The following is a 141655-nucleotide window of genomic DNA, read 5'->3' on the forward strand; positions in this document are numbered from 1 at the left end:
GACACGCCTGCTTCTGCAGGCATGTAAATGTTGACTGTCAAAGTGGCTGTGCAGTCCACAGTCTGTCCACATCAAGAACAGAAACATCTCTCAAGTGTCGACCAGGACGCTTGAACAAAACAAGGGAACTACAGAACTGATATTAGTAGAAGTGTGCATGTGCGTACGGAACAGAAATAATGTGTTTCTTCCTAATTCAATAAATAAAACCCTCTGGTTTCTGTCGTATTTCTGTCCCTGCAGGGCCAGGTAGCTTGTCAAACGTACCACTCCCTACGTGAGATGACAGACCCGTCTGTGTGAGAGACGTAGTCGCCGTCTGGCCCACTATCGTAGCAGTCATCTGACATGTAGGGAGAGCCGTTTCCCCGAGGTTTAGGTGAATGGGGGTATCTGGCACATCTGGCCTGCCGTGGACTAGAATACTGTGTGTGTTCACGGTGGTGGTTCTGCTGATGGCTGTGGTGACTGCTCTCCCTCATCGCCCTGGTGTAGCCATTAGAGGGATACTCCTCTCCATTGTAGTTGTTATAGTGACGACGGTCACGCTCATGTTTGAGCTGGCGGTCGCCCCACTCCTCTCGGTCGTGGTCCTGATTGCAGGAGCTGCTGCCAGCTTTGGTAGGGTGGAGCTCATGCTGCACGGGGGCTTTCTGGAGGTCATTGGGGCCCAGGTACTGCTTAGTGTAGTAGTTCCCGTGGAAGGTCTGCTGTTTCCGTAGGTAACACACGCCAACCAGCGACAGCAGCAGTAGCAGGAACAAGGCCCCACCCACAGCCCCACCCACTATGGAACCAAGATTACTCTCAGGTAGGGCTTCGAGTGTGGGGGAGCTGAGAAGGACATGCCCCTTATCGTCCACTAAGGTGGAGGAGGAAGAGCCGGTTAGGACAGGAGCAGTAATGGTGGAAGGCATGGTGGGAGGCTCTAATGGAGGGAAGGAGGGTGAGAGGGGAGTAGAGGGTGGGAGGGAGAGATGAACAGACAGAAGTAGAGAATGTCAATGCCAACTACATCAGCATTTTACTAAGTAGGGATAAGCTAAACATCTAAACTACCACACATACTAAACTATGGAGTACATATTTACAGCTAGGGGTGCAACGGATCACAAAACACACAGTTCAGATCGAATCAGGTTTCAGGAGTCACATCAAAAAGGAAACCAATAGAACTTAGCTTTCCATTTATGACTTAAAGAATTTAAAGAACATGTAAATGAGAAACTTCTTCCCATTGTCTTAAATGACAAACATTCAAGATGTTATTAGCAAACTATATAAAGGAGCATTTACACAGTAATTTGTGCTGATTGATTCTTTGGGATTCACCATTTCCCATTCACATGAACACACAACTGCTCCTTTCAAATAATCAAGTCAACCGATTGGGCCTTTCACTGAACTCTGCATTGAGATTTAGGGAATTATTACTTTCAAGAGTAACAGTGGTAGTAAAACTGTATTTCACACCATCATGGTGAAACTTTGCAATTTATCTGCAGATGACATGTGTGCCAAACCATGAAGGGAGATCTGTACTGATCAGCTACGGTCCGTTACACCACTAATCGCAGCAGCCTCAGGTTTACATTCTTCAGAGGTAGTCTTCGATTATTAAACAGCGACTGGTTAGTAAAACAAGACATTTTAGATGATGGACAAATGTTTTGTCAAAAGCTGGTTGAGCAGTTAAAATAAATGGCACCACATCTTGACAAGAGGCATCACTACATCCCTGGTAAGGTTTTTCAGATTGTCATTACAAGATAGTAGTGTCTAATATTCAGAGATAAAACCCACTAGTCACAGTAGTCACAGATCTAAAATGGCTCAACACAAGTATTCTCTATTCCTTTAAAAAGGTTTAATCCAAATGTACATGCACTCTTTGGTCAAAGCAAGGCATGTTATCACAAGATCAATTAGAAGGGCACAGACCTCCATTGAAGCCAATAGCCCAGCCTCCAATGATAAGCAAAACAGAGTGCAACCACTATATAGGCCCTATAGACTATCTAAAAGAAGTAAACGTGGGTCCCGGGTCTGAAGCCAATGCAGAAGAACCTTCTGCATTGGCTTCTTCTGGCTGGCAGAGGGAGTGCTTGGCACCTCAATATCCTTCATGTGCAAATTCAAGGGAGAACCAGACACATCTGTGAACTTGTGTTTTTGCTCTGGCAGATGTTTCTGGCCACCTTCCTGCTCAGACAATTTTCCCGCCGACCAGGCCTGAGTTGGGTGGACGAGGACTGACAGGAGCGCTGTTGAGTCATTTTCAGAAACGACCAAGATGGCTGCTGTAGAACGTTTTTTTTTTTATCTGCTTTCACTTCAGCATTGAATTGAAATAGACTGGATCATTTCCTCTAAAAACAACCACCACACTTTAAGCATTTGTTGATAAGACATATGTTTGGTGTACTTCCAACAGAATTTGGGTCCATTTTTCACATTTCTTTGCTCTGATTGGTTGTAGGTCTATCCAGTTGTGTCTAGAGGTGTCAAGGTTTACACCTGTTGATAGCGCCCCTTGGAGAATATTTCCTTTGTGGTGTGCCATATTTTAGGATTACACACAAACCCACATTGGGTAATGCAATCCAGCAAAAAAGTTGTGATTAACATTACCTCTGTGAAGTCACTGCAATTTTATGTTGACGTCGATTCAAAGTGGTGTTAATTTAACCACATGCAAATTTTGTAATTTTTTAGCCTGAACAGCCTCAAAAATGACTAGCTTACTTCCAAATGTTGATGTTCAGTCATAGTATTAATATTACTGCATATAAATATGCATCTTGTACCCAAATGTAATGATGCATTTCCACTATTTGACACCACTTTCAGAACTCCAACCTTAGAATGAACTGGATTAGGGCCGATACCCATAAAACAGAAAAGCCAAAAGCCATAGTCAGAACGAGCTAAAGTAATGGAAAGAACCCGGGTCTAAAAGCTTTCATGGGGCTGCAAAATTGCTCTGCCACTTTAGCCTTGGTGCCAGGCCAGATGAGAGGAAAAGAGTCACATGCGAGAGAGGACAAACATAAACCCAAAGGTTTGTAGTCTCCAAGTATACGACTCAAAACTCCATGCAGAGGCAGTGAACTGACATGCGAGCACAACCAAAGCAACACACACACACACACACAACGTAGGATACACCAACATGTGTAAGCTTGCACACACCCGTACAGGTCCTCTCAAAGGAAAATGAAATATGGATGATAAATAATAAATAGGAGTTGAAAAGAACTAGTTAATGTTTTATGAATCTGGGACATCATCTCAGTCAGGCTGCAGGCTTTTGCCTCTTACTGCATGACACATGCCGAAATAAAAGAAACACAGAAAGGAAGAGAGAGAGAGGGAGAGAGATGTAAAAAGAAAATCACAACGTAATCGGAACTTCATTCAGGAAGAGAGCCTCCACAGAGAAGATGGATTTTGTGAAACCAGAGGAACATGCTCATCATACACAGAGGGGCATGACACACTTAGAAGCCAAGCCAAGAGGACAGAGCAGAGGCAGAGCACTGTGGTCTTAAGAGGCCTCAAATATTTGCAGCTGTTTGGCCCAGCAACTCCCCTTTTGAACATCTGCAGACCTAATGTTAATCAGGGCTAATCGGCAAGCAATTAAGACTAAATGAAAGGGTCAAATTTGATCATAGCCAACACATTGCACCTGGGTGAATGCTTGATAGACCGTCAGTATGTACAGAAAGGCCGAGAGTGATACAGTGTCACATTTCAGCTTGAAGGACAATGTCACAGGCAGTGATACCCTCTATGACGTGCGTGCAGGCAGTGTGCATCCTAAGGGAAGAGCAGGCAATAGGAGTCAGCTGTGTTCCGGTGTGTATTATCCGCTCACCTTGTATGAGAATGCGCACATCCCGACTGCGGAGGTTGATGTCATTGGCAACCTCACACCTGTAAACTCCCGAGTCATTCTGCTGGAGGGGACGCAGGAAGAGCAAAGTGCTGTTCATTATTTCCACCCCTTCTGGCATTTCACTGTCCAATCTATGATGAAAGAGAGATGCATATTTAGACACACCAGTGTTGTGTTAATGTTTGAAAATATTTGAGAAGTAAAGCTACCATTATTCATCAGTTGCTAAACTTCTATTTAGCTTTCAGTAGTCTGCAAAAAGTGCGTTTAAGGTGTGCTGAGCCGATTTCTCGATCTCCAACTCAGTGCTTGCTCGGCCTGTTGTGTTAATTTTTACTCATAAGATAAAAGGAAAATGTCACACACACACCTGATCCATCTGAAGTGATGAGCCGGTGGGTTTGCGTTGGCTTTGCACGTCATTTGAACGTTTCCCCGACCCACATACCAGTCTCCGTCATAGCCCACGACTGAAATATCAGGAGCATCTACACAAAGAAGGGGAAAAAACGGAGATATCACTACAAACTGTTCAGAAACCAAACAACCTTAGAAAACTGTTTTACTGCAAAGACTGAGCAGCACTTCTGCCTAATGTTGAACTATGTTTATACCCAAAGTTTTCATATTTTGAAAATATTTCTGCTGTGATATTTGGTTTAGCTGGCAGAGAGTCTGTGCTTTACGTCAGCAAACAGATCCAAGATGACCGTTTGCCTAGTTTGTGTGTGGCATTATATAGAGTCTGAGGTCGGTCATGGCCTAGAGACGTGAGCTTGTGTCCTCCAAATATGCACTAAGGTGATTGGTATTCTAATACAAAACAAAAAAATCACTGTTCCATACATTGAATAAGCATAAAATCAACAATTAACAAAACAGTTAAATACATCTGTCAACAAAGGAGGTAATTTCACCTCTTTCAGTCTATTTGCAGCTGGTACTCTATACATCTATAGGGGCTTACTGACAAAAAACATTTTCACTTGACAGTTTAGGGGCACACAGGCATGTACAGACATAGAAAAACCTACAGAAATATAGACCTTGAAAAAAAGAAAAATCAAAGAAAACACCAAGGACATCCTCTCTTCAACCATAATTAATACCTGTGAGGAAACCGCATAGATTGTCCTTGATTTCATCTCCGTCAATTCAGCTGTTTTTGAAAGTGAACTGTTGTTGAAGTGCTTCACATAAAATAAAAAAAAAACAACAACACTAAGTCTAAATCACTAAATCAACTGACTGCTTCAGGAAATTAAAAAAAAATCTTTTAAGATTGTCTTCCTGTACTTTCTACTAAATACAATGTTTAAATGTTCAAGGACAGTAAAGGAAGGGAGTGAGGAAATGGCTGCCGTCTCATTCACTTAACAGCTGGGAACGTTCTCTTGGACCTCAAAAATTCACTCCATTTTATAGTGTAGACTCTACTGCACCGTCTAATCTGCTCACTTTAGGCCTGCCAGTTTATTCTGGCCTGATCAGTCTAATAGATTTACAACACTTATCTTAAAAAAAAAAAAAAAAACATGTTTCTTTGTGGTTGGATATGTTAAAAAAGAACCAAATGAAAGTCTTGCAGCAGGGCAGAATCAATAGTGATCTATGCATCTACTATAATGCTCTCGCTCAGCTGTTAATATGTTAGCCCCAATAGTCACCGATAAAGGCACCCACACTGCACATTGAGCTGGTAGGGAATCCTGAAGTCACTCTGTAGAGCCGGGTGGCGGACCACACAGGTGAGTGTGTGGCCCTGGATGTGACGCATAGGCTGCCAGAGGTAGCGCACTTGGGTGCTGGTTGTGCCGTTGGCTTCGTCCAATAGCTGCACTTCTGACTGGCCAAAAAGGTTGGACTCCCAGGACACCTCAGCAGGGGGACGGGCCCGCTCGGCAATACAGGTGGCCACCACAGTCTCATTGCCACCATCGATCAGGGCAGTTGAACCAGCAGACACGTAGACCTTCGGCTCCACTGCGATCCAGAGCAAAGATAACATAGGGAGAAAGAGAAATAAAAAGTTATGGTTGAAAGAGTTGGAATTTCGTGACACGTCTGAGGTCATTTTACAGAGTTAATTGCAGAGTTTTAATGACATTTCTATTTTACCGACACCATATTACTCCACAACTGCTTTAGCAAAACTCAGAAGATGGGAAACTGCTATTGCTTATAGGTCCTTTAAAACATGGACTAATATTAGACTGATTAGTGACTAATTCAATTCAACCTAGTCTGATTGATTTATTAGTACTGTGAAATTTATTTCAAACATATTGTCCAGGACCAACAATCTAAAGTGTATACAGCTCGACTTTGTGGCTTCAATTAACAATTATTTCCATTATCTAAAATTGGGCAGCTGTCAACGAATTATTCGGTCTATAAATTAAGAGTATGTTTTCATCACAATTTGCTTGTTGTGTGCACCCAATAGTCCAAATCCCCAAGGTATTCAAGCTACTGTCAAATAAGCTTAACAATTGATATTCAATCAACTAATCAATTGAATTAACTAATTGTTTCAGCTGTACATGCTATAACCTACAGGAATTTCTGAAGACCCAAGGAAGGGCAGTGTTGAGTGTGAGCTCAACAGGGCAGATTTATTAGTAATGTTGTTACTACCACCAAAAGAATGCACCGTTCCACTGCCTTATGGCATGCTGGGTACAACTCGCTCTCCATTCACCACTACAATACAGTCAAAAACAGATGAAGTAAGAGAGAAAAGACAAACTTTTCAAAACATTGGTGATGTAACTTTCAGGGAGAGCGCTTTTATTTTAACTTATTTTAACTTGTTAGCCTCCCAAATAGCTAGTCGTTAGTAATGATTAGGCCTAAAAAAGTTAGGAAAGAGTTTCTGGATGAGCGCTTCTTGAGAGTGCTGCAGGCAGCAATACCAGGGGCCAAGAAATGTGCCTTTTCTGAATGGGCAGTGCAGTAGTATTCCTGAAAAGAGTTCGATTTGTTCCATAGAAAAGGTGTGAATAGACATACTTACCGAGTACATTGACAGTTGTGGAGGCTTGAGTGTTTCCCAGAGGAAATGTTGCAACCTTACAGGTGTAGATCCCAACGTCAGAAAAGCCCACGTTTTCCAGTACGATGGTGGCATCATGAGAAGAGGGTGAGCGGAAATACAAGCGCTGGATAAACTCTGGAGGGATGGAGATGCCATAGCGTGGGTTGTACACAGCCACTGTGACAGAGCCTGAAGGCAGACGGCGCTCCCAGGAACTCTGAGTAAGAGTAAGGTTTGCTCCCACCTCAACCCTGCACTCTAACGTCACGTTCTTCCCCAGCACAGCATTCACCCTCTGAGGCACCACCACCTGACTGCCCCACACACCTGCCAAAGACACACACACACACTACTTTAACCACATACAATCATGTTCATTTGCAAATGAATGATTGATTTAACACCAATAACTGCAGGCACTTCCACTACACTGACTGTGTAGTCTGATTGTTAAAACATATTTAAAATGTATGATGCTCACTTCTTTTGAAGCATAATGCACGCTGCAACTAGAGATGCACCAATTGGAATTTTCGTGGCCGATTCCAATTTCGGATTCTGTTACAGTCTGGCCTGCTGATTCAGTGGGAGCGAACCAATGTTTGTTTGTTCCTCCACGGTTTTGGTTTGTCCTTACAGGTACTAAATTGACGTTCATTGCGTGCAGCAAAGTTCAGATTTTCACAAATATAAAGAAATTCATATGATTTACTTGAGGGGGAAACGTGAAAGATGGCTGGTCATAGTTCACTGTTAATATGATAATGCTGTCAGTTGACTGCCGTCCTCACTGTTCCTCCCATTCAACTGTATTCACAAATTTAGCTCTAGGCACCTTGTCTGGTATCAACTGGATTTTTAAATTGATCATGGTTTGGCATCATGAATGCATTATAAAACCTGGACACCAGACCTGAAGATGGCACTTAGAGTCCAATAACAATTGCTCCCCTGGTGCATGTGCTAAAAAGGTTAACTTCTAGGCTACTGCTAGATTTATGTGGCTCACTGAACATGCGCAGTAGTGTTAATCCCATCATGCCATTCAAACAAAAAGGTTCATGCTTCAGGATGAGTGTGACAGTAGTGAGTTACTATGGGTGCAAAGTACAATCTGTGACTTATCACAAATCAGTCCATTCAGATCACAGAGTGATTAGTTGGTGCATTCCTACCTTTTCAGATACCAAAACCAATACTTGACAAATGAATAAATATCTACTTTTATGGACACTAGAGCTGAAAATAATCCACAATAATTTTGATAACCAATTAGTGGTTGCAGTTATTTAATCAAGCAAAGATGGTAACCTCTTTGGGTTCTGGACTGGTTGGACTAAAGACATCACTTTGGGCCCCAGAACTTGTGTCAGAGCCCTTTTAACATTTCATAGACTTAATTGATTAATCTATGATGAAAAACATTATTTGTTGCAGCGCTAATTGACACGGAAGACAATTAACCTTTCAAGTTGAAAAGAAATGCATTGCTTGATTCTACTCAATGTCACAGATAACATTTTCCATTTAAAAATATCAAGGTGAACAAGTCATCAATCTAACACTGAAAGACAAATCAAGAACATCATCATGATAGGACCAGTGAGTCAAGAGTATTTCTGGTGTTACCTCTGACGTCAGTCATTAAAATAATTTCATATCTGTACAAGTTCAGTACCATCTGACATCTGTGAGTATCAGCCTGGGATCAAAGCTTGATACCACCACAGCAGGCGTCGGGCTTTAACAAATAATACACAGCTGACTGTGTGACTGAGTGTTCCATTGATGAATTTGTTTTGTCTCTATAGCTTTCCTCCTCCTGACCTGAATTCAGGAATTAAAAGCAGGCTGTCTGTATGTCCCTTTGTCCAAATATAACTAAGCCATGCACACTGTCACCTGTACTTGTCAGAAATGTGGCATGTCTCAAAAGCAGAGAGCTCAGCGTCGTGTTGAGGAAAGTCAAAAGGGATATGAGAGAACAGACTGAGAACGGCAGACAAGAAAAGAAAAAAAAAAAAAAAAAGAAGACGGGAAGAGATATGCTAACATGAGGATGACATCATTGCTGAGAGGAGAAAGAGAGGCCTGAGCGTGAGGAGAGGCGAGAGCAAAGTCACGTATGTAACACAAGTGAGAGGAAACGTAGCACCAGGATTCCGGTAAACAAAAAAAACTGAGGAATTACGTTACTGATTTAGAAAAGACAATATAACACTGCCAGACTGCCAAAGCCCTCAACCAGATCTCTAATTGCAACAAGCTGCCAGCAGGAAGACATCATAAATCAAAACCTGCTGTGCTGCTTGGCAACTGACTGCAAATATTCTATTGTTGTTTTGCCAAAAACAGCTCGCTTTCTCTGGCCAATCTCCCTCTAAAAAGGCCATGTCCTCAAATATTAGTACTGTAGGAGAAAGTTTCAATACCCATGAAGTATGAAGAGCAAATTTTTCTTTTCCTCTGCCATTAATAAAGTTTGAATTTGTGAGAATACTGCATTTGTTGTACTTGTTTGTGTTTCAAGTTATAGATTCAGTTACTAAATAGAGCTTTCAGATAACAAAATAAAAAATCCAGATTGGTGTGATTATATTGCATTGTAGTATAGTTAAATTTAAAGTTTGACACCGCAAACATTCAATGTTTGCCCAGATTATTATTTTTTATTCATATACAATTGCAGCAGTGGGGAAATGTTCAGCTGTGGATACACTATTGAGTTTATAGGGTATTTAGGGCTAGTCTAAAGTCACACAAATACATGTGTGCACACAAAAGAAATGATAGTTGAAACCAGTAGTCAGATATGCACATAAACATTTGTTTTCCTTGTTGTAATCATTTCTCCAGTTCAAGCCAATGAGTGATCCCTTCCGAAAGGGGTCTCCAATGGAAATGATGGGAGACAAAAAAAACATTCCCCATTCTATGCAAATATACATGACGTCCTAATATGATAGTTCAGCATCTGAGTCAGCCAAATCATGTTGGTATCATCCAAAGCTGCAGTAGTTTTAGTGCAGAATTTCCTCTGTGTTTCCAGTGTCACTGGCCAATTTCACACTGTGGAAAGAGGGAATTCTGTACTGAAAAGATGGCACCCACTAAATTTGGCTGACTCGGACTGCTGACGCCCAATATTAGCTTCAAATAAACTTTGGAGTGAGATTTTGCATAGAACCAGGTCTGTGGACATGGTCAGTTATCACTTCCACTGGCATATACGGAGGACATTTTTTTAATGGCGACTATGAACATTACAACACCTGACAATTCTTTTAGGACAGACCTAAAACATGTGAATAGCATGCTCAGATAATCTAAACAGGGAAGGAATTACTTATGACAGATTTAAACCTGTTAAACATTGCACTGGGCATTAAGGCAATCTTACATCACCGACAATGGATCTGATCTTATTTGATATAAAAAAATAAATCTGGAATACAACACATTCTGTTTTTAAAAAAAAAAAAAGGCCAATGATATTCACAGTCCTGGCATCCCTTTCATACAAGTATTTGTTCGCATTAATTAGTTATTGCCTGCTCTACAAAACAGACTTCACTTACATGTTACTGGGAGTTCATGATTGCAGAACTGAGCAAGCTGCCATCGGAGGCAAGTCGCTGTCAAACTGAGTCAAGACAAGAATACACTTTGTGGTGGCTGGAGCAATCTGGATCTACTTTAAATGATTAATCAGTCATGTGACTTCTTCCCCCCTGCATACTGTTAGCTTCCAATATGTAATGTACAGTTCACTCACTTGGAAGGCAAACAGGGATATTGTGGACAGATTGCACAGTAATATAGGGTCAGGCGAAGGGAAGGTTTTCATTTCCAAATGTCACTACACTGAAAGTCTGCTTTACGCTGTTTGTTATTCAGAGTCTGATTACTTTAGAAAAGATTATTTTGATTTGTAACGAACAGATGACCATCAGAGCAGCCTCTCTACAAACACGTCACAACATGATAGAGCCAACACATCAGGTCAGAACTTATTCAAAGATATGGAGGCTCCACAACTGCCGCCAAGCAGGAGTGAAGCTGTTCTCAATGTAAAGGGTTAGTTCAAAGATAATGTTTGCCATTGTACAGTCGCCAAAGTTAATTAGCAAGTCATCCGGAACAGAGGATCCTCCATATGAGACAAGTGATCAAGTAAGGAGGGAGCGAACTGAGAAAATATTTAAATAAACTGGTACTTAATTGCACATACTGTGCATGTCACCACAAATGCCCCACAGCAAAGTATTTAATGGGCACTCCATCAAAGCAAAGAAACCACAAATGTGGCAACACAGGCGGTAAAAGACTCAAATTTCCTGAATGAAAGCATGATGCGCTGCATTTTCCCCTCCTACGTAAGGAAAAAAATAAAAATAGCAGCTACTACACAATATAATGTAAGCAAGCCTTGGCCTAGAGTAGGAAACTGATTTTACAACTTATTATATCTGTCATGATAAGGCTAGAAGCTACAATAACAGCAGAGTAAGAGGAACGAAAGCAGCACTTGTCCTGCACTGAATATGTAATGCAAGAGGTGGTATAGTGACTGAATTAAATTTTTATTGGTGACATGACGACAACCTTACATAAGCGTGCCCTCGTTTTCTCCAACTAAGAATAAAAAAGTGATGGGAATAAGGGCAAAGTCTATCTGATCATATATGCAGCTTATCTTGACATAGCATATAAGAGAGTTTTCTCTCCTCTTCTTGTGCTTTCAAAAAAAACAAAGAAACCACTTCAAGTTCTTGCAATCCTCATATCAGAGAGAGCAGCTACTGTAGACACTTTTAGTTTAGTATACATCTCTCTCTCACACACACACAAAAACAGATTATAGATATCCTGGCATCAAGGACACATTGCTCCCTGGGGATACTCTGCTGCTCGTTCTCACTTTAGTCAATATTACCTTCACACGCACCACTTATGTGGCAGCAAGTGTATTAATATGTGTGTCTTGCCAGAGGGCAGCGTGTCTTGTTAAAAGTGGAAATCAGAACATAAATGGTGATGTGTTAAGGTGGAAGTGGCAGAGCCAGCTGTGCAGAGCAGGACAGGGAAGGGTTGAGTGGCCGTTTGACGGCGAGGCTTCAGACCTTCAAAATCAACTTTTTGCTCATTCACACTTGATAACTGGCTGGATCGCCCTGCGCAAACGGAGCACTTGCACGAGCTGTGATGCACTACAGATTTCTAGCTGACTGCAGAGGGCAGTAATGCAAAAGCGCAGGAACGCCAATTATTTCCAATATATGGAAACGACCAGATCACCAGTAGGGCGTCTTGTGTAACAATATTCCAAAGAAAAAAAAAAAAAAACAGAAGAGAACCTGACGTAATACAAATCACAGGCCATGAAACACCACAAATATCCAAATAAAAGGGGCTTTACAAGTATGTTATGGGAAAGCATTTAACAGTTGCCATTTGTTGGGCTGCAAACCTGCACTATGTTCTATATTACCAAATGAACGGACTACAAATAGTGCCACTATTAATGGAGAATTACGTTTCTTAACCTATGCTAGCTAATTCGTGTCTTGTTTTGATTTTTTTTGCCCCTTAGTGGCAAGAAATAATGTAGCTTCAATAAAACAGTGCAGCTATGGTAGGCAGGAAATATTCAATCCTGAGGAAACTGTTCTTGTTCCCCTTTAAGGTCCAACCATTAACCATGGTAAGGGTGGATGCATCTATTTGCATTCAAAAAAGGCACAAGGTCAAACTCCTCATTGAAATGTACAGCAGACTTAAACTGAAACTAGACAAATGGGCACCTGTCTCTGCTCCTTAACCTGAACTCTCTAAAAAAGTAGTAAACGCTCTCTTTAGGAATTGGCTTTGGGACCCCGGTAATAACGCGACAGAACATGCAGTACATTAATAATGTGGTTTCTGGGTCTAGACAAGTCTTTAACAAAAGGAGTGATGGATCCTTCTATGTTTAGAAGTTCAGAGCTTCTCTCCTGTGCACGCTGTCCTGTGACTTAAGTGCAAGAGGGGCCATCCACAACATAAAACTACGGTAAAGTGCAGAGTATATACACATCATGGCATGTGCATAATCACTTCTTTTCCCATGGACAAGGGATAACGCTACTGATGTGACACTGATGTACTACAATGGTCCTCTGACTAAACATGCCTAAATAAAAAAGAAAAACAAAAGTCAATTTTTGCCATCCCATGTATTGTATACATGTTAATTTTATGGTTACAACACAGCCTACTACTGAGTTAGTCATCAGTGCTAGAAAATTTAGTGAGTTGAGTTGTAGGGAGTTGAGGTCAGTTGAATGGATTCTACATCGGATTTTGGATGCAGTTTGTTGTTGTGTTGCATGTTACTGTATTACACTGAAAGTGTCCATATATTATGGGTCCTTTTCTTACCTTCACATCTTCAAATCAAGAGAAATATAGTGAGAAACCAAGTGGGGAGAAGACAAACTGTCTGGCCCGTTTCACTCATTGGTCAGAGAGGACACTAGACTATTGATTGTGCATGACCACAGTAAAGGTCTAATTTAGTGTGATTTTCACTTCGCTAAACAAGATATTTTACTCAGGGAGTCATTCGTTTTGTATATATCACACTTGATAAAAGCTTCATATTATTCATACATAGCCAACATGTTTCTTAAACAGTCATCTTAATCATCAACAATAACTTTCCTGTGGTTTTTTTGGTGAGGAAGTGGGAGTTGGCTGCTTCAGGGGGAATACATCCCATCACGTATTGCAATGTTCAGCCATGCATTTTCTCTGGTTTCTTCTAAACACAATGTGCTACTTTCAGAGCAGATGGAAGGACTGTTTTGAGACCGAGTTTGAGCTAAACTGTAGTGTCCTTGCTTTTTTTTTTTTTTTTTTTGAGTTTTTAAAACACAGCAGCACTTAAGCATTATGCACAAAGTTGTTTCAGGGTGGAGTTGGTAAATTTCCCACCCCTTGATTAAACCATAATGAGCTCAGGCTCCACTGCGGGCACATGGTGGCTGACCCTCATCCCGACCTGGGCGGTGCTGACATTTAGCATCGTCTTCCCGGACTTCATTCCCACAAATGTAAGTTCCTCAACATTTCTGCACACGCCTTTGTGTAACACTTAGTATAGCACCGTGTTACTTGGATAGCAAATGTTTCTGGAGCTAATATGGCTGCCACTGAATCTGCAATGATAGGTTGGGTAACAGTATATAACTGAATATCACTGTCTGTGCTCCTCGGCGGTTTCTATGGACGGTTTCTATGGACCGTTTCTATGGACTGTTTCTATGGCAGCCGCGGGTAGCACCATCATTCTCGGTGGTGGCGCTGGCTAGCTACCACCGAGGCGTTCAAGTTAACTTGTAACCAAGTTTCATTTGGTCTTAAAATGACACATGCAACACTTACTAAACTTCAAATAAGCCACGCGTAAAGCGCAAGGTGGTGGCTAGTTTAGCCCACTCGTTGGCTCAGCACAGATTTCTACACGAGGCTTTTTCTCAAAACTTCTGTGTAACGTAACTAGAACAACAACAAAAAAAAAAACTACCATACAAAATCCCGGACTCACCTGTAATACTGCACAAAAGGTGAATTAACGCGACCCTGCCCTGCTGTCCGAGGTAACTCCGGTGAGTAGACGGTAACATGATGAAAAGCAGCGCAGTCTCCTGCCACAGGACCCAGGCGTCGGCTGCATGCCAATTTAACGGTATGTGGAGAACAGAGGAACCTCCTCAGCAACAACTCCGGACTGCATGTGGACTGTACCATCCACCCAGCACGGAGCGGGGGGACCGGCAGCTCACCTGACAATGGAAGTGAACGGCCACTTGACGAGACCCTACAGCATCATCCCCCTGTAGGACTGATCCATTAGTATACACATTACGTCATCTCTGTTGATAACCCGACAAACAATTGATTTCTAAATCACTTTATTTCCCGCTGTCTTTGCTGGGCACTCAGTGAAAACACACCTGCATGCCATTAGTGCAATTAAGGGTTACTTGGTCTGTTTTGTTCGTTTCTCTGTCAGTCAGCCAGCAGGGTATTTAGGAGTTATTTAACATATTTCAATAAAATTAGATGGAAAGTTAGGCTACTGAACTGATCTGAGTGCAAATGGAACCAGCATGTGAACAAAAAGCAACCCTTGAACTTTGAAGTATAGGGACCATTTTGTCTTGACTGCTTGGTCCAACCCATTTATAGCCATCTAGGCCATGTCTTTTTCTGTCTCCGAAAAAAAAAAAAATCACATCTACAACTTTTATCCGATGTTCTCAAAAACATTCTCAAAACATTACACATTTGTCTGATCTTATAAAAGTTACATTTATCTTTTGGCATTCCATACTACTGCTACAATTCTTGGCTGAGCACATCATGCAAGATAAGAAAGAATAAGAGAAAAAAATGCTCCAAGCAATCTTTCAGATTCTCATAGCATCCTGTTCACAGGTGGCGCTACAGCAACAAGCATGAATGGCATGACCACTGTGGCTGCACATTATTCACAATTAACCTTTTTTTTAATGAATCAGGTATTATGACATGCAATAGCAGTAAAAGCATCTGAACTGCACAAATGTAATAAATAACATCATTGATGGCTGTGACCCAGCTAGTTTCACCAGGTCCAGGGCCCTGGTTGAGGTTCACCAGTGTGGCCTCCTGGCACACTCTGAACTGAGCCATCGTTAGAGTTATCACCTCGACCTGTGTTTGCCCTGCTAAGACAAGTCTGCAGTGCAAAAGGTCTTCTCTGTTAACCCTGGCAGGTCTTCTGGGGTATCCCTGTTGAGGATAATAACATGTGCTGTCAGTGTTTTTTACATAGTTTATGGTGGTAGATAGATTTTGAAGGTCAAGTGTTTTGCTGTAAAGCTCATTAAAGATGGATTTAATAGCATTTGCTCTGGGTGGTCGGTCGTGGCTGCGTGCGTCTGTCACATGCAGACATATTGCTGCTTACAGTCAGTCAACAAGTTAATCTTTGCAAAGTAAATGTGGGTGGGATGGAGGCGGGTTGGGGGGGTGTAGGGGGGGCAGCACCCTCTTCTGCTGACAGAAAGCTAACCAGGTCAGTGCTTTAATTTGAGTCCCACTGCTGTCCTCTGGAGAGCCACGAGGGATACAATTACTCTCCCACCATCCCATTCATCTGCAACTCTATAGTGAAAACGTTTGTGTGTGTGTGTGTGTGTGTGTGTGTGTGAGTGAGTGAGCAAGCGCACTCACTAGCATGTCTTTTCTCTAATCCATTTCAAGTGGGTAAAATGAGCGCATTGAATATTCCCATTGTTCTTAGGTTCAGCCTTAAAGTTTTGCCTTGAGTGCAGTGCGTCAACATGAAAGCTATATGTTGCTGTGAAGAAGAATTTATGATGAGAGAGAGAGAAGCGCAGACTAAAAGACATATATAATTCAATTTGGGGCCGCCTTCTAAAATCACAACCATATTAAAATGTGTACATTACAAAGTTTCCTGCTGACTTTTCCACAACCCCCCCGGAGCTGTAGACTTTTCCATTAGACATCATTTAGTCATGATGGGCCCCACTATCATATCATTTCTTGTGTGTGTGTGTGTGTGTGTGTGTGTGTGTTTTTGTTTCATATTTCTGTTTTCTTTCATCAGCAGCTAATTTTTGAAATGGAACTTATCTCTAATGTGTCACGAATATTCCTAGACCTTGTCAACCCCACAGCACAGTCAAATGTTTTGTGCCCACCAGGGTTTTTAGCTAATGAATTTAGGGATGGTGGCCAAAATAACAGAAACACACATGCAACCCATCACAAAAGCCTTGTAACAAATGCTGCTTTTGTGGAGATATTAGTGAGGCGTTCATTCAACTCTTTCTTAGGCTATTACAACTGCCTTCACTCAATTTATCTGTGACAATGGCAGCAAAACGAAATGCAACATTCTGTACACAATAAATACTTCTTTTACAATAGTATTGTTTGCAGGCTGCTGCACTGATTTAAATTATATTATGTATGCATCCTTGGTATTTAACCACATCCATTTTGTGAAGTTTCCACAGACTGGTAAAAAAGTTGGTTGTCATTACTTTCAGGTGATATTTTAGAACATTTTCCAATTAGTAGATAAGCTTTCTGTTTGTCTGTACCTTCCCTTGTTCATGTATTTGGCTCAGAAATAATTCTCCTTCCTGGACGCACTCGCTTTGAGAACGCCGGTAAAACTGAGGCTGTGTTAATGAAACCCGCCATTATTAAACTAAAGCCAAAGAATCCATTTTCTTGGTCGAGGATGTGAAGGATGTTGTGATCATGATAACAACCTCTCCCTACTGCTGTCGCTCTAAACTAAAGCTGCTCTTGTCACCAGGTACTTTCTCCCTCTGGAATGTTTTTCAACCCTTCAAGTGCTCTTTCACGAAGGCCAGAGAGGTTTTGAGAGGGCTTAAAGATTGTGGCAGAGTAAAGATCGCTTAAATTAGTTCACCTCCTGCTCAGACGCTTCTTTTATTCTGCGGGTCAGCACCTCGCTCCCTGTTTACCCACATAAATTGGTCTCTCTCTGCTTTCTGTGTCTGTCCTTTCTCCTGCACAAGTGTCCATCTGTGAGAAAGAGCAGGAGACTGGAATTTCATCCATAATATCACAAGTTACTGAACATCCCTGTTTTTCATAAGGTCATGCAAGTCTCTTCTGCCATTTGCTTTCATATTAAAGACTGAAAAGATGCCATATTCTTACATGTTGAAGAATAGAAGTACACTCTATGGTGGCTACAGCCACAGTTTAGATTGTTGAACTACTTACAAGCCAAAAGTGACATCTGCTGGCTAAAAGGGTGAATTATTTACATGCAGAGTCAGATGCTGTTAAAAAGTGTCTTTTCAGCTTCTAACATCGCTGTCTTGTCATTGTCTCCTTGTAACTGGTTGTAACTTAATGACTTTTAGTCCAGTTATTATGAAACGTTAATAACAAGTGATTACTACTTTAGATATGGTGACTTATCTTGTCAGATTTCATGATATTTGATGTCCAATTTTGGCACAAGGTGAACCATCTGAGCCATTGTTATTAAAAGAAAACTGTTTTAAACTGTTTCCCTTTATATTCTTTACTGATGTATAAAATATATATATATATATATATATGCATTTTGTATTTCAGAAACCCATGGCAAAAATGCACCATTTGTCGGTGTGACAAGCTATACTAAACATAATGTTTTCATGCTCCTAATAAATTCTGTGTATTAGTGTGTAAATCTGTTTTGGTCGACTAATGCCACACTCTGTTGGCATTGGGAAAAAAGCTGTTGTTTTTAATTATGTCAAAAGAGCCCAGAGATAATTATAATTATTCACTAAAATAGGACACAGTGTCCTTATTTTCTATGTTTACCTTGATAATACAAAAAGCCAAAATACTCGATATCTGATTAAATTTGAATAATACAAGCAAAGAAATATCATAAATATATCAAATATTTATGAGCAAAACACGAACAGCTGTCTTCTCTTTTGCTTCCAAAGTCATGCTGCAGCTGTGTTTCATATATGTACAAAGGGTAACAGTGGAGTCTACATGTTAATGTGAATGAAACATTAATAAACCTCAACCAGTTCATTTAAGAGCTTTTTATAACAAACATAATTTTGCTCTCTAATAACACAACGTTAAAGGAAGTTATAAGAAACACATTTTTGTTACATATTTTTTTACAGTGCTATCACTGGTACCACAATCATACTGATCATTTATTTTATGTCAGGTTTGTATAGATACTCTAAGCAGGTAATTGTGCATGAAAGACAAATAAGAGTAAATTGTACACTTCTCCATCTTTAGAGGTTTTGTCTGATTACATAATTCCTGATCATCATTTTGACAGACGGATTTATTTAAACCATAAGTACATCAAGACATTAACATAAAACAAAGAAGTAAGTTATAGAGAACAGTTGTGAATTTAGTGAAACAGATATTTGTCATAATTTATTACAGTCCATTATCAAATCTCTGTAAGTCTGTTAATATGTCCACATGTGGTTGATGATTGTCTTTAACTAACACAAAATTCCGTAAAAAGGAATTTTAAGGATGAAACTGATCTGTGAGCAACATGTAATGGCTTTCAAGTACAAAATGAGAAGAAGAGATTGAAAAAATGCTGCACTTTGTTTCTTTGTCATCAGTAAAGTCCATCTTTTACCACAAAAACACACATGGGTCTTTGAAGACAACATGGACCCCGGCAGAAAGCCGTCCACCTCTGAGCCAGGTTACCTGACGCTTGCTCGTATGGGGATGCTTGAATCCTTAATTTTGAATTCTTGAGCCTCTCTCTTAATTAAAGAGTTTGGCCTATACCTGTTCTTTATGGAAAGCGTCTTGAGATAACATTTGTTATTAATAAATAATGAATGAATAAATAAAGATTGATTATAAAAACAAATAAAAACATAAAACACAGTTACTGTATTTGAAGTCAGGACTCGGGAAATGTCTTATCAGTGGTTCTGAAGCCAAAGGTGAAATAATATTTGAAGACATGTCTGAAAGTGCGATCTCTCAGGCCATATATGAGCGGGCTCAAACACTTGGGGAAAATGATGAGGGCTAAAAAGAGGCCATACCGAAGACGAGCGGCCATTGCAGGATTTATATTCGACGGGCCATTGGAGTTTATCGTGTTAAACAAAGTGGAGGTGAGACACAGGCATAGCTGGAGCAGATGCAACAGCACTGTCTTATGGGCCTTACGGGCCTTACAGACATTAGAAGAGGCTGACTTCACAGTCTGCATGATAGCAATGTATGTATAGATGATAATCATGCTCACTAATACAAAACTTATAATAGTGAAGGCTTTGTTTAAAGTTGTGTAAATTTCTAGCCGCAAGACACTGTTTTTGTTGCAGAACCTTGGCAAAGTGAAGCTTATGTTCTCAAGACTGACAAACAGGAAAAGCTGAATGAATGACTCTAAAGAAGCAACTGACCACATAACAGCGATGGCTACACCCATCCTCCTGCTGGTGGCAATATCAGCATGCCTCAGTGGGAAACAAATGGCAACATACCTCTCCAAAGACATCACAGCCAGGTTTAGGGGTGACATTTTAACGGTGATGGTTGCGAACAGTGTGACAAAAATACAAACATAGCTGACCATTCTGACCATGGTCACAGCAAAGAGGTACAGCAGCATCGTCACCACAAGCTGCAGAGAGTCAGTGAGGAGCAAATGGCCAAACAGGATGTAACGGGAGGACTCCAGGAGGAGAGGCTTCCTCAGCAAGGCAAACAGCATGACACCGTTTACATACAGAAAGAGAAAGCATGGCAGCATAGACAGCACAGCTCTGGCAGGTGTATTGACTTCTGTCGTTCCATTCATGGCCACAGCTTCATGCAGCGTCTGTAAAGGCGTGGCACACAAACACATCCAACCGTCAGGTCTGAAACAAAGACATTTTTAGGGATTCAAAATAGAAAGAAGTAACAGCAGAGAGCAATGAATAAATATATCATAATAATAAAAAAAGTTAAATGCATGATAAATAGATGTATTACACATTACGTACTGTACATGTTACTGGTTTGGTCTGACTTCATTTGATAGTGAGGGTTTGGAGGACAAATCAGGACTAAATCAACCTCTAGCCAATCATGTCCTTCTTATAAGTAATCTGTGTATTACATCATCACCATCACGGCCAGCCAGAGCTCTGCATTGCTTATGGTTTCTTTTAAGCAGAGTTTGAGAAGTTACATGCTACTAGAGCAGTACATGTAATACTTGTTTCCTTGTTTACAGTAGCATAGAAATATATTTAATCTCTTCACTGTTATTTCATATTGTTAATTTGCATTGGAAATTCTTTGGGGGGATTTTGAAATGGCCATTTGTGACCAATGACCACATGCAGGCTGCTGTATAAACCAAAATAGCATTCAGACCATTGTATTACAATTATACTGCACTATTTCAACTTCAAAAATAAAGCAAAAACAAAATAAAAAGTGCACCAGCTTCATTTGATATTTTCCCCCTATATTTCTATAAAATTACCCTTAGACTGCAAGTTTCAAGCAATAAAGTAATCCCCATAATGACTCTCCAGCATCCTGGTGTAGGTTCAGCTGGAAATGTCAATTGCAAAAATAATTGGACACTGACTATGTAATGTGACAATGTAACCTAAACCAAAATTGGTTTATCGTGAGCACAGTGGCCATTTTCAGTAGCAGCTTGTCAGTCTCAGCTGTATTCTCTGTCAACCTCAGCTGGACTGGATTAAGTGGCTGTGCACTCCATTTCCACAAGAAGAGTCCATTTGAACAAACCACTTAAATGGTACTCTCAGTTTTGTGAGTGGAGATTCTAGCTTCTGTGTTAGCTCAGTAGCCTAGCCAAGTCTGTCGCTGGGCAGCGGCTCAGCCTAGTTTTTCAGCTTGGTTTAACTAAGTAAGGGATAATTTTTTTCTCTGGCAAGTGACCATGGTATAAAATGGATAATGCCTGACGAGGTGTCCATTATCAGGAATTAATTGAACATCAGACCATGATTACTTGGGGAAAAAAATAATGTTTATCTGTTCATGTGTTTTCCATCAGTTAATATTATTCACAGCATGTTTAACAACACAATAGCTAGCTAATCAGCTATGCCACTGTCACCAAATCAATATGAGGTTTTTCACAACAAATGAATGACCATGTGTAACCATGGAACTCAGCAGGTAGGTTGTTCCAAACATATTGGAGAACTAACCATAGATCCTCTGTGGATGTAGGCTGCCTCAAATCCTTCTGTCTCTTCATGTAATCCCAAACAGACTGGATAATGTTGAGATCAGGGCTCTGTGGGGGCCACACCATCACTTCCAGGACTCCTTGTTCCTCTTTACACTGAAGATAGTTCCTAATGACATTGGCTATATGTTTGGGGTTGTTGTCCTGCAGCAGAATACATTTTTCTGCACCCCAGTTCCTGTATTTTTGTGCGTTATTGAGTCGCTCTGCCTCATTTCCAGATCAGAGGTTTAGCTTTTTGGCCACAGTTCTTCCATGAAGACCACTTCACAAGGCAAAGGCAAAATTTTGAAAATTTCATATATTTGAATGCCTTCTTACTTTACAGCATTTCTTCACACCTGCCTAAGACTTTTGCACAGTACTGTACATGAATTTAATTGCAATCCATGTTGTGGAGATACAGTATTTCACCATTGACCAATGTGTTGGGCCAATAGATGAGAGTCATGGACACTGCTTTCCCTTCACCAACCAAGTCTGGCTAAAAAATGGAAGCTGTACCTGAGTCTTCTTTTATTACTAGAATAAACAAATCAGCCGCTCTCGTTTCTTGTTTATTCTGACCCTTTCATCATCATGTCTGCACATGTTTCAGGGCCTCGGCACAGTGGACGGCTCCTCCGGGTTTGTGAGGCTGGAGTTGTGTGTGAAGTATTTAAAAAATATGGTTTCCATGTGGCAGATTTGTTTAAAGTTTTAATGACAGGGTGAATGTCACTTTCAACAGCGAGTGTATGCATCCTTATGTAAACACAGTAATTCAATGTAAGTAGATGGTACTGACACAGATAAAGGATATTATTTGTTTGGCCAAAATGATGCAACCAAAGAACTCAACATGTGTGTCAACATGTCACTGTCACTGTTTACAGACTCATGGCTCATAATGATCTCCGCTCTAATGACTAGAAATTCTTTGGAGGACAGTCAGTAATAACACATTAATAATTCAAAATATCTCTATTGCACATCATTGTCATATATTTGTCAGCGTGCTGGTCCATGGAGAGACAATTAAAACCTGCATTTCATTCCCTGGAGTAAACCAGGAACCTGAAAACAAACATTCGTCATAAAGTTTCTGTTACAAGTATTTTCCCCCTATTCAGGATGTTTTGAATAGGGAACTTTTAAAAGAAATGATTAGTACAACTGCATGCTGCTAAGGTTGTTTCAAAACTGTGTATATATATATTGAATACTGGAAAAATACCATATTTTACTATAATGTTAAATAAATAAATTTGTCTCCTCCACTTTGACCTTTGAAGTATCTGCATGTTTTATTAAAATGGCAACATTAGTAATTCAATTCCAATCTTCACATATAGAATGAGATTGGAGCAGTAGATTCGTATTAAATTTTAATTATATATCTTTAAGTGACACTCAAACCCTGGCAACACACGCCATGACTTTTGAAATCCATAGTTTAATAGCATATAGGCCTTATGTTATTAAATTAGGGCAAGAGAAAAATTGTATAAGTGAAACAAATCTGAATTTATAATTATAAATAAATTGTTTAAATAAGGACATATTAACATTCATAACATCAATCAGCTTTTTAGATGATCCCCAGCAGGACAAGGTGGAAGAACCCAGATGTCCAAATTAAAATGTGAATATGAAGACCAGATTATTATTATTATGTTGTTGCTGCTGCCATTTATATCCCACAGGCGCAAATTCCAACAAGCCATTCTAAAATTATTTCTTGGATGTATTAGCCTACTAACTTTGCATATTGCTTTATTTCATCTTGCTCTACTCTAAACTTAATTATTTACATATACTGTTTGTTCTATGTGTGCAGAATGAATATATTTCAATTGGCTGTGCAACACTTTGTTGTACAATGTAAAACTGATACACGCTAATGTGGGGATGCAAAAAGAGAGGATATCTTCTCTGAGAAACACTTCCAATGTCCAGTGGGATTCTCTGTGTGACAATGAGCGTTAACAGCAGAGAACCGTAAACTAGAACAAATACTCTTGATTTCAACATGCATTTGTCACTTAGTTGAACAACACTTGTAACATTTTTCTCACTACATGTCTTTGTGAATAAACTGCCACATTTAAAATGGTCATGATGTCCTTTTAATTCACATACCAAATATACAAGCATGGGTGACATTTTTACAGCATCCATCTTTAACCATTGTTTGAATTCAAACATTACCAACACATATTAACAGTGATGCAATCACTCAAAACATTACACAAGGAGAGCATTACATTTCAGAGATTTAAAAAATATATATTGTAAAGGAAAAGTACAATCAAATCCCAGTGTTTTAAAATAAAAATAAGGCAAAGCTCAAAGGCAAAGTATCAACATAACAAAAGCAACAAAATAATACTAATAATAATAATAATAATAATAATAATAACGAATGTTATATTTTTCTTAATTTTCTGTTCAGTTGTACAAGGATGTGGATGAATCTTGAAACATTTCCTCTATGGCTGCTGGCTATATGTAGACTGAAAACTGGAATTAGCTGTGGAAAGATAATTTGCCAATTATTACACAACATCTTTACATGAAATTATTAATATACTGCATTTAATCATCAAACTACTTGAATTTCTGACAAATATTGTGTGGTGTCGACATTCTCACTTACCACAGATATCCTTCCTTAAACTCAGTGAATTTGTGCCGGACCATAAATGTTGCTAAAGCATCTGCTACCTAGAAATAGATTACAGAGGACAGAATTAAAAAAAAACAAACAAACAAACAAGTCAACAAACTGAACATAGATCAAGATGTGACGCTACAAGCAACATCTGAAAGTGTGATTTTTATACTTCGGTGAGTTCCTGCTTACTTTTTCAGGTGCGTCCTCATGGACAGCATGACCACACTGAGGGAGGACCTGCATCTGAAACTTCCCTGTCAAGAAACAGTGGCATTATGGGTGTTATTGGGGTCCGTAGATTGTACTGTATCTGTGTGAAAAGGCAAAGTGCATAAAATGCATAAAATCTCAGTGTGCGCTCCTTACCTTGCATCTGTCCAATAGTAAGGTCTTTGTCGAGCCTGTCCACTCCTGTACAATGGATTAAATCAGGGGTGAAATTGTGCAGTCAGTGGCAAAATAGCTTGGAATAAAACTTGAATCATTTGTATTCATCCAAATAAGTGGGACATGACCCCAACTTCCATCAAATCTGGAGTGCTAAATGATAATGTGAGAAACTGTGAGAGCTCTAACCTGCGAGCAGAAGTAGTTTTGGCACAGGACAAGTGAGAAAGAGGGCAGACAGGCCTCTGAACCAGCCCTCCCAGTATTTTTCTGTCTTTGACAGCTCCACTCGCCAGGTAAAGATGCTCTCCTTTTTTATCTGTTTGGAGAAATCAGCTTTCTTAGGAACTTTTCAGCCTCTCACAAACGCATACACGTTGCAAAAGAAAGAGTAAGAGAGACCTCTTGGTCATCTTCCTTCATCCTTTTCTTGTTGGATTCTTCCTCCGCTTCTTCATCCTCTTCCTCTTCTATTATACCTTCACCAATGCTATTAGACACACCCGGGCTGCTGGTGGATGGCTCACATCTGAGAGTGTCGGAAGAGAGCAGATTAATAATCGGTACATCCAACTAGAAAAACCACGCAGGACTTCACGTGCAGATGAGAAGCGGAGCAGACGTACTTTTTCACCTGGCCTCCCATTGACACTCGTGCTGACTCCGTGTTTCTGATCTGGCCGCTCTTCACACTGAAAGCAAGGCAAAAGAAGAACGGAGGCCATCAAAAAACCTGCCTTTCCAAGCTGATAGGTGATCTCAGACACAAATTAAATAACGTTTATGACACCTTTTGCAAACATTAACAGAATTACAGAGGAATGTAATTTGGCCCAATCATACTTCCAAGATGTTGCAGCTTCATTGTTTCACATTTACCTCCACTCAATGGCATTCTCCAGAGATTTAAACGTCTTTGGCCGACTCCTGAGGAAATTCTGCATACTGTTCAAAGCATCCATTGCCGTACCTGAAGGCAATTAACAAAATTATTTGTCAGTAATAAACCCAGAAATACTATATTGAGCTCAGCATTAATTTGCATTCATTATGAATGTTTATCATGTAACATCATCATGTTATTTGCTAAGCTCTTACCTTCTACGACGTCAATGACACAGAGGCCGAGCAGGGATGGTATATGATTGGCAGCGGCTGTGTGGACTGCAATGGCCCCACCCATGCTGTGTCCAATAATCATGATCGGTGGTGGGTTATCTCCGTAGAGTGCCTCCACCACTTTGCCAATATCCCTTTTGAAGGAAAAAGCAAGGACAACCCGTTAGCTTTGAGCACTGCTGCCCCCAATGGCTTTCCATACGTTTTTTTGTGATGGAGGTCCGAGCTGTTTAAAATGAGTGTGTATGTGGTCCCAACTACACACACGGCACTTACTTGGCCATCGTGTCTGCAGAGAGATCATCGGGATTTTTCACTTTGGTGTCACCTGCAAGTGATGACACAGAAACAAATGTCACCATTTGCGAGCCTCATAAACACGCAAAGCCGTCCCCTGATCACACCATGTGGGGAGGAGAGACGGCTGCTTTGGTAGAATTTGAAGCCTACATCAGTAATGCCATTGGTAGAAACAGAATATATGTTAAAGATATTCAATATTATCACCGAATGCAAATGATACGCTGTAAGGATTTGGATGCAGTGATCAACATATTTCTTTAAATCAATAGTTATCATACTTTTCCCCTTTTGACTCTACTGCTGTAAATTTAACCAGTGAATACAAAACATTATTCAAGGATTCAAAACACCTGAACCAGACTGAATATTTTCATGAGGATCCTGCTCTCCTAAACTCGGCTGTATGCTTCTGCCAGCCACTTAAGTTGCAATTTACATCCAAGACTGTCCAGACTGAAATAACCAGCAGGTGAACATGGCTGCAGAGACAATTATGCTCAGAACCTTTTACTAAAAGGGAGCTTTAGAAAAGAGCTGACATATTGTGGCTTTTTATATTCTGCTGCATGTCCCTGCTGGCTAAAGCTGTCAGGCCACTGCAGCCGAGCAACAGCTCTTGCTGCAGGGTCTAAGGAATGATGTTTTCTATAGAGATTGTGAAGCAGGGAGGCTGTTTTTTGATTTGTGATATAGGGATATACAAATAAAACCGCTTTGACCTGACTTTATTAAGCCATGCTGTTGTTGTTGTCCTGTATGCCTGTTAGTGTTTAAGTTCATTGAGGGACACAAAAAACAGTCAGATTCCTTGTATATGTTAGCATGTTGGTCAACAAAACAGATTCTGATTGCACACAGTTCTTGGCGTGACAGTAGACAGTGACGCTCCACATGTGGATGCCACTGCAAAGAAGCTACAGATTCTGAAACGTGGGTGTTTCACGCACATCTTCAACCCGGCAGCACACACGAGCTACACAATCACCACAGATTCAATGGGGGGATAGAGGTAAGTGTCACTGAGTCAGTATCCCACCAAATGTCTCCCTTCCTGTTCCTTATGTCTTTGTATAATGGACAGAAAAGTGTTTTTGGAGAACGTTGTGACAGTGAAGTTGACCTTTGACATTTGAATACAAAATGCCAAAGCTTCATCAATTTATCATATTACACATTTGTGTGAAATTGTGTCATAATTAGTGAACAGAGTTTTGAAAAAAGGGTCATAGTGAGGTCATAATCACATTTGATCACCAAAATCTAATCAGTTCATCACATCAACATTTCTGCAAAATTTGAAGAAATTTGGTGAAGAAAGGTGTTCCTGAGATATCACATTGAAGTAAATGAGTTGGATGGACAGATTACCAACTCAGGGACATAAATATGTCTAGTTAGTAATGTTGTGTACTGTGACCAATATTTACCATGAGCTCGAAGGTCCATAGCCACCACCCTGCAGTTGATCCTGTTAAATATGACAGCCTGCAAAGACACATAAGGAAACCATTTCCATCAACAGAAAATGTACAGAAAATATGCTGAAATAATAGACCAGCTGCATAATTATTCCACACTATGTTGGTGTTTAATCAGAGTAGAGAGGTCACAGAGCTTCTGTGATAGTTATGATGCTCACAGTGAACACAGCCCAGGAGAGAGCTGAGTGGCCTCCTCCATGGAGCAGGAGCAGCACAGGACCATGGGAACCACTGCAGTAAATTCTGAAAATGTTCAAGGTAGTCAAAGAAACACATACTTGAGTAATGACGACAGCAGAAACTATTCAAATGTTCTGGACCAAGTAAGATAGCACATTGGTGTGAAGAAGCAGCTAAATCTGAAGTGACCTAGTTGGATTTTAATGCTCTGGGTGATTGCCACAACACAGGCTTCAATAATTCATGCTGGATTTTCTCCTGACAGAGGCAGCAGTGAAGGATATATCTTTGCCATTTTCATTTTCCACCTCAACATCTTCCATGGTTTGAAAGTACTGACTCCAGGGCAGGGGGGAGAAGTCCCTCTTCCGTCCAGGTCTGTAAAAACAAAACAAAATAATATTTTAAAAAACAAGCAAATTGTACACCAACCCCATAATCCAGCAGGAGTATTAATACACATTGTAAAACACATTAATCTGTGGAGTGTGTTTCCATGAAGAGGACAAACTGGCTCACATGATTATAAACGATGAAACACTGAAGAAAAAGAGTGGCCGGAATAGATGAAAGATTATGACAGGACAGAGATATTCTAATGTAATGCAAGGGGAGAAATTGTGAGATTCAATTATTCAACAACACCGAACAGCCACAACTTCATGATTTCATTCAGTATCATTCCTTCTTAAATCATTAGACTTTAGACTTTTCTTTATTTGATCCCCCATAGGGGGAAATTCTCATTATAGTTTCAACTCAAACTTAAAACAGCCATATTATCTACAAGCTGACTTCCTGATGCTCTTGCTGTTTAACTGAGCAGAAATCAGAGAGCGATGACTTTTTAAGAATAAAATTTCACATCTACTTTAGTTATGGGTTAAATGAATAAAGCTCTCTTGAGTTACTAAACTATACTATAAACTATACTACACTATCAAGACATGTAGTGTGTGGGTACATCTCTTCTAAAAGCAAAACCCTGTTCATACAAGGACCTGGATCTGTTCAGAATAAAATCTAACCCTAAAGACATCTCAATAATATCAAGATAAACATCCTCAGACACAGGCTGTGCTGTGCCATGAATGTTCATCCTGACACCTCTAAGCTAATGTTACTAAAGATCAATGGATACTGACAGATCGAGCAAACCTAGATAAAATATATAACCCTTAAATGTTATTCCTAAAGCTACAAGCTAAATCAAAAGCTGTCATACAAGAGAGCGCGTTTTATCCGCCACTGTTGCTCCAAACTCTGATAGCAGCAGCTAGCTTAACAAGCTAACGCGGTCAGTGCAGCTGTCCTGTCCTACAACAAACTGTACAGATAGAAGTTCAATGGAAGAGAGGGCAAACAATGTGATGCTGGATATGATCAAATGTAACGTTAGACAGGCAGCAGAGCAGACAGCATGCTATCTAAGATGCTAGCTAACTCACCCCATTTTCATCTTGGAGCTGGACTGAAAACCACCAGCCATGGGAGGTCTGGAAGCTAACAGGTTTAAATGCAACTGTTTCTCCATGATGTCGGAAAAGCGGAGTCGGTCTCTGTCAGGAACTCTTTAATAATATGACGTTCCCTCTCTTTCGCAGCATATGATTTTCTTCGACACCTGCAGCTAAGCTAGCCAGGCATTGGATAAATCTGAGCTAACGTTACGTTACTACGTTTGTTTGACAAGCTAGCACCTAGCGCTTTTCTTCTTCTATTACTTCTTCTGCTGCTGCTGCTGCTGCTGTGATTATTTTGGGTCTGCTTCTTCTTCTTTGATTTTATTTAGCAGTAGGTCAGTATGGCCTTGCAAAGCACTACTGCCACCCCCTGACCAAGAAGTCACCTACAACACATCAGAGGCTTACAAACTGTCGGTTTCTGATGCCTTAACATGAAGGTTTATCAATTTTTTTATTTGAAAATTAAACATTTAGTGACTCCACTGACAGCTCAGGAGAAAAAAAAACATTTTTGTGTAAACATACATAATATTGTATGATTACTTTCATCATCTTGTGACCCCCTCAGATTTATTTTGTGACCCCTTTGGGTGTCCTGACCCAGATTGGGAGCCAATGACCTAGATAATATATTTTTCAGATAAAAATTTCTTAAACATTGAAAAATCTGACTCTGGTTTCAGTAGTGATTTATGTCAATTATGGTAGATTTAAAGCAGGAAATGCCATTTTTTAGTTTTAAAGCTGAAACCTGTTCCTCCAAATGAGCGAAGCAAAAAATGCTAAAAACAAAGCAGCAAGCTAAACACAGCACATAATGGTAACATTAATAGATTGAGACAGATGTATCATATCAGTGATAATGATAGTTCCAGTGTATGACATTTAGAAATGACTGAATGAAGTTAAAGGAATTTTGCTATTTTAATTACAGGACAATAACACAAAGTAATTCCCTTTTAAGTGAAATTATAATATCCTGCTACCATAGTGATCAGATTACAGTTCAGTAAGCATGTAAGATTTTTGTACATAATTATGTCCGTGTGGAAATGGTATGTTCTCCCTGTACTTTTGTGGGTCCTACTTCTTAGGTTAGGTTAATTAGCGGCTCTAATTGCCCCCTGGACCCTCAAGAATGAGCTGTATAGATAATGGATGTGTGGATATGTCTGTTTAGTGACTTTAATAACAAACACTGCAGCCTCGGCCACCTATGGCACAGAATTGGTTGTAATTTCTTTAAACCAAATATGCAAAATGTGTGAGAGGAGAAGTTAGAACATTTCAAGGAGTAAAAACTCACTGATGTACATTAATGCAAAGTAATAAAATGAATGCACAACAGCAACAGCACATTTTAAGAAAACGTCATATCCTCTAGCGTACAATATTCTTGAACAGCAGGTGTCAGCAGTGCATTCTTTACCCACAATTTCCTTAAAGGGGCGCTCCACCTATTTTACACATGGATTTCAGGTCATTCATTGTGGTTGGTCTTACTGAGCCTGTGAAAACACATGAACCACGTCTTCTGAGGCTCTGGGGGCGCTCTGCCAAGTCTCTAGTGGGTCCAAATTTGTAACAGAGGGTCCTGCATTACAAACATAGACTGTATATGAAGATGGACGACACGTCTCCACTTACTCCCACTGATAAAAATGAAGAAATAACCAGAACATGGCCGCTGCCATCTTAAGTTGGTAACATCATTTGGGTTGTATCCAGCGTAGAGGTGTGGAGTTTGAGCATGTTTACCAAGCAGGGAGGGTCTTGTAACAGACACTGGCGAGTTGCATCATGGGAAATGTAGTTCTTAGAGCAAGACCAATATTAGGGGCAAAAAAGTCAGGAGATCTTGGCCTCTGCTGCACTGAGTTAAACTGTTTGTTTGTGTAAATCGTGTCGTCCAACTTCATGTAATTGCACTATAAACCACTGGAGAGCAGCTTTAAGACTGCTAGTCAATAAGTGGACAAAACAAATATTAGTACAGAGCATAAGAGTGTGCTCGCTGCTGGTGACCTCTTGAGGAATATCCAAGAATAGTAGTATTAATAATTAACGACGAAAAAATAATGCAGGCGTTATGGTGTGGTTATGATCACTACGAGCTGCAGCTTTATCTGTCCTGTAATCTGAGTCACTATTATTCAATGGGAGGCATCTGACAGACTTGTAAACGCAGTTACATAAAGAGTGCCTTACAACAGCTGATCGTCTTTAGTTGCAGACTTGTTAATTTGATTGTGAGAGGCACAAGAGAGGACAGGAAGGGGTGAAGGTGAATACAATCATGTCATGTACAACTTTACCCCAAACACTGGGACAAAGATGCCTTACTCTGTGACTTCAGCCATGGAGGTTATTTTGTAGGGGGGGATGCTCCCTGGGCTTTTTTTTTTTTAGGAATATAGGTGTCATATTTGTATCTCTAATTTCTTTTTTTTTTTCTACTTCCATGTGACTCTCTCCTGCCATCCACGCCTATGTTTAAGATTGAAATATTGTATTATTAAATTTGCTAAACTAAGATTTGAGATAAACAACGCCAGTCAAAGCTACATATGAACAATTAGCAAGAAATTAGCTGAGGTTCCTAATGTGTGGGGCCAGATATATCTTTTCCAAGTGAAACACTGTTACCAAAAGCTTTTGATGAGGTTGATTAAAGACCCTAGAAGTTTGAATATGGTACACATGGATCAGATTTGGTGCTTAGCAAATATTTAAAAAAATCAAAATAAGATTAAAAACAACAATAGGACTCACAGAAATTAATTGGCAGACATGCTGGTTCAATGTGATTCCCTTCATCCCTAACAGCACCTAATAATTTGAAAAAAATAAAGTTAATGCAGACCATGTAAATGGTCTGTGAATGAAGACACGACGGACCATATTTGTGTGCTCCACTAACCTTTGAGTGATGCAGCGACTGACTTTATTAATAGTGTAATGGTCTTTATTTATAGTGCAATGGAGATTAAGTGTTTCACAGCACCGACACAAGGTTTCGTGGTATTCATGGTGCAGGAGAGCACAGACGTCACAGGAGTCTGCCTGCTCAGTTTCATTTTCAGGGGCAGTGGGGGAGGTCACTGCCGGCTGGTTGAAGCCGGACTGGCAAGTTGTTTACTGGTCTGTCTGTGTGCCCAAAGGTTACTGACACAATGTTCTCAGGAGCCTGTTTTTAGCATCATGCCAAGAAAGCAGGTGGTGGAAGCAGCTTCTGAACCACTCTTGAGGGTGCTGGGTTTAAGGTTTCACCATTTTCCATCTTTGCCTTGTAAATGAGATTTAATTAAAGAAACACAAATCACAACTCAATCTAACCATTGCAGCTGGAATACTTTTAAAATGGATTATTATAAAAATTTAAAAAAAAGATTGGCTTAATCCCTCACTGTCCAAACACTAACACACAGCACAGATTGTGTGCAGGACTTTTCTTCACCACAACAACTTAGGGGTTTGAAAAACATCTCATAGGGAAAATGAAACTCTACTCTGCTCACAGTAATGTCTATAGCTCATTAAGGTACTGGAACATGCGGTATGAAGACAAACAGATAAAGCAGCAGTATATGAGGAAAACACTGGTGTGCCTGTTACGATGTAAAGAATAAGCAGTACAGTTTTGGGAAAAGAGCAACATCCAGACACATGGAACAGCAGGTGAAACTTTAGATATGCAGAGGAGGTACTTTTGCACGGTCATCCTCATGACTTCATGCAAACTTGCCAGGGCCCTGACCTGGAGCTGCTATGGAAAGTCACATGTACAGAGGCATGCACGCCCAGGACTCCAACACCCTACTGACAAAGTGTCTCCCCTTTCTTTCCATTCAGCATAAAGTCCTTTCTTCGTCTGCTACTGGTGTGTCTGGACAGACGCTGATGGCTTGAATGATTGCATACAGATGCTATGTGCATCCACCCACCGTTGTTCGTTGTATGGATTGGCTGAGGAGCACGGCGGTTCCTTGTCCCGGAACATTTCGTAACTTTATTACATGTGGGGAGGAGGGATGAGGGAATTCCTGAAACTTCCGGACTAGTTTTGCATTTTGTTATGGGGCTCTAACACTGTGAAAAGGATGTAGAGCAAATGTCACCCACCAACCATTCTTGTCAGTTAGTCAAATGCCCCATGAAAACATTTTGGGAATCCAGACAGACCTCTCTGTCTGATTGGCCACACACATCAACCAATAGAAACACAAGGTTTGCTCCGTAATGTCAGCATAGTAATTTGAGCAGATTTCTGCACGTGTTACAGCTGATTATATTATGGGAGCTCTGGAATTGGAGTTTAAAATAAATATACTCACAATGTTGTCAGCAAGTACATTTTACTGTGCAATTTGCTGTGACACAACATGAAAATATGCTAAATGTTTACAAGTGTCCAGTGACGACAGAGAGGCTGCACCAGGCTGCCATAACTACGCTGTCAGGGGCAGATCAACAAGTGCTCAAATATCCAGCTGTATCCCACAGACTCTGGTAAACATGAGGGTGTACATAACAGGTGTGTGTTGTGAGGCTGACACAGGGTCATGTGCAAAAGATGCCTATAAATTGGAGAGCCTCTTCAACAGGGACCAGTAAGCGCACAGCCTGAGATGAGGACACTAAAGGGACTTACTGCCCAAAGGATTGTAAATTCTTTCCGCTGTGTTGGATTATAACTTACCTGGAAAAACTATTTAGGTAAACTTTTACACAAAAAAAACTCCTTTTATATGGGTTCAGACTCAATGCCACTTGATATTTAAGTAGTGAATAAGACTCATAAAAAATGTTTAAATTAAATTATTTTTTTGCATGATTGTCTCTATCTGATGATTAACAGTTAATGACATGCATGAAACCAACGCTACAAAATGTGTTTGGATCACAAGTAAATGATAATTGCATGTTTTTTTTCAGTGAGTGGTGGTATGCAGGCTGGCTCACTCCAAACAGAGTTTATGGCCCAAGGCATTTCCACAACAGAACCACTTCAGAAGACCAGCGTACTTCTTGAGAAAACTTGAAGCTTCTCTTAATTATTACTCACAGGTATGTACAATGTTTAGCATGGACACTTGAAATATTAGAACACTCAGTATTTCAAGTACAATCTTGTTTTACCACAGGTGTTGTGGGTGTGTAGAAGTTATATTATGAGCAAATTAGAATTTCGTGTCTTCATCTGAAGAGAAAATCTGAGCAGGTGTGTTCCGTGTCTTGCTGAGCTGTGTAATGATTTTTGGTGTGTGAGTGTGTTGTGAGGTACTCGGAGTTCCTGGGCAAATAGCATTAAGAGCAGATTTTTCCATTCATGTCATCAACCCAGGTGCAGAAATGGTTGGCATGAAGCCCAATGAGAGGGTGCCCTCTGCAGCAGTTAAGTTCTTTGGAGCAGGAACCGCCGCCTGCATTGCTGACCTTGTGACTTTTCCACTGGATACAGCCAAAGTCAGACTGCAGGTTAGACACACAGTGTTTAAGGGAGAACATTAGCTCCATGTACGTCTAATCAAAGCTTTTTTTTTAGCCTGCTGCTAACAATTCTTGAATGTCATTCTGTTGCATAGATTCAGGGAGAGTATCAGAAAGATAAGGGGGCCAGTGCAATGAAGTATCGGGGAGTGTTTGGCACCATCACCACCATGGTGCGCACTGAGGGGCCCAGGAGTCTTTACAATGGACTGGTGGCAGGGCTCCAGAGACAGATGAGCTTCGCCTCTGTCCGAATCGGCCTTTACGACTCCATGAAGCAGTTCTACACTCGAGGCACTGAGAGTGAGTTTCATCGTGTTACATACAAACAGAGTGGTTTCTCTCCCACTCCTTCACTGTGACTAACACACATGCTGCACAGGTGCTGGGATCGTTGCTCGGCTCATGGCGGGCTGTACCACAGGAGCCATGGCTGTGGCTTTCGCACAACCAACAGATGTGGTGAAGGTGCGTTTCCAAGCCCAGGTACGACTGGCTGATGGTGGGAGGAGATACAACAGCACCCTGGACGCCTACAAGACAATCGCCAGAGATGAGGGAGTGCGGGGCCTATGGAGAGGTGCCATTTTTACATCCAAACTTTTAAAAAAGCATTACGTGTATTACTACTACTATTATTAGAAATCCCTCCACTGCTTTTAAAGTAACCATTCTCTTCTTTCTTCTAGGTTGCATGCCCAACATCACCCGTAACGCCATTGTAAACTGCGCAGAGCTGGTGACCTACGACATGATCAAAGAACTCATCCTGAAGTACGGCCTAATGACAGGTGAGCTGGCAGAGCAGAAACCTGAAAAATGAAAATAGAAATATCAAAAATGGTGGAAGGATGTGGCTCAGCTGCTGTTCTCCCACAGACAACCTGCCGTGCCACTTCACTGCTGCCTTCAGCGCAGGCTTCTGCACAACAGTGGTGGCTTCTCCTGTGGACGTGGTCAAGACGCGGTTCATGAATTCAGGGGCCGGCCAGTACAGCAGCGCTGTCAACTGTGCTCTCACCATGCTGAGACTTGAAGGACCCACAGCCTTCTATAAAGGGTAAAGCACACACTTACATAACATTAAACCAACCAACTACCAAACAGCCTGTTTGGGATACTTCTTCACTCCTCTGTCCTTTGTCTGCTTTAGGTTCATGCCTTCTTTCCTGCGACTGGGGTCCTGGAACATTGTGATGTTTGTGACATATGAACAAATTAAGAGAGGCGTGACCCGAGCACAACAGTACTGGGAGTCACCGTTTTGAGCTTCTGTCGGTTTCTTCAGACAGAACTGCACAGATGCAACTCTCACCAAGAGGCAGCAGTGACCTGCGGTTAGAAAAGGAGACCTGTGAGCGGAAGGTCACGGCAGGAAGCTGTAGCTCTTAGACTTCCTGGATGAACGCAGACTCCGAGGGCAAGACCTCTGCAAGGATCGAAGGATTAAAGTATGAAGAGATATTTTATGCACTGTAATGGAGGACGCCTCCATTAGGAAAATGCTTATTCAGGTGTCAAAGACGGACATTAGAGTGTAATTCCAGAAGGTTGTGTTTTTATCTCTTATTCACATGTACACTAAAACCTTGATCAGCTGACTGGTACGCAGCCTTGAGGATGGATTTTCATGTTTACAAGAATGAACTGTGAGATGATATTTTATTTTATTTGTTATTTATGGTTGGTTTTTCCATGAAAGCAAATAGATAGATTGAGTCTGCCAACACAAACCTAAACTGTGACCATTTCTATGTCCCTAACTTTTGTCTTCTGTATCGCGGATTGTTTACAATGTTAACCATTGTTTATGCATGTGGTCTATGTGCTGCTTATTGTAAATAGCATGACTCATTGCAGGTCGATAAGTCATAAATATGTTGTGCACAGTGATAAATAATGCCAAAATAAATACTTTTTCTTTGTCCATTATTGAGTTTTTCTGCACTTTGTTAGTTGTGTTGCAACAATCAAGAAGGTTTACATATTGTAATTAAACAGAAAAAAACAGATGACAGAGTGACTGAAGAGGAGCGATCATTTAGATTGCATCAAACTGTGGAGGCTGTTTGCAGAAAGAGGAGCGTCTTCAGACTTAAATGAGGCAGTATTTAGTATTTAGGGTGCATTGTGGTCTAAAATAGCAGTGGGCACCATCTAAAAGTCCTTAAGCGAATGTAACAATCAAAGAGGACACATACACTGCATATCTCATAATTTGATGATGAAGGAACGATGAAGACCCCAGTTTGAGCTAAGTTTTGACTAAAATCTGAGAAAGAAAGAGAGAAAGAAAGAAAGGCCCTCCTCCTGTATTAGGTCTGTGAATGAGTTTAGCTTTGCTTAGCGAGCCTTTATTGGGAATATTTCCAGAATCATCTGCACTCTCACACACAGGTCGGTCAGATGTACAGAGGCAGAAGGCCATCATATGTAGCACAACATGTACCCAAGCATTTGTTCATAACATCGGAATTTGCAAAACACATATTTCATATTATATGACTACTTTTTCCACAGCATCACCAACCTTTCATACGACGCTGGATTCATTTTAAAGAAATATCATACAAAAAATTGCAAAGACCAACTTTTATGTTTTTGACCGCTGTTCAGTACCTTTCAGTGTTCAGTCACTGCAGGAACAAACATGTTTCAACAAAAATGCTAATGGGTCTGAACATGTGGATCTAATTTGGTGGGCCGTGTGTATGTGTTCTTGTAGTTTCAGCATGACTCAGCATTTACTCCTGAGGTTTGTACTCTCTGTACTATAATGTAATGTGCAGACTTCTAAACAAATAAACCTGTAAACTGACTTAAACAAATTACTTTTAGCGAGATAGAAAATCCAATTTTGCAATGCAACCTTTTACTTTCTGCAAACAGTCCACCGCCGGTATATTGAGCATGTTTAATCAATCACAGCTCTGGGTTTTAGTGTTTGCTGTGATGTTGTTGTTGATCTGAGGGTAAACTTGTTGAAGTCAACATAACGGAGAGAAAACATGATAACAGGCATATAGACACATACAACCACTGGCTGTTTGTCACAGAGACAGGTTTATAGTTTGTCTGACAGACCAGCGGGCAGCTCTTATGGCTGTAGTGGGGGTGGGGTCCATGGTGGGGCCCCACCAACAACACATGCCATGATGTAACAACGTCACGGATTTATTTAAAGAGGCGTCTCTCCTCCCCTCCACTACTGCATCTCGTCCATTCACTGATTCACTTGGGTATTGTCACTCGGAGAGGCATTTTACCAGGCATTTCAATTTTCAAAAAATCAAATCACGGTAGCTACGAGTTTTTTCTTGGCATATTTATCTCACTGTTGTTACGAATTGTTACGATTGGCTATTGTTTTTCACCTTATTTCTGTCATTTTCAGGATTTGGAGTATGATTTTAAGGCTCCTCACTTCTGAAAAATCTTCTATGGAAAAACAAGGATACCAATTTATAGCTGGGACAAAATTCAGCCAGAGGGACACCTTTAGAGAATCCTGATCTCTAATGTTTCTGTCCCAAACTGCTCCAAAATAGGTAAGAATTAATAACCAAAATGACTACTTACAGATTATCTGTGCTGTTGAATTTACACAGCATGTGAACCCAGCCTTTCCCTGTCTGTACAGGGTGAACTGAGCAGTTGTCTTTCACGTAGCATCACTAAAGCTTGACTTAAGCATGCATCTTTTAATGGAGGTGTTAAATGAGCCACCCAACAGCTGCATACATTTTTACATAAAAGACATGAATTTTAGGGTCTATCTTTTTCAGATTTTGGAAGAGCGTCCTCTCCACATTAATAAGCCACTCTTCAGTCCTTGTATTGATCAAAACAATTTTGGAAGATGGTTGGATTTCGACCTGCAGATGTGCCTCCGTCAGCAGCTGTGAAGTTTGTGGGAGCAGGAACTGCAGCCTGCATCGCTGACCTGCTCACCTTTCCCCTGGACACAGCCAAAGTGCGGCTCCAGGTAAACAAATTTGATAAACATTGAACAAATAGAGATTGTCCATATAACATTTTATTTAGCACTTATGAAGCTGAAGAAGCTATACAGATGTCCCCCATCCTTGTAATCCTTATGTATCGTTACCTTTTATCCTGCACAGATCCAAGGAGAGGCCAGAGCTTCTGCAGCTGCAGGGAGAGAGTCTGCAGTGAAGTATCGTGGAGTGTTTGGTACCATCACCACCATGGTGCGTACAGAGGGGCCCAGGAGCCTCTACAGTGGACTGGTGGCAGGACTACAGAGGCAAATGAGCTTTGCCTCTGTCCGCATTGGTCTCTACGACTCTGTAAAACAGTTCTACAATAAAGGCTCTGATCGTCAGTATCTATGAATGCATTCAAATTGTTTCTCTGCTTAAGGCAGTCCTGCACCAATCAGGCCTGATGTCTCCCTCCTCTCTGGTTTAGATGTTGGCATCGGCAGCCGGCTGCTCGCAGGATGCACCACTGGTGCCATGGCTGTGGCCTTTGCTCAGCCAACAGATGTGGTGAAAGTCCGCTTCCAGGCACAGGCCAGGTCTCCTGGGCAGGCCAGACGCTACTGCAGCACCATCGATGCTTACAAGACCATCGCTAAGGAAGAAGGCCTCCGTGGTTTGTGGAAAGGTATCCTGACCTTAAGAGGATTATTTAGGTACTGAAGTATGTCCTTTCATGTCAGATAATAAATCTTTTAACGTACTTCTATGTCACTCTGTCACGCAGGTACAGCCCCGAACATTGCACGAAATGCAATTGTTAACTGTACTGAACTGGTGACATATGATTTCATCAAGGACACACTTGTTAAGTCCACTCCCCTGACAGGTAAAACAATGGCTGCAGTGCCAGAGCTGCAGAGACGCATTATAATACTCCAGCGCTTTTACCGTTGGAGCAGTAACTCTAAGCCTTTACTCCACAGATAATCTGCCCTGCCACTTCGTATCAGCCTTTGGTGCGGGGTTATGCACCACAGTGATTGCCTCTCCCGTTGATGTGGTCAAGACGAGATACATGAACGCTGCTGTTGGCCAGTATAGCAGCGTCCTCCATAGTGCTGCAGCCATGATGACCAAAGAAGGGCCGCTTGCCTTTTATAAGGGGTAAGAACCACCTGAACCACACTGAGAGCACTAACGGGGATGTGAGGAGACCAATGGGTGCTAACTAAATGTGTGAAACATCTGTTAATGTGAACACAGTGCAATCAATCATGTTGCTTTTCTGTTTTCTGCTCTTGAGGTTCATGCCGTCCTTCTTGCGTCTGGGTTCCTGGAACGTGGTGATGTTTGTGACATACGAGCAGCTGAAACGGGCCATGATGGTGGCGAATCACAACTGCACAGCCATACTGTAAACATTATTGTCTGTCAGAGGGCTGATGTTGTAGCACATAGGTGTTGTTTACAAATGTCTTTACTTCCTGTTGCCCCCTGATGTATATTTCAACTCAAAGTAAAGTTATTCAAAATGGTGTTGGGACCACTCTCTCCACATTTATCCACATCTATTGTTAGCAACACATGTATGAAAACGTGATCAATATTTAAAAGCCAGAGCTTGTTTAATCAGATGCTTCCTCTCAGCGGAGAGCCTTTCAGGAAACTGGATGTCAAAAGTGATGATGAGGTTTCCTCTCTGGGAAGGAGCCTGGGACAGCGGCATTCCCTCTCCTGTCACCACTTTTTTGTACGCAGGGCTGTTGTGTTAAAACAAACAAATCAGAGACAGGAAGACAGCAACTGACCCAAAACACATCCTTCTAGAAATGTCAGTGTTTAAGTGTATATAAAGCATCTCTTCCCGTTCTGATCTTAGTATTTAAATAATTCAATCTGCTTTTAGAGCACCTGGGATTAATATAAAATGTAATAGTCTTACAAAATACAGTTTCATACATTAATGTTATTCAGTATTCCACTCTGGCTCCAATACAGGAAAGCACTTACTGCACAATGTCATTGATGGGAATGGTGAGAAGTCTGCCATCTAGTGTCTGCACATCCACAGAGAGCCCTGTCAAGGCCTGTGGGGAAGGTTCACTCTTTATTCTACTTAAACCAAATTATTACGACTAATAATTAAGCCCTTTGTTTGGGCTCTCATTAACATCACTCACCATCTCCAGAGAGATCTGGGCCTTGTAGATCAGGTCATCGTGCTGTCTTACAAACAGAGGATGACTCCTCTGTCGCACGATCAACACAATATCTGCAGGGATGCTGTTTGGTCCCTAAAGGTAAAATACAGCAAGATGATAACTTTCCCTAAAACATGGCTTAGTAACAAGCTATGAATTAGTTGAATAATAGTTTTCTGCACATTCTCTGCTTATGAAAAAAAGGGGGTAAGGGAGACAGTTGCTAAATTCATCATTGCTATGTGGTTTTCTCCATATGAGCATGTGTGAGCACCTTGAAAGAGATCTGCTGAGGCCACCTGCTGGTGGACAGTAAAACTCTTCATACCTGAATTATTAAATGCACTTTCTCAAAAAATACTCTATTACTACTACTACTCATATTAAAACATTACTTTCATCTTTACTCAAACTGCCCAGTCCTGCAGTTCTGTGGTCATCAGCCTGAGTAAGTGTGTAAGTAAGTCATGTTTCATCAATATCATCTCAAACACTTATTAATCAAACATAATTACAATATGACCTGTAGAAACATGTTTGAAGAAGAGGAGTCTAAGTGTAAATGAAAAAGTAAATAAACAGTTCCTTTATGGTTCATGTCACCTGATAAATGTTACTATTCTCACCATTCCTACTGCTTATGATAGTCTAATATAAATTTGCACAGTGTCTGTAAAAAGGTATATACTTCAGACCCTTCACCAGAGGGAAAAAGGATAAATTTTTCAGATTGAGTAATATGTTTTGTGCTTCTCTTCCAAAGCTGTACATTCTGGTAAATCGACGACTTGCCAGACTTTCTTCTAAAGTTCACAGCACACTGAAAGCTGAGCCTGTATATGATGAAGTCAACAGAGAGCTGGGTGGATCAGCACCAGGGACAGCGCCACAAGCCAAACGCAGGCTTTCATATACGTTTTTGTAAGAAATGTTGTGTACGCCAAGGAAACCATTACAAAACCCATGTTAGCAGCTCTTTTTCAGAGCGTTCTCACAGTAAAAGAAGAGCAACAAGTACCCTTTGCAGCACTACAGCATAAATACATTTTCACTTTTCACTGATGCTGGGTTAACGGCCCAAAGCTTTTGTTTAAACCAAACAAAGTCAAGCTGAATTTGAAAATGCCCACAGTCACAGTCACAGTAAGACAAACAAAAGTAAAAACAAAACATTAAACTAACTTCTGAGTTCAAACTCCTATCACATTGCTACACGGACCTTAGACTGAGTGAGTTATTTGTGACCATTATTATGAATGTATTAGATATCAATAGAAAATGGCAACACATAAATAATCTGTATATATATATATATATGTGTGTGTGTGTGTGTGTGTGTGTGTGTGTGTGTGTGTGTGTATATATATATATATATATATATATATATATATATATATATATGTGTGTGTATGTATGTATACATGTAATAACAGTGATTTTACCTGATCTCCCTCTTTGGGGAAAATCACTCTTGTGCCTTCTTTCCATCCAGGCTTCACGTCTATAGTCAGGATCTTGTCTTTGATACTGGATGTGTATCCATCCTCATTCATAACCTGTTCAACAAATAAGGTGAAAATGAGTACGTGTATTTTTAGGCTTAAGTCCTTTGAGAGACGAGTGTCCGGCTCTCACCCTGCGAGATATCTTAATCTTTTTTGTGCAGCCGTGGAAGAGATCATCGAGGGACAAATGAAGGTCTCTCTCTATATGAGAGTCTTGTGTCTTCACCACTCCTGGCTGCAGGCCACCGAACTGAAGTGGTGCATCATTTGTATAGAAGTCTAGCAAAGAAATTAAACATAGTAAATGGAATCGTTCTGAAATTTAAAGAAGCATAATCACTACGTGGTCCGTTTTACTTACCTGCAAATGGGTTGTCACCACCGAAAAACTCTCTGAAAGTTTTTTCTGGGTTCCCATGGAAGACGTATTTAGATGACCAAGCCCCACTGCTGCCAAGCTCAGGTGGGATACCACCTTTTAGACCCTCCTCTCCAAACTTGTCATAGGTTGCCTTTTTTCGGGCTGTAGCAAAGAACATAGATGTTGTTACGGACACACACTGCCAGTCTCCATGCAGTGAGTACCAACAAAATACTGGTATGGATGAAATAGATGAAATGGGATCGTGTTATAATTTCAGATAAAGATGATGATTTTAAAGAAAATGTGTATGCCCTGTAGTCTTTTATCATTTCTTATTAATTATTCACATTTTGAACAGATAGTGTCACTTAAAACTGTTAAAATACATGTTCCTTTGTCACAGTTTCTCCTTCAGCAGTATAAACACATTTCTTCATCATAATGTACTATTAATAAATACTTAATGAATATGTCATCTTGAGACAAAAGATAGGTGGGCACTCTATACGGATGCCAGTGTATAGCTCACAATTTCCAGGACTTTTCACAGTTTAAAATCAGTTTCCTCTAAATGTGTTGAATACTGATTCATGTGAATGCTAAATAATATGGATCAACCAAATAGGTGTATGGGTGCTTCTCTGTGTGGCAGTAAATAACCTACTGTGAGTCAAAGCTTATTCTGCTTCAGAAAGAAAGAAAGAAAGAAAGAAATCACAATTGGGATTATCTGGAGAATTAATTTTGAAGATGCACTTGTAAGTTCAGGAAACATCTTGAGGATGGCCCTAAACTCAAAATGATCCGATGGTATTAACTGGGACCGTGGCTGGAACAGCTCACCGACATGTAGAAACACACAGAGACTCACGTTAAGCACCGATCAGTCATGAAGCCTTTGAAATAATGAATCAGTTATGCATCGAATTAGACAAAATTAGAGAATGTGCATATATATATACGTGTTACTGTACTATCGCTGAAGTGTCCATCAATAGAAATAAAGCACTTTACACAATCTACAAACAGTGTTAGATGACAGTGTTGGTAACAATCAGCCTTTAATTTAGTCCAGTATAGAGTACAGAGTCTGCTGTACAGGTAATGGTATTTTGAAGAGTAACTTGGTGGAAAGCATTTAGAAAGAAGAGACAGTGAACCAAGCTTAACACAATAAACATGTAGGATAGTTAAGTTTAAGGCAGGCATGTCCACTAGAGCTCGTCCATTGTTTACTGTGCGGCTGTTAATGGACAATGAATGATGTGGTGGTGTTACTGCTGAGTGTCCACTGGACTAAAGTAAAAGGTGAAACAGTTGTGGGCGCGCTGTCACCTCCAGTAAACCTCGTGCTCTTTTTGAACGCTGTCTCTGGTGACAGCAGCCTCCCTGTTGTACTCACGGTCGCTGAGAACATCGTAGGCTTCCGCCAGCTCACTGAACCTCTCGGCGCTCCCACTTTCTCTGTTGCTGCTCGGATGAAACTTCAGTGCCAGACGTCGATATCTAGAAACACGAGTGAAGAATGTGACAACAAGCTCTGACACAAAGCACTTCTCTTAAGCAACTCAACGTTTGGTAGTTTGGCACAAAACTTACGCCTTTTTGATATCTGCGTTAGTTGCATTTCTGTTTATTTCCAGCGTCTCGTAATAATCCCCTCCCATCTTGGAATTAGATACTTAAAATACTTTAAAAAGCAGCAAAGCTTTGACAACACACCGCAGAAGATGTTGAGTTTGGTTTCCAAGGTGACAGCTGCAACATGAACTCTCGCGAGATTTGCGATAATGGCTGAACCAATCAGAGGATGAGATCTACATGGTAGTGAAAAAAGACTAACTATTTGACTCCTATCAGGCACCTGTGATTGAACACTATTACATTTTATTCAGGAAAAGCATCCTCTGGGCTGAATACAAGCTTAATACTACTATTTTGTCACAGGGCTCTTCCAAAAGTCAGGAAAACAAAGTTGGGTAATGATGCACAACCCAAATAAGTCGATATTGTACTTTAATGTTGCTAAATTCTATTAAAAAATCCAATAATTCTCATTATATGAAACTAATTGACTCACAGTGAATCTGGGCTTCAGGGGCACTGGGACGGTTACCTGCTTTCCAACCCAGCCTTGCTGCAGGTGTACATAATGGGAATATCTCCCTTAATGAAAAAACGTCCCATGAGTCTTTGTGCCATACCAGACATTTAGGCAAGAACAATGGCTGGATTCTATTCAGCTGTGCCCGCTCAAGGTATTTTAGAGCCATCATCACTGACATTAACTCCAACTGTACTTTCCCTGCATTGTTAAGCAAAATATCTGCTGTGAAATGAGCCCATTAGTCCATGTCCAGCATAGTGCACCTGCAGGGCAGATTACCAGATGATTACTGTCAGTCACTCCCTCCACATGACTGAGCAACTTCCCCATGACCACAGCAGCATTTCTTCAGGCCTTGGTGCCACTGCTGAGATCCAGGCTCAAGACACAACAGAAACAGAAGCACATGCCTGTAATACTAGTAATACAAGTAAAATGATCTTGTCTTTGATTTATAATTCAGATGTTAAAAAATACCAAGCCAGTCAGTGAAAACCTTACAGCTGTCAGTAAGAAACTGATGAATTCCAGCAGTGGTGGCGAGTGTATTTTTATTCTTTCATTTAAAACCATTCCAGACAGAAACGTAAAGGACTACTATGCTATACAAAATCAGACTCTCCTCGATAAGTTCACACAAAAATTGCACGGTATTAACAGTACGATCAAATTGCCATTTAGAGCTGGTAGAGGAAGCAGCAGACACGCTCTACTGATTCTGTTAAAGGTGGTCCAGATGGATGCATATCTTATTAGCGATTCAGGACTCATACCAAAAGTGAAGATATTAACAGCCATTAAAAAAAGAAACATGAATCCAATAGAAATAAATATTACAAGTCATTGTGGATTAAATATACATGTAGAATAATCACTAACAAAAAAAATCAATGCCAAAAGATAAAAACAAGCAAAAGAAAACAAACTCTTGACAGTTTTTGTAAAACATCATACCAAACTAGATAAACCCAAAGTCAAGGAAGCCCTCTACAATTAAACTCCAACAGGCAGAATACCTCCATATCTAATGTTTATGGTGGGTTTTTACGACTAGGACTTTTATTATATGAGAAAAGCCTCCTCAAACACTATCATCAAAGAAATAGTTTTAATCTATGATAGCTGTAGTCTTTAGAAAAAAAAAATCAAACATCTATCCAAATAAAAAGGAAAATTGAAATAGAAAATGAAAACTAAGATAAAAAATAGTCCATAATCAGGACACCAGTGTGGGAAGAGAGGAAGGACGGTAATGTGGATGGCGTGATCGTGTCTCTTGTAGTAGGTGTCATGTGTTTATGTTGGTCTCAGACCATGAGGTGATATATGTGTGTGTGTGTGTGTGTGTGTATTGACTTGGCTGCCATGTCCACTCTCAGCTGCTTTGTGGGTGTACAGTAGACGTGTCGATACTGAGATGTCCCCAAATCATTTACTTTGCAACCTTCTTTCACACATTATTCCAGACTGTTTAAAAAAATTAACAGTTTGCTGATAACACAATGCATGAATGAATCTTTGCCAATCACCTGCAACAGCACAAATGATGTTAACTGACAAAATGCACAATACATCCACTTTGTGCTTATTAAGCTTGAAGCAATAGTTAACTTTTGTAAAGAATATTCACACTCTTAAACACATGCCTTAATGTGATGTCTTAAACACACATTTTCTTTCTTTCCGTTTGGTTCAAAGTCATCTTCACACACACAGAGCACAGCAAAGAAGGCTGAGCTCCAGCTGCGAATACTGTTTCAACGTATGGGTGTTACAGTGCAAATATTCAATTGAAGGGATTTATGAGTTTCAGAGCATCCAGATGAGAGAGCAGGTTTCCACAATGGCAAAGATAACGGACGTAGTGTTCTTTTTTTTTTTTTTAGGCAGGGGAACGGAGGACAGTGCAGTGAAGGGTACAGATACAGAAAAAATAAAACACAACTGGGTTCCAGGAAAAAAACAGTAAGAATCATTTAGCAATGACTTAGGCTGACATTAGCAGGAACAGCCTCCCTCACTGGCAGGTAACTCTGGTGGCTTCTCCAGTTTAATGTCAATCACTGAAGGAGGAGTTAAGAAACATCGCAGAGCTGGACATGAGAAAGTTTTGTACATATGTAGAAAATAGTTTCACATTAGTTTTATTTATCTTTATTAGCTAACATTAGGGCAGGGTATCATTAATAAAACCCTATTTTTTGATTTAACAAAACACAAGCTACTATACAAGAACTTTGCTGAAATAAAACATTCTTAAATTTGCCAAATTTTGATTTTAATCATCAAGTAAATAAGGTTACTTTTCAACCTTTTTGCTCTCTAGCTCTACATATCAACCATTTCAACAGAATGGAGTATCAAAAACATTTGAACATACTGATTAATCAGTATGGTTATGGTTAGTATGGAGTGGGAGGTAACTTATGTTGCAGGATACATTTCAGAATGGATGTTTGGTTTGCCATAGTAATGACTTAAAGCACAATCTGACTGCTGTGAATCCAGGCTGACTGCAGCTTAGAGGTGTTGAATATTTGATACTCAAAAGAATATATTTCTTTAAGGTTATACTCAGTAAAATGGTGGGTGAGCTGGAGCACAATATGTGCCCTCACTGATAAAATAGATCTAAAGGGACACATGGGTTGAACAACAATAGCTAGCTGTCACAGCGCTGCACTAGACTTTCGCTCTGGCTGGGACTGTCCATTTGACACGAAATAAAAGAGCGAGGTGACCTCCTGACTCTCTTCTGTCAAGTCTGACACGGACACTGACGTGAACAAAAAGGATACTGTCCTCTCTGCTCTTGTCCTGTGTGGTATCCATGCCAGGGAGGGCGGCTGCCACACGACGGAAAAGCTGGAGGGAGAGAGAACCAGATGTATTCTGTCAGACAAGGCGATATACTCAGAGCAAGACAAAAAAAGATAAGATCAAAATCAAGACAGCGTGCTCTGTAAATGGCCATAACATGATTTAGCATAAGGTTCACTTGAAGCTCGCACAGAGGAAGACACCCACCAGAGCTTTTCCAAATTTGATTTGAATTTAGCAGCATGTGTTTGAGCTACTGCGAGGCCATATTCCTGCACTGCAGAAGTGGCTTGAAAAGAGGCTGAGACCTTCCATTGATAGAGCTTGGAACATTTGAAGTGATTGATGGATTCAAATGAATTTTAAAAGGGGAGACTGTTGAATGTGTGATGATGCTCAGCACGCCCGCCCGCCCACCGCACCCCCCACTAAACGGCGTAACATAGAAGTACACTTGATACACATGCAGATTTCACAGCAGCTGTGCTACTCAGTGTAATGAGGAGTAATGGCTTTCAAACCCCGACCCACCTCTGGGACTGTATGATCAAAGGTTGGCCAATTACTTCCAGCAGGTGGGAAAGAGCTTAAAACACACACTCATATTCGACCAGAGGAAGCTGATGTGTAAAGCACAGCTTTATGCACGCATGCGTGTGTGAAATAAAGGCAAATTAAAAGAGAGCATGAGCACTATTTACACGCACACACAAAAAAGGTGCACACGCTCTACCTGTTTCACATTGTAGCCTGTCTTTGCACTTGTTTCAATAAACAGAACATTCATCTCTTTCGCTCTCTGTTCTCCCTCCTCTGTGGTTATCTGTCTGCAATCGGCCACGTGTCAGCACGCACAACACACAAAACATCCACGGGGACACGCACATATCGCCACAGACAACGACAAAAAGACAAAGGGAAAAAAATACAGCATGATTATGTTGAAGGGGAATTAACAAGTCGTGCCCCTTCCTGCTGCTACTGCCACCTTCACTCCAGACCACAAGTCGTCCAGTGGAACTTTGGGCTGTTCATTGTGTTCACTGAGCTCCACAACCGGGACACAAATTAATTTGGACACAAAATGAACAATGACCAGGTGGTAAATTTACAAAATGTCTATTTCAGGAGGTGTAAATGAATCCAAACAACTCTCCATACCTCTGCCTACTGATTCTGGCAGGACCTTTGGGGGGTGGAGCCCAGGCAGCAGCACCCGCAGCAGGACTACAGAGCACGACTCACACACACTCTTACCTGCTTTACGTTGTAGCCCGCTTTCGCACTAGTCTCAATAAACATTACATTTAGTTCTTTGGCTTTCCGCTCACCCTCTTCAATAGATACTTGCCTGTGGTAGATAAGGGAGTTAAGAGATGCACAGCAAGAGACATTGCACAACTTCCCTGATTAAAAAGGTGGATAAAGTGGATCACACAGTAGACATCTACAGATTAAACTCTATCAAACAACACAGCTGACAGCTATCAATTTATTTATGAGATTGATCTGTTGAAGATTAAAAAAATCATTATCTCCAAATAATGTGGGCTGAAACAAAGAGAGATCAGGCATAAGTCAATCACAGCTTTGACATCCACAAAAGGCAGAGGTAACTTGCTCTGATCTGATGCTGCTCAGAGAGGACTGAGGAACTCAGTATTGACAGGCCAGCAGCAACAATCAATGACTTCATTAGTATGCTCGTAAAGGAGGGAGCCCGCTTACACAGAGGCAGGAGGAGAGAAGAACAGATTACCTTTTGTCTGCGAGGTCTGTCTTGTTTCCCACCAACATGATAATGACATCACTTCCTCTCTCCGTTCTCACATCGTCAATCCATTTTGTTGTTTGCTGGAAGGAGTTGACGTCTGAAAGAGAGATGAGGGAGAAAAAGTAAGCAGAGCATCAGTATTCCGGTGAGGAAATTGCCTCAGCTGTGAAAACGGGGGAGTTTGTGACAGGAAGACAATCGGGAAGTAGAACTACAAGTCGTGCACATCTTGACCAAGTCTGATGTTTACATTTGGAATCATAGGATATTAAAAATGAAAAAGAAAGGAGCGTTTGCATCACATTGTGCATTTAGAAGTATCTGAGGCTATGAGTGCTCAGGTGATCCACCTACTTGTGATGTCGTACACTACGACAGCAGCAGCAGAGTCTCTGATGTAACTTGGGATGAGGCTACGAAATCGCTCTTGCCCCGCCGTGTCCCACAACTGCAACCTGATCTGAGGGGCAGGAAGGGGAAGGGGATGGGGGGAGAAATAAAAGAGAAACAGAGAAAAAAAACAAAAAACAGAAGGGATGAAAATAAAACAAGAAAAAAATAACGAGGTCAGAAATGAGGTAAGTTATGGCGACAAAAAGCAAATTGAACGAAAACTAAATAAAGTCAGACAAATGGGAAAAGACAGAGAGCGGACAGAGAGAGCGTAGTGCATGCAGGTAGTGAAAGACCACCAGAGAGAGCAAGCTGTCTGGGCCTGGGGGGAAAGAAATAAACAATCACCCTTCACTTGTCATGAACCCTCCTCTCTTGATCAAGTAAGGTGTTTAATTTCAAAACAGGAATGAAGAGAACAGATGGAGGGGTAGGAAGGAGAGGAAGAAAACTCATGTTGAGGGGAGAAACAAAGAGCGGGAGGACGATCCAGGGGGTACGGCGTCGAGCTCGCACTTAGAAGGCAACACAAAAAAGAACATCACATTTTTTTACTGACACAATTTATGTCAGATCCTCTTGATATCACCTACACCTACTTAAAGTCACAAAGAGAATTACCCCCAATGTGGACAAAGACAACAACAACCAACAATCAAGGATCAAACGATAGTAGTCAAAGAAATCAAACTTACTGTTCTGTCTTCAAGGTACATGGTTTTCGACAGGAAATCTATTCCTATTGTGGCCTGAAAATGGGCGACAGGTGGATAAATTTGAATCACCTTCTTCTATCTATTAACATTTGATCATCAGTGATGATTAAATCAGGTGTTTATCTCACTTGGTAAGTGTTGTCGAAGCTGTCGTACATGAACCTGGTGATCAGCGAAGTCTTTCCCACTGAAAAACAAACAGAAACATTAAAGTACTGTAAGTGCAATCATCACATTTTCAATTCAGTTTTGGATGTTTATCAGTTCAAAATGTCCAAATGAATGTGGGGCTATCACAAGTGGGGCTGCCACTAATGATTAATAATTGATTCAGCTGTCCATTCTGTGCTAGATCTATTACACTTTTTTTCCCCCCAATTTCGGAAGTAGTGAAAAATGTCTTTTAAAATTTGTCAGAGTCAAAAGTGATGTCTTCAGTTGCTTTATTTATATCAAACTCAGTAAAGCAGCATTCTCATGTAGAAACGCTGGAGCGAGTGGCCCTTACATGCCTTTAACAAGGCCTGTTTGACTCTCTCCTCGTGTCGTCTCCTCCTGTCACATTTAAAAGTCTCTGACATGGTGTGTGTTTACCACACTGCTAACATTATTCAAGATATACAGAGTTGAAGATAAGAAGTGACACAAAGTGCCAACATCAAAGTTATGATCCACACATGAAGAATCTTTATAACGAACTGAAGCTCCTCGTGCAACTCCTACTATTACAGGGTGTGCTGAACAATCATTTGCAGTGTCTGATGAGATGTTGGAGGTTTGAGGAATGCTGAGAGACAAGCAGGGTTGGGAACCAGGTCCCCCATTTGTTATTGCCTTGCTGTGTCGGGCCCTGAATTGACCAAATTATATGATTTTTGGTGCTATATAGCTATACTGAAAAACTATGATGTAATTTACCACACTCTTCCACATTCTCTAAACAAAGCAACTGCAAAACAGTTGCATTGTTTATTTGTTCAAAATTCTTTGTTTATTCTTCACAAATTTCTTTCAACCCTGCAAATATTTACCGGTAAAACATCATGTTCAGCGCAACACTACAGAGAGAGGCAGTCACACGGCTGCTTTAAGTACCTGCACAGTGCCCCCCGGTCTCTGACTGTTTCGTTGAGCTCGAGTTACGTTATCAGTTACACTGTGCATCAAGTAATGATGACATGGCCGAAGCAAACATTGCTGTTTACAATTTTACAAGGAGCCACAGCTGATCACAGACTGTCTGACAAACACACAGTCTGCCCGACTTATTTTGATGGAGTCTCATATTACAGGACACAACATCAGTAGAAAAATAAGGAGAAACCATCACCTTTTCTACACGAATCTACTCTGTTTCTAAACTACGACAGTACCGATCGGATGAGATACTGATACTGAACTTATTAAGTAGATCAGTTATTGGCAAACATGATAAATCCACAGTAGAATTTCTTTGCTAATGGAAAAAAAATTAATATTTAATTAATTGAGTCACAGCGAGCCAACAACTGTTTATAGCACCACTGCAGTGCCTGGGTGAAAACAGTGCTAGTATCACATTAGTGCTTGGTAGCAACAAATAATTTAAGTTGAGGTATTGGAATCAGTATTGGGAGAGAAAAAGCTGCGTTGGTGAACCGGAAAGCCCTGAGTTTAGCTTACACTTTGTGCTTTGTGTTGGCAAGTAAAACACACACACAGTGTGGGAACACTGGAAAGGCACGGAAGTATTTTCCTGGCCTACATAATGCACAGCCCCACACCTTCACCTTGGAAAACAGGTACATGATTGTTAGTATAGATCTATAGTGGACAGCCTCCCTGCCTCCCTCTCTCTCTCTCTCTCTCTCTCTCTCTCTTCCAGTACAATCACACCCTGTGTTCACTTTGGCTGGAAAAGGGGGAAATGAGTAGGAAGAGTGAAGGAATGCTACTGGGCAGGTTTGGTAATTGTGATGGACCACCTCCCCGCAGTGCCCCAGGGCAGACCTCCTGATCTGACTGTGTAATCACTGTCATGTTTTTAGTGGACTTTGACTGAGATTTGTGGCATGAACACAACAGCGAATACACGTCGTCACTTGTAGTGTATTTAGCCTGAAACTGCAGCCTCAACTAAGAAAGTAATGCTAAGACGAAATACAGCTGCTATTATTGTAAAGAAATCAGTCCCAGCTGAACGTGCTGTGTAAACCACCCTGTTTCACCACTAAAACAACACTTGTAACTTTCTACTAGCAAGCTATCACAACTCGCCACGCAAGTTAGCTAACAGGCACATAAGTCACCGTCCACAGACATGATTTACACAACAGGAAGAAAATTGGCTGCATTTCCATGAAGCCAGCGTGGACAGGCGATTAGTAACAAGTCAGGGTGTCGCAATGAAATCACTGAGTCAAGTTTAAGTTAGCGTTATGCAGCTAATGCTAGCGAGCTAACTGGTTCACGTTAATCACCCGACCAATCCACAAACTCTACTGTTAGCTACGTCTCCTGCAGAGCATAATTCACATTAAACATCCGACCAAACTCCAACCTTAGTGTCAGACTTACCACTCTGTTCCCCGAGAAAGACCAATTTAAATTTCCTTAGAGGGTTTCCGAAGTCTCCGGCCGCAGACATGACTGTATGAAACAAGCCCTGGCGTTACTTTTCAGGAGCTTCCCAGCTAGCCGGCTAATGCTAGCTAACGTTATCCAGCTGTTGTCAGACACCAAAGTTCCGTTAACGGTGACGTTTTACCGGTTTGCCAACACTGTACACAGGCCACCTGGCGAGGTTTGCCTCTCCTCTCACTCCTTTGAGCTCCCACGCACTTTTTGCTTACTCACTAACTACTGCGGCCAACTTAGCATCGCTGTCAGTTCCCTGACATGTCGAGACCACTGCGAGCTAGCCTCCCTGGGCTTCTCTTCTTCTTCGGTCATGGTGTTAGCCATGTTGTCATGCTGCCCCCTACGGGTGGAGGAAAAAACACACACAGTGATAAAAAGGTGTAGCCCCGTGGGGGATCAAAGCACTGTGGACTTTAACACGATTAAACACCGTTTGAATTATCATACATAGCCTTTGTTATAAACAAAACAGAATATTAAAGGATTTAAACAAAGAGAAGCAGCCTGTGATTGAAGCATGCTGTGTCTTCAAATGGCCAGAAGAGGGCGTACTCACCACAGGACCCACTAAAAGTAATGATCCTCTCAATCAGCTGTTCAGAGGAGCCTGATGGTGGCCTGTACTGATAGTGAAATTACATGCTGACATGTGTAAATATCATTTTTTACTGAATCAGTATTCAACAAGAAAAACAGTCCATTGATACATGGACTTTAAACTGAGCTACTTTATATACCTGCCATTCTTATCTCTATCTATCTATCTATCTATCTATCTATCTATCTATCTATCTATCTATCTATCTATCTATCTATCTATCTATCTATCTATCTATCTATCTATCTATCTATCTATCTAAAGTTTTGACACATCCCCTCTTGGTGTTGAAAGACTGCAACTTCCTTTAGATGAGGGCAGCCTTTTTTTTTTGGAGACATTACTGCAATGTGCTTCTGTGCAGTCTTATGATTTAATGTTTATGCCAGTTTTTGCTGGCAGCCTTGCAACATCAAGCCGACTGGCATAATTATCTTTGTGAACAAAATGAAATCACAGTTGTGGGTAGCAGTATGTAGGTGTGAAAGTGGAAGTCTAACTTGTTAGGTCTATTATGTCAGACGCTTTCTAAAATTTGTACCATGCTGTAATGTTTACAGGACCCACTGTTGCTCTCATGCAATTGCTCTTGACTTCCAGCTCACCGGACAGCTGCTGTACAGAAGGTTGAAGCCCTGTGGCAACATACAAGGTGACTTCACTCTCTTCCACTTACAACGGTACATCAGAAAAATGTACTAATGTACATTAAATGTACATTAATCTGGTCAAAGTGATTTAATCGTCTGTTGCATTCTGATAAACCTGCCTCAGTCTATATTGGGAAGTGGTGATGAATGGATTAAAGTTAGAATTAATGGGTTTCCTAATATTTTCCATACTTGTTATACTTAATATCTTGTCTTGCTGAAGTAGTGACAAACCTGGGGTCTGCTCTTTCTACCTGCAAGAATTTGAATATTAAACCACGATTCTTTATAATCATGCTAACATTTATTAATAATCACCACTGATTTCCATATTTTATCCAGTGCCCTTATTGTGAAGATAATTTTGCTCTTACATAACTCTCTCATTTTACATTACATGGGCTTAAATATTGATTATCCCTGCAGGATATGTACAGTGCATAGGGGCATATATGGGGTATATTTACATGGGCATCTTTATGAGATCAAACATGAGCTCAATCTGAAGAGAATTTTGTTTATATTCTAAAATGTCAGATCCCTACAGAATGTACTGCAATCATGCCATATTTTACAGTTGCAGCTCTCTTAGGAGTGATAGAAGCACACATTTAGGCTTGGGATCCTCAGTATTGCACTAATATGAATTGTGTTATCGTTGATGTAAATATGTATGACGATGCATAACAAGTGTGTGAATACAGTATGTGTGTTTATGCATGCTTGAACTGGCTGTTCTGGGTCACTGAAGACACACCTGCGCCTCTCTCTCTCTCACTCATGTGCCATCCAGCTCTGAACTCTCCTCTCGGAGCACCGACCGGCTGATGCCAGCACTTCAGCTGCTCTGTTTGCGACCCAAGCATCACCAAACTAGAGCCATCGCACTCCGCTGCCCGCCCCCCCTACCTGCTCCCATCAACAGCACTCATGCACCATATGTCCTTGGTAAGGGAAAGACCCTAAGTCCCACCGCTGACGATGCTGAACTAACAAAATCCTCTTTCACTCTCTGTCTCCCCCACCCACTCGTTCTCTCTTGCTCACACACACACACACACACACACACACACACACACACACACACACAGAAGGATTTTGCATGTGTGCATGCACGTGCACAACAAGATAGATCGATTACTAATGAGGTTGTAGAGGTTGTTGTGTAAGGGGCTGTGATTGGGAATTTGCTCACCTCGCTGCTCTTTGTTCTCAGACACACAACAGTACAAGGATCTGAGGATGAGGTTAAGGTGGTATCAAATTTTCCAAAGTATCCCAAAGGCACGCACCTTATTCTGCAACAAATAAACTGACAACGAGCAAAGCATGTCATCCAAAATCAAAGAAGCGTAACTAAAGGAAAGCGCAGCGCAAATGAATTGAAGTTGTCACCTCAAGCCATGACTTCATCCTGTTGTGCTGGTCTCATGTAATGCCACTGCATCATTTACTTCTGCATAACTTGACTCGGTCTTCCAGATGGGAAAACCTTGCAGTGACTCACATCTTGGGAAATAAAATTTGTGTGGTTCTTTATTCTCTGTTGTGTGTATTCTCTCTTAAGATGAACACACACACACACGCCTTTCTGTACTGTATGTGTGTGTGTGCATGTTAATAACGTGCCATACATCTGCCTGAATCTGTGTGTGTAATGGAGGGAGACCATCCCATTTCCACACCGCCTTAATATAAATCTAATGAATGCAGCGTTCAATGTCACAGCAAAGTACAATACAGCGCTCATCTCTCCTGAGAGTGGGGAGAGGGAGAGCATAGGGGCTGGAAAGGAGGAGGGGGGAAATGGACAGATTGAGGAACAGAAAAAGAAGATGAGGAGAGGAAATTGAGAAAGGGCGTGAGGGTTGGGTCAGGGTAGGATAGGTGGGTTGTCATCTCTAATACAGTCAGATGGAGAAAAGGAGGAGATAGATGGGGGATGGGGTGGAGCAGAGCCACAATTCTCCTGTAATCCTCCTCCTGGAAGCATGGGCTAGATGATGTGTGACAGAGGGTGAGAAAAGAGAGGAAGAGAGCATTTGAGGAGTACGGGAAACACCGCCGAGCATCCGGACTGGAACAAAGGATTGCAGTGAAGACAGGGCAGAAGGCGCGGTTAGATCACAAATCCCTTTTTTCTGTGCAACATCAGGCAGGAACAGACACAGCAGTACGGTGGGAGGCATTCTTGCAAGCATAAGTGAAGCAGAGATCAGGGTAGCAATCCAAGCACATTTACCAGAGGACGGAGGGAGGGAAGGAGGGAGGAGATAGAGCAGATCTATGAGAGAAGGAGGGGGGGGGGGGTGTTGCATGCTCACAGAGTGTGACAGAGATAGAGCGCTTCCATGAGCGAGAAAGAGACACAGAGGCAGAGAGGGAGAGCACAAAGCAGAGATGGGGACCGAGCGCTGAGACAGAGGTAGTTTGCAAGACTGAGATCTGCACACAAACGTGAGCAAAGGAGGGGAAGGAGGAAGAGAGTGAAGGTTGAAGGAGAGCAGGAGGAGGGGGAGAGGGGGATGCAAGATGATGGAGCCCAGAAATAGGTTTCACAGGACAGCTTTTCATCCCTGCTCTCTGCGGCAGACATGACTCTGGGCACTGGACTGTGCTGAAATTAGCCAGGGGGACAACACAGGACAGCAGGTCTGCAGCGGACTGCCTTGGTTCAGCCTCACTGGATGCAGCAAGGCAGCTGATTTATTACTGAGGGGCTGGGTGGCAGCGTGTTTGTGTGCACGGATCTGAGTGTGTGTGTGTATGCAGGTTTTTATGGGTCCTTGTAGCGCTCGGAGCTGTGGGAGCGACCATTCCTCCAGTCATAAAATGACATTCAGCAGGCAGGAGCTTTGTGTGCTGGTGTGGATCTGCAGTCCTCTCTAGGAAGTGGAAGAGTGGGATTCAGAGCTGTCATCGAGTGCAGGAGTGTGTGTTTACAGTGCTGTCCGCTGAGGTGAGCCAAGGAGGATCAGCTATATGCCGTGTGTGTGTGTGTGTGTGTGTATAGGTTAGAGTAGCAAGGGTGCAGCAAAGGCAAAGATCCTACACAATGCAAGGACGAGCGCAGAGCAGCACTGATGGCAGGCAGTGCAGGTAAAGTACAAGGAGTGCCCTGGGGGTAGGGTGGAGGACGAAGGCAGGGAGAGAGGAGGAAGAGGAGGAAAGAGCAAGGGGACGGAGAGTGGCAAGTGGAAAAGAGAGGGTGATCATGGCTGTCATACTCTGAGCTATAGCATATGCTGTAGCGCAGAACAGAGTGGTGCGGCAGGGGGAGGACAAGCATCACCGCACAGGGGAGGGGGAGAGGGGGAGAGACTGAGATAGAGAGAGAGAGAGAGAGAAAGAGGAGGGGGAGGCAATCAGCTCAGCACCTCTCCTCCACCAGGAGGAGAAGAACAGCGGGACAGGCCCAGGAGAAGACACTCACACTCACACACACACATAGTCAAAGACGGACTGACGAGCATCCAGGTCAACGTGTAGAGGTCAAAAGGGAGCTGGTGCGGGACGGGGGCTGGGTGTACCCCCGCTGGCCGGCTGGTCCACAAGATTGCAGGCCGGTCCTGTGAAGAAGAAGAAGAAGAAGGAGCAGTCCGCCGGAGAAAGAGGGGTCGTCCCCGCCAAGTCCTGTTTCTTCTGCCAGTTCTGCCACCTTTCCATCACCATGGGAGAATGGACCATTTTGGAGAGGCTGCTGGAGGCAGCTGTCCAGCAGCACTCTACCATGATTGGAAGGTAAGACTGATCGATTTTGTGAGTAAAGGTTTTATTTTTTGGTTTTGTGTCTGTGTTTTTGTTTATGCTGATGAGCTGGGCGTTCTCGTGTACACTGTTATTCTGTTTGTATCACTTGAAGGCATCCCAACAGAAATCCCCCTCTTCAGGCTTGTCCCAGTGCTCTCCTCTGTTCTACAGTCCTCCACAGTCATCACTGCCTACCCCGTCCTTTCCTCCTCCCTGCTCTCCTCACCCTTATCCTCCACACTCATCATTAGTTAAGGGATAAACTAATTGCACATAATCAATAGGAGGCTTTACTGGGCATTACGGTTAATTCAGAGAGGTTCCTGTGTTGATACTACCTAATAGCCTAGCCATTGATAGATAACGCTTGATGCTGTTGGCCACAGACCAATAGGACAGAAGGAGGGGAGTGGGAGTGAGAGGAGAGCAGAGGTGCGGAAGATGAAAGGATGGTGAGCAAGCAGGTGTGGACGGTAGAATCAAAGGGGGAATAAATGGCTCGGAACTCTGTGTGAACTTGGGACAGACAATGAAAAAACACCAAGTTCATTCAGTTTGTTCTTATCTGCAGACACTTATTTGCATCACAGTGAAAGAGTCTGATTAGATTATTTTTCCTGTTCTGTGTGAGAATGGTTCGTGGTGGAGGGTTGAACAGATGAGCTTTTAGTTTGATTAGCAGTGGAGACATGCCATGGAGACATGCTGTAAAATCTGTGTGAAAAACGTGCCCCACATCATCTCTGTGTGATTAATTAAATGCAAAAGTGTAATTTTCCACCCATTAAACACAATCCAAATGTCACGCTGGGATCCTCATTTGGAAAAGTGAAGAATCAACGTCCTGGATGTATAGATCAGAAAAAAAGCAAAGCCATAAAGACAATGAATTTGACCACACTGCTGTGCTCATTAACCCAGACCCCAGGTAGTCCCTGTATGTGTGTGTGTGTGTGTGTGTGTGTGTGTGTGTGTGTGTGTGTGTGTGTGTGTCATTCTCAGTGCGTTAGTTAAAGGGGTAAAAACTGGCCCGTTCCTTTACTGACTACACTATGCCCTGTGTGCACAAAACCATAAGGCTATATTCTTTAAAATCAGCGCCACTGTAACCTTCTCAGAGCGACAGAGATGATGTGAGCCGCATTAAACCAAAACTTCTGTTGATCCGGGATCTGAAACCATGTGTGACGGAGATTTTCCTTCCAACCAGACACTACACCAAGTCATTTCAGTGAGTTCTTCCTCTGTGGTTGAAAGTGCCTTAATCAATGAAATCACCTGGTCTAGTCCCCAGATGGAATGAAAACCTGCATATAGAAGAGCATGTTGACTTCATTTAAAGATGCATTAAGCAATATTTTGCACCATTTAATTATATATGACTCCCACCCTCTGCTTATGGGATTGGTAGTACACTATTGCCGGTACCACGGAGAATCAACATCTCACTTTAAAGCTCTACACAGCTTTCAGCCATTTTCAGCTCATTGTTTTGGTTTGGCAACGAAACCAAAACAATGTCGGCTCGTGTATGACCGTGGGCAGCTGCTCCCAACACAGAAGCTAAATCAAGCTAACTATATGCTAGCTGCCCGGCGCGAAATGGCAAAGAGCCGAAGTAACTGGTGAAGAAACGTGAACATTTAGCAAGCCAAAAAGAGACAGATATTTGAGCTGGAGGACCAAGCAAGGGCTAAACGCCAGTGAATATTGGAATTACATTCAACAGGTGGCCAGAAAAAGGAGACCAAAGGGATGTCCGTGTTGCTCTGTTTCTGCTGGATATGTAAGTAGGCAACTGTTTGCTAACATGTTAGCCATAACAACTTCATAAGCTAATTGCTAACTGTTGTGAACTTGTTCTGGAGTCTTTCCGCCCCCTAGTGGTCAAAATTACTTAATGCAGCTTTAAAATCCAGTCCTGGCAGCTGAATCAGTAACACCCTGTGTGCATAGGGTTCAAAGAATGCTGGAAATTAATCTTTGGATGATTCAACGATTGTAAGCCACCTACAGTTTTTCAGAGGCACAGAAGCAACTCTCAATTTGTCTGCTACCTCTTTCAGGAGTCATAATGAGTACTCTGGTGATTTAAGGGCTTCCTTTTACATGCTTTATTTGAGCTATTTGTTGATCATGCACGTCACTGGTTGAACATTAAAAATGGTTCCCTCAATACCTAAAATACATTGAGTAAAATGAGCAGTCCTTTCTCTGGCTTAATTTAGAATAGTTCTGTATGCACCAGTTCTTGTTTTTCCGATGATAGAATCTAATAGATTAACTACCCGCTGTGTCAAATCTTCCCAACATGACATGACATTAGAGTTAAATGATAAAATGAACCAGTAAATTTCCTCATACAGTGAGTAGTTCGTGTGATGACTGCAGGACACCAGCTATGTGCTACTGTGGTGAATACAGTGAAATGCTCTGTAAATGATCCCTCTGTGTTTTGGCTTCCCCCAGACTGTGTTTGTCCTACAAGGCTCTCTAGTCGACCCTAGGGCATTAGCTGTAACATTAGTTGCTTTCCAATGAGGTTCCCTCCTTCTACTCTGCTTGTCTATGCTATTCCAGCCAAGAAACATTGTCTTTGAAATCACTTTGTAAAGCATTTTGTGAGTATTTAAGGCTGTAGAGCCCACACTTGTTTGCAGGATATCTAAAAAAAAATTAATAATTGGGCCATTCTTATGCAGGCTGATGGACAGGGAGACCTTGGGTTAGGGTGGACCAATTTATCATCTATTTAGTGGTGGTCTTGATATTGGCTTTTTACCCTGTAAACAGGCATTTTTTTGACATTCTTAGACAATCTTAGCAAAAACGCAAAAACTACTAAAGATGAAGACTTGAGTCCTAATCCTAAGCATGTGTCTGCATGGTCAGGAAATCCATGACACTTAACATTTAAATAATAAGATTGATGTTTTTGGATGTACCAGCAAGTTGGAGAATTGTTCACCACTGGCACAGTTTTGTGCTGTAAAGATGCCTCCTAGATTGTTAATGAGCAACTCCACACCAAATTATGTATGGAGTCAAAATTGTTGCACTGACCTCTATGGGTTGAAAGGTTCAAGTCTGTTGCACCACTGACCATGCCCAACAACACAGTTGGGTGTGGTCAGATGCAGTCTGTTGCACTTCTGAACACAACCAACTGTGATGTAGCATTGCACTGATGTGCATTGTGAAGTCCTTCACTTCACAGGGTGTGGCCGGAGCATGCAGCAACTGCTAGATGGCATCACATGTAGGATGCTCAGCCTGTGTACAGTTTCTTTGTCAGAGTTTGCATGTGTGCGCTTGCAGTTTAAACGATGCCGTTCCAAAGTACAGAGCAGTGATGTCTCCCCATGGCTGAAAAGTCTCCCCTGCATCAAAACTTTGGAACATGGTTGCATGTCAGTCATCTGTTTGAGTTCCAACCCTCTCTCTTGTACTGTGAGGATGAAGTTCCATGATGAAACACTGTCAGATAACATTGTCAGATGTCTAGACTGTCTAATCCAGCTACAATTAAGATGTATCTTAATTGTAGGGTTTAAGCTAACCTATGCCCTGGCATAGGATAGATAATTAGCCTAGGCAGACATAACAGTGTTAAAAATAGAAATGGACCAACTCTACGCAGTGGCATAGGTTAGCTTAATTATGGTCTTTGAAAGAGACAGACAAACTGAGAGTTGCTTCTGTGCCTCTGACTAACCACAAGTGGCTTGCATATTATGACTCATTCAAAGATTAATCTTTTGTATTGTGATTTCCATATGCCTGATGTCTAACTGGGCATTGTAGAATGTGTGCATGGATAAACAATGACTGTAATCATGATTACATAGTGAAAGAAATCATTGTCAAGGCTGCATTAACTTCATTGTGTTACCCAAAATAAATTTACTGTATATTCACAGATGTAATGACACTGGGGCTTTCAGCAGTAGATAACTCACAGTTCAGTATGGCCTGCAAAGTGCCTCAGCGTATCACGCGCAGTGTGTTAATTAAGGAAATTAATTAAGTTTCTGCTCTTGATGTGCAGAGGTAACTTGCTAACAGGTGATGACACAAGCAGGGCCATAGATGTGGCTATGGAGGTACTCAGGCTTTTTCGATCAAAACTTGGACTGGAGTGAACTCGTTCTTGCGTACCTGTTGTATTTGCAGAGACTGTGTGTTGACCAGCCTTCAAAGCAGCTTGTTGCCAACAGCCCACTTCTACATACCCGATTTTTGTCACCAAAAGTAGTAAAATGTTTTTGTGTTGATATGCTGATGATACACTGTTGTGTCTTTGCAAAAGCAGCCTTGATAATGCTTGCAATTCTCTTATACCTCTCTTATATATTCTCTTATATGTATTCTAATTTATACTACAGTACAGTAAATGTTTTTTTTAATTATTAATAATTTTTGTGAAAAATGTTTGCAACTAATATTTAACAGAGATTTTTTGGTGTAGCATTTATCAGTAGAATTATGTCGAAAGTAGAAATATTACATTAGTTATTCACCTATTTTTCCTCTTACCCTCTTTGTTATTCTTTCTTATCAGTCTGGCATTTGAACACCTTGACAATATACATTCTCATGCAAATAAAACATGTTTAATCTAGTGGGACAAACAACTGCCTGTATACTTTGCCAATCTGCCAAAAACAGAGATTTGTCCACAGAACACTGCAAACAACAGAATGTGGAGGGTATTTGTCTAACATCTAGGGCCATCTCATCATGTGTTTTTGCTGGACCAGACCAGGGATACCATTGTTTTTTACCATTGAGATGCTAAATTTCATTTCTTCAAACTTAATTCAGTGATGCACATTTCTAATTAAGGGGAGGAAAGCATTTACACATACCATTTACACAAATAGTATATTACAACATAAGCCACTACATATTTTCTCACATATGGTACTCTAATGCTTTGCAGATCACAGGTGTGCTGTACGTTTGTCTTGTAAAAAAAAAAAAAAGAAAGAAAAAAGACGCAGTCTACCGTGAGGAAGAAGCCTTTAGGTTTGAGTTATACACCTTGCAGGTAGGAAGGAAAAAAGAAAGGAAGTGTGTTGATGCATCTTCTCCTACACTGCAATGCTGTAGTGAGGTCAGTGCCAAAGACAAGTAGAGCGAAAAAAGGAGGCAGAGATAATGGAGGACTGGAGTGATCTAAGAAAGATAAAATAATAAAAGTTGCTGGATAGAAGGATAGAGAGGAGGGGATGTGAGCTGTAAAGGCAGAACAAAGAAAGAGGGTGGAGAAGGACACCGTGGAAGGGAGGAAGTTTTCCCTCTGCAGAGGTTCAATCCTGAGTATTTGTGTCAGAGCTCCTTCCTCTGGAGCTGCTGACTGACCCTGCTGCTGAGGAAACGGTCTCTGCACACACAAACTCAATACGTGTCCTCCGCATTGATGTGGATTTCTAAAAATGCACACGACCTTTGTGTGCAGGTTTTTTTTTTTAATGTAACAGTCTTTTGAATGTGTAGCGTTTGTGAAAGGTGAGGGCGATGCCATCCTGACATTTACATGCAATATTCATCACAGCAAACACAGCAATGCAGGTTTGGCTGAATAAACAGCACCTTTGATAAGAGGCAGAGGCACTTTGTTGTTGAAGCAAATCAACTCATTGTGTATTTTGCATTATATTTCATTTGTTAAATTTAAGCTAAAATAATAGTTATTTTACTCCGGCTTCCTGCGACAATGGTTGGATGGATAATAGTTATTTTAGAGAACAGACGTATGTACTCCATAATAATTTATCCAATTACCTTTTATTCACTGTTTTTTTGCGTAACAGAATGAAACTATATATTATTTAACATCTATTACTCCCCACTTGAGCATCATAAATACTTCATAAAATCTTAAATGTTATGTAGCCCTTGTCACAGGGTGAAACTGATGTCAAGTCATTAAAAATGTATACTGATTTGACCAGCGTTTTAATGTATTGGACAAAGTGGTTTACAAAACACCTTGTTGCTCTGTAGCTATGTTTATACGGTAAAACACAGCACTTGGACAGAATGGACGGTCTTGAAAGGTTTGATAAAACCTATCTACATCTTTGTTTGTTGGCTCTAAAAGCAAAATAGAGATGACAGACTGCCTCTTTGCCCTGAAGTTGTTCATTCCTGCGGTTTTAGTGCACATATTTGTGCTCTCTCTCCATTTTGCTTAAATAGGTCAGGATATCCACAAGAAGGAGGTACCCTACTTTGAGAAGGGCACCCTACTTCTCCCAAAATAATTTGAGACGTAGGAATGCTCCGCTTTAATTGAGGGCATCATCTTCTCGCATAGTGAACATAGTGAGTATATTCATGTATTGTTAATAATCAGTTTCCTGGCCAAAATCTATACCGTCTGGGGGGGATTGTGTTGCAAAGCAAAACAATGGAGGCAATATTTCACCGTTTGACAGGAGTAGTAATCCATCAACCTGTGGCCGAAGAGCGGGACCGTCCTTCAAATTAGACCATTTTTCTGCACATATAAAGAGTTGTCATTAGTTTATTTGTGCAGCAATCCCCGATGTTGAATGCTATTGATTATTCTGTTCGACAGGGGGATTTTGCCAGTAAAGCTGAGCTCAGCTTTCATCCAGCCACGGCTATTATTCATTTCAGCAACACATCGATGGTGTGTGTGTGTGTGTGTGAGCTTTCCCGGGCATGTATTGTTACCCTATACATAGCCTAAATGTTCTTTATTTCAATGATTTTCCAATATGTTAGACCTCCTTGATTAGGTTAGGACAGGATTCCTTAACTTTTTGTTGCCTGTGTGCCCATTTTTAGACACAAAAACTCTCATTGTATTGTCACAGTCATTACAGTATGAATGTTTGAAGGCTCTATTCTCAAAATGATAAAGGCAGCTGTACAGACTGTACAGAGATGTGATTTTACATTTGCAATAAATTTGTATTGTAAGCTCCTATGACCCTGTCTGCATATTGTGTGGTAAAGATACAATAAAGTCAAAGCTTATGAAGATCTGCTCGTTTGTTATATAGGTAACTAATTAAGGTAGTCCAATGGACACCAATTCATATTCCAGAGAATCAAATGGACTAACTAATATAGACTTTTATATAATTAAGACAAATCCAAGTTGATTTGAAAAATGTAGAGAACGTAGGGCAACACATTTACATACATTTATTTGCATCACAATTTCCTTCATTTTGTATTTCACGTTTTAAATGTCTATAGAAGTTCACAGTTATTTTTGAGTGCATTTTTTAATTACAGTTATCTTCGTAATGATAGTATATGACTACAGTGAGCTGTTACATGAGGGTATCCACAGTCTGAATGTGTTTTTGTATCAGTGAAGCACGTTTTCCTTGTTTAGTATGCTTTTATCTTTCAGAGCAGATTGCTTATTACATTTTTGCACAGCATACCAAAGTTACTCCACATGAAAGGGAAAAAGCAGGATGGGTGGTGAATCAAATTAAAGGTATGATGGAATTTAAATGTATGAAACTCAATTTATGGTGCAACACAAATTAGCCGCTAGGAAGAAAGTTCTAGCAACAATTATCCGAGAAAGTCAGGCTGCATCACATTGGCACAAATATGATGTATAGTAATCTGCCAGAAGCAAAAGCCGTAAGGGAAGCAGGTGTAGCTACACAGAGTTGGAGGCCGTAAGACTTTTCCATTTGAAGAAAAGAATGCTTCAGTTTTTAATGCAACTCAGTTTACCTTACAGTACAGTATCAGATGACTGTGGATCAAATAATAATTTTTTAAAGCTGCACAAACAATGGATCAAAAAACAATGTAATGTAAAAGGGGTGGCAGAAAATTATCTGCAGTTACCCTCAGCTCTACAGAGTGCTTTAACATCTTTTAGCTCGTAGTTTTGGTCATTCTGTTTCTGCTTGGATTCCCTCTGACCACCCTCATCCAGCAGGCAGCTGTTCTGTTTACTTTCTGTCCAAATAGGCAGACAAAAATGTAAAATGTATCTTAACGGCTAATTGACATCTTGGACTTAAAATACATATATTCTGTGGAAGCAAAACAATTATAAACACTTCATGTTCACGTCAGGTCAGATTTCTTTCTACATCCTTGAATCCTGCATCGTTGACTCTGTTGCTGGCCAAGTGGGGCAAAGCCTAGTCAGCTGAGTCAGTGACCATTGCCTCTGAGGAGGTGAAGCCATGTCAGCCCTGTGTGCTTCTGGTTAATGGAGGGCTATTTGAGCATGTTAGGATATGTGGAAAAATGCACAAGGAGATGTGTTTCTTTTATAATCAAATGACATTTATTAGTCCCGTTCTGCATCACGTTCACTGCTAACCACAATACTTAAAAGCCTACATTGTGTGTAACTTGTTAAATGTGTTAATAAACTATGACAACAACCCAACCAGACGTGATAAACTGAGCCATGAAATTCCAGTTAACACCAGCTGAAAGATGTAGATGCTCCATATAAGGAGCTGAGGAACATATATAATTTCCCACAAAGTCAATAACCTTCCATTTACAATCATCCCCCATGAAGTCAGACAGATCTGTATTCAGTGTGATGAGATGATAATAGTCCTTTATAAGGACATAGAAAAATGTTAAAGGCACCAGGGAAAATCTACCCTGAAACACTTGAAAAACTGATGCACCTTGAAGTTTGCAGTCAAGTTTGTTGTCGTATCCGTACTTTTCTAAGACAAGTCTTGTCTCACCATTAACTATCAAATATAGAGAGATACTCAGACTGACTCATGGCCTCAGTGGACCAGAATGCAGCCACAAGAGGCGATACACTTTTTTTAAAAATACATTTTTCTCTGCAGCTAATCTCTCCGCTAAGAGGTGCCTGCAATAAGTCCTGTAATAAGGTACTTTGGGAAAACGTGATGTTGAAGTAGAGGTATGAAGTGAGGTGCTGAGCGACAGTTTGAGTGTTAGTGAGATTAATTTTCCTTTGAGGGCTTCATGCAGAGTAATTCATTTGTGCAAACTTGTGGCTAAAATGCTCGTGTTTCATCAAAAAGTTAGATGTAATAAGCTAAAGTGAGTTACTGACATAAAATGAGCGGGCAGAGTGAAAATAAACCTAATCTGCTCTTTGAGTAACAACATCACATTTATCTATGGATAAGTATATGACACGGTGTGTGTGAGTATGTGCAGAATCTTTTTGCAGAGACATTTTGTCTAGTATTTTGTATTTCACACTGAATGAAAACACAATCTTGTAATGTCATGTCACTGCTCCCAATTCTTTGCATCCTTAAAGTGATTTATGGAATATTCTGATATTGCATATTGGTGCAATCAGCAAAATGTGTTGGTTAGCCCCCGAAGGGAAATGCTGATACCATTCATTTGAAGGTTTTTAACTTTCAAGTTATTTTGGAGGGAAACACTTTTGCATAATGTCTGCCTAACTTAGCTAGAATTGAGATGAAAGGACCACTTTTAGATGAAAGGGTAATTTTACATGGCACAAAGACAAATGGGATGGAGGATGGGATGCATCTGGTTCACACTGCATCATCACCACGCATGGTTAGGCTGCAGTGAGTTAATAGAAAAGTTGTGTGTGGATCTCTTTCAAACAGAGTATCTCCCAGCTCCGCAATTGTTGCATTATCCATTTGGTTCAACAATACAGTTTTGCATTTGATAATAAAAAGATTTTTCTGATACTTGAGTCAGAAGGTATTATCACAACTCAAATCTTGTTAAAGTCTGTCTCAGCTGAGGTGTAATTGAAGCAGTTACCTGTGGAGTCTCCCCCAATTATCTTTCTCCGTTTCCTCCTTTATTCTTGAAAGACAGCTGGAAGCCATTTTCCTCAGTTGTTGAATGAGATAATTACATTTCTGCAATGTGTTGTTGCACAAAGGAGGAAAAAAGGCCTTTCCAAGAAGCCTGTTTTCAAACCATTTATGTTTTATCAGTCTTGTCTCGTCTAGTCTAGTCTCGTCTCTGGAAAATATCACTGATAAGAATTTTAAGAAAAGGCCAGAAGTAAGTAAACCACAGCAGCTAAAGGCACAAAAAAGTTTCACTTAATTTTAATGCATTAGACACACCGACTCTTAGTGACACCTCAGGTGGTCATGCACGTCTTAATGATACGTGGGCAAGAAAACCATTAAAAGAGAAGAGAGAGAAGAAGAATGGACGAGGGCCGGGAGGAAAGAAATATCTACACTCTGATAATTAAGCTGCCTAATTTCTAAGGTCTTCATTCATTATGTGCTGCCATCAGCAATCAGTGGAGCTTATCATTGAGTGCATGCAGGTGGGAAGAATATTTTTACATAGCGTCTCTCTCTACAGATAATACTGCACTTAGAGGACTGCCTGTGTACCTTTATGTGCAAATATACACCTTTTTGTGTTTGTTGCTCTTGACTCGTGTACAGTAAAGTGTCATTTATATTCACAGTGTGTGTATGTGCATGGGAGAGTAAAATGTGTGTTTCCCAATCCATCTGCTGTCGCGCTCGAGGCAATTGTTGTCCCTGGAGGCTGGCGGCAGCAGCTGCTGTATGAATGAACGTGTGTGTGTGTGTGTGTGTGTGTGTGTGTGTGCGCGTGTGTGTGAAAGCCTCTGGGAAAGACAGTGTGTGCATGTCCAGTCGACATACCAGTTAAAGAGCAGCTACCACTACACCACACACACACACACACACAATCATACAGGTCAATCAGCTGCCTACAGTTCAGTTTGTATAGTTTCGCAGCAGAGATGCATAATTTCCTCACCCTTACTGTTCTCCTCCCGTTGTCCCTCGAGACGTCAATGCCAGCTTGTCTATGCTCTTTATGGAAATACCAGCTGTCAGTGATGTAGCACAGGAAAATTGGAGAGGAACTTGTGAAGCCAATCCAGGGATACAGACAGATTCATTTTCGCTTAAAACTCTGCCACAGAGTTAGGGATTAAGAAAATCTCCAAAAATGTACTAATTAATCTTGGCTGAAGGTAGTTTCTTCAGGGAAGTGGGCAGCTAAATGGTGACTCATTTGAGAGATGATTTATTTGGCCATTTGATGAACTTTTTTCTCAAAGAAACTATATGTACTGCCTGCATCCGTTTAATGTATGTAATGTCTTTTTGAATTCTCAGCAAGTGTCCTTATTTTTATATTCTGCCCCCCGGTTTGAGTTACTAAAAATTCTAAAATCTTCTTCATCATTTATGGTGGTTATTGAATATTCTGCAGGTTCAGGCCTCGGGGCTGTCCTGCCCCAATCTGCTCTCACGTACAGTATCGGCTTGTTACTCCGCAGGACTTAAAACACTGATGTTTGCAGATAACCTTCGTCCACTGCTTTCTGCTAATGCAGCAATCTACCCCGTGCTGATTATCCTGTTATCCGGCAGCAGAGCACACACACACACACACACACACACAAGCCTGCAAACACACAAAGCACAACACTCAATACTTGCAATGTCTTGGATTTTTTTTAACGACATAAAACTGCCCAACAAACAATTATAGACTGAATGACTGAATATCTGCAGTACGGTACTTACTGTAGGAAAAGTTTTTTTACCTGAGGAAAGTCCATAAGTACATCTGACAATTCTTACTGTTGAGGTGGAAAAAGCTGCAGTGAGGAAGATGTGTCGCATTTCTGGAGGACACAAGAGGTCTGTTTAAAGGGTCTGTCCATTCACCACTTTATCTATAGTCTAATTCATGACTGTAGACCATGAAGCATTTTTGAAATACATTTTTAAAACTCTGAATTAAGAATATTTTCACTGATTTACAATGGCCAAACAGACAGCGAACAGTGAAAAGCCACAAAAACCAGTTGGAATGCATGTAAATAGACTGCACTATAATTTCACCTCACAAATCCAAGTTTGTTTTATGTTTTCCTGCTTTGATTGTGCATATAAGTAATCAAACAACATTTCTTATAACCTTGCACATTTTTACACTCGCCTGTGTTATTTTTCATGTAAGGACAGAAAGGTGATAAACAAAGATACAAATGAATATATTGAAAGTCAAAAGATAAGAATAAAATGAACCTGGATACGAGCAGGCTGCAATTCAGATGTAAAGAAAAGAATGTTATGGTGGACATTTTTACAATTAAAGACGTGTCCATGTCTATGAGCTTGTGTGGAGAACAGGCAGACTTAGTGACATTTAGTTAATGCTATTATGGTGTAGTAATTGTCACTGGCATGAGAAGAAGCGGACCTTGAATAGACACAGAAAGTAAATGCAGATGTACCGTAAGCTTTTTTCTGTCCTGTTAGACCATTTTAAATAAGCATCCAGAGCTTCTCACACTGACACTGTACATGAGCTATTTTCATATTTCCTATACTGTACTATTTAAGCAAAGATTTGCATTTAAATGAGCAGTGTCTGCAGATTTCTATCTCAGTGAGCAGTATGCGTCAAATGACTCCTTGTGGTGCAGAGAACCATCAATATCAGCCCTTAGGTCAAATCCACTGCTGTCAAACCACCGGAGAAGGCAGATGCATCGTCCTGACAGCGAAGGATCAGAAAGTGACTGATTGTCTTTACTTAAGTGACACACACGACGTGAATTTAACCTCCGGAAGACCAAAAGTGCAGACAAGCTTTACTCTGTATTTCCAAACATACTGAGAGTCAGTGTAGCGTGTGCGCTCGCAGCTGCTCTGAGCTCTGACGGCCGGACACGTTTGCCATTTTGCACAAGTCATGCACATGGCTGACTCTCCCTCTTTGTCTCTGTGTCCTCGTGTCTGTCTTTCTCACACAAAAAAACCCCACACAGGCACGCACTCGCAGGTGGAGCAGGAACAGTCCTGCAGCGGCGCTCTGCTCTATTTTAAGTCTGTTTCACGCTAACACATGTTCCTCTTAACCTTCACCTGCCTTCCACTCTGCTTTCATGAGCTCTCTCCTCAGTCGCCCATTCAAAGACGTTTAGTTTTTCGCTCCCCAAGGAAAAGCAGGTGTAACTTCTCCGACGTTTCTCACAATTTTTTCCTTCAAACTTCATGTCTATAACCCTCTTCCCCAGATCCTCACCTTTCACTAATTCACAGGTTGCTGTGGTAACTCGCCACAGAAGGCTGGCGTGGGCATTTTCTTAGTCCTCATTAAAAGATAGAGTATGGAGTCTCATTTGACATGTGGATGAAAACAACAGAACAAAGAGCAGCTGCATTATGCCTTACGTCACCTGAATTAAAGAATATTGTCATACTCCCATTTACCCCAGTTTTCTAACCCACCAGGGGCTCCCATCTCTTCTGTGTATCCTTTAGCTGCCCTGGGTGGCCCTCTTGTGCTCTGAAATCAGTTCTAAGTAATTGGCTCCTCCATGCAGGGAGCATGCACATCCACTGCATTGTGGCATAAATACCAGGGAGCCCCATGATGTGCAGGCTTTCCTCGCTCCGCTCATTAGAAAGAGCTGACAGTGCAGCCCAAAAGCCCCAGTCCTCCTCCGCAGTGCCCATGCTGGATCGAAACCAGAAGATAACAGTACAGCACACCAGTCTCTAAGAGGCCTTGAAAAGTAGATGCACTGCTCTCCAGATCCTCTGGTCCCTGGACATAGTTCTCTCTAACTGCAGTAATGCACTAATGATGTTCAATGGGAAGTCCCCACAGTTTTTAGAAGATGCCAAGTGTATGGTTCGGCACTGAGTTGCTAATAATCAGTACTCATACTACACTATATGCTTTGGAGAAGGAATAGCCTGCATTTTGCCAGCTTTGAGGCAACTTTTTGGCAGCTCTTTAAACAGGTACACCTCTTAAAGCCTTGCAACAGTAACATTCGCTGGCCCATATCATGGTGATTAATGCTGTGGACAATTGTACGGCGGTTTAATGAAGCAACAATGAAGAGATTCATGATAGTATAGGCAGGAATTCATATTATCGGAAAAATACTGACAATGTTTTATTACACTATTCCTTAAATCAGTGGACAGAAATCACAGTTTAAGCATGCATGTGCGGTCACACACACGCTGATGTCCATTTATGTCCTGTTCCATTTCAGCGCAGCAGCGGAGACGAGTGTGAAATCACCTGTTTTATTCTCCTATGATTAGTGAGCTCATGTGTGCATGCCATCTAGAGCGCAACTCCACCACCATCCCATACTGTGTTTTTTTGTCACAGCAGCTGAGTGATAACGTGCATAAACACACACCACACGTATTTATGGATGAAGGTGCCCATGCACACACACTGATATACATACACAGACAGGGACGCAGGTAGATCCGACAGTGGATCTTTCCTGAAAGCTGTTTTCTTTCTGGTGCTCTGAAATGGTTTAAGGGTATAAGGTGAACATAAACAAAGCAGCATCCAATCACCAGTTAGATTATGTTGTGCACTGAATAATACCCAGATATTTCCTGAATCTCTGAGCATTTGCTCCTTATTAACTGTTACTGTCTGTGTCCCTTTCACCCCCTCCCCTTCCTGCCCTCTCCTTCTCCTCCTGTCTCTCTGCAGGATCCTGCTGACAGTGGTGGTGATTTTCCGTATCCTGATAGTAGGAATAGTGGGAGAGAAGGTGTATGAGGATGAGCAAATCATGTTCATCTGTAACACCATGCAGCCCGGCTGCAACCAGGCCTGCTATGACAAGGCCTTCCCCATCTCGCACATCCGCTACTGGGTCTTTCAGATCATCCTGGTGTGCACGCCGAGCTTGTGCTTCATCACATATTCTGTTCACCAGTCTGCTAAAGCGCGTGACCGAAGCTACTCTCTCCTGCATCCTTACATGGATCACCACGGTCATGGCCACCACGGTCGCCATCACGACCATCACGCTCGCAAGCTGCACTCTCGCAACATCAACGGCATCCTGGTGCATCCTGATAGCAGTAAGGAGGATCATGACTGCCTGGAGGTCAAGGAGATCCCCAACGGACCCCGGGGGGTCCCTCAAACACACAAGAGTGCCAAAGTGCGACGGCAGGAAGGCATCTCCCGTTTCTACGTCATCCAAGTGGTGTTCCGCAACGCGCTGGAGATTGGCTTCTTGGCCGGCCAGTACTTCTTGTATGGCTTCAATGTGCCAGGGATGTTTGAGTGTGATCGGTACCCCTGTGTGAAGGAGGTGGAGTGCTACGTGTCTCGTCCCACAGAAAAGACCGTGTTTCTGGTCTTTATGTTTGCAGTAAGCGGCATATGTGTGCTGCTCAACCTGGCTGAGCTCAACCACCTTGGCTGGAGGAAGATAAAGACGGCCATCCGAGGCGTCCAGGCCCGAAGGAAGTCCATCTGTGAAGTGCGCAAGAAGGATGTTTCACACCTGTCCCAGGCCCCAAACCTGGGCAGGACCCAGTCTAGTGAGTCAGCCTACGTCTGACAGAGGCTTCTCTGCCTGGGGGCTCGAGGACCTCTTAAATTTTGGAGAAGAGCTTTTCCCTGGTCCTGGACCCCCGATCATTAGGGCACAAAACTCACCACTGCATTATTATTCAGGAGCACAGACAGACTCTGTGTAGTCATGATGAAGCATCAAGTCACAAAGTCTTTGACACTTTAAGAAAGAAGAATCACTTTTCCTAAAAAGGCAACTGTGTTGCTGCAACAAAGCTCACACCTAAAGCTTACATGATGGAGAGTTCTGCTCTGCCAAGGTGACACTAGCTGCCTTCAAAGAACCCGACAGATAAAACTGAGCAATTATTAATGATATTAAAATACTGTAAAAATAGTCTGAGGTTGAATGATCTGAAGTTCTTCATTATTTGCCTTTGCTGTAGGTCAGAAATAATCCCCTTATTTTCCAGTTATGTGCGCATATGCAAAAGCTTAAGCGTGTGCATGCATACGCATGTGTGTGGGAAAAAAAGCCAATCTCTGACTTCAGTCAGAAAATTTAATGCTAAACTAATCTGAGCTACTGAGAGAAAGATTATGTAATTTCTTATTGTCCATAACTGTCGAGTAAAGCCACTCGACAGACAAACAAGCACCTTTTTAAACAAGAAACTTAAAAGTGAAACACAAAAATGATCAGCATAAACTGGAGCACTGTATTTGTTGTTAATGTCCCAGGCTTTTTCTTAGAAGTTGTCACTATTCCTCATATTCTTTGTTGCATTAGGTGCCAATCAGACTACAGACTGACATTGCCCAGAAGCTTTTGTTCAAAGTGAGACCTATGGTGCATTGAGGATGAGTAAGATTTACTTTCCAACACTGTGTTACGCACTGCAATGCTCCCAATGCCTGCGAGGCATGCTGTTTACTCTGAGAACTCACTGAAAACTGTCAAGAAAAGTGTGCCAGTGTTTCCACTTTGGCTTGTTAAGTGTGATTGCTGTCTACAGGGCTGAATGGAATTATAGAACGATTTTTTTCAAACAAACAAAGAAAAAATATTGTAGTCACAAATATTTTAACATGTAACCTCAAGCTTTTTTTCACAAGCAAATTTGGTGCCATATTTCAAAGTTACTGTACATATATGAGCTGTAATAATTACACTTAGCCTCCCTATGCGGTGTAGATGGGCTTCACTTGGATGGGGGAACAGGGGTTTGGGTGGTAATGAAGATTAATCATAGATATCCAGCTTTAACAATATGTATTATTAATGTGCTCTTTGTTAAGCCTTCACCTTCTAATGGAGACTATATGTTCCGAAAAGTGTTTTCCCCCTATGGACTTTGAAAAAGGCATGTTACTGAAGCATTAATAGAATGGATAGATTATGACATGTTACTTAAAAAGAGACTGTTTTATTTATTTGCATCCTGCTCCTGTGAAATGTAATACTTAGCATGCATGAAGATGAAAAATATAAAGAGATATGAACATAGAATCCCGTTGTGGGAATATTGAAAGTGAATACCTGAAAGGCTCCAGAACTGCAGCAATAAGAATATATAGTATGTGAAAAAATATGTGAATAAATTATTATGCAAACAGTGATTTTGACTGTGCTGTGTTTAACAAACAGGTGATAATTACTAAGTACTGCTGCCAGGTAAGTGTATCACAGTAACACATACTGTACTGAAGATATCAAACTGCACCAATACCACGAAACACTGGGCCACAAGTAGAAATCCTGCATTCGAAATGCTATGCCAGTAAAAAGTATAATTACAAGATGTACTTAATGTAAAGTATTGAAAAGTATCTGTTATGCATAAAAATGCTCCTTTTACATACAGTTGTGAAGTTAAAACTGTAACAATGCATCACATTTTAGAAGTTCATCATATGTTTTGTATACTATCGCTGTCCGATCAATAAAGAGGAGTAAGCGTACCATATTTCATAACTAGATGTAATCGAGTAGAAGTATACAGTAGCAGAGAGTGGAAACACTTGAGTAAAGTGTTAAATATGTACTGAAACACAGTATTTGAATAAATGCACTCCTTGATTTTCTATCACTGGTTCATGGCAGTGTGGCTTTGCTGTAACATAAAATATACAATAGCTTTTTGTGCTGTATATAATACATAGGCATATACAACACAGCGTAAAACACTGTGCTCTCAGCTGCACAGATTCAAAACTTGCTTTAATATCTATTATTCAACGCTGAGAAATGATACATCTCAGATACATTAGTACGCTCTCTGGGTTTCTGTTGATGAATTATACATATTCAACCTGTTAACCCGACTGAGTGCATTTATCATGAAAAACTATGCGAGAACGTCTCATTGTGGTTCTGCTCATTTACACAGACAACTCGCAAGTTTTTTTTTGCAGTTTTTGCAGTGAAATGATTCTCAGGCTTAACGTGACTCAAAGGCAGGTAAGTTATTAGAGCGACCTGATAATTTCAGTAATGAGCGAGGATACTGACGGAGATGTATGGGGGCAGCGAACCTTTTAGTGTTATTAAAGCTTCAGTCGGTTGCAGGCTTCATGTGGCTGCGTCCTGGGGAACAATGAAAGCATTGTGTGACTAGGGGAAGAGGGACAAGGGTGATGGAGAGGTGTGTTAATAAAGTGGATTGTCTGATAGGATGTAGAGTAATGAATTGTGCGCTTATTCATTCACTTAAAGGCCGTGCTGTGTTCTTATTGACAGGTGTGATATACATTTACATCAACACGCACCCAAAAGCCACACACACACACACACACACATGCAGAGAGTCAATAAATGCCTAAATAAAAGCATTTCTGAGGATGTAGCCAGGTTGGTTGCTGTGGTGACAGGATGGCAGTAATGATGTTAAGCACCACAGACTGCACACTACAGTAGTGACGGGCAGACACAGCACTGCACCATCTCTCCTGCTGTTGCTCCACAGCAGCGCGTCGGCCTGCAGAGCACACTCGAGTATAAACTCAGTCATGGTGAAATTAAGACACATGCTGTGCCTAGAGGTATGAGCCAAATGATAGGAAAGTGCAGTCATTATCTGCTGAATATATTTAATTCCAATGACAACTGCAAATAATGGATAATGGATGTGTGAAATAAGTTTTACCATTTGTATGTAATTATTTATAATATTAATAAAAAAAACCCTTGTAACACATACCGTTTAATTAAAAACATCCTTTCAGATCACTGCTTACCACAAGAGTTTTCCACATTCAGTTTTTCCACACTCCACAGTCATTACTTTACTCTCTATAAATAATTCAATGGACATTTTGAAATAGAAAGACTTGAACAAATCACAATTGACATAATTTAATGTACTGAATTATTAAATTAAATAAAAGTTTTTCTCACAGCACTTATTCAAAAGAACCAACATTAAATTTGTGTTCTTCATGCTCCTCTATCAGGCCTGTTTGGGTTGTGCCCAGTGATAGACTGGACTAGACAGGGCTGCCTACAGGAAGAGATGTACAGGTGTTTTATATTTTCAGATCACAGTTAGAAACAGAGCTGTCACTCAACACCCACATACGTCCACATTTGTGCACTCAGGACTGTCCATCAAGCACAAATGCATAACTACAACTTAGGAGTTCATCTTATACTAAGCATCTATTAGACAGTTAACGGCTCTGTGTAATCTCAGGGATGGTCAGGAGCGCTGCAGGTTTATGACTTCAGACTTAAGAAAGGAAAGTTATACATTAGTAGGGGGCTGAGGTGCTACACTGTGAACATGAAGAAGAGCAAATGAACAAAATGCAACCAAAACAAAAACACACACTGACCTGCTGTGCAAACTACTTTAAAACAGGCGAATGCGTGCTGTCCAGTGGAATATGGATGTACAAGCTGGTGCAACCAACAGACGAGACATATGCTGGCTTCAGCTCAAATAGTTTCCACTGGAGTGGGTTAGGGAATAAATGTAAGTCACTCATAAGCTGTAAGATAACCAGTTTCTAACAGTCCTACCTCAGAGTGCTTGAAGTGCTGTTAGTTTCTAAACTCAGTTCTTCTTCTTTTTCTTCTCTTGATGTTATTTTCTGCTCTCCACTAAAACGGCTGCAATGAAAACTGAAACTACAGACAAAATTTCAAATCTTATTATGTGTGGGCACTCAATGAATTTGCGCCCCCTGAACACTGTAACACATTCGCTCTCTCTGTTGAAGGATATTGATGTTAGACAGTAGCGCTGACACTGACATTGCTCAGCAACTCACCTCTTTTCTTTTTTTTTTCTCAGCTTAAAACATCAAAACCTGAAAACATCAGTAAAGCCAACGCACAAAAACATCAAATATTCACCGTTCCAAAATAAGAAAAAAAAAAGAATAAAAATAACTCAATCTGACAATAAAAAGCCGAGGCTGCTGTGGAGATCATTGAGTGTATGTTAAAGTGCTCACGTGTTCACTCTCCTCGCATTGATCATGAAGGATGATCAGCTGAGCTCCTGAACTCAAATCATTCACTGTCCAAACTGCCGGGTCAGGGGATCCCTGTGAAGAACACCCCTGACCACACTTCAGCAGTGTCACCTTCATCTCACTTTTGTTTGTGATTCCTGATCAGATCAAACTATCTTAGTTTTACCTTTTCACCTGTGATATTTTGATTTAATTCTCATGTTTGTTCCTCCACAGTGCGCCTGAGGAATCCCTCAAAAACAAGTCTGCACATCAGCTGCTTGAAGACTCGTATTTTTGCTGCACACAGCAGCCTCAGAATACCATCCGGAACTTCATAAAGAACAGTAGAAATTAATTTGACTGTATTATTTAGAGTCACCACTGAGTTTGCGTGTTTGAAATTCTTTTCATTCTCAGTGGAGTACCTGACACGTGGACGACACGTGGACTACTTGATCAGTTTCTGTTCCGTCAGTGTCTTTTTCTGGTCTATTTTAAGACATTGTTTTATCGTCCTGCGCCACCCGATGTGACTTTTGTTGTCGTATCTTATCTCTGAGGCCAGGATCACGATAACAAATTATATTAAACTGTCTCCAGGGTAGATTTTACCGTCAACATCAGATTCGTGCTCTTTTTTTGTAACAACTTTGTGTGACCCTTAAGTGCAATGCTCAGCAAACCCTGACAAGTGCAGCAATGTTTGTCAGACCTTAAAAAGATCTAATTTAGAAAAAATATAAATATTATTTTTCCTTTGTTTGATTGACATTCCTCCTTGTCTCCTCATCAACATTTCATCTGCTCTGTGACCTGCTCTCTCTGCAGCTCATCCATAACTATCCCAGAAATAAGACAGCAAGGAGAAGTAACATTTCATTATTCCACTCCTGTGTTCCTTGGATATTTCCCTCTTTGCCTCTTCACTCATTCAGAAAGACGAAATTGGAAATGGCTTATTCCTCTCTGGAGCCTGCTCCACTTCCAGCCTCTTAAAGTCTCGGGCCATCAATCTGTGTCAGTCTCCATTCTGCTCTCCTTACGTGATAGCCCTGTTTGGCAGAGCCTCACTGCCCTTCTACTCTCTCTCTGTCTCCATCTGGTCCTCTCCTCCTCAACCTAAATCGTTCCTGTCGCTCTTTTTCCACCTCCGCATCTTATTCCGCCCTCCTGCCTTCCTCTGACCTCCTTTGTCCTCATTCATGTAGGCCTGCCCTGACTTACCTGGGCCTCACTTGAGTTTAACATTGAATTATTCCTTTTTTCAGCACCCAGCTCCCTCTTAATCTGTCAAAGCTGCTGAAGCTAAAATCCAGTCTACAGCAGGAAAGTCCTTCCCCACCCTCCCCTCTCTTTTTAACTATCTTTGACCCTGATTCATCTCCTTTTTCCTCACCACAAAGGATTTTGTTGCCTTTTTCAAAGAGAGCGCTGACAGAAAACTGACACATCTTCTCCCCACAGCTCACCAGCCATCAGTATCTACTCTCCTGATGCTGGCGCGACACCTCACTCATCTCTCTAGCTGTGTGTAAGACAGATTTGGAGTATATCTCAAAAAGACCCCCTACAACCCATCAAGTAACTCTGCAACACACTCAGCTCGAATCTGTCTCTGATGTTGTTCTGGAAATGTAGGAAGATGGGGGCAAACTGAGGACTGGTGTTTAAATCATAAGGAGCTGTAAAAGGAAAGAAATCTGGTGCAAACAGCAATATTCTTTTCAATAAATACCGCTATAGTTCTATCAGCCCTCCCAAGAGCTTGCCAAAAAGACTTTCTCCATCCAACCTTTTCAGCTGTAAAACAAAATCAACCTTCCACAGTTGAAGATGCATTCGTGAAAATACCTGTACATGCACACATGCATACAACCACACATATCTTTAAAGATCCTAATTAAGAACATCTAATCCTCCACTGGGAGCTCAAATTAGTCACCGCAGCAATAAATCTAGTGTGAACACCTCAGATTCTGCTTTTCTCTTAAGATCTTAAAAGGCTGATTGCACTTTTCTAATCCTGGCTGTGAATCCTACTGTCAGACTACTGTAATAGAAGACATGTGAATATAATTTTAACATAATGCTAAAAGTCAGTGGACAGTGGGCAGTTTAACGTTGGTTTTGAAAACACAAGGACAGAGCAGGCTGATGTAGAATTGGATGCAGTTGACAGAAGTGCACAGTATGCACCGTGTGCCCTAAATTGTGCTCCAAAACAATCAGCTGGACTCCTGGCTCCTGTGCAGCATGATCTGTCCACACACGCATCCTGAAACAAAAGGGGTTGGCCACAGACCTTTGGCTCACAATTTCTCCCTCTAAGCACCCATCCCCCCCCCGTGCACCTCTGGATCAATAAAGAGAGGTCGCATAAATTAAGTGGAAGTCTAATCTTATTTTGTAATTGCACCACATAGCATGTAGTCGGCACCAATCAGCTGTGTGCAATGAAGTCTAGTAGTAGTGGATGCAGATGTTCCCACTGCAGGTATGACTTTGCTTCAAATGCGGCATTTTACAAAAACCTTGGCATGCAGTCACATGTCTGAATAGAACAGTGCACAAATCATCTGATTTGGGCTGTAATGCAACCAAGTAATTACCTAATGACCGTTGTGAGTGACTCACACACTGCATATCCACCTTGAACATGTCCATGCAGGACAGAACCATTTTTTTTCCGCACAGCTGGTCGCCATCTCATAGCATTATTAGAGGGAGGAGGTGGAGAGCAGAAGATTTATATGGACATTTAGGGGTCACAGTTTAGAGGCTGAGTGTCAGCAGAGTGAGTGGTCTGTTTAGTGGTTCGGATCACACTGAGACACAGCGCCTCCAAGAGGACCAAAGTCCACACTACAGCTCTCGTGTCAGAAAAATAAACCATGCAAATCTCCCCACTGCTAATTGGTAATAATCAGATTTTCATGAAGCGTGTCAGGAGTGCTTTACTGCGTTAAAGCTGCCACATTGCTGTCTATTGGGATTTTGCTTCCTATTCTAAGAAAGGAAAAAGAAAAAGTGTAAATAATTCTGTGGCCATCTGCCACAGATTCACTGACTGAAAGTGGAAAGAAAGTTGTGGAAAAATTAGGAATTTACATAGATGTTCCCTGCGGAGTCTGGGTCGTATTCTGTTTGACAGGATCAGGCAGTGCCGGACCACCTGTGGTCTTAATCTTGACTTCTTTATTCACGTATTTCATCCTCACACCTCCGCCAGCTCATTACTACTGATGATCTGTGCCTGTGTGCATTTAATATCAGGATAAAAATATGATCCTACACACCAGCTGAAAACTTTGTCATTAGTCTATTAGACTAATGCCACATTGTAAATGTGTGATCCTTTCTGTATAGTTCAGCTACCTTTCCATCACACTACACAACTGTGGAAGGATATGGTATATGCATGAAATGTTCTGAATAAAGTAAAAAGGAAACTGAAATAATAATAATTCCCTTTCAGCTGACACACTACTCAGTCTGTGGAGACTCCGTTTCAAGGCCTTACAGTGCATAATCACGTTAGCATTCAGTTTCAAGCTGGCATTTGGCCACAGGAGCCATTACAGAAATATGCAAACAGAATCAGGACTTCAGTCACATGCCTAATAGAATGAATGAAGGGAATGCATTAATAAAGGTTAAAAGGAGAAGCAGCATCCTTGGTTTGCTTCCAAAAATGTAAATTTTATGATTCAATCCTCTGGATAATCATAAAGTAGGTAAAGCTTCGACTACAAAGTAAAACATGCACATGTTCTTATGCTGAAGGACAAATCAAATTCCCTTTGCTGTACAAATCATATTTTTTAATTATGCTTCTGATGTTCTAACACTGTAGCTACCGCACAAGTTCAAATTTCAACTCTATGTAAGATTATTTGTCAATCATACAAATATTCATATTTCATCAACTAAAGTATTGGACAAATTAAAAATGTGTCCTTATAACAGTGCTGGATGGAAAGTCTGCTCTTTACAATCACTGAGCTCCATGTACGACGTGTGTCAACTTTTATTTTCCAACCTTTTTTTGTCATAGTGTGGGGTTTTGGTTTGGTGTCACATGGGATTAATTAGTCAATGGAGCATCACAGTTATTGCACTTCCTCCCAAGGCGGACATGAATGTCTGCACCAAATTTCATGGACATCCATCCAACATTTGTTCAGACATTTCAGTTTGGGCCAAAGTGGGTGTACTGTGTTTTGTCACGCTGAGAGATACCATGCTGAAATCTTATTTTTTATTTATCTATTTATTTTTTGACCAAAGCCCAGACGCTCTCAGCCCAGTATTTATAACTTTTTAAAAGTCAGAAAGCACTGAGATAGATTTTATGAAACATCAGATAGTGTTGTTTTAGTTTTTAGACACAAAATAGATTCTGTATTTAAATTATTCAGATCTGACAAAAACCTGCACCACTTTTCTCTGAGAGCCCCCCTTTGGTGCTCAGTTATTCTTCTCCATCTGTGAAGTTTCTTTTTTCTGTGTAACAGCTTCAGATTTTACACCTCGATGACATCACTGTGCGCCGTCCACCAGGAAGCTCTTTTTCAATTTGCAGTTCTCAGCGTGGCCATCAACACCCAGCCGTGTGCACCTGAAAACAAAATTAAATGTGTTAAATCTGTTCTCAGGACAAGGTTGACTCTACAGGACAATGAGTATAATACATCAAATTGCCCTTCTGTCGGACAAGATCACATTTAGTACACAGGTCTCAAAGTGTAGAATATAGTGCTGCTTTTAGCTGTTGTAACAACACCACAGAAGACGAAGCAATGAGTTGACATCACCTGTAATCTGCCCCCTTGGGCCACCAGATGTTGCTGTTGTGCAGTAACAGCCCATTGAGGCTCACAGGGGGACTGATAAGTATCTGAAATTATCTTTAAAAAGCTGCCAAACAAGCTGTATGTCTCTCTTCTTGCAAACATATGCATTTTGGAGATGCAAAGTTTAAACACAAGAGAAAAAGTTTGATTGATGTTCCATCTGGCTGCAGAAAGGATGAGCTGTTACCACTTAAGCTGTAGAAAAGTCCGTGGGTGTGTTTCGCTCTGAGCTCAGCCCCATGTGGAATTTCTCATCTGTGTGTGTTTACACCATTTACAGGTTTGCTGGATATTTTTCCCATGTTCAACACACAGCTATTTATCAGCTGGTTGAACATGAGCAGTCCTCCAAGTAACACCCCTCTAACTCTCCCCACCATGTCAACCAGTTCATTGCATATCTTTTAGAAATGAGTTGCTGCCAGTAGATGCTTGAGTAAATAAAAATAGGAATACCTGTGCGTAAAAATACTTCATTACAAGTCCTGGATTCAAAATCTACTTAAGCAAAATTACTAAATTATTATCACCAAAATGTACTTAGAGTATCAAAGGTAAAAATATTCATTATGCAGCATCTGGTGTATTATCATCATGACTATATTACTGAATGGCTACTGTTTATACATTCAAGCAGCAATTCAATGTAATACCAAGGTAAAGTACAACCACCTTAAATTGGTGCTATAAATATTATAGAAGATTGAAAGAAGGACGGGCCAGTTGTGTTACTGTTTAAAGGAAGAATGATTGTTGGATTAAAAAGTAATGACAATGATATGATACCCGTATTGAAAATAAATGATGAGTCTCAGTCCATTCAGAGGGGATCCATTGCTGGATCTCAAATATCAAAATAAAACTGAAACAATTGATGGGTTATCTGACAAAATATGGAAGATTTAGAATGCCTAAATTAAAACAAATCAAGCTATTAAACAAAGTTAAATACAATATATGTTTTGTATTTGTGTATATTTCTTATGCTCATGTATGCCTGTATGTACTGAATCGTCACCCCACTGAATCAACTGATGGAGGCCACAAGTGAGTTTGGAATTTTGTTTCTGCTCTGGACAACTTATGTCGCGGTTATATTAGCATTGGCTGATTGTTTTGTTGGCATTCTAACCCAGATTTGCATGCCAAGGTAAAACAGAGTGTACAAATATTACAGCAGTGGTCATTTAAAACATCTAATGATGTCGGTTTGTTGGTGAACTCATCACAGATGCTGGTGATCCACAGGACAGTAGTCAACATGACAGGGTAATGCAGTTGCCAACAGGAATTAACGTTCACTGATTGCCTTTGTGCACTTTTCACTAAATCACATGTCAAAAGGCATTTCCAAAAAACAACATCCATAGAAAAGTTTTGTCTTGTTTTGAACATGAACTTTGAACTGCACTTAATTCACTTTTAGATTTGTTTCAATTTAGGCATTTTATATCTTCCATACAAAAGCTACATCTGGTTTAATGCATATTTCTAGAAATACTATGACTAATCCTGATCCTGATCCTCCTCTTCATTCTCTGTCCTTTTGAGGTTATACAATATATTAACAAAAAATAACTCAAATAATGAATTAAAAAAGAAAAAGTGGTGACAGTGGAGGCCGAAGTTGCTAGCTGACTGCCTCTGAACCTTCATTCAGGTGCAGCTTGTGTGCAGGAAAGAGGAAATAATCTGCTATGAAACCACCACCAGGTTGCGTTAGTCATTAACCCTGCAGATTCCAGCTTCCTGTTTCAGTCTCATTACACTCATAACTGAGTGTGATGTAGGTGAAATGACACAAAACATGGCTGACATGAATGTGTCTCAGCATTTCTCGACGCCCAAGTCTTCATGACCGATGGGCTCACTCGATGACTTCACACATTGCCAACTCCTCATAGTGTTATCACATCTGATGTCATCTCAATGCCCCGCCAAGTCCTGACATGCTCCTGTCGAGGGGGGTGACGTTGTTGAAATGCCTCGGAGGGAGTGCCTCTCCTTGTTGTCATAGAAACCGCCTGGATGTACAACGGTAGCGCCTGTGCACAAGGACAAGTCACCTCCAGCTGCCAGAATTTACATTTTGAACTATATTGGGAAAAAAAAATGTTGTGATGTGTCACGACCTGTTTCTCCTCTTCCTCTTTATTGTTTCTTGACCTGGAACTCAACAGAAAGGCGGGAATTCACATTCCACAGCTGCCAGCTTCCTGTTTCAGTCTCATACAGATTTGAGCGGAAGCAAACATCACCAGTTTGAATTAAGGCAATAAATAATCTCCTACATGTGTTTCTCTGCTCTCTAATTACTGTAACTCCCTTCCTGTGTTCCCTCAAACTGCACTGTTCTCGAGGATTTTTACCATCCCTCCCTCCCTCCCTCCTAATCCTGTCTCCGTCCTTAGTGGTAGAGGGAGAAATTTGGAGAATTCTTTTCAGTGACCACACCAAACTCTCTAGTCACATGCTCTCTTTTTCCTTCCCGTCCTTCTCCTAAATAAGGAATTACAATTTGAGTGGGGGAAAAGAAACAGAGCAAAGGGGCGGGTCATAGAGTGAAATAAGAGGACCTGAGGGCGTATCTCTCTCTCTCTGACTCTCTCTTGCTCCCTATTTCTGTTGAATGTAGTGAAGTCATATATTTCAGACAAGAGGGTTTGCTGTATTTATGTAGCAGTCCTGTAGAGTGCACTCTGCACTGTGTCAGAAAAGAAGAAGAACAGCGGGAGCACAGCAACACGCGCCCAAACTCACCTGTATTCACCTGAAAGCTACCACACAAAGTAAGTAAACCCTCCTGTTCTTCTTTTCTCCTGGTCTCATTTGTCAATCTCAGTTTTCAGTTTGCTGCTGAGGATTGTGGCTAACTCTGTGCAGGAAACGTGAAGAAAAAGAGGTGTAATGTATCATACACCCCACCCTGCTTCTCTGTCTCTGCCCTGTTGCTCATGTTTGATCATACACAGAATGAGACGGAACGCTGGGTTAATGTATAGTCCTTTCTGAGTGGATTAGGCGCCTTCTGAATGACCCACAAGTCTCTAAATTCCTGTGTTATGAAATCCAGTTGCTGATTTACCTTTGCTCTCAGCACTCTTCTCGTGAGCTCACTGCAAAATGCGAGGCCTCGCGGCTCCAGCTTCAGCCGCTGACAAATCTCTCATCAACATGCAGCCAGCACTGTCTAATAATATATAATTTTCTGGTTGAACATATGCCCTGAGCACCGTGCTGCTGGTTCAGGATGTGGCAGTAAAATCCCTGCACGTGTTTGTCACACATGTTGTCACATTTATGACTCATGGTAAAGTTTTTACGTGCGAGTGAGTGCACAGAAACTTAAAAGACTGCGACTTTAGGTGGTGGCTGGGCTGTTCTCACTATCTTCAGTGATAAGAAATACAAAGTGCTGAATTAACAGTCTGGATCAGCAGCAGCTGGACAAAGGGAAACATGACCCTGAACACTGTAGGAATCAGTTCATCTGTTTAGGCTTCAGAACAACCATTTAGCCTTTTGAAGGCTTGAATGTAAAAAAAAATGCATTTTTTTCTAAACAAAAACTCTTTGAGTAGAAGGGGTAATGAATTGACTACGGGTGCAATAGCGGGAACGTTGTGAAACATCTTGTACTGGATGACTGGAGGTTACTATGATACAAATGTTGAAGAATTTGGGCGGGGTATAAGAGTGACGGTTATCAGAGTAAAAACGGGAGATGCATCTGAGTAAGATTTAACCCTCAAGAAGCACCGAGGAGCTGATCAGTGGGCAGACACAGAGGATAGTTGTTGCTCAGACAGTCAGGCACTGAAGAGTGCTGATGTGTAAAGGTAAAGCAGAGGTTTACTGGAAAAGCACATGTGATCTTAGAAATATTAATGTAGGGAGAAAGTAAGTTACATCATTGTGCAGTAGTTTGGTTCAGTTTACTATGGTTTGCATAAGAGTAGTAGAACTAAAAAAAATAAAAGATTACAGTGTGATTTGTACTGCAGCTGAGGCAGTTTGCTTTGACTGTTGACATGAAACAAATACTACCTGAACGGTGAGACCATTTATAATAAACCACAAGACACATTACTCACTGTATAGTAAATAATGCAATGAGTAGATAACAATAGTTACACACACTCACAGAGAACAAACAGTTCAATATCACTGATTAACAAATATAATGATTGAAAATGCATGTCAAAGCATGTATGAGCAATGCATCAACCAATTTATGAGACGTAGAAATTACACCAGCAGCTTCACTAGCACACACAGGTATTTATTGACATCTTGGCTGTGACTCTATGATTACAAGATGTTGCCAGTAACTACTTGGCCACTCCCAGTTGATTTCTAAAGCTCACTGGTCTATATAATCTTCCAAAACATGCACTCAATCACCTCTACACACTATGCTTGAATGGTTCGTGCTATTATGGTAGTTTGCAGTCTAGTTCATGATAAAATCAGTCCTGTGCATGGTAGATATGCTTGGCACATATGAATAGCTCACAGGCCAGAGTGCAGGTTAGATTAAGGGTTAATCTGAAAGAGTAGATTCTCTGACTTCATCATCCTCATCGTTTACTGCGTGCAGAAACAAGTCCTGTTTGCAGCTGTTGGACGTTCTCTGGGTGTGCCAGGACACCACAGAGGGAACTCCTCTAATTGAGAAAGAGACTGGTGGAGAGTTTGGATGTTAAGATGTTTACTTCACCCTTGTTGCTCGTTTTGGAATAACTCAGCGGACAGGAAGACACTTCTCCTCCACACACTCACATCAGTGCTGCAGCTTTGGACAATGAACAGACACATGAGTGTGATCTATGGCAGCTAGGGCTCCAGTGTGGAGCTGTTAGACACAAAGACGATTTGTCAAACTATCAACGCATATTGTGTAAAGCAGCCAAGCCTCTCTTATACAATGGATGTGATGGGCAAATAGGAAAATCCTTTTTAAAATACAACACAATACAACGGAAAATATTTCCCTTCTTTTTGCAGAACATACATACACATATACAATATACATTTGTGGGCATGTACTTGGACAGGAATCAAGAAAAAAAGTGAGAGCAGGAAGATTTGCCTATCATCCATAAACATCTCCATATGTTATCTGCATTCCTGGAAATTCAGAATTATTACTGAGATGTAATAACTCACTTATTCACATCTGTAAAAGTGATAACAGCAACATAGTGGTGAACATGTATGGCTCATACTTTCATGACGGATGTTGTTTTTTGGTTTGTTTTTCACATAAAGGCTGTTCCCATGGTGAACAGCAGTGTGTTGTTTTGTTTAGAGTCTTGTACACACATAGCTACCTTTGTCAGGGAGGGAGGAAGGAAGTGACAGCTGAATGAGCAAACAGGATGCAGGGAGCGGGGCGGCTCTGCTGAGGCCAACAGGAAGCTCATACTGCATTAATAAGTGAGACAGGCCAGCCATACCTACACACAGAATACAACAGGATTATAATTCTTAAAGACATTTAGCATTTTCAACTTCCACAGTACAAAACATTCTTGTTGAATAATGACTAAATGATAATGATACACACAAATATAGACAAACTTATACTTCTGTCCTCGAATCTTCATTGACTTCCTTTCCTATTGCCAAATTCTAGCCTGGTTTCCGTTCTAGTGGACAGTCGAGATGATTGATATCACTCTTGCGTTTGTCTGTTAGTCTGCAGTTAGCTTAGCTTAGCACGAAGACTGGATACAGGGGAAAACAGCTGGTCTGATTCCGTCCAAACGTAACAAAATACGCCCTACCAGTACCTCTAAAGATCACTGATAAGCATGTGCTATCTCATTTGTTTAACTCATACAAAAACCCAAGTGTAATAATGAATGTTAATGAATAATGTTTTTACAGGGTATAAGGTGCCAGACAAGTGTTTGGCTGAGAATATAAGATGTTATTGAACCTGGAGTTGAATTGTAGTTTTTTACACTTCAGGTTTTTGCAGTGATTAAAAAGATATGATATAATGTGTTAATTAGTGAGCTTTGGAGGTGCTGGTCAGCCAGTCAGCCAACCTTTGGCGCTGGGGACCAAGCAGTGAGGCAATGAGGAAATAGGAGTGGTAGATAATAACCTTGGATTTTATTCACCCTCAAAAATAATTAAAATTACAAGCCAAGAATGTGATAACTATAAAGTTGTACAAAATATAACTATACTCAATATAACAGCAACTTAACAAGTTAACTGAACAAACTGACCTCACGCAATGACACATGAGAGAACCTATATGGTGGCTTGGCAAGTGGCAAACAAGACAGACAACCAAAGCACAACTAACTGACTGGAAGTGGCCTTCACCTTTGGACAGAGAGAGCAGTTTCCCCCAGTTTCAGGTCTTTACACCAAGCCAAGCTCACCAGCTCCAGGCTGTAGCCTCGTATTAAAGACGCGACAGTGGTATTGATCTCTGCTAGAAAACAAATACTTGCATTTCCTAAAATGTTGAACTATTCCTTAAATCATCAGCCTTAAAGGACCCATATTCTACACATTTTAGAGTTCGTATCTGTGCTTTGAGGTCCTATTTTTTTTTTTTCATAGTAGACGTAGCTGCTGTAGCTGTTTTCAGCCTCCATCTGAATGCTCCATTTTAGAAAAACAGAAATAATCTGCTGCTTCGCTCTTCGTGTTACCGGGAGCTGGTGTTAGTGAGGAAAAAACAACAAGGTGGATTCAGGAGGTTTTCAGTGGATGGAGACAGTCAACCTGCTGGAGGAGGTCACATGATCAACAGATCCCCTTATGACATCACAAGGGGAGCCTAAGTGTGTTTTCACAAACATTTACTGAAAGATGGAGCAGTAGAAAAAGAGAGACAATAGTTTTTCCTCATAGTTTGGCTGTGTGTGGGCACAATGAGGACACATATTTATGTTGAAAATACATAAAAAAGTGCATTTTGCATAATATGGGACCTTTAAATTCTTGATGTCAACACTTAACACTAACCTTGACTGAATTGTATAAAATAACCACCATCTGAAAAGTCCCCTTGAACATGTGGCCACACTTTGCTCACTTCTGAAAAGCGTCTCATTCTGAAACCAAGAGGTTCTTACAAAAACCGAACACATAATAGAAACACATTCACACACACATGCACTCATGAAGAGAAGACGAAATTCCTGTTTGCTCTGACTACCAGCCAAGACTGTGGGTGGGAGCAGGGCAGGGATTTGAATGGGAGTGTTGTTACATCTGATATTGAAAAGGACACGATACACTGCCAGGGAGCAAAGTTTGCTCAGCTACCTGCCTATTACACTAACACCACCAACTTTCCCTCCCAGCAGTATCAGCATGGCAAACCAAGGTCCCGCCTATGGCCTGAGCCGCGAGGTGCAGAGTAAGATTGCTAAGAAGTACGACGCGGAACTGGAGGAAAGGCTGGTGGAGTGGATCATCGCCCAGTGTGGCTCTGGAATCGGCCAGCCTGAGCCAGGCAAGACCGGGTTCCAAAACTGGCTCAAGGATGGATGCGTGAGTGTTGGCTTTGCATAATTCTAAATACAGCATTGTAATTTGCATTGTTTAGAGAATATTTAGAGGGATCTGTTTATTCACTGTGTGTCTAGGTGTTGTGTGAGCTGATCAACAGCCTGTATGGAGCCAACAAGCCGATCAAGTCCATCAAGACCTCCAGCATGGCATTTAAGCAGATGGAACAAATATCCATGTTCCTCAAAGCTGGAGAAAACTATGGAGTCACCAAAACTGATATGTTTCAGACTGTAGACCTCTTTGAAGGTAAGACAACCAGCAGAACTCATCTGTATTACCACAACAGAGTCTTGTTAAGCGTTTTACGGCAGTGGAAGGAAGTGAATGAGGCTGTATTCAGTGGTGGAGAGCACAGGTCACTGTCTCTTCTCTGCATGTGGTGGGGGCTCTGTTCATGTCAGACTGTTGCATGTCTTCAGGCAAGGACCTGGCTGCTGTCCAGAGGACCCTGATGGCTCTGGGTAGTTTGGCTGTCACAAAGAATGATGGGACTTACAAAGGAGACCCCAACTGGTTCCATAAGTGAGTTTGAATGTTTTCCTCGCTATGCATGTGTGGATAGTTGTTCAAACGAAGGAGGTTTCATGTCGGTGCTGACGACTGCGATAGAGGACTGAGGGAAGTGTGTTTGTATCTGTGCAGGAAGTCCCAAGAGAACAGGAGAGATTTCTCAGAGGAGCAGCTGAGCGAAGGCAGAAATGTCATCGGCCTGCAAATGGGCACAAATAAAGGAGCATCTCAAGCTGGAATGGTAGGTTATGGACAACCCAGGCAGATCATCGGCAACAACCCCTGAATGCGATCAGTGCCAAAACCCTCCTCGTCCTGCTGCCCTCTGAAAGGCAAGCAAGGATGGAGACCTTAGGCCACGAGGAGAAATGTAACCTGACTGTTTTCAAGACAAAACTGGACCAAAACAGGGACCAATGAGGACATGTGCACATACACAACACGCACATCATGTTGAGCACAGATACCTTTAACAGTACCAGTAAACAATTAGACAGAGCATTTTACATAGAAAATTGTAAATAGTATTCTAAATGATCATTCCAGTTGTTCTGCATGTTTTAACTCACTATCTAAGCATCTAATGTGCTTAACATGTGCTTTACCGCAAACCATAGATTTTAGATTTCATACCTTCCAGGCATTCAGACGTTCCAGTTCATTTCAGTTCACTATAAAATCAATAAAACCTGCTTGAGAGAAGTAATCACCGTTTAGTTGTCTGCAGTCTTTATTTACGTTCTTGTAGCTTGCAGTCAGGAACTGTTCAAAACTCTCCCTGCTGGTGCATTCAATGACACACCACTTGAGAATTGAGAGATTTGAGAATTTCCAATGGATGAAACAATTAAATCCATTATTTATTTTTCACCGTGTCCTTGTTCGCTTTTTGTTTGCTGCCAGTGTTGCTCCTCTATCAACCTATCAACTGGTGATCAATTCTTGGACGTCATCGTGTCCTTGAATGCACCACCAAGGAGAGTTTTGAAAAGGTTCCCTGCTTGCAACTGCGGGACAACACAGCTATAATTCAACTTTAACAATGATGAACGATAGAGACAAAACCAGACCAAATCTAAAATGTGTTAGAGGATCTATATCAAGCAAGTTTAAAGTCTCATTCACTGTGTGCTGAAATGAATCAAAACAAGCGGCAGCCTGGACGGTAAGAAGTGTATGGAGTGCTGTGGTTTACAATAATGTCAAGCATAACATTTGAAGTTTAATAGGTTACAACATGCCAATGCATCACAATAGTCATGTATAAGTAATTTTAGAAAGTGAGTTACCTTGTTTGAAAAACTTTAAAGAAAAACATGATATACAGTGATGTGTGTGTGTGACTCATTTCTAATGTCGTTGGACCCTCTTTTTAGACTTTAATACATCGTATATAATGAGGATGATTTTGAAATAAAGTTTGATTTACCTGTAAAGAAGCCTCTTGTGTGGTGAATAGATAAACTGAGACAGTGTAAGGCTTTGTCCTCTGATAATACTATTGATCGCATGTGCAACAGTCACTGTGCTGTGTGAGTCTTCATGGTATGACAACACAGGTTAAGAAGAGATTAACTAATGTACATAGCAACCCACGATAAACATGTCAGAGTTTCTGCAGGTGACTATAGCATACTGCCAAGCCTTGTTTGCTTTAAAGCTGAGCTGTACTTCACACACAGATAAGCAGATATAGAAAAGAAAGAAAATGGGGGGGGCAATCTGCCCAAAGGTGGGAGGAGAGAAAATGATGGGAGGGAGTAATGATGGGTGTGGATAAAGACTTGGATTTTTCCAGGCTGGTTGGATGGAACGAGAGAAACAAGGGGGATTCGGAGGAGGACTATCACTATCTCCTGCCAAGGTTTTGTTTATACTGTGCTTTTGCTTCAGCACAGACTAAGCTGTTCAGCATGAACTGACTCGGAAAAAGGCCGGAGATGGAGAAGAAAAGCAGGAAGGAGAAGACACAAAAAGAGTAAAGTTTAGTTTGAAGAGAGAAATCAATTATAAAGAAACAGGAAGTTCCTCATTTAAAGCAGAAACATACAGATGGAGTCAAACATGGGGGATTAAGGTGGCTGGGGTCAGAGGGAGCACAGGTCAAGACAGAACAGAGGACGCAAGAGATGAGAGAGCATTTCCAAAAAAGGAGTGGTCATTGCAGAGCGAACAAAAAGACTTCCTTTTTATTCTTGGTTTCTAGGTTTGGCATTGAGGGGTACATGTGTATTGCAAATTCATAACTTTTTTTTAAAAAGTAGAAATAATGCAGTAAAAAAGTAGTGCGTCGGCACCAGATGATTGTATATTTTGCTTCTAATATTTTCACAATAAAAGCATTACATCACAGTGCAGTCACACTAGCTCCTAATAACATTTTACAGTACCTACTTGCCTCTGATAGAGCGAGATCATCATCTCTCTTTATAGATAATGCTCTTTATAATGTCCTATACTGCTACTGCAGTACATTAGTCTCCGTGCGGACAGCTGTTATCTCAGCTGTAGTTTGGATCATTATAACTGCCAAAAAGTGTTTATTATTTCAACACTAATATTTATTTCAACACGAGCAGACTAGCATGCTTTGGCATGAGTGAGCTCTTTGAGTCAACAAACGCTACTCAACACAAGTTGAGGTCCATAAAACAGAGCAGATTTCAACAGAGAATTAATATTTGAGCCATAAATGATTTCAAATCTGTTTTCATTACTGCCATTAGATACTTTGTTATCATTGGAGGGTCATAATGTCAAGGACACAAGGGTTACTGAAAGTGCTACGTGCTATGTTTTACACATGTTTGTTTGATACAGTAGCTCTGATTCAATAAGTTTAGGTGTCTTTATTTCTAAAAAAAAGTGGTTCAAAATCACACAATAATTCAAAGAACTAACTGTTTTAGTTAACTGGAATCGGCTATACTGTGATTGAGGGTCTTAAAAATGTTAAATTAGACAAATATCAAACGCTTTGCAAGTAAAACACATTTCAAACACACATTGCACTGTTGTTTCATCATCTTTTCTCTCTGAAGAGATGAAAGGTGATATGTTGAGAGAAGTTATTCCTTTATCATTAATTATCCTTCATCATTTATTGACTAACCGAGCAAACAACCCTTAGCATACATAATTTACTCCCTGAATTTGTAATCTTATCAACCATTTTTTTGTCACACTGCAGTGAAGTGCAGCTCATTAATAATGAATTTATGAATCAGATAAACTGAAGCGCAGTGGCTGTATTCTTGCGTGCTTTGAGGAATGAGGTGGTGTAACTATGCAGCTCTGACACGGAGTGACTTTGAGGTTGAGCTTTCAGGTAGAACTGATAACTCGTAATTTACCTGCCATTGTGGAAGTGAAGCTGAACTTAATGCGACTGAAAAACACATTTGCTACATTTGAAATGTTCCCTGAACAAGCCAAAATAAACATAGCTTTCCCTTTTATTTAATCCTTATCTGTCAGTCTCAATCTTTTTAACATCTCCACAGCTAATTTTTAGCACAGCAGTGGCGCCTGGCCCTTTTTGACACCGGAGCTATTTTTTTATTCATTGCATCAGGGTTTTAATGTAAGTGTGGAAACAGCTACACATCACTGGCCTCACTGCGGTGGAATCTACTTTGCTGCCATACAGGGGCATAACAGGGGCGACGATTAGCCTTGAGGTTAAAGATGTGGCCTCATGACTGGAGAGATGCCAGTTTGAATCCTCGGTGAAGATGCGAAGAGGGAGGCTGATGTGACACCTTCTCCTCCTTTGAAGGATACCACTGTGCTGCTGAGCAAGGCCAGGGGTGGAGGCCTCGCTGCTCCAATGGCTCCAGAAGAGGGCTGTCTCCTGTAACACCCAAAGGCCATTTGAAGGTCAGTCAGGAAATTGCATCTTAAGTGGAAAAATGCAATATTACACACTTGAAAACAGAGGTATGGGAGAACCTACTAATGCATTACCATAACAGGCACATAACGGGGCTTTGATGTGTACCTTCTGAGTCACCATACAAAGTTATGTCCACATTTGAACCAATCAGGAAGAAGTGAAGTATCCTGGTCAAGTGAGTGAAATGACCTGTCGGTCTGATTATCAGGCTAGAACTAATGCCACGGTTAGTAAAGTTGGTAAGGCAGCACACTGATTAAGGCATCTGAGTGATGTAATGGAAAAAGCTGTCACCTGCTACTGCACAGACTTGACTTCAGATTCAGCCAACGGTGACTCTGATTCGACCCTCAACGAAAGTGGCGAGACGGTCCACCCAAGGAGAACGACAGAATCGGTCATTTCAGCGAGTGCTCCAGAATAAGATGTTTACTTTCAAGTGACAAAGGCCTCTGGTGGCTGAAGTTATCACGATGGGAGCAAAGGATGAAGTCAGGTGACGCTGTAACAGCGGGGCAAGCGTCTTTGTAAGGTGGTCGGGGTGGATGGATGGGTCAACAAAACATCAGACTTAAAGACAGGAGCCGCTGTTTGTTTCTTGTTTCCAACCAACAATCAATGTTAGTTTTTTGGATGATTTGTTGTAACTGGTGATGGTTGATGGTTGGGAAGCCAGATGTCACAGAATTGGTGATGCCTACTGGCTGTCTCCTCTCAGCCACAAACACTGACGTACATTAGCATGCTAACTCTCTGTGCTAACAAATCAGTCTCTCCACATGGTCCATTAGTAGCTGTTTTCTGTTTGTAGCCTCCAAGATCAAGGAGGAACTTCAAATTTCAAATATAAGCCAGCATGGAGGAGAAGTTGTGGAAAGAGAAGTCTATGATTTCATGACAACTGATGTCTTATGAGTGCAAAAATTGCCTTGAAATAAAAGGCACCATGATGTTCATTTAGGGTACAAATATAAGCTTTTGCACTCTATGGGAAATAATTCTACTCCAGTTTTCTCTAAGAGCAGAAGAGACTCCCTCACTGACACAAACAGGACTACAGGATTAAAGTCCTTTTCCCTGATTTACGCAAGAGCAGATCAGTTGCATTGTTACAGACATTGCTTGTGGGTTTGAATGTCACACATCTCAAGATAGATCTGTGTTTTATTTTGACAGTACTTATCTTGCCTTACAATAGACATCTTTCTATTGATGAGAGGGGACTCCAGTTTTAATTTGCTTTTGTAGGCATCCATGGTTTGTATGAAATGTCAGGAGGAGACATCGGGCCTGAGGTTATGAGTGACATCCCCTTTTTCAAAAGTCACAATGCTTCTGCATAAATCTCAGAGTGAAGGGGGAGGACAAGTGAGAGGAGTTATGGAATGTGAGAAAAATAGATAATAGGTTTGCAGCGGTTATAATAACCAGCCGGAGAAAAAAACCTAACTGTGATTGATTGTAGACCTATAATAGTCCAAAAGGCATCTTGTCCGACTGAGTTTTTCCAATCTAGAGTCTGTTTAAATGCCAAAACTTCATCTACTTACTGACGTTAATTGACAGCAAAATCAGCGTTAGGCTGCTTTGGTTTGTATGCAGCTGGATGATGTCAGTCCAAGGTCATTAAGTGACGCCACAAAAGGCTGCAGTCAAGACACGATTGCCCCTTGGGTGGAAGGCTGGGGAAGTTAATAGGACAGCCTGACCCTGACCTGAGACCTGCTGAATTAGCTTTTGGTGCAAGACAATTATCGAGAGGTGCAGCGCAGAAATCAATTGGTATAAATGGATTTCGATGACCTGGTCAAGGAGTGGAAAGACCCTCCGGACTAGTGTTGGAGTGAGGCACAGATGGTGTTACACAAGCCTCTGTGCGGGTAAAGCAGCTATTTTTTGCTGCTCCAGTGGCAAATTATGAACGAACGAAGGCGGCGTCATTTGTGGTGGAGATCCTCTGTGCATGAGGGTGGTTTTCAAAATGGACTGTCAGTTTGGAGCTTCAGAACGGTTAAGCATGGACATCAGACACGATAGACATCACCTCCGGGCTGAGGTTATGATGAGGACTGAATATATGTGTGTGAATGACTCATAGGCATGAATATGGTCGATGAATAACCACAGAGGGAGGTGCTGTGGTCTGACTGCATGTGTCGTTAGCTCTTTGCATGGCGGCATTGAATGGTAAGAAAGTGAAGAAAGGTAGGTCACAGGAGTATCAGGTGTAAATGGTGGGTAATCTGAGTCAGGAAGCAGGTGTTTCCCCTCAGAACTGTTGGTTTGAGGCCAAATATTGAGACCTGAAAGGTGAACCCTCAATTCAAACGCCACGAGAGGAGGACAAAGCTGTGGAGGCAGCATGCGTGACAAGTTGAAATCTCAGAGTGTGCGGCTAAATATTAATTTCAATCCTCAAAGCTCACCTCGAGGAAACGCTGCTTTGGTTTAGACCATCTTTCACTCTGTGCTGCTGCAGTTTATCACCTAATCGTCCAATCGTGACAGTCTTGCACCTTATTGTCTGAGAATAGCTACTGCAGTGAAGCTGTGAAGTGCTTTTAGCAGAGGAGGAGGTGGAGGTGGCGTTCCTCAGTCAAAGTGATGCAGCCTTTTGTGTGCGTACGAATCCTGGAGTTACAGTCATGTAAAATCACATGCGGGATAATGTTCTCACTGTTGATTTAGAAAAATGTCAGAAACAGGTAAAAAACGTTATTGAAACTGAACCATTACGATTATAAGGGTGCAACGTTTCACAAAAGTAATGGGTCGATTCAATATGTTACTGCGAGTGCCTCAGAACATGACTCACATATATACTGTTTTTTATTATAATATTCATCTCCTATTAAATGATGATAACTGAGACTTAACCCTAACAGTGGAGATTTACTTGAGGTGAGGTGTCAAATGTAACAAATCTTTACTGCACTGCACTTTACTGCATTGAACTGCGCTCATGAGGGCCCTCAGCTGTCTGATTCGGGTTACTACTCTGGGCAGAATTATTTCAACGCCCATTAAAAATTCCCACAGTCTCTTTGTGATTTACTGCTCTTCTATTAAGCATAAAAACAAAATTCAATTAAACATTTAGGGGTTTTCTAAACTTCTGCTTTTAACATCTGTTCTGTATTTCATTTCCTCTGAAATTACGTAATCTGATTGTGAAGTTTAGACATGTGATGGGTTTTCTTTTCCTTTTGACCAACAAATACAACATCACAAGGGTCACAGCACATGGCACTGGCACAAACATGCGCTCACATAGCTCGTCACATTATCATCATTATAAAATCACGACATCTGAGGGCTATTATACCAAAAGATGAGTCACATCTCGTGGTGATCAAAGAAACCGAGCCCCATCGGTAACATTTTTAAAAGTAAATGAGATTTTCTTGAATTACACTTTCACCAAGGACGTCAAGTCAAGTAACTTAATCAACAGCAGAGCAGCATTGTGTTCAGCTATTCAGAGTATGTGGACGTTTCTTTCCACTCCAACCAGATGCTTAGTGGTAGAATCCTGGTTCCTGCTGTGTTTTTGGATACACTGTTACACCTTTAATGTGCAGCAGATCACACAAGATGCATGTTGTAACAACTGCACCATTTAACACAACACATCCTGACCCCACAGGTTCATTCATAAAATAACCCCCTGAGGACACATATCTAATGTGGATTTGATGGGTTTTTTTCTGTGCATACGGGCCCTTCACATGCTCCACACTCCCAGCCCAGCTTGTTAATTCTGACCTAAAGCCAAATTTTAAACGGGGTAATAAGAACAGGAACAACTAAGGAGGCCAGATTTTATCAGGGTGTAGCTGACTTGGCGCTGACGCCTCTGTCCCTGTTAAACCCTGTAGGGATTAAGTTATCGTTTCCCATTTTCAAACAGTGTGTTGTTAGAGGAGGGATATTTATCTATGGTCCGCGTGGCCAGTTTTAAGATTTTTAAAAACATTAAGTGGATTTTAGATAGCAGATAGCAGATTTGGATCACTGGCAGTCTAAACATATGTTTGGGGGGACAAAGCATCTACATGTTTAACACATTCACATGCAAGTGCCTGTAAACACTTTTTTTTAACCATTTATGTCACATACAGTGATTGTTTTCTTTTGTTTTTACAGCAGCACAAAACTTAAGATGGAAAAACTGGTAAAAAGAAAACAGTTGAATTCCTCAATCATTCATGACGTGATAACATGAATCCAGCAGGCTGACTACAGACAATGACTTTACGTTGTTTAGTTTGTGTGCTGAGCTCAGTGTGCTTCAAATTTCACACCCAGCTGACAGTCTGCAGTACGAGCCTCCAGATGGACCAACTATTTTAGCTACACTGGGACAGTTTTGGGTCACAGTTAAAATTAATGAGGGCAACATCAAAAGTGAGCGAATGGTTTATTCACTAAGTATTTTACAACTGGCCAGCAATCACACACACTCCAGCGCAGCTGACTAAATGTTTAATGAGGCCGTTTTAACATGAGCCCACGTCGCCTCTGAGTGCTGTTGGTGAATTATTACAACATTAGAGATGTTCACTTGGTGAAAGCAAATTAATTAGGCAATAAGGAACTCTCTGGCTAAAAGAGAGGAGGCGTGGAACAAGCAGCAAGCCATGTTAGTGTCTTTTTCAATTTAGTTCTCTGATTAAATGGTTCCCTCTGCTGGTGAGCGTATAACCCAGAGTGCTGCAAATCACAACAGGGATTTACGCATCTTCTGTTTGAAGAAAATTAAACTCCAACACATGATGAGATCCTTTTTTTTTTTTTTTCTTTATTGGAATGCTTTACCTCAATAATGTGACAAAGAGCCAGAACAGTGCAAATACCATAATCGCACCAAATCCCACAATCTGAACCCCCTTTTCTCAAGCTTCACGTCTTATATACAACTGGGGTCACTTCTAGACACTCACACGTCCAACTTACATAATCCAGTACCAGACATACTGTACACAACCGTCCCCATGAACATTTAAGGCACACACACACACACACATACACTATTCATATTTAACACAGCACGCCAATGTGCGGAGCTTAAGACAGCAGTATCGATGGATAATTTGATGCTCGACAAGAGACTCTCAGCCACAATTTGAACAGAACCGAGCTGCGAGAGAACAGGTACAGTTGAAGCTCACAGACGAATGGTTTTCTTAACATGACCTGTGATCGCTTTTTAGCGTTAAGCGTGACAACGTTCAGTATAGCCGTGTTCGGTAGCCCAACCCACATGGCTACTTATAATTCCTAAAAATATTCAATAGCTATACCATGTGGAGATCCCAGGGTGGCAGGGCTGGGTGAGGGTAAACTACAAATGCAACAGGGAGAGCAATAAAGAGGAGGTGAAAACAGAATAAATAGGTGCTTCTAAGAGAAAAATACTGTATATCCATGTATATAGGAGGGAGAGGGAGAGAGAGCCTGTGCAAGTCAAAGTTAAGTGTCTACACAAGAATATTTAGATATTAGTGTGTGATACAGACGTGGAAAGAAACTGCCCCAAATCAGCCTGTATTGTTATCAGGAATAACTCGTATTATAATTGGCTTTGTGAGTGAAAGGAGGAGGAGGTTTTTACTTTGTTGTAAAAATAAAATCAAGCGTTGCGCTGCAATACTGCTGGAAAACAGCACACAAGCTATCATCGAGACTGGCACATCATGGCCTGAAATGTCACGGTGCATTTATCTGGGCCCAGATGGTGAGGTGTGATTCTACCAGTTCAATGTAAATACAGTTGCTGGATGTGAGAGAGGCTTTGCACGTAAGCTGCAGAGTTGGAGGTGTTTGGAAGACCTATGTAGATTATCAGACAAGCAGATTCACAAATGAATATGTATAAATACATGATTTTGGCTGATATTCACTAATTTAATACAAAAGCAGTGGCCGACTTTGTACACCAAAGCTGATGCTTAGAACATGCATGCAGCGAACACCAACATCAGGTTTGAGTTGAGCTGCTGTGTGTGTGTGGGCTGTGGACAGCTAGTCAACTCTCCGGAAACACACTCATCTACTTTATATTGATAAGCATTTTCAAAAGACATCTAAGTAGTTACACACTGAGTTAAAAAGTGAACATTTAGTACACTAAGTGCTCCTTGTTTGGCTGAGTATATGAAACGGTACACATAAAGAACTGGACTGACAAAACTCTATCATGGTCAATTTGTGTAAATAATTTTATAAGCCATTTGCTTCACCTCATTATGCTTTAAGCAAAATCGTCTAGTTGTGTACTACTTTTAAATACTGCTGACTGGAATACGTAGTGCGCATCGGCAGTGGCCCCTCTGTAGCAGCGGTTCACAACCAAGGAAGCTACATCCCACCTTAGAGTGATTTCTATTTCTCACATTGTTTTCATTTTTTAAGATTTCTAGAAGCCTGAAGAGATGAAAGTATGCAGCGTTTCACAAGCTAAAAATGACACAGAAATATTGTGTGACAGAAATATTTGTTTTCTTTCCTGTGCATTAAACTATCTTGTGACCTCTAACATTTTTCTTGTGACACCTTGGAGGACCCTGACCCCCGGGTTGGGAACCACTGCTCTGTAGTGTACTGGTCAAACACATAACATTGTTTAATGTTGGATAACGTTCTGCCTGCTGTGAGCATGTTGTAACTTCCCATGTGTTAACAGACAGGCCGCACAGTTAACTGTTTTGCGGACGCAAAACATGGAGGAAGAAATTAAGGAGTGTGTTTTTTTTAGTTTGGTATCATATGTCTCCGTGGCACAGGTGACAGAGGGAAACACACGTTTCATCCACAGGCTAAGTTTAATCTGTGTGTGTGCCACTGCAGCCCCGCATGATCTCAGTGTATCTGTCTATGATTCAGAGTAGTTTAACCTTGGTAAATCCTTTTGCAATAGAGCTTTCTACTGCAGTCACAGTGTCTACGTCTGTAGTGAGGTCTCTCTCCCTCTTCAGCACCTCTCCACACCCAACCCTCCACTCCATAATGTGATCCCAAACCCCTTGCGGGCCCACTCACATCAGGGTGCCTCTCCCCCCTATGAGTGAGCCCTTCCTCCTCCAGATACCAGGGACATGTCTCCCCCGCCTCCCACAGCAGCGGGTGAGACATGCCTCTGGATGAATGTGCTGCTCGGCTGTGGCCCTCAAACCAGTGACGCCCGCCTCTCTTCTGGTGTCTCCTCCAGTATCTGAAGCAGCAGGTCGCTGAGGGGCTTCGCTATGGTGCGGTAACCTGTCGACGTCAGGTGGAGGAAGTCAAACATGTCCTGTGGGATGATGGTTCCGTCGGAGTGGACGAACTCGCCGCCCACATCCAGCAACTGAGCCTGGCCCAGTCGGGGCAGCCAGGAGCGCAGGAACCCGTTAACCGCCACATTCTTCTCCCTCAGTGGGTTGGGCTGTTCCCCTCGAGGCAACAAACCCTGAGGACCACAAAAACATTTTTGAGTCATTTATGAATTATATTATTATGTTGGGTATGATCTTGATATCTTGAATTTCAGATTTAACACCAGGATTATTTTCTTTTTAAAAAAATACCCCAAATCTGACTGTAAAACTGTCCTACAACAAGTCTATCAAAAGCATTTCCCTGTTTATTTTATATCATGAAATGTTCATCAAGATGGAAGATAAAACAACAATGCTAAAAGTTTACCATATTATATTTAAGTTCAAATAGAAAAAAATATTTTGCCTCAATGTGACAGCTGTAAAGAGGAAATAAAAAGCTCAAAGAAAACTAAATGCCAAAGGGCAGCACGCCTGTTTGAAACCAACCATGTGCAACATAAGATGAGACCTACAGCCGGCTACTCACCAGTACAACGATCTTCGCCTTCGGGAGACGGGAGGTGAGCAGTTCCGCAATAGCAAGAATTCCTCCCGCGACTTGCTCTGCTGTGTGTTCGTAATTGTTGGTTCCTACCCACAACACCACCACCTGGACAAGACCACAGACAGACACTTTGCTCACTTTCACTGAACACACTTCAATCTCCAGAACTGTGGTCACAACATAACATGCAGTGATACGGAAACAACATCCCGTTAGTTGTTCTGAGAGAATAACTTCTCATGGATTGATAATCTGGATGGAGTTGAAGTTGACCCCATGTTTATTGTTTGGGTGATACAACAGAATGTTGCAGCTACAGTGTTTACAAACCGTAATCAGTTATTATAGTTTTACATTTTTCACTTTTTTGACATTTTTGTTTTCAAATCAATTGAGCATTAGTTGGTCTCCAGGGTGGGTTAACTCATCCCACTTTTGTTTTTACTGTTTAATAATGCTGAGTTTTAGTTTAGTTTTTATTCGTTTCATTATTACTTTTAGTTCTTATTATAATATGGGGGGCATTTGTCAGCAGCACAATTTCAAAAGGCCAGAATCGCTATTAAAATACAATCACAACACTTAGTGAAGGCAGCTGACTCACGGTCATATAGACATCCAAACCTCAATAAACACACACACACACAAAGTCTAAAGTCTGCTTTTTTATCCTTATTTTTACCTTGTTATCTTTATCTCTTTTTAAATGTTTTTTTCCACACCTAGCTTTAGTTTTTAAGTTAAAACAAGCTTAATAACGCAGCTGCTGGGATCACACACACTGTTGTGGGCCAACTCTCCTCTGAAAACCACGAAAAGCATGATGTTAAATGCATACGCAGGAGTTTGTTCTGCACCTGAGATGTAAAAGTGTGTACGTGAGAGGTAAATAAGATGACTTTGCCCTGAACTGGATCTTTGCAGGCTCGTCTCACCTTCGGACGGATGTTCTCCAGCTCTCCATTCTGCAGCCTCCACAGCACATTACAGGTGGTGTCTCCTCCAATGCCAAAGTTGAGCGCATGAAGAGGAGAAAATAACTCCCTCCACACCTGTGGACAAGAAACCATAAATCTGCACATCACATACGTGCTTCTGACTTTAGTGACTAACTTCAAATTTCTTACTGTTGCTGACAGCAAAGCATGCGGATTGGTAACAAGAGGCATCAGAAAGTTTTGAAAATATTGAGCTTAGGAAAAAGTAAAATTAAGAAACTACTGCCAGTGTGAGCAGTCAAATATTCAGGTGTAGAAAGGTGAATATTTTGTCTCACCTCAAACTGCTGCATTAGTTGCACCATAGAATCTCCCACAAAAAGCACGTCAGGTTCAGCGTCCTTACACTCCTGCACAAATCTTGTGTGCTGTGAAAGACACAGCCGCGTCACAACAGAGCTCATAATGGGTTCCACAATTGTGAGAGACAGATTAACAAAGAAAAAAAAATCACATTGCATTCACAGAAAACAATTCAATGTGTCTATATTAGGCCTGAGTCAGTCTGAGTTAACGCCGCTGTCTTGTCAGTTTTTTTTTTCTCATTAGCTTTCCAAGCCAGACAAAATCCTGCACGTTCATCACGTGACACGTCTGATAGAGAGACTAGAGTAGAGCAGAGTGTCTCAGTCCTATTAGCTCTGGAGGATTAACCTTGCATTGACGTACCAAGAGGTGCCACTAAACAAGCTTGATAAAGTAGAACTCTTGGGACTGTTTACAGCTTGTTTTGACTGATTATTTAATGATCATAATAATGTTGTCTATTATTGAGAATATCAACTACAAATCATCTCGTGATATTGTGCAGATTTAGCTTGCATCCCTAATGTCTTCCACAGGATCACAATCATCGTCAATTAGAAAGAATCAAATATCCAGTATACTATGTGTTATTGCTGCCTAGTAAATACTAACACGTGTACAGATAAAGCATTCTGAGCATAGAGTCGTGTCATGTGTCGAGTTACATGTCAAAACTTGAGCATATAAACACGTAGTAAACTTAACCTATGCTAAGACTTCAAGATTATTATGGATGATATTTGAGTGGGAAGAATCGGAGCCACAGCACAATGTCATCCTCGGTGTATTTTATGAGCACAGAGAGATCAATATAGTGACACGCAAAGCATGCAAAGATAAGAATATAACACCTGAACCACTGAAATTTTCCATCTGAGGCGCGTGTGTGTAATTATACAGAGAGAGAGACTTTAAAATGGGCATTCCTTGCTGTCAAATTTTAGTTTACATTAACTTAAACCTGATATGTACAGTAATTCACGAAGTGGAAAAGCATGGATGAGGCCAAGAATAAGATGAACCCTTTGAGAAAAATTGCTCCAGGGGGGAAAAATGCATTCAGCCTTCATACATCAGATGTGGGAACAAAGCTAGTGTTTCTTATATGGCACATGGAGAAAAGAGTGAGTGCATCCTGCACCCTAATAATAAATACCACCAACCTGTGTCATCCACCGAGCATCTCCCTGTGTATCCTCTACTGGCTGAGCCACTGCAGCTGGGTTCACTTCATCTCCGCTCATCCTGCAGGAGACATCACCGCTTAATCACACACAACTAAAACAACAACGTTACATAACTCACACAAACCTAAAACCGAGATAAGGATTCATGTTGATTTATGTATATGGAGGGAAGCTAGCAGCAAGCATTGCTGTGCTGCAGTAGCTTAGTGACGGCCTGGCCTAACACGGATGTCGGCTACTTTCGCTTTCAGCGCGGCAGCTTATGGATCACAGATCAGACCGCATTAAACCCACCAGGTTATGGTTTATCTGACGTTAGCTTGTTAGCTAGCTAGCTACCCAGCTAATGACTGGATACTAGGATGGCTCTGATACTAAACGTCCGACACGCCCGTCGTTAAGATGAACATTTCCAGAAATTACTTTGCTCTTGAATTACAACAGAAACTACCTGGCACTGTGTCGGCCGTCGCTTCTCGGCTCCCTCGGCTTCAAAATAACTATTCTCCCCCCAACTTCGCCTCACCGCTGTCGGGTAGTGGAAGCGGGCGAAGCTCGCTAGCTAATGTTAGCGTTAGCCGCCTCCTGCTAGACGAGACAACAAAAGGTGTGTCAAGAAGGCAAACCACAGAGAGTCTCCCTACCAGGAGAGCGGCCAGCGGACACCACCAGCCGTAACACCGTAAGGAGGCACTGCAGTGGTGTGCGAGGGACTATTTTACACTGAAAAATGACCGTCGGGTAGTTTTTCCTCTCTGGGAACATATATCCCCTCCTATATATGCCTCATAAACCTAAACACTGCTACCTTTTGTTAATCATGGAGGTTTCACAGTGCTCTTTCCTGAAATTGTTAAACACAGAGTAAGAAACACCCCATACAAGCTGATCCCGCATTGAATTATGGGTCGTTGATTTGAAAAACTCCAGTTTCACAAACAATAAAATTCGTCTTCGTTATATACGATTATTTCAGACACGTGCTATGTGAATGAGGATACCTCTGACTAGGAAGGTTTTTTAAAAAAAATGTTTTTATATTAGACAACGTCCAGCGCTGCCGACATGTTGTTAGATGATCTCTCACTTCCACTGGAGGCTCATCTCTGATCTGACCCCGCCTCGCTGTGTCAGCTGACCGCAAAGCATCACGGTCACGTTAGACCAAACGCTGCATTCCAGTTCTGCAGGAAATATCAACATCCTACATCCTACATCCTAGCTGCTGGCACTAGTGGGAAATAATGTATGCTTCAAAATGAAATAAATGACTCATTTAAATCACCTACTTTACAGTTTTATGGTCAATTTCTCAACCACTTTACTGCTTGAGCTGCATCAGATTTCCTCTGTTGTTCATGGTAAGCTGTTGTGACTATTAAAAGCTCCACTGCTGCAGGCAGTCTTATTCTAATGGCACAAACCAAGTGGAATAAGCCCATAATAACACCTGTTTAATAACTGTTATTGGTTTATTTATATTGCCCAATATCATAGAATTTTAATTCAGTAATGTTGTGTTTTGTTTTTAATACCAGGGTAGCTTTTTCGGGGGTTTACCTCTGCCATACAGAGTCTTTGCTTAATTTAAAAATGTGATACTGCAGGTGTCTCTCAATCTTTTTGTATCACAGGCAGGTTTATGGTTTACAGCATACACAGTACTGAGACACAATCAGACTCTTGAACACTGAAAATCTGTGTAATCCATCTGACTCTAAAACTGATGTATGTTGTGTCTCATCAACTGGTGTGTCTTGTTTTCTTGTGAGATTTGTGTGGCTAATAAGATGTATTCAAAATGCCAATTCAATCCATTTGTTTAAATTGATTCAAATTTTATGAACCATTGCATATTTCATTTTTTTTACATCTTTGTATATTATGGTTTCATATAGTTTCTATAATATGTATTTCGTGGGCTTTAGATATCTACTGTTATTGTGAAATTTTAAAAAATGTAAACAAACACCTGAAGATAAGTCTCATATCATCTGACCGTCATTTGTGCTGTGCGAGTCCATGGCATTTGTTGATCCGAGCATATTCATAAACAGATGATAAGGAAACAGTCCGAGCAGTTTTCCCACGAGTGCAGACCACAGGTCCTGAAAGTAGAGAGCAACAATAAGTTAAAGAGGGCCCTTATAGACTTTTTGCTTTTCTGGGAGGATTATCTGTGCCAGGTGAGTGTCAACAACCTCCATCTTCCCTGAATCCAACAGTATAGACATATTATATGGATATTATGTAGATGTAGAGCTCAGTGCATGACAAGAAGCAGGAGATATACTCTATAAAAAAGGTTTACTACTTTCATGTGGACTTGTTTATAACTTGTACAGTGTGTCTTTTATTTTGAAAATTTACCAAAAAATAGTTTTATTCACAAATCAGCCCATTTTAATGTGAAGTAATTTTACGTTTGTTTTATTTTTTTTATATTTATTTTCACCATTTTACTTATTGTTACAATTCTATTCTATTCTATTTGCTCCCAGTTGATCATGATTAATGTTGCTGACCCAAGGAGTCAGAGTGTGGCATTAGATGTTTCATAATGATAATTTAAAGATGTCTTTATAGTGTTTCAGTGATATTTAACATTGTTTAGTAGGACAAACTTCAAGGCCCAAGTACTATTATAAGGCCTATCAGAACTAGAACGAGACATTGGTATAATAACATGTTACAGGTGACTACAGTACTAACATTACTGTCATCACCAGCGGTGCAAAGTAACTAAGTACATCTACTACAAGTACTCTACTTAAGTGAGGTGTTGAGGTACCTGCACTTTATTTGAGTTATTCAATTTTCTTTCTTTATACCTCTACTGTACTTCTGCTCAGAGGGAAATGTACTTTTTTACTGTGCTACACTGGTTTTAAAGCTTTAGTTAGTTTGCAGACTCAGATTATTAAAATTTTCTACAATCAACTAATAAATTATGATGTATCATTATAGGCTAAGAAATTTTTTTTAAGATAAACTCAGATGCTGCCCAGCATTATATAAAGTAACTCAAATCAGCCCCAGCTGCAGCACTAAAGTGATGCATCACTAATAAAGTGTACATTATTATGGGACATTTATTTGATATTTTCTTTTTTTTTTTTTTTTTTTTTACTTGCAATGTGGTTTTGCTACTTTTAGTTAACTAACAGTTTTGATCACTTTTTTCACCAGTAAAAAAACAACAACAAATATTTACTCACATTTTCTTGTCTGTCTTTGTCGACCTTTGGCTTGAATGAAGTCTGGCCACAAGATGGTACCAGTCAGCACCCAGTGGACTCTATAATAATTCAAAATAAGACTTTACTCTGGTGCAATCAGCCGCAGACCCAGTGCGCATGTCAGCCACAGCACGACAGCAGCGGCTCAGGTGTTTCCTGGCAGGTTCAGTCTGTCTGGTAACAAGTTCAGCAACAAGTGAGAGAGCAAACGCCGCCCATCAGGTGTTTCAGCCCCTTTCTCACCACCGAGGCGCAGATTCACAATAACTCCTCTTTGCTTTTCTCCGTCGGTCTGCGGCCACATTTGCGCTCCTGCGTCCCTCCAACAAACGTCCATGACGGGACTCTGTCAGAGGATTTAAGCCGCCGGGCAGAATAATAAATGTTTTATCCCATGTATCGGATGTGGCCCGTGCTTCTCCTGGGAGGAATCCTGGTTTCGGGTGAGTTTTCAACAACTTCCTGGAGAGATTAGGACGCTTCGTCTTCACGTCCTTCCCTGATCCTGAAAATAAGTGTCGAAATCTGTGAGGAGCTTGTTTAGTTTCAGGTGACCCACCTTTAACTAGTCTTACTAGAGGGTGGTATAACCTGCTGGCCAATGGCGGAGGAGGTATTCAAGACCAGTACTTCAGTAAAAGTACTGCACCCACACTAGGAATACTAATCAAAGTAGAATCAGGAAAAACTACTCACTAGTACTCACTACTACTCTGCCACCCGTGACTGTTTAATCATTCTGTATATCATTGTTTCCCATGTGTTAATTTACAATGTAATGTATGTAGCTATTTGAGCTCATTTAAAACTATTTAGTATTGAACTATAACTATTAATGATTATTGTCAGAAATCTGCTGATTATTTTCTTGATAACTTGATTGATTGTTTGGTCTGAAAATTCAGAAAATAGTGATAGTGTGCCATCACAGTCACCCCAAGCCCAAAATGATCCCCTCACAATATTAGTTTGTCAGTCAGACCTCATAATTATTAGACATACATTTCAATTATTAAGTAATTAATAACAGCACATCTTCACATTTGTGAAGCAGGAAATGAAATGTTTTTCCATGACAAATGACTGAACAATTATCAAAATATTTGGCTTAATTAACTTTGTGTCATAGGACTGACTAGTTGTTTCATCTGCGCTTGTACATTTTCATATGTTTTGGCTGCAGAAATCCTAAATTATAAAGTAAGCACTAACTAAAGCTGTCAAATAAATGTAGGGAAGTGAAAAGTGCAATATTTCCCCAAAATGCCTTCTGAAAGCAGAAAACAAAGAAACGATACAAAGAAAAACCACCACAGAGCACCGCAAGTTTGTACTGAAATACAGTACTTGAGTAAATATACTTGTTACATTCCACCACTGAAAATAGTCTGATACAGTTTATTGTGCAACTATTCGTACAGAGTTTATACGTGAGTGTCACAGGTGCTGACTGTGTAGTAGTTTTTGAGCCCATGGATTACCAGGTTATGTGTGTGTGTGTGTGTGTGCATATGCATATGTCTACACATGTATTAGGGATACGCAGGATTCAGTGCTATGTGCCTGTGTCTTGTGTTATTGTTATATTTAGGCTGCGAGCGATCACATTCAGTATGTTGGCTTTGAAGAAGCCCGCAGCCATGTTTCTGCTGTGCTGAGATCAGATTTTGTTTTGCTCAAACTGCCTGCCAGGAGGAGCTGTTCAGACAAGCTGGGACATACCTGGTGTGCTGAGCTGGGCTGTGGTTTGGATGCCTGATTTTATGGTTGAATGGTGGAAAATGACTGCTCTCCCTCTCCCTTTAGACTTTTAACTTAAGCTTGAAGCCGTAGAGCATCTACTATGAGAGCGTGACATCGAATTGTAGAATTACATTTAAGTCTGATAAGCAGTCTCATGACGTCACAAGAGAGATCACATTCAGGCTTGGCAAGAAAAGTAAACGATCATAATGTTTCCACTGAGTTAAATATTATAGAAGAACTGAAACTAAACTAGTGCTTTTCTTGTAAACACAGGCTGCTTTTTATTTGTGTCAGCAATATTCACCAGCAAAGGCTTCGGAAAGGTCGGGAAGTTCTTATTGATTCAGTTTTGATTGGAGAGTGAAAAAAATAATTGATCCTGGTTACCCACCTCACTCGTTTATCTGCTCCTTTTTTTTATCAAGTTGTTGGCGGTTAAACAGGCTTTTTTTTTTTTTATGGTGTTAAATCTTATTTATTTCTCAATCTGTGTCAGTAAACGGTGAACTGAACTAAGAGGAACATCCACCACAGTGTCCATCATACAGGAAACCACTCTAACATGATGATATATGTAATAATCACTAAAAATATATAGTTTAGAATGAATCACTGGCACCCAAATCTAACAAGTGTGACCCAAAATCTAATGGCATCCTAAAATCTTTTAAAATCTTTTCATCATTTAAAAAAAAAATAACCACACCTGTGATTTAACTGCATGGTTTGCAAACTGACATTGCATTTGCTGGAAGCGCCGTTCTTTGTTGAAATGAATGTCACACAAATGTAGCATCTGGTCTTGCTACTCATTCAAACGTCTTTTGCCTTCTTTCTTACTTCAGAATCAATAATAATTTGCGCTGGTGCGTCCTGGTGTAAAGTTCCTGTGTGCAGCATGCGGGCATTGATAAGAACAGCCGATAACGTTGGAACTAATCAGGTTCTCAGGAATTAGACATAGACGGCCATTCTTACTGGAAGTACAATGAAGCGGATTTCCGCACCGATACACCTGTGCATGTGGACAAATGAATCATCTGATAAAATGATCACGTGACAAAGAAATGAAACGTAGAAGTAGTAGTCATTTCGTCTCATTTCAGATTTATTGGAATTTATTTTGTTATATTTAGTCCTCTATTTATTGTCCAGTGTCAGTGTTTAGACCTTGATGTGTTAGTTTCTGATATGTCAAGTTTTCACTAACATTTACAGACTTGTGGAAAGTAATTAAGTATATTTACCAAAGTATTATAATGAGGAATTATCTATACTTCATTTGAGTTTTTCATTTGAAAACTACTTTATACTCCAGTACAATTCTGATGTAAATAATGCACTTGTTTCTTCACTACATCCATCCATCCATCCATCCATCTTCTGACAAGTCAGGTCAGTGTCTGTGTGGACTAAAGAAACTCAAAGAAACCCAGCATAAAGGAGGCTTTGGCATAGAGGATTCAACACCAGCTGACCTTCACTGGAGATGCAGACTTTGTACTGATACAACGTTTGGAGTCGTGTTTGCGGCTACCTCACGAATCTGTCAGTTAGCTAAACTAATCCGGGTTAGCTAAACTAATCTGATAAAATGCTCCTCCTCTCTCATCGGATGACTTCCAGAAGCTCCTGCAGAAGATTGCTGTGCTTGAAACTAAAGTTCACCGGTTAGAAGTGAATGCAGATGTAGATGGACTATATGGGTATGACACAACCCTACCATTAGCTCGCAGCAACGACTCGCAGCATGCTAATGCAGGCCTAATGAGTGCTAGCAAAACTAGCCGGAACCTGGAGGACTCATCGCTTGCCCATAAATCAAGATCTATAAGTCCTCCCTGGAATTCTCTTGGTGCTAGGCCAAAGGATAAATCACACTGCCGGGAAACGGGAGGGAGAATAACAGGCAGAACACAGCAGCCAGAGATCTGTGATACGACAGGCTGGCCAGTGCTCCCATCCAGACACAGCGCCTCATCAACCCCAGTGCCTAGCAAGAAGCAGCCGTGGACAACTGTGAGAGGAAAGATCAGGGAAAGATCAGGCAAGAACAGGGAAAGCTTAAGCCTGGGCCTCAGACTCTGATTGTGGGTGATACTGCAGTTAAAGATTTGAATTGTGTGCTCACCAATAACACTAAAGTCATCTGCTTTCCAAAAGACATGGTGTCTGACATAACAAAAAAATGTGAACATATTGTGGCCTCACATCCAACTGTTACAAACTTTGTGCTTCATTTTGGGTCAAATGATGTGGCAAAAAGGCAGTCCGAGGTGTTAAGAGCTGAGGTCACTGCTCTGTTGGAAACTATGAGCTCTGTGGAAGCCGAACTGTACATCTCCGGACCTTTCCCAGGGCTCAAAGGAGGAGATGAGAGATTCGGCAGGCTGTGGGCTCTGAACAGTTTCTTTTCATCTGAATCTAAACGCTACCCTGTGCAGTTTATTGACAATTTCAACATATTCTAGGGACGCTGACACCTTTTTAAGGCAGATGGAGTATGCCTTAACAAATCAGGAGTAAAATTGTTGGCCTCTAGCCTATTTTACTACATAAATCACCCTCCCTCTGACGAGGATGAGGACAAGAGCAAAGAGACAACAGCGCCGGAAAAAGACACAACACACCATCAAAACAACCTTGAGGAGGGAATACCACTGCCCTCACCGGAGGAAAATTCTACTCATGGCAAAGGATCTCCACCCCCCTCAAAGCCTCCAGCTTCTTTACCCCCCCAAACTTCACCAGGGTCAGACTCATCCCTTATAACCCCCCAAACTTCACCAGGGTCAGAGTCATCCCTTATAGCCCTCCCTCCTTCCTCCCCACTTTTGGAATTTACTGACCACATGAAGGAGCTGGTCTCTGCTGGTGTCAAACTTACACCTCGTCCCACTCCTATCTTCTTTCCCAAAATCCCTCCAACCTGCCCACCCCGACTTGTTCTAAGTCATTTATCACCGCCACAGCCCCCTCCACAATTGCGCCATCACTGTCTCTCTTCTCAGCCTGATAAGGCTAAGAAAGCTGACAATGTTGCTTGTGCTCAAACCACACAAGACTCAAATTGATATGTGAAGGGTCCAGGCTGTAAAATCAAAAGGTCATTACTTCTTCCAGGACAAGTCGGGGCCCTTCATGCAAATAGCTGTTTTGATAGGTAATAGAAAAACTACTAAACTAAACTGTAACTAAAATTACATGTGGGGTTCCCCAAGGTTCCATCCTAGGACCTCTTCTGTTTTAATATCTACATGCTTCCCCGAGCCCAGATTATGGAGGGAAACAAAATAAGTTACCATAACTATGCAGATGACACACAAATTTACATAACTATATCACCAGGAGACTATGGTCCCATACAAACATTGTGTACTTGCATTGATCAAATCAATGACTGGATGTGGCAGAATTTTCTTAAGTTAAACAAAGATAAAACTGAGGTCATTGTTTTTGGTGCCGTAGCAGAACGACAAAAAGTTAGCACTCAACTCCAAGCAGTAATGCTGAAAACCACAGACCAAGCCAGAAATCTAGGTGTAGTCATGGACTCTGAACAACCACATTAAGACCATAACAAAGTCAGCTTACTATCATCACCATCCAGCACCCCTCCCAGGGACTCCAAGAAGGCCGGGTACTCTGTACTGCTGTTCGGCCCACAGGCCGAAACCACAGTAAGAGACCTGTCCCCGACCCGAAGGCGCAGGGACGCGACCCTCTCGTTCACCGGGGTAAACTCCAACACATGGCGGCTGAGTTGTGGGGCTATAAGCAAGCCCACACCAGCCCGCCGCCATACACCTTGGGCAACACCAGAGAAATGGAGAGTCCAGCCCCTCTCGAGGAGCTGGGATCCAGAGCCCAAGCTGTGAGTGGAGGTGAGCCCGACTATACCTAGCCGGTACCTCTCAACTTCCCGCACAAGCTCCGGCTCCTTCCCCCCCAGCGAGGTGACATTCCATGTCCCTACAGCTAGAGGCTGTTTCCGAGGCCCGGGTCGTCGGGGCACTCCGCCTCGACCGCCGCCCGTTCCACATAGCACCCGACCCCTACGGCTCCCTCTGCGGGTGGTGAGCCCACAGGAGGTCGGACCCACGTCGTCCTTTCGGGCTGGGCCCGGTCAGGCCCCGTGGGCAAAGGCCCGGCCACCAGGCGCTCGCATGCGAGCCCCAACCCCGGGCCTGGCTCCAGGGTGGGGCCCCGGCTGCACCATACCGGGCGACGTCACAGTCCTTGTTTTTTCAGTCTTCATAGGGGTTTTTGAACTGCTCTTGGTCTGGCCCGTCACCTAGGACCTGTTTGCCGTGGGAGACCCTACCAGGGGCATAAAGCCCCAGGCAACATAGCTCCCAAGGATCATTCGAGCACTCAAACTCCCCCACCACAGTAAGGTGGCAGCTCAAGGGGGAGTCTTCACTACATTTATTTGATAATTTAAGTTACTTTACTGATATGGATTAATAATACAAAGTATTATCAACAAATAAACTATGATATTATTATTATTAATAATAATAAGACTTTATTGATATACTGTGGGACATTCACAAGCTAACCAGCAGTATATCAAGTAATCAGAATGAGCCCGACCTCGACCAGCTGCAGCATTAAAGCGATTTTTTCAGTAAAGTTTTTTTTTTTTTTGCTGAAATTCTGCAAAATAAGTTCTTTTACATTTGGTATATTTTGATGCTAATTTGTACTTTTGAATTCAGGACTTTTACTTGTAACATTTGTAGGATTTCTACATTCTTGTACTGCTACTTTCCTTATCCATTGTAACTCCTGTTAACTTTAATTTTTCCTCTACAGTCAAACATTTTGTTTTATCCCTCTCTGTGCAGGATCACAGAACATTCCTGGCTTCTTCTTCTCTGTGGTTTATTAGCAGGAATGCTTTAATCCGCAGGTCAACTCATCACTGAGGCCGATCCAGATTTAGCTCTTTACCAGACCCTGTGAAGGATTTAAGGCACCTGTAAAGGTGGTATCCATCTCACCCTCTTTACTTATGCAAACATGCAATCATTAACCCAAAGTAGGTGTAGCAGCTATTAGATTATATGAAATATGAAATATTTGCTCTGTTGTTTGCTGAAGCAATCTCAAGCAGCGGCTGGAGGATCGATTGTGAGCAGTTTTTGTCACAAGAAACTGACACAGTCACAGTTAAAGTAGCTACAAAAGCTGAACACCAGCGATCTGAGGCAGGTGTCACGCTCAAGGACGTCTCTGTGTTAAACAAGCAGTGGTAACTGGTGCGAGCAGCTGTGCTCTTGTTGGGAATAAGAAACATTGTGGCCTGGGCAGTTTGAAATTAAACGTGTGTTCTGAGAATGAGTCAGGCAGTGATGTCGGTGGTGAGTATTGTTTCTCACTTGGTTGTCTTCATTGCAGGGGTGCGACATGTCAGCGGGATAGATATTTACACTCCGAATGAGTTGGAGGCGGTCAATGGGACTAATGTGAAACTGAAGTGCACCTTCACTTCCACTCACCCAGTGTCTCTTCAGTCCGTTATCGTGACCTGGAACTTCCGTGGCATTAATTCAGGATCGGACGAGTCGGTGTGTAGAAACTTTTTATGAAAATACCTTGAACTTTACTATATTTGTGTTTTTGCTATATTTTGAAATCCAGTCATGATTTTTATAGGGCCTTAAAAGTGTTGGTTGTTAAGATGAATAATATTTGGTTCATTTTTTTCACCTCCATCCCTCTAACAATATCCACTCAATATATTTGTTTTTAGCCTCTTTTAACAGCTCTCAGTGTGCAATCTTTCACTGGCAAAATTCAAATAGAGGGAGCAACCCACAGGAAAAATAACAGTATTATTAATTGGATGCATTGTTGGATTATGTGTGTGTGTCAGGTGTTTTACTACCACGAGGTCGCATACCCTCCCCTCTCTGGGCGTTTTAAAGGTCATGCGGTGTGGTCGGGAGATATCGTCAGACGGGATGCCTCCATCACCCTGCATGAGGTGCCTCCGACCTTTAATGGCACCTACATCTGCCAGGTGCGCAACCGTCCAGATGTGCACGGCAGCAACGGAGAGATCGTCCTCAGAGTCGTCGACAAAGGTTAGACTGGCAGCGCTGCATGCTGGGAAGACTCAGTGGCTCAGTGGTCACATTTCATCAGCATCAAAATGTGCTTGTGATTTTGGATTCTGTTGCTTCTATAGTTTCCCTCTCTGAGATTGGCATCCTGGCGGCGGCAGCTGGAGGCGCCTGTGGTGTGATCCTGATCCTCCTCTGTATCGTCATGGCGGTGAAGTTCTACAGGAGAAAGGGCATGGATAACGACATTGATCTGCACCCACGGGAGCAAGAGTGGAAGGACCCGACCGTGTGGTGAGGGCCAGAGAGCAGGAGCTCCTCTTCTTCTTGGGACTGGTGTGGAGTGTCATTGGCTGTTTGGGTCCACTCTGCTGGAAAAGACAAATGAGAGCTGAGGGTGGGACGACAGCTTCTTCTCCCATGTTTGCTCCTCCACTGTGAACCTCTCAGAGTTTTAGTTAACTGACTTCAGTATTAGAGATAGAATGTACCACCCTTCCCATTTGTTGTAATGCTAAATCTTTACACACTTTTATATGTTTTTACCAGAGGCTGCCAGTGATTGGTGTTACTAACTTCAATTTATTCAGAGTTTTTAAACCTTAGAGTAGGAGATGTAAATATGGAGGGATTTTCTAGCTAAATGCTGTTCTTGAACCTTGATCCTTAACCTCAGTTCACAGCAGCAGCGCTCACTGCACCAATTAGGCTGTTTTGCATTGTTCTTTTATCATATAATCATGAAATGACCACTTAAAGATGTTTTTACACATTTTTTAAATCATGAGTTATTATCATGTGAACTGAATCACCACCTGAAACATATAATTGATAAAATGGGCAAAAGAGCACTTTCATTCATGATACTGCTGCGGTGAATTGAGTCACATCTCCTCTATTGTCTGCTACCGTGGGCTTGATTTTTAAAGCTATGAAAGATAAAACTTTCCCTTTTTTTCTTTAATTTGTGAGTACAGGTTGAACCCAGAGAGCCATGAATTGGTTTTGGTTGGGAAATGTTCAGGAACTGATGTTTTGGTCATCTTTTTCCACGGAAGGAAGCAGTACTTCAAACTTCTGTGGTATTCTGGCTGGGTTTGTTTCGAGCTGAGGATTCTGGGTACTGTGTTCTTCAAAGTCTCTATTGCTGTTTTTTTCGCAGTGGGTGTTTGTTAAGGTAACCAGTGTGGGCCTTTTACTCACTACGCCTTCCATGTGGCCAGATGTCTCATTGTTTACGTGTGTGTGTGTGTGTGTGTTTATGCATGCATGTTGCGTGTGTGTGATTTAATTTGTCTTGGCGCCGTTGGGTCAGTTCACCTGAAGAGGCAGTTCACCTGACAGTTGTGACGAAGGAGAAAGAAGTCGATAGTTCAGATGATGAAGAGTCTGAGCCCAGCAGCGGAGATGATGAGGAAGAGGAAGGCAATGAAGATGCTGACGACGATGATGATGACGACGACGATGACCTAGGTGATGATGATGATGATTAAATGAACACACTAGATTGATTAGAATTGTCTTTCCCATTATAACCTCAGGTTTTCTGCTAATCATTAACATGGTTTAAATGTTTAGATAATCATGTAATTCATTGTACTTTTTCGGTGCATTATGGTCTCTGAACAACATCAATACATTACAGTGAATGTGAAAGCTTTTAAAAAAGCATCAAAATCGATGCAGCAGAACCAGAGATATAGTTTATTTTTTATTTTTTATGACATACATTCTTCCTAGTCAAAATGTGGTGCCTACGTTACCCACAATGGATGAAGAGAGTCTGGTGTGTTATTCTAGTCGCAGCCAATGCAGCATTGTGTCATTAGCCTCATGCAGAGATGAGGAGCGTGCTACGTACGTCTAGTAAGCTCATTTCTTTCTAACTCCACACCCCAAGAATTTTTCGAACAGTCCCAACCAAAACTGGCTCAAGTGACATGACTTCAAGTAATTTATCAGACTTTGTGCAGCTCCCTTTTATACAGCATTTTTCATATATAAGTACTCCATACGTACTCCTTAATGTGTAAATCTGTGGATCAGTTTCTGTGTGTCATGTATGTATATTGATGGATGTGAGTCTGGTTTGTTGTACATGATCGTTGTAACTTTGTACTAATTTGATTGGATTTCCGTAAAGCTGCTGCTTTAAATCTAATGCCTCAGATCAATGTCGTGAAAATTCATTCATTTTCATGTTGAACAAATGGACCGTGGATTTTTAAAGAGAGGAGCCAGTCTAATTTGGTTCATTGTTAAATGTCCAGCTGTGATGCTGCCAGATTAAATGTTTCTCCTGTTTAGTTTCTAAAAGCATCAGGCGAGAGTTGACAAAACAGAATTTTAGGTAAGAAGCAGCTTTTAAGTGTGTCACGGTGCGTCTGAGAGTTTTAAATGCCGCTGGAAATGAAACAGGAGAATGGGTGCTGTCATTAGTCCATCATGAGATTTACGAGTGATAATCAAAGATAGGTGTTTACAGCAATGGCAATTGAACAAGTGATTTTGTATTTTGATTGTGTATATAATGTAAAATAAGCAGAACTCTACTCTTTTTTTTTAAGTCTTAACTTCTGAAATGATGTCATGCGAATCTCTTTTTAGCAACTCTGGAATAAAGAACTGTTTTTGAAATGATTAAGTGGCATGAAGTGTATTTTGAAAGACTTTTCTGTGTGGTACTAGATCAGCTCTTGAGGCGAACAGCTTGGGTGGATGAGTGTGAAATACCAACCAGCCACTCCTCTATGTGTCATACATTACAATGAGTTACAATCACACTTCTTTCCACTCAAAACAGCAGAGCAGAGCTCACAGTTTATTACATTTTTCTGCTATAGCATTTAAAAAGTTATTTCCCCTGACATTAGATCAACTTTTCTGTCTTGACACAGGTTGAAAACATGTTTAAAGATTAGCTAATACCTACTGAACAATCATCATCAATACCACATGCATTCTGGCTGCACTCACATTAGCACTCGTTGGAAAATCTGACAGTGCCTTTCCGGTGCTGTGATTGGAGCATAACGTCATAAAAACAACAAAAGAGCCATGCAGGACACATTACCCCCTGGTGGTATCATGAGCTCTAAAGTTTTTTTTATTTTTAAAGGAAAGGATTTTTTTCCTGTTCACTTTACGCAATAAATGGCAGCGTTTATGTTGTCTTAAAAAAGACAAACAAAGCTGAAGTGTGTACTTAACATAGAGCAGTTATTGAGTCAGTCAGCGTGGAGATGTGGACATGTGGGAACCTTTCTGGACCACGCAAACTTGTCATGAACCACAAGCTTTTCTTCACTGACTCTTTTGCTCAGTGTACTTTATGCTTTTTATGGAATTAAAACAGGTAGTCCGTTAAACAGGTGGTTTTTCTCTGTTTGAATGGGTTAAGTGATGTTAACAGATACATTTCCAAAGAACATGACATTAGATCATTTCTTATCTTTCTTATCTCTTATAGCCAATGAACTCGGTTATATTTACTCTTTTAGCTCTGTTTTTGGTTTCCACCAACTCCTGAGAGAAATAGCTAGTTCTTTAGTACTCCCAGGTAATATCTCTCATGGATTAGACATTCTGGGCTTTTTTGAACACAGCAGGTTAATCATCTTTTAGAGAAACTATTGGTTACCCCTGTGACCCAACTTTATGGTAATGAGAGGCTCAAACTTGGGCTAGCTCTTTAGTTCCTAAATGCTCTTTGTTCACCAGCTAATCACTGGCAGTGCACCTACAATTGGTTTTGGAGCTTTTTGCAGCAGCCTGCTGTGGCCTGACAGCTAAATTAAACATTGAGCTGGAACTTGCCATAAAGCTCCTTAAAGCAAACCGAAGCTGCATTTTGGGCCAAATGTCTGCAATATTTATCATATTACTGTTTACAGGGGGACAGACTAGGTTGGGAACCACTAAACTAAAGGACTAAACTCCTTAACTGTATATAAGGTACAATAGTTACTATGAAATGTATATTAAATTAATAATGTAATGGAGACATTACGTTTTGCTTATTATTTCTATGCACTGTTTCTATTTTGAATGCTTTTGTTCTTATAACTGGGTGTTTTAACAGTGTTGTACTGCTGGTTTTACTTAACAAAAGGCCTGAATACTCCTGTCACCACTGTTTTTATTGAGTGCTCTACTCTCGGACTTACTGCTCTAACTCACTATAATATAGTAAAACCTGAGATGTGTGTCCTTCTCTCTTTCCTTTGGAGCAGCACACATTTTGCTGCAGTAAGAGCAAATGACACCTATGTGCTTTCAGAAGCCGAGGGTGGCATCCCTGAATAATTATAATATGGGACAAATTACACTGGATGTCTGTACAGTATGTACCATGTGGTCATGTTTGTGTTAGTGTGACTGTCCATGGACACTGTGTAGCTACAGCTGTCCTGCACACTTCTGCAGCAACACCCTGTCTTTCTGCAGCAAAATGCTGTTGTTTTTTTTTTTTTTTTCTTATTGCAGTTCTGGAAGAGTTCCCACTGCTGCTGCATTGATACTGAGGTGGAGGGGCCTGGAGAGGAGAGCGGTGAGCCTGCAGCCCGTCCACATTAGGCTATCTCTCACTTAGAGCTCCACATCCATCAAAACACCCTCCACTCCACCTACTGTCTCATCGCATTGCATTTCACCTGTCTGTATATTCTCATCATGGAGCCCATCTTAGTTTGTAATCCTCTAGCTGTTTTTTTTTTGCTAACTGGACACAGTCTCATACGGTTTAATCAAACATAGGGCGAATTAACTTTGTTCACACAACATCCTGTGACACACATTGAATTTTAATTTGGATATTGCTGCTGTGTTTGCCTTAGTTTTGTCAGGACCATTCTCTCACTATGCAGCTCTACTGATTCTTGCATGCACTGCACTATACTATACATTGAATGCATGTTGAGTGACATATTTCACATAAATAACACAAGACACATGGTAGGTATCATAAACTTTGCGCTATTTACGAAAGAAAAAGGATGCTGTCCTGCATACGGACATAATAACGCGCTTAATGAATAATAGATTACAGTATTAAGTGCTTGCAAAGTTAGTAAAGTGCAGAATATGCTTATGCCGTAAGTACCTGCATCTGTCTTCATTTAATCTGCAAATGTACATTTCAGCCTTTCAGAGTTTCCAACTTTACCTTTTCTTCTCCTGTAAAAGAAAAACCAGGTGTGTACACAAAGAAAAACAAGCAGGAGGTTAGGTCCAAAATGGATGTGAAGCTGTCCCCTTGTCCTCTGCCTGTGTAACTGTACCTTGGCTCAGATGGCATGTTCAGTCACATGATCAGTTGCATCCTTGTAAGCACTCACAGTTCTCCTTCGCTCCAGTATGAAACTCTAATTAACCTCTCACCAACCAATGTTTATAATGAACTGATAATAATACAGCACTGTTGCCATATAGTCACCTTGTATTTACGGTAATGGATGGAGCTTGACAGGCATATAGTTTTAAGTGTATGAATGCATCTTAAGTCAGGTCTAGAATTGATTAATCAAATCTAAAAACTCTGAGCTCAGCACTTCCTCTGTCATGTCCTGCAGTGAATAGTGCAGACACAGGATAATGGCCAGCTGTTACTGACTGATGTGTTTGTACTTTTATGGGAAAGGAGCCTTTCTGTTGTGAAAAATGACTGCACGCGCTGCCCCGGATCTCGATGCACTTGCAGCAGCATCACACTCAAACACACAAGATAGTTTGACCTTCTAGGCGTTGAATGGGACATGCAGCACATGCATGCACACATGACCGGTGGCTGTGGATGCAGATTATACTGAGCCAGGGGAATATGAGTACTGGCAGGAAAAGAGAGGAGAGGAGAGTCAGAGAAATTTTAACTCAATCTGGGGAAGGATAAGTGAGTAGAAAATAAAAGAAAGGTCACATTGCAGTGAGGAAATCAGACATTTAAATTGTGTTGGTTGAAAACAGTTACTGCTGTACTGGTTTCCCATCCTACTTGTAATTCTGTACTGCTGAGTTTTGATTCCTTAGAGGTGACGTTATCAGTGAGACAACATGCCTATTTATGAATGGAGCATTTTGATATGGGACAGTGTGTCTGGCCCGGCCCTGGGGCTGCATTACACAACCTCCTCCTCAACCTGCACTGCAGAACTTTTCTCTGATCTTCACAAACACTCTGACAAAAGTGCCTGAGTCTGCATACACGCCCCGAGTCAGGAGATGGGGAGGGAGGGGAGTGGAGAGAGGAGGAGTGAATGGGGGTGATGGAGGAGAGAAAGAGAATATGAGGGATGTGGGGGCAGGTGAGGGAGGGTAGAGAGATGAGGGAGGGAGAGAGAGAGGGGTGGCATGCAGCCAACGGGGAGGATGGGGAAAAGTTGTGAGATAGCCGGAGGGACGGGCAGGGAGAGGAGTCAGCTTCATTGGGGCTCTGCTGAGGAGGAATGAGAGCAGCAGCTTTTCCTCCTGTCCGTCTGTCTCCCTGCGTCTCTGTCTGTCTTCCTGCTTGTCTCCTCCTCTCCTCCCTAATTGTCTCTCCTCCTGGCTGGTGCTGTAACGTGGCTGTCTCTGCAGTGAAAGTGCTGGCTGGCGGATTCTCCTTGAGTGAACCCTGACTGTGCGCAGTGAGCGTTTGCCGCTCCGCTGCTGTCCTCTCCACACTGACTCAGCTGTGCAGGCAGCCTGCTGGCCTCTGAGTGAACACCGGCTGCAGAAGCAGGTAGGTATGACAAAACTTGAACTGTGCTAAGATTCAAATCCTGTTTTCAGTTTCATTTTTCTTTCAGCTTTACCCCTTGTACATTCAGACAAAGTGATACTGTATCCATATCAGGATACATGCATGCAAGAAATATGCAAACATACTCTATATCTGTACAAACTTTTTACTGTAATGTCGTTCTCTCCCTGTTTCTCCTTCCCCTCCTCCTCCTCTGCCCTCTGTCTAACCTACAGTCTAGTCCACAGTGCTGCGGGTGCTGGCAGGCAGGCTCACCACCCCTGGGACTATTGTAGGTGCAACACTGGGACGTGCCTCATTTTTGGGTCCAAACACCCAGCAGACCGCAGCTTCCAGATTTGAATCCAGAACCAGAGAGGCAGACCAGAGAGAGAATTGTGCTAAAGGATACCCTACTAGCTATCCCGAGCTATCCCGGGCTGGATCTTGCAGCAGTACTTGTTTTGGAGCAGATCCGGCTGCCATGGAGGTCCAGTGGGTCGGGGTTGAACCCCTGAGGCTGGGCCCTCCACACGCAGCTGTCAGCCTGATATTCTCTATGCTGCTTGGTAATGTCTGTCTCTCACTTTACATCACCTCCCTTTATTTGCTCCATTATGATTATGCCACAGCTGATGTGCACAGTGTCTCCATCATCTCTTCATATTTGCTTTCTTTACCCTTTTGCTCCTTATTAATAACACAATCTTGTGTTATTATCAGTGTGTATTTGTGTTGTTCTGCAGAGCAATGATGTTGTGGCTTTGCCAAATCTGACATTGACCTTCATCTACTTCTGCCCTACATGGGTGTTAGCTGCAGTTGTATTTATTACATGTGCTGGTACGCTAGTTTTCGAAGAATAATTTTGCTTTGTCGTCAGGACTAGTTTGCTCGTCATGAGCATTTTTTTTCTGGAGGTTGTGTCTTTCACCTAATGAGCAAAACGTGATGATTGTTCTGCCTGGAAACACAGAAAAGACAAGACTGGAAGGGTTTCTTGATTAATGGTATTTTGGAGCAAAGTCTTTGGCTGATAGAGTTAAGGATGTTGTTGCAATTAAACAGCGTGGCGTTATCTGTGATCCATACTGGCTCGGATTGGGATTGAATGTCCGCAAAAGGAAATGTCAGCAGAATAAAGTTGCCCTTGTGTAGGCTCTATAAACGAGCCCCTGCCATTCACAGCATTGTGTGCTCGACAAGATATGTATCTGCAGTGACAGAGCAGCAGTGTCACTCGGACCAGTGTCCAGTAATCCATCTGTTTTGAGTTTTGAGTCATAAACGCTTTTGCAGTGGTTGTACAGTAAAGATCTGACAGATTAGGCGTTGTTGTCCTGAGTAAATTCACACACAGATCTAAGAGTGACAGAGATGATACCCTCTTGCCATGTGGGTTATAGTGTGTTGAATATAGAGTATCAGGTGTGATTACTGGATACCCAACACCACATCTCCAGTAAGTGTTTCCTTAATGTCTGCAAAGAAATGCACTGTGTATGCTGGCATAGAAGTTTGAATTAGCTGTTATTTGACAATTAACAATCTGCCTATTTTGAGTGAAAAACCCCTGTTAGTATATGTATGTCTAATAGCCTTTTCCAACATTATTCCTACATTCATTATATGCAGTATATACTTCTTGGAATTTTCCCAACCTACTTATGATATGGGTGTGGAGCATCAGTGTAGCAGTAATGCAGCAAACATGCATTAAACCTACCTTTTTACATTCCCATTCAGGTAAAGTGGATCACATTAACTATCTCTCCCTCTCATTTACACACATAAACTGACTTGTTTATGGAATTGTGTTGCCAGGTAAATTGTTTAATGTTGTTGTTTTTTTCTTAGCTATTTCTTGCTCGTAGGTGCTGTCTTTATTTAGAATGAACAAGAAACAGATTTGCCACCTCTAAACAAGAACTGCATGGTAGACTTAAGCAGCAGATGCAGGTGGCCAAGTAGCAGAGAGAAAGATGCTGATGCAAAGCATCTAAACATCATCATTATATTGTGGATGAACCATCAGATTGTTGTTAACATGGATGATGATGAGAAATCAGGCTGGCTATGGAAATGGTTGGTATTAAGAGTGAGATGGTGACTGTGAGTGCACTAAAGGAGGCTTATGTCTATGAATTAAGTCATTCTGACTTAAAAGAGACAGTGCTGTAGTGATGTCTGCAACTCGTGTCTCTGCATTGACTGGACAGCTTTGAGAAAGCAAAGAGACGCCTCATGTTGTTTTTTAACACCCTATCTATTCAAACTTGGAGCCGTTCTCATGCACAGATTACGCCTCCTTTCATACTTTTGATCTCTAATAAATAAGATTGATTCTTGACCCATCTTAACCTAAAATCCCAGTGTTAAGGCCTCAAATTGATGATTTAGTGGCATTCATGTGAGGTCAACCTTAGACTGACTTTTAGAATTAGTGTAAATGCCAGCTGATAAGTAAGAAGAAACTGCAATACACAAAGGCCAAAGTGGTTTTGATGCCATTTAGAAACAGTGTCACCAAAAAATAATTTAAAATATCCTACTAAGTGTGTAATTTGATCACAATTAAAAAAAAAAAAACAGGGGCTCCATTACAATATTGTCTGTTTACAGTATGGGTTAATATTTGAAGACGTTATTGTAATGTTTCTTTTAAACTAACCTAAATATCAAGTTCAGTATCTGTCTCACAAATCAGCCAGGCTATGGTGTTTCATAATTTGGATCCAGTGAATATCTTTAAAAATTATGTGGATAGCTTATATTTGTGTATTCATCCACAAAAAAAAAACAGTTCTAAAGTTGACATAAATAGGCTAGAAACTGGAGCATCGCTGTTCTACTTTCACCTGAAGCACCAAACTTTACCTTGCAAAACAAAACTTTAATTGGGAACCTCAATTAAAAGAGACAATAAGCAGTGGGCTACTGGTTTAAGGGAGAGTAATATTTGAATATTATGAGAGACAAAACAGAACGTTCTTGGAAGAGGAACAGATACTCTATCGTGTGATTCCATTTGTTTTGTTCTCGGTTTTCTTGTCAGCAGCTTCTGTAAATGCATTGAATGAAAGTACAATGTTTCAAAAATAATGTTTTAAAAAAAAGCCTGAGTGACACTAAAAAATGTGCATGAGAAAGGAGACATGAGGAGTGATGCTGTCACTCTCTCCTCACTCCTTTCTATGACTGTTTTTGCAAGCTCACTGTGTCGTACGGGACCAGCTGAGGAAAAGGAGAGAGTGTGTTTATCGGGATAGCAACAGTAAGATGAGAATGAGTCAATAAGATTCACACACACAGTATGCTCTCCTTTGCTTTGCTAAGCCGAATCTGCTCTTCTTAGCAATGTTGCTCCTATTTGCTGCAGTGGCGCTTATCAGACTTTGACCTTGACCATGTTCTGAGCAAAGCGTAACGCGGTGTGCACAAACCAGCGAGCAGACTCTCAGGATTGCTACAAACAGTGCAGGAAATGTTACAGCTGCCCCCTGCAACCATTGATCATATCCAGGTGTATGTCAGTGCTGAGTTTTCTCCCTATAACCTCTGCATCCGTGTACTAGTTCTGCTCAGCACCTTGTGAGCATGTAGTTTACACCTCACACACTAGATGGAAGCAATAAGCACAGGATGCTTTAATGGTGCGAAAGAGAAGAGAGGAGACGTACAGTACAGTCTGTTCTTGACCTGCTGAGGGTTTACACTGGGACTCTTTGCTACCTGTGACCTTGACACATGTCTGATCACTAAACTGAGCAGCTAAATGGGAAGGTGAAGCACAGGCTAACTCAAAAATCAATGAGGAAAAGAGAAAAGACAACAATAAAAAAGGATGTGCCAGTTTTCCTGGTGGAGGTGATCCATGTGACTTCTTGATGCTCTCTGGCTGTGGTCTCTGGTGTACAGTTACTGTTAACTGTCTCAAGGGCCAAAGCAGATTTCATCCTTTGTTATTTACAGTAATGTCACAGCAAGGACTTTGTGGCGTCGTGTTACTGAGGGTTTGGATTGTCGTGTGCAAATAATGAACATTTAATGTTTGTATGTGTTCAAAATCATCAAAAAAATTAAACTTCAGTGGTCAATAGGATAAATAATCTATGATGTATGATGTATTATAGACAGTGTTAGAGAGTTTTTTTGTGTTTTTACTTAATAACAATATCAAAATTGATTGCTCAAAAAGATTTGAGCACTTAGCACTTCCAGTGTTCTGGTGTGTATGATTCAGGTTAACTTTTACTCAGTCTCATTGTTCACATGTAACTGGATGAGCACACAGGGCTTGTTTTGGGATGTGATCACAAAATGAGCCCAACGAGCTGCTGCACAAATTTTAGAGAGCCTGAAGCTTTTAATTTGGACTATTTTTCAAGTACAGATATTGTGGAAGTCATTGTGAATGGCTTATGTAGAATATTTTGCAAAGACGTGAAGAAAACCGGTAGTCAAGCATTCTTCTACCTGAACAATTTTCTCCCTGAATTTGTCTATCTTTTATCTGAGAAAGTGAAACTTAAAGGGATAGTTTTGGGAATATGCTTATTTGCTGCTGTGAGTTTGAAATGATTGATACAGATCTATTTATTCAAAATCAAGACTAGTTCTTGACAGGAGCAGTAACTTCCTGAAGTCTTTGCTGCTTTTCTCACAATGACCGTACTTCAGGAAGTCAGTGCTCCTGGCATACAAGTATTTTGTCACAGAACCCCTGTAAAACTGTAACTATCATTTTAACATTTTATTTTTATTTATTTTAATTGTACAAATATAACAAACAAGACATTGTTCATTAATAAGATTTAGAGATGCTAGTGGGCAGGCTTTGGTACCTTGGGACTGATCCAGACTAGCTGTTTCCAGTCTTTATGCTAAGCTACGCTAACAGCTGCTGGCTGTAATCATAATCATTTAAAGGAAACATATGAGAGTAGTATCAGTCATCTCATCTAACTCTCAGCAAGACAGTGAACAGTTTAATTTCCCAGGAAAGTTGACCAATTGCTTGAAAGCAGACGGGCTTGTTCACACCACACTGGGGCTGTGTGGATCTGTGTGGTCTCATCGCGCTGTACTTCCTGTTCCTCTTCCTCCCCAGGCGTGTGGTCTGCTCAGGCCCTGGAGATGTCTGTAGGGAAGATTCCCTTCCTGGAGGCAGTGAATGGCAGCACGGTCATGTTGCCTTGCACATATTCCAGCTGTATCGGCATCAAGGACCTCTACTTCAACTGGCAATTCAATGACAACGGCACCATGCAGAAGGTAAGAGCCCTCTGTTTGAGAGAGAGAGAGATTCAGTTTTTGGTTTTGGTTACGTGGAGGTGGTAGTTGTGGATGATTGACAGCTTGTTGGTCCTATCAGGTGTGTGATTCAGTGATAAAGGCAGAGGGTGTGGAGCCACATGTGAGTATATATCGAGAACGGGTGGAGTTTGTGGGGAAGAACATTCACAACAACATCTCCATCTTGCTATGGAACATCACCTTCGAGGATGGAGGCCAGTACACCTGTTTTGGACGCAACCCGAAAGAGAAGGGCAGGAACCACAGTGCCATCTTCAACCTCATTGTGGTGGACGAATGTGAGTGGTCAAAGTCTGTGAGGTGGGAGTCTGATCTATTTTACTGTCATTCTACATAGAAATGGAGTCTTCAAGCAGATTCGTATCCCAGTGAGTTATTTAGTTACATATGCAGTACACAATGTTTTTTAAAAACCTGCCCAAATTATCCTAAATCAGCCTGTTATTCATCTAGTGGCTCAATAATTTTTCTACCCCTTTCAGCAACTAAAATTATCCCAATTATGTGGAAAACCGCCCAATCTGACAGCACATCCCTACAGATATTCCTAGTTTAACTATATGCCCTGACATACTGTATATTGGCCAATCACAAATGTGGGACAGCTCATTGGGGCTTGCTTCATGCCGCCATAATGTGCATACTGACGATAAAATAAACTAGAACATGCATTCATTTACGTGTTGAAGATAAAATAAATCAGGCCACATGTACAAGGGCAGTCCTACTGAAGTGATGTGAATTCTGCTGAGGACAAATGAACCTTGCACAAGAAAATAATCCTGTAGAAGGAAAATAAATCCTGAGGTGACAGCGGAAGATAAAATAAATGCTGTGGAATTAATTTATTGCAGATTTAATGCTCATTTTTGTTCGTGCATTTGTTCAGTTTGATATTTTGTATTAAATCAGGTTTGGTCCTTCACACACACACACATGCACACACACACACACACCAGGGGGGCATTTTCTAGTTTTAAGGTTTAAGCATAAAGTAGTTATAAATCATGCAGTTTTTGTTCAAATTAGCAAAAAAAAAACAACACTCGCCCACATAGATTATTGTCAGTGAGTGAGTGTTAGAAAAACTTATGACGAAAATGGTTCTGGGAAGGTGATTTCAAAAGTCTAAAAGGAGCAAAGAAATGAGCTCTTATTAATTCTTTGTTTATTTTAAAGCTATATGTAATGTTGCCGGTTTATTGGAGACAGCTGCAGCACTAATCTCTTGTGGTGGTACCATCTTGTCTCAAATTAGGAGGAATTGTAACAGCACAAAAGGCAGCCAGAATATTATCAATATTAGGAAGCTCTCCTTAAATTGTTTAAATGTAGATTTTTTTTTTTTCCATCGCCATGGTCTTTTGTTAATGTTTGCAGTGAGGGTGGTGGACAACACATTGGCCACCATGATTGCCTCAGCTGTGGGTGGAGCCATCGCATTGTTAATGGGCTTCATGCTGCTCAAGAACTTCACTCTCTTTGTCCTTACCAAGCTTGAGGAGAAAAAGTGAGTTTTCCAACTACCTGGATATTTATCAGCAAGTCAATCATGTCATACTTTTTCATCAGAGTGCACTGTTGGTAGCATGTTTTGGATGGCTCAGATACTGTTTGTGCTGAAGTACATTTACTATGAAGCAAGCTTGAATGTTCATTCGATCCGCTGCGTATGTACAGCTCTAACTTTATCTTCCTCTGTTTTCCTCCCCACTGCAGTAAGGAGTGCCTTGTAACTTCATCAGGGATCGATAACACAGAAAATGGCCTCTCAGGATCCAAAGCTGATTCAAAACCAACACCAAAAAAGAAATGAGAAAGTGCATGTATATATAATCATATGAGTACTCATACCTCCTTTGCATATATTTGTATATGCACATGTGTTTGCACACATGCAAATTCATTATGTTCAAGTTGGGATCCTAAAAACTGCCTGGCTGTGGCCCTCAAAGGGGAATACAAACATGTGCACACTATGCTACCACATGTGCACATAGTAGTAACTGTGCAGATGATATACAACTATGAATGTGCATGAACGTGCACATAATTATTCAAAATGTGCACACAATTTAACTGTTTACATCTACAGGATAACTGCACCTACCAGAGTCACTATAGCTTGAGTTTCTTGGGATTCATGTTCTAATCTCATATTATCACCTCCCACATGGCCTCCTGTATGTCTACCTCCTTTGCCCACGCTGGTCAACTCATTAAAGGTGTTATATTTGTTTCTGTCTGTGTATTTTGAGAAGCCAGTAACTTTGTCTGATAACAGTCAAACTTTTAACAAGTAAAGCCAGTGTGTACCTTTACTTAATACATTGTAGCCTGATGGCACATAGAGCACCAATATCAAGTCCCAAAAGTCCATATGATTTGCTCCTTTTGTTCCTACATTGTCTCCGGTTAGATTGTGGAAGAACACACACTGTTCTGGCAACAGCAGTGAAAGAAATATGACCTTAAAGGTAGTTTCACAACAGGACAAAGAAGGCAGACACTCACTGAAAGAGAAATAGTCTGGATTTGATTCCCCACTCTGTGTAATTTAAACGGATGCAATTTGGTTTGAGGTTTGTTGATCTAGTGATGGATTTTTGGTTATCCTAATTATTCCCACTGGCAAAGTCATCATCTGATACATCCTTAACCGGCAAGTAAACAAATAGAACGTTAACCTGTCCTTCAGCATTGTTTCCTGTGGTTTTGTGTTCATACTAGTCGTGTGTGTTTACATGTAGTGCAGTTATGCAGCGAGTATATTGTAGCGGACAACATGTTTGTTTGGGATCAGTAAGCCAAGTGTCTCTGGTAAATAGCTTCTTTTGGAACTCATTAAATGGAAACCAAATTATGTGCACATTTGGTAAATTATGTGAATGTTTGTGCAAATGTGTGTCTACACATTATTAAATTGTTTGTTTGTGTGGGGGGGGGGTTATTCACAAAAATGTATAAAACAGATGTATATCATTTTGCACAGTTGTGCGATGTTTAAAGTGCTTCGTAGCCTCGAGATATCACTGATTGTCTGTGGCCACAGCCAGAGCACATAAAAATTTCAAACTTTGACTGTTTTTGAAGTCAGAACACTTTTTTGTTTAAATGCTTACGACAGGGAATAATGCAATGTAGTTACGGCTGGGCTGAATCCCCCTTAACTAACATCAAATTCACAACAGCCCTTTGATAATATGGTCATCTAAATCAAAATCAGCTTTTGACTTTGAAATTATAGTGTTGTTCTATCATTTACAACAGTTCTATCTAACAAATCTACAAATCAATTAGTCGCTACTTTCCACTTAAAGTATGTCTTCTGATTTATTCAAATAACTGTAGTAAAACAAAGGGTGGTTAAAACAGCATTGACGCAAATGCTATTGACAGAGTATTGTAGGATTCAGCCCAGCTCTTCATCCTGTACCTTCTCTTTGCTTGATATAAAACACAGGTGCCTGTTAGTGCTTCTATGCTCCTCTGCCAGCGAGGACAACTACATATTGCAAAACAGTTTATAAAACTCAGCAAACAGTAATAATACAACAAGCTTCTGAGCTGAAATGATAGACAATCCCCTGAACCCCCCCACCCACCCTCTAGAAAATGAATGACCCTCTGACAATGCTGCTTTTATGACAAATAACCAGTGCATTTTCAGCATGTGCAATGTGGGCCAGATTTTAGACACCATGCTTGAAAACAGAAATACATACTTTTTGGAGAAAAAAAAAACACATGTTCCAATATACTAACACTGGTAGCATCAGCTCTGAGGTTAACTGTAAATCTCATTGTATGCCATGCTAATTTCATTGTGCTAACCCTGGCTAAGGCTGAGCACTACTTGATGGTGACGTGGCCCTGGACACTGTATGCCTGGATCAGAGTCAACATAATTCCCTTTGCTTTGTATTTGCCTCTTCATGGAAATGGCTCCTGAATACTGACAAACATTCATTCTGTCCGTATTTAACTCTTTGCAATAAATAATCTTTACCAGCTGCACTGCTGTGAAAAAGATAAACCTGGTTGCCCTGCCCGTGCATACAGTAAATGACCCATAAATTCATAAATTCAATGATGGTGGGGTCAGGCCTCAGATAGCCGGCTGAGTAGAGGGTGTAGTTCCAGTATAAGCTCTGTTCAAGCAGGAAATAAGACAAGCGATGCTCCCAGTGTTGCCTACTGACTGTGCCAAACAGGGATGATTCCTACTGAGCATCACATGGTGCATATCTGCACCAAACCCAAGCAGTGAAATACAATTTCATCTGCATTTACAAAACACATCTGTTTCACATTCAAGACACAGAATGTCTGGCTTTAAAAAGAAATACCTCTGGAGAGTAGGACCGGTGTGCGGGTTAACACTGCGTCGGGTCAGATATAAACTTACCTCCCCAGTCGCAACAGGTGTTGAGTGAACATGTTGTACAGTAAAGTGTGAATTGTTGGTGGTCTCTGAAACTCACTGTTATGTTAATAATAATGTGCCTCCACATTAAAGTGACTCCAGTGTTTAGTCACTGGCTTTAAGCAATATTATAGAGGGAGTGTGTCGGGCACTTTAAAAAGATGTATATTTTTGTCTATGTGTAATCCAAACCAGTGTCGGTTTGTCACATTTATTATCCAAGTGAGACGAGAAGAAACCAAACGGCACAGATGAGGAAAGAGTTCGGTGTTAGGATTCTTTAAGGTCCCATGAAAGGATATAGTTACTCCATTCGTATTTCCTGTTGAAACAGTATTAGATGACAAGGAAACAGTCTCAAAGCAATAGTTTTATAGACATCTTGGGAAATATTTGCTTTCTTGCCAAGAGTTAGATGAGAAGATGGACGGCACTTTCACGCCTGTACACAATGTGAAGCTACAGCCACCAGCCAGGTTAGCTTAGCTTAGCACAAGACAGAAAATGAGGGAAGCGAACTGTCAAAAGGCAAAAAAATCATATATAGTCATATAGCACCTCTAAAGCTCACGGATGAACATGCTGTATCTTATTTGTTTAATCCTTACAAAAACTGCTGGGTTAAAACAACAACTTGTGGTTTTACAGAAGAGTTATGTACACGACTGTTTCTTGGGAAGCAATGACTTGCTGGAGTGTCCGCTGGTCGCCTGGCAACGTCAGGGTGACGACACCAATTGAACAAAGGTCATATAAAGTGTTAAATTAATGAACGTTAGTGGTTAATTTTTGGAGAGAACCTGCTAGCTGTGTCCTGTGCAACCAGTGTTTTTGCTAAGCTAAGCTAAGCTAAGATAAGCTAACCGCCTCCTGGCTCCGGCTCCATATTTAACAGGCAGAAATGACAGATTTCAATCGTCTCATGTAACTCTCAGCAAGAAAGCGAATGAATGCAATTCCTCAAATGTCAAACTATTCCTACAAGTATAAACCAATGAGCTATAAAATGGGCTAAAAGGTATATGATAAGACTGACAGAAAGGCAAAAGTGCTGAAAAAGCTGTGATGACTTCATCATGCTGCTTCATGGGGTCTTTGAGAACAATATTACAGATACACAAGGTGCAAGAACTCTTATGGGTACTGTATATTTGTCAAATGTGTGTTTGCCATATTCTGCTTTGCCTTAAAAGAGAAAATCCAAGGAATGAGAATTATGTTTTCAAGAAAGGAGGTGTTAGCTCTTGCTTAGCTGTTGCTGTGACTTTGGAAACATGAAGAAAACGTTGTGAAGGTTCATACGATCAAATACATTTGCTGTGATAGTTGAATTTGACTTGAACTGTTAAAGAGTAAGAGTGCGCTCTGTCAGTTGTTGACTAATTAGATTTAAGACATCTGAATTACGGTCTCACTGAATCGATGAACTGAGAAAACTAAGCTTTAGTTGTTGAGATTGTGTCACTGAGGGCCTTATGATGACAAGCAACTCTATGCAATTCACATCATAGGTGAATACGGTCAGACAGTGTCACAGTGTGACAGTGTGTTACGCTGCACCTTTGAGTTACTGTGACAGTTCTGTGAGCAATACAGCCGCAGGAGACGTCCTGGATCAAGGAGTTGAGATGGTGGGACGCAGGGTGAATGGGGAACATCCAGAGAGGAGCAGGGAGTGGACTGGAGCCCCTGTACTCGATCAGACCCAGCAGAGCGCTAAGACTCACCAAGTCATACTCCACCGCTGCTCTCTGCGCAAATATACAGCTATAATGCTCTGGCTCTCCTCAGATGATGTCTCCATTTTCAACCTCTCATCCATGCATTTCAGCTCTTGATCTCTTTATTATAGAAATATGGAATCTAATAAAGTTTTGAATAAAACCTATCCTGTTGTGTTGTTTGTATATGAAGGGAGTGAAATACTTGACCTCTGAAGGCACCACTCCTGCACAACAGAGCAAATGACTCCACAATATCAGCTTACGCTGTATATACTCTATATACATATGAACATAATGATAATATCATATAATATACAGTGCTTAACAAATGTATCAGACCACCTGTCATAAAAACGAGAAAACACAAATATTTTAGAAATCTGTCAAAAACTTGTTTCAAATTAAACATTGTATTATTATTTATTAGGCAAATAACAAACTGGAACAACTAAATAGTCCTTATTCACATATTTTAACCAAAAATCTTAATATTTTGTTTGACCTCCTTTGGCCCTGATTGTTTTTATGTACTTTTCGACCGTCTCTTTTGTTATTGAGTTCCAAATAGTTCCTAGCTGTTCCCAGAGACTTGCTTTGGATTAAATTTGTGTGTGATCTATTTTTTAATTCAACAAATCCCAGATCTGTTCGATAGGATTCAAGTCTGGACTTTGACTTGGCCAGTCCATCAGTTCCACTACTCCAGATTCCTTTTACATCATTTCAAATACATCACTTTGATTAAAGAGCTTACACATACTGGTGGATTAACCATTACAGAAATTTAAAAAATATTTTGGTAATCAGCAACACTGTTAATTTAGGGCAGCAGAGGCAAGCACCTTACACTGGTGGTGGTCTAAGCACTGTATGTGATCAGGCTTTGAGACTACAAGTTTGGGATTGACAGAGGGGTATTTGCATGCAAGAAAAGCCTAATGAAAGATGCTGTCAAGTTGCATTATGGGAAGTGTAGGAGTCTATGACCATATTATTGGCTGGAATTTTTTGTATTCACTTGTTGGCAAATCATGAATTATCCAGTTAGAGAAGTTCCTGCATGCAGATGTAAAGGGATTATGAGGAACGGAGTATGCAAAAATAAAATCTTGTACATTTGAGGACATTTGGGAGTTTTTTTTTAAAAATCCTGCAGGATGTTACATCTGTCAGATATGTACCAAACTGCCTTTTGTGTTCACCACAGCTTCTACTTCTTTTTTGGCGCAGACTTTGCTTTCAAGATGTGTGTGTCTTTATGCTTTCTACAAAGCAAAGAATCATGTTTTACTAATCTCATCAAACTGCATGAAAAAAGGATGTCTTCACATTAGAATGTGAGCATTTTATTACATCATTTCTATTATTAATTCAGTTGCCTCACATGAGATTCCTACAAATTGCCGCAAACATAATCACATCTGCCTTTACGAGATCATATCATATTTAAATCACTGTGCAGGAAAAAATGGGCCCACTTGCATGTGAAAGTCTAACCAGCAGATGTCAGCAGTGACCTGCCTGCGGTCAGACCAGATCACAGCAGCCGCTGCAGGCAGCAGGTCCGCAAGAGGAGGAGGAGGAGGAGGAGGGGATGTACCGCTGACCTTTTCTAGAAGTTAAGTTTAAAGACAAGCAACTTTTCAATCACCAATAAAATAAACATCTTTGGTGTTCATTTGATCATCTGAAAGGTCTCTTTCTAAAACATCTGAGTTCACACAGTTGCAAACCTCAGGGCCTGTTGTGGCAAGTGCTTTTATGTATGCAATACATGTTAATGAAATAATGAAATAAAATGTCAGTACAACACAATACCTTTCAATTTTATTGAAGACATAGCAGTGGCAGTCAGTCATTTTGCGCCCAACATGGCCCTGCATGAGCATACATGCCCTTTCAACAGTGAATTATTTTATCATAGTATCAAACGTTACTGGTCTTTCTAATGCCGGAGGTTGTTGCAGCAGAGGATCACTTTTCAAATCCACCTCTGGCATCCACGGAGACTTTAAATGTTCAATGAACTGGGAGTGTCCTGCAACTTACCGTCCTAATTTATGCTCATGCAGAAGAGCTTTTCACATCAGGCGCAACAGAGAGCAGGGTGAAGGGGGACAAAAACCAGTGCAGAAAGTTGCTCACTATCCTTCAAAGGATTCACTTTGTTAACTGGCTTGATTTACCTGCTGTGTTTTTGTGTGTGTGTGTGTGTGTGTGTGTGTTTGTGGCAAGTGTCATGCCCTACACCCCGCCACTCTCTGTCTCTCTCCTCCTCTCTATCTGCAGTGCATTTCTGTGCGCAAATGTCTACGCACGTTTCATGGCTCCGAAAGACAAAGAAAAACAGTCATTAGCCTGTGGTGCGGCTCCACGTCCCTGTGATTAATGCCCAAACTGAGAGGAAAAGACGTGAATACATTTTTAGAGTCTTCGCAGCAGCCTGAGCCGCTTTTGTAGATCCATACTGCGCAAAGAAACGCGGTCATCAGGGGCGCACAGGTGGGTGCGCTCTCCAAGGTGCCAACAGATCTGTCTGCGCGGCTCCACCGCTCACACAAGAACTGGCAATCTGGACACAACTGGACCACTGGATCCACTGCCCAGCTCACACCGACCCTCGGCTTTGCAGTGACCCATCGTTCTGCGGTGTTTCATTAGAGTAGGGAGGATGGATTTGCATGCACAGTAGTCTTGGGAGGAGAGGAGGGGACATGGGCGGGGCTGAGGCGCCTCTCATTTCCCCTCCATGCTTAGCGGGGCAGCAGGGCTGGAGAGACCTCCGGGGAGCACAGTCGCCAGTCCAGCACGGAGACCCGCCTGGCCAAAAAACCTCGCCTCACACTTGCCAGGATTGCCAAATATTCCTGAAAAATATACCTGCTATTTATGGCATGTGGCTTGTAACTTTACTCCTGCTGTACTCTCTCCAAGAAGGTAAGAGGAAGAAGAAGAAAAAAAGAAAGAAATGCTTGAAATGTTTCATGTCCTGCACGCTGAGTGCTGGAGTCTTACTGTTTTGTTTGTTTTTTAAGTTGAATGAAAAGTGAAAATTCAGATCGAAATGAATTGATTCGTAGCTGTGCACGGCGCGTGTGGCTTGCGCTTTGATGTATCCTCGGATGCCTTGTGATGGGGAATTGACTGAAAATGATTCTTTAAATCAAAATGCAAAAACCTGCTGCAGGGGAACAGGTAGAAATATCGTCAAAGTAAAGGTGTGAAGTGATTTTTTTTTTCTGCTTTTGGCCGGATTGTTTTGTGGTTTTCTGCAGCGGCCCGTGATGCCTCAGATGGTGCTGATAGCACGGATTGTTTTCGCATTACCAACTCCAGTTATGAATATGTAAAATGGCTGAATAGGGAGAATGAGGTGCAAATACAGAGGGAGGGTGAGAGAGGACTGAAAACATGCATCGGCCTGCAGTTATATCAATTGGTTGCCAATTACAGAACAAATTCAATCAAAATGAGGCACTCTTGTAAAGTTTTGAGGGGGATGCTTGGGATTTTTGACATCTTGCTGCTCTCATTGTGTAGCTTTTGCTAATTGCAGCTGTTTTGATGGACTATATTTGGCACAAGCGCTCCATTTCACAGAGGGGCGCTTCTTATTATTATTATTTCTTTACGCTGACATTTTTAGGGTTTTTATTTCTTTTTCGATGTGATGACAATTTGTTGCCATTGATAAATAAATGCTCCCCTTTTCCCCCCCGCACAACGGCCTTATTAGTTTAATGGATCTACACCCATTTAAAGGCCATAATTGGCGCATTCAGATTTGTCCTCTGTATTTAATTCATTTGGCGTCTTCGTTTTTTTTTTTTCCCCCTCTTCATTCTGTTTATTTGTTTTTATGGATAAAAGAAGGTCTATTTATTTAAATGGATTCATTTTCTTTTCTTGTCCAGTATATGCAGCAAATCCCCTGACCCTGCTGCAAAGTTGATCTTCTGCTATTATAGTGCATTATTATAATCCTGAACAAATCTGCGTCGAAAATAACAGAAGTTCAACACCATCTCCACATGAGAGCTTTTTTGCTGGGCCTTTGTGTAGCCTGTCTGTTTGGAGGCTTGTTTACATGTTATTTGTCCTTATTAGCACAGGCCCTGAGAAGGTGTAAATTTATCCATCAGAAAGTCTGGGATGTGGGCTGGCTGGGAGGAGGAATATGGCTGTTCTCGATGAAAACGACTTGATCAAAATAGGCCATTATGGCCTCACATTGGATTATTTGTTTTAAATACCAGCTAATATCAATCAGCAATTAAGCACGAAGGTGCTGCCTGTTTGTTGTCCCTGTCGTGTTTTACTCAGCTCTCTTAAATTCACTACATTTTTTCTAATATTTATTTCTAGCAGTTATTCATCTTAGGAGATGTGACTTCTGAGCCTTTTCTGGAATCATATTAATATGCGCAAATTTATTTCACCAAATGAGAAACTCCAGGGGCGTGGGTGCAGATTAGAGACTTGCCCGGTCATGTTCCTCACTAATAGCGCACCTGGACCCCGCGGACGTGATCGCGCGTGTGCCAGCGCGCGCATGTGTGTGTTAATGTGTGTGTGTGTGTGTGTGTGTGTGTGTGTGTGTGTGTGTTGGCGGGCGCGCGGAGGAGGGGAAGAGACGGGGACACCCTTTTGGTTTTTGTTGGACACTTTTGGATGTTTATTTTCTGCAGGAGCAGAGCTGGAAGTTCATTCATTGATTTATTTACAAGATTTTAAAACATAAAGAACATTTCTCACGACGACTAATGATTTTTTTTTTTTAAAAATGCTGCCAGATGATGTCAGAGACACTCAGGTTTAGGAGGCAATCAGGGTGTGGGGTAATTAACAGATCTCTGAAAAAAAAATGCTTGAAGGGTAACAACAGTTCACCAATTAGAGCACAATGCTTCTAATTTTTTTTTCAGTAATTCCAAATATTATACCCAATTAGAAGAGGATTTATTGTGATTTTTAATTGGTGATTTGAAAACAAAAACTTGTTTTCTTCCAGCTATCATTTTAAATCAAATCATATTGTATTTATTAGCAGTGGATAAAATCAACTGTAATGTACAGGCCTGCTGTAGGCCTGTTTGGGGCTTTAAATTGAAAGTCATTCATTAAACAGAATTTTAAAATGATTTGAGTTACATTCAAACAATATAACTGTAATTTTAATTTGAGGTGTAAAGCAATAAGGTGATCCCTCACCCTGGCACACTCTTGTCCTCTCCACTGCTCACCCGCTACAAATAGAAATATGCAAAAAAAACCCACCCCCACCGTCCCCCCCTCCCTCCCCGGTCCAATTCCCTGTGCTGCCTTTGCAAGGCTGCACAATTAAAGCTGCTATCTGAGCTATATAGGCACCACTCAATGACAGAGCGGTGTGGTCCACGGGGTGCCAATCATTACTCAGGCAGGGCACAGGCCTACATTTTTTTTACCAGCTCAAACCTGGCATTATTTAATTTTACAAAAACACCCATCATGGAGAGGGTTAAAGGAGAAGTACTGAGCTCTCAGTGTGATTTTGATTGTAATTTGGTTCTTTCAGGAGCTGGGAGACAGGATTTTTTTTGCTGCCACAAAAATATGGAATATAGAAATGTCTTGTGAGCAGACTGTTGCTGGCTAATTTTTCAACAACTTCCCTCACATTACAAACACCTTTAACCTTAAAAACCAACCGATAAATGTAATTCAACAACACAAATGTCAGCCATTCTTTGCAAATTCACAAAGAAAAATTATCTGCAGTCAAATTTTGATCAATATTGCTGCTAAACTGTGGGTTAAGTGTGCTGGTGTTCGACTGTCAGCGGTGAAACGGAGCTCATTGCACTTCCCAGCTCACCAATAGGATGTCACAGCGCTGCAGCCCCGCTCTCCCATTCGTCCATAAATCTAGTATAAATCCCAATGAGATTATAATAAGAAGGAATCATTTAGAAGAACAACAACAACAAAAAGATGCACATGAACACCATCGACAGTAAGAAATGTTTTTTTCCCCCATAAGAACTCACACTGATGCTAAAAATTGAGCCAGACCTCCTCCAAAATTTTATTGGACGCCTGAACTGCATATTTTCAGAAGGAGGGTGCGTTCAGCAAATGTCAAATCTCTGAAGCAAGTAGTTGTTTTTGTTGGATCTGTCTCTCTCTCTCTCTATCTCTATCTCTATCTCCATCTCTCTCTCCATCTCTCTCTCCATCTCTCCCTCCCTCCATCGCTTCCTCTCGCAGTAACTCCCCTCCCTCTCTCTCCCTCATCACTAGGCAGAATTAAAGGTTGGGGGAGGGGCAGTTTATGCAGACTGTGCTGGGACTTGTGATCCACAGATTTGATATTCACATTAAGAGAGAAACTGGCTGCTTTGATGTGAGGGGGAGCAGGTCCCAGGGGAGTGCTGAAGTAGCACACTTTTTTTTTACTGACACAGCACAGGGGGTGGGTGGGGGGTGGGGGGTGTTGGGTGGGGTGGGGAGCAGATTGTTGGGGACAGGGTGTACAGAGAGACGCCGTGGGGAGCGGCGATACCCCTCCGTTGATTAGATATGACCCCAACAACACCCCCCACCCCCTCACCAATACTTCTCCACCCGCCGACCACCTTCTTATGAGCCAGACCCCCCCCTGAGGATTATCCATAAGCTTACACCTATCTTTATCCCCCTGCATCCCACCAATATTCAATTCACACCCCTTCTTACAGTGCGTCTCCTCCCACTTCCTCCTCGGCTCCTTTATGTTTCCACACACAGCTCCGGTCCCCCCCCCCCCGATCAAAAGCACAGCTCACAACTTTCTGTCCCGAAAACACCTGAAGGATGAGTGACGGAGAAATGGCAGCACAGGAGGGGAGTTACAGTCTGGTTGGAAATGAAGCTGTTTCCAAAATAGCGAGCAGACAAGGAGACGAGGGAGAGGAGGGTTTTGACAGTTGACATGGCCGATGTGCACGTCTGGTGTCTGTAAAGTTGAATCCTACCTTTGACCTTTATCACACACATTTCTTACCACTAAATCCAATGAAGAGAAAAAGCTGTGTAAAAAAATGATTTTGCCATAAGAAAGAGAGCTGGAGATGGGTGAGAGAGGAAGGAAAAGAGGAAGAACATGTGGAGGTATGATGCCTTTGGTTGGGCACAGGCAGCTCTGGGTGTGAGAATGTGTGTATGTGAAAC

At 41.3% G+C, this 141655-nt stretch overlaps 12 protein-coding genes across 14 annotated transcripts in view; 6 read left to right on the forward strand and 6 right to left on the reverse strand.

The window, feature by feature from the left end:
* Positions 1-257: 257 nt before the first annotated feature.
* nectin3b (nectin cell adhesion molecule 3b) lies at positions 258-14605 on the reverse strand. The gene is made up of 6 exons (XM_070844038.1): positions 14527-14605; positions 6918-7265; positions 5585-5884; positions 4272-4389; positions 3881-4032; positions 258-928 (listed from the first exon to the last, which is right to left on the reverse strand). The coding sequence occupies exons 1-6, from the start codon at positions 14603-14605 to the stop codon at positions 258-260; spliced, it is 1668 nt and encodes a 555-aa protein (XP_070700139.1).
* Positions 14606-19437: 4832 nt separating this feature from the next.
* Positions 19438-20349, reverse strand: LOC139213351 (odorant receptor 131-2-like). Its single transcript, XM_070844029.1, has one exon. The coding sequence runs from the start codon at positions 20347-20349 to the stop codon at positions 19438-19440; it is 912 nt and encodes a 303-aa protein (XP_070700130.1).
* Positions 20350-23853: 3504 nt separating this feature from the next.
* Positions 23854-29598, reverse strand: ppme1 (protein phosphatase methylesterase 1). The gene is made up of 14 exons (XM_070843579.1): positions 29343-29598; positions 28177-28272; positions 27873-27963; positions 27661-27718; positions 26207-26258; positions 25910-26064; positions 25691-25781; positions 25438-25503; positions 25214-25340; positions 25001-25130; positions 24791-24835; positions 24614-24678; positions 24407-24474; positions 23854-24280 (listed from the first exon to the last, which is right to left on the reverse strand). The coding sequence occupies exons 1-14, from the start codon at positions 29426-29428 to the stop codon at positions 24277-24279; spliced, it is 1134 nt and encodes a 377-aa protein (XP_070699680.1). The 5' UTR covers positions 29429-29598; the 3' UTR covers positions 23854-24276.
* Positions 29599-33937: 4339 nt separating this feature from the next.
* Positions 33938-36779, forward strand: LOC139212912 (dicarboxylate carrier UCP2-like). Its single transcript, XM_070843479.1, has 8 exons — positions 33938-34076; positions 34296-34427; positions 34705-34838; positions 34946-35153; positions 35233-35430; positions 35540-35641; positions 35730-35910; positions 36004-36779. The coding sequence occupies exons 3-8, from the start codon at positions 34713-34715 to the stop codon at positions 36116-36118; spliced, it is 930 nt and encodes a 309-aa protein (XP_070699580.1). The 5' UTR covers positions 33938-34076; positions 34296-34427; positions 34705-34712; the 3' UTR covers positions 36119-36779.
* Positions 36780-38064: 1285 nt separating this feature from the next.
* LOC139213485 (dicarboxylate carrier UCP2-like) lies at positions 38065-40354 on the forward strand. Its single transcript, XM_070844193.1, has 8 exons — positions 38065-38149; positions 38245-38398; positions 38636-38835; positions 38975-39191; positions 39282-39479; positions 39579-39680; positions 39778-39958; positions 40098-40354. The coding sequence occupies exons 3-8, from the start codon at positions 38710-38712 to the stop codon at positions 40210-40212; spliced, it is 939 nt and encodes a 312-aa protein (XP_070700294.1). The 5' UTR covers positions 38065-38149; positions 38245-38398; positions 38636-38709; the 3' UTR covers positions 40213-40354.
* Positions 40355-40387: 33 nt separating this feature from the next.
* dnajb13 (DnaJ heat shock protein family (Hsp40) member B13) lies at positions 40388-44531 on the reverse strand. Its single transcript, XM_070844194.1, has 8 exons — positions 44464-44531; positions 44267-44370; positions 42862-43023; positions 42631-42779; positions 42438-42551; positions 40975-41088; positions 40805-40881; positions 40388-40554 (listed from the first exon to the last, which is right to left on the reverse strand). The coding sequence occupies exons 1-8, from the start codon at positions 44529-44531 to the stop codon at positions 40395-40397; spliced, it is 948 nt and encodes a 315-aa protein (XP_070700295.1). The 3' UTR covers positions 40388-40394.
* A 974-nt stretch (positions 44532-45505) lies between these two features.
* Positions 45506-53576, reverse strand: rab6a (RAB6A, member RAS oncogene family). 2 transcript variants are annotated; one of them, XM_070844195.1, is made up of 8 exons: positions 53231-53576; positions 50803-50861; positions 50654-50707; positions 49920-50025; positions 49551-49662; positions 48525-48618; positions 47770-47836; positions 45506-47034 (listed from the first exon to the last, which is right to left on the reverse strand). In XM_070844195.1, the coding sequence occupies exons 1-8, from the start codon at positions 53298-53300 to the stop codon at positions 46970-46972; spliced, it is 627 nt and encodes a 208-aa protein (XP_070700296.1). In that variant the 5' UTR covers positions 53301-53576; the 3' UTR covers positions 45506-46969. The 2 variants fall into 2 exon arrangements, with proteins under 2 accessions (XP_070700296.1, XP_070700297.1); XM_070844196.1 differs by lacking the exon at positions 48525-48618 and adding an exon at positions 49049-49142.
* A 4680-nt stretch (positions 53577-58256) lies between these two features.
* LOC139213353 (gap junction delta-2 protein-like) lies at positions 58257-92280 on the forward strand. The gene is made up of 7 exons (XM_070844031.1): positions 58257-58282; positions 72791-73649; positions 82585-82682; positions 90261-90447; positions 90543-90714; positions 90888-90990; positions 91111-92280. Exons 1-7 carry the CDS (start codon positions 58272-58274, stop codon positions 91262-91264), a joined length of 1584 nt encoding a protein of 527 aa, XP_070700132.1. The 5' UTR covers positions 58257-58271; the 3' UTR covers positions 91265-92280.
* Positions 92281-99472: 7192 nt separating this feature from the next.
* Positions 99473-108527, reverse strand: pafah1b2 (platelet-activating factor acetylhydrolase 1b, catalytic subunit 2). 2 transcript variants are annotated; one of them, XM_070843188.1, is made up of 6 exons: positions 108446-108527; positions 105204-105285; positions 104013-104102; positions 103672-103788; positions 102719-102841; positions 99473-102320 (listed from the first exon to the last, which is right to left on the reverse strand). In XM_070843188.1, coding segments are annotated over exons 1-6 (693 nt in total). In that variant the 5' UTR covers positions 108448-108527; the 3' UTR covers positions 99473-102041. The 2 variants fall into 2 exon arrangements, with proteins under 2 accessions (XP_070699289.1, XP_070699290.1); XM_070843189.1 differs by lacking the exon at positions 108446-108527 and adding an exon at positions 105679-105827.
* Positions 108528-108595: 68 nt separating this feature from the next.
* On the forward strand, positions 108596-118923 carry mpzl2b (myelin protein zero-like 2b). Its single transcript, XM_070843190.1, has 5 exons — positions 108596-108909; positions 115616-115785; positions 116094-116304; positions 116409-116577; positions 117599-118923. Exons 1-5 carry the CDS (start codon positions 108849-108851, stop codon positions 117774-117776), a joined length of 789 nt encoding a protein of 262 aa, XP_070699291.1. The 5' UTR covers positions 108596-108848; the 3' UTR covers positions 117777-118923.
* A 4559-nt stretch (positions 118924-123482) lies between these two features.
* On the forward strand, positions 123483-130130 carry scn4bb (sodium channel, voltage-gated, type IV, beta b). The gene is made up of 5 exons (XM_070844165.1): positions 123483-123567; positions 128109-128272; positions 128373-128592; positions 129695-129824; positions 130034-130130. The coding sequence occupies exons 1-5, from the start codon at positions 123483-123485 to the stop codon at positions 130128-130130; spliced, it is 696 nt and encodes a 231-aa protein (XP_070700266.1).
* Positions 130131-137178: 7048 nt separating this feature from the next.
* The window catches only part of LOC139212848 (cell adhesion molecule DSCAML1-like), a 50246-nt gene continuing 45769 nt past the window's right edge, over positions 137179-141655 (forward strand). Inside the window, exon 1 of the mRNA XM_070843401.1 lies at positions 137179-137401. Within this exon, the coding sequence (XP_070699502.1) occupies positions 137179-137401 (223 nt within the window). The remainder of the gene's footprint in view (positions 137402-141655) is intronic.

Source organism: Pempheris klunzingeri, chromosome 14 (assembly GCF_042242105.1).
Source record: "Pempheris klunzingeri isolate RE-2024b chromosome 14, fPemKlu1.hap1, whole genome shotgun sequence".
NCBI classification, from domain to species: domain Eukaryota; kingdom Metazoa; phylum Chordata; class Actinopteri; order Acropomatiformes; family Pempheridae; genus Pempheris; species Pempheris klunzingeri.

Excerpts from the sequence above, each read along its gene's own strand:
- nectin3b (XM_070844038.1), bottom strand. The coding sequence starts at position 14,605 with ATGTTACCGTCTACTCACCGGAGTTACCTCGGACAGCAGGGCAGGGTC. Across the intron at positions 7,266-14,526 it reads CCTTTTGTGCAGTATTACAG|GTGTGTGGGGCAGTCAGGTG; the intron begins GTGAGTCCGGGA and ends TGTCTTTGGCAG. Across the intron at positions 5,885-6,917 it reads CACAACTGTCAATGTACTCG|TGGAGCCGAAGGTCTACGTG; the intron begins GTAAGTATGTCT and ends TCTGGATCGCAG.
- LOC139213351 (XM_070844029.1), bottom strand. The coding sequence starts at position 20,349 with ATGAATGGAACGACAGAAGTCAATACACCTGCCAGAGCTGTGCTGTCT.
- ppme1 (XM_070843579.1), bottom strand. The coding sequence starts at position 29,428 with ATGGAGAAACAGTTGCATTTAAACCTGTTAGCTTCCAGACCTCCCATG. Across the intron at positions 25,504-25,690 it reads GAGAATGCCATTGAGTGGAG|TGTGAAGAGCGGCCAGATCA; the intron begins GTAAATGTGAAA and ends CCTTGCTTTCAG. Across the intron at positions 25,131-25,213 it reads TGAAGGAAGATGACCAAGAG|ATAAAAAAGGAGAGCATCTT; the intron begins GTCTCTCTTACT and ends TTCTCCAAACAG.
- LOC139212912 (XM_070843479.1), top strand. The coding sequence starts at position 34,713 with ATGGTTGGCATGAAGCCCAATGAGAGGGTGCCCTCTGCAGCAGTTAAG. Across the intron at positions 35,154-35,232 it reads CTACACTCGAGGCACTGAGA|GTGCTGGGATCGTTGCTCGG; the intron begins GTGAGTTTCATC and ends CATGCTGCACAG. Across the intron at positions 35,911-36,003 it reads CCCACAGCCTTCTATAAAGG|GTTCATGCCTTCTTTCCTGC; the intron begins GTAAAGCACACA and ends TGTCTGCTTTAG.
- LOC139213485 (XM_070844193.1), top strand. The coding sequence starts at position 38,710 with ATGGTTGGATTTCGACCTGCAGATGTGCCTCCGTCAGCAGCTGTGAAG. Across the intron at positions 38,836-38,974 it reads CAGCCAAAGTGCGGCTCCAG|ATCCAAGGAGAGGCCAGAGC; the intron begins GTAAACAAATTT and ends TATCCTGCACAG. Across the intron at positions 39,959-40,097 it reads CCGCTTGCCTTTTATAAGGG|GTTCATGCCGTCCTTCTTGC; the intron begins GTAAGAACCACC and ends TCTGCTCTTGAG.
- dnajb13 (XM_070844194.1), bottom strand. The coding sequence starts at position 44,531 with ATGGGAGGGGATTATTACGAGACGCTGGAAATAAACAGAAATGCAACT. Across the intron at positions 44,371-44,463 it reads AACGCAGATATCAAAAAGGC|ATATCGACGTCTGGCACTGA; the intron begins GTAAGTTTTGTG and ends TCGTGTTTCTAG. Across the intron at positions 42,780-42,861 it reads TGGTGACAACCCATTTGCAG|ACTTCTATACAAATGATGCA; the intron begins GTAAGTAAAACG and ends TTTCTTTGCTAG.
- rab6a (XM_070844195.1), bottom strand. The coding sequence starts at position 53,300 with ATGTCTGCGGCCGGAGACTTCGGAAACCCTCTAAGGAAATTTAAATTG. Across the intron at positions 48,619-49,550 it reads ACAGACCTCGCAGACAAAAG|ACAGATAACCACAGAGGAGG; the intron begins GTAATCTGTTCT and ends GGCCGATTGCAG. Across the intron at positions 47,837-48,524 it reads CAGGCTACAATGTGAAACAG|CTTTTCCGTCGTGTGGCAGC; the intron begins GTAGAGCGTGTG and ends CTCTCCCTCCAG.
- LOC139213353 (XM_070844031.1), top strand. Across the intron at positions 90,715-90,887 it reads GACTGTAGACCTCTTTGAAG|GCAAGGACCTGGCTGCTGTC; the intron begins GTAAGACAACCA and ends GCATGTCTTCAG. Across the intron at positions 90,991-91,110 it reads GACCCCAACTGGTTCCATAA|GAAGTCCCAAGAGAACAGGA; the intron begins GTGAGTTTGAAT and ends GTATCTGTGCAG.
- pafah1b2 (XM_070843188.1), bottom strand. Across the intron at positions 103,789-104,012 it reads AACTAATGCAGCAGTTTGAG|GTGTGGAGGGAGTTATTTTC; the intron begins GTGAGACAAAAT and ends TCTTGTCCACAG. Across the intron at positions 102,321-102,718 it reads AGGCGAAGATCGTTGTACTG|GGTTTGTTGCCTCGAGGGGA; the intron begins GTGAGTAGCCGG and ends TGTGGTCCTCAG.
- mpzl2b (XM_070843190.1), top strand. The coding sequence starts at position 108,849 with ATGTTTTATCCCATGTATCGGATGTGGCCCGTGCTTCTCCTGGGAGGA. Across the intron at positions 115,786-116,093 it reads ATTCAGGATCGGACGAGTCG|GTGTTTTACTACCACGAGGT; the intron begins GTGTGTAGAAAC and ends TGTGTGTGTCAG. Across the intron at positions 116,578-117,598 it reads TGGAAGGACCCGACCGTGTG|TTCACCTGAAGAGGCAGTTC; the intron begins GTGAGGGCCAGA and ends CCGTTGGGTCAG.
- scn4bb (XM_070844165.1), top strand. The coding sequence starts at position 123,483 with ATGGAGGTCCAGTGGGTCGGGGTTGAACCCCTGAGGCTGGGCCCTCCA. Across the intron at positions 128,273-128,372 it reads ACAACGGCACCATGCAGAAG|GTGTGTGATTCAGTGATAAA; the intron begins GTAAGAGCCCTC and ends TGGTCCTATCAG. Across the intron at positions 128,593-129,694 it reads CCTCATTGTGGTGGACGAAT|TGAGGGTGGTGGACAACACA; the intron begins GTGAGTGGTCAA and ends TAATGTTTGCAG.